Source organism: Artemia sp. Qi Xiang Cuo, chromosome 3, assembly GCF_049724085.1.
Source record: "Artemia sp. Qi Xiang Cuo chromosome 3, ASM4972408v1, whole genome shotgun sequence".
In the NCBI taxonomy this organism is placed as follows: Eukaryota; Metazoa; Arthropoda; class Branchiopoda; order Anostraca; family Artemiidae; genus Artemia; species Artemia sp. Qi Xiang Cuo.
The window spans coordinates 20,183,281-20,327,459 of NC_142796.1; the positions used below are offsets into that span (position 1 = coordinate 20,183,281).

Consider the following 144,179-nt stretch of genomic DNA (forward strand, 5'->3'; position numbering starts at 1 on the left):
AAGGCCAGGATTACTGGCTACAGTAGACAATTGGTAAGTTGGGTATTTGACTAATCTTATCGAAAAAAAGAAACTGCCGAAACCTCTAGAAAAAGTTCCAAGATCTTTCCCTCTTGGATGGTATGGAAAAGAGGTTTTTTTTAAACCTCTTGAGATAGCCATAAATATATGGCTATCTCGAAATTTTGATTGGATGTGTTTGGGGGAATGATGGGCGTGAGAGGGGTTAGTTGCCCTCCAATACTTTTCGACTAAAAAACAGGGCACTAGCCCTTTGAATTTCCAATCGAATGAGCCTTTTTTCAAGTTATTACGACAACGCTTTCTATAAAAACCCATTTGCCCCAGGGCATAACTTACAACCCTTGCGCTGAGGGCAGTGGGGGTTGTCTTCCTCAAAGACATAATTTCCGGACTTTTCAAGTACGTTGAACAAAATGGCTATCTAAAAATTTTTATTGGCTAGGGATATGATAGGCATAGGAGGGGTTTTAGTTTTCCTCCAATTACCTTTGACTATTAAAAAGGGCACTAGCCCTTTCAATTTCCACTTGAATGAGCCCTTTTCGAAGTTTCTATGACAAAACTATAAAAACCTTATATGCCCCCCAGGGCATAACTTAGAACCCTTGACCTGAGGGGTGTGTGGGGGGGGGGTTATCATCCCCAAAGACATAATATCCAGAATCAACTACGTTGAAGAAATGGCTATCTCAAAATTCTGATTGGATGTTTTTCGTGAAATGGTGGGCGTGGAAGGGGTGTTGGTTGCCCTCCAATCAATTTCAACTAGACTATTAAAAAGGTCACTAGCCCTTTCAATTTTGAATAGAATGATCTCTTTTTGAAGTTTCTATGACAACATTTTCTATAAGAAACCTTATATGCCCGCAGGGCATAACTTACAACCATTGCATTGAAGGCTGTGGGGGAGGGGAGTCATCCTCAAAAACCTAATTTCCGGAACTTTAAACTACGTTGAACAAAATGGCTATGTCAAAATTTTGATTGGATGTGTTTGGGGAAATTGGGGGCTCGAGAGGGGGGTTAGTCACACTCCAGTCCCTTTCGACTAATAAAAGGGGCACTAGCCCTTTCAATTTCCAATCAAATGAGCCCTTTTGTAAGTTTCTACAAAAAAGGCTTTCATTAAAAAACCTTATATACACCCTGGGAATAACTTAAAACCCTTAGCCTGAAGGGTTTGGGTTTTTTTTCATCCTCAAAGATATAATTTCCAGACGTTTCAATTACGTTAAACAAAATACCCATCTCACAATTTTAATTGGATGTGTTTGGGGAAATGGTGGGCGTGAGAGGGGATGAATTGCTCTCCAATCAATTTCGACTATTAAAAAGGGTACTAGCCCTTTTATTTTCCCATCAAATGAGCTTTTTTGAAGTTTCTACGACAACGCTTTCTTTAAAAACCTTACATGGCCCCAGGGTATAACTTACAGCCCTTGCCTTGAGGGCTCTGATGGGGTTAGCATCTTCAAAGACCTAATTTGCAGAACCTTTAACTACGTTGAACAAAATGGATATCTCAAAATTTTGATTGCATGTGTTTGGAGAAATGGTGGGCGTAAGAGAGAGGTTAGTTGCCCTCCAATTACTTTCAACTATTAAAAAGGGCACTAGCTCTTTCCATTTCAAATCGAGTGTGCCCTTTTTGAAGTTTTTACAACAACGCTTTCTATGAGAACCTTATATGCCCCTAAAGGGTATAACTTACGACCCTTGCCCTGAGGGTTGTAGGGGGAGTTTCATCCCCAAAGACATAATTTCTGGACCTTTCAACTACGTTGAACAAAATCTCTATCTCAAAATTTTGATTGGATGTGTTTGGGGAAATGGTGGGTGTGAGACAGGGATTAGTTGCCCTCCAATCACTTTCAACTATAAAAACGCCACTAGCCCTTTGAATATCCAATCAAATGAGCCCTTTTTGAAGTTTCTACGAAAACACTTTCTATAAAAACCTTATATGCCCCCAGGGCATAACTTACAACCCTTGCCCTGAGTGATTTTGAGAGATTATCATCCTCAAAGACATAATTTCCAGAACTTTCAACTACGTTGACCAAAATACCTATCTCAAAATTTTAATTGGATGTGTTTGGGAAACCAGTGGGCATGAGGGGAGGGGGGATAGTTGCTCTCCCATCACTTTCGACTATTAAAAAGGGCACTAGCCTTTTCAATTTCCAATCAAATGAGCTTCTGTTGAAGTTTTTATTACAACGCTTTCTATAAAAACCGTAAATGCCCCCAGGACATAACTTACAACTCTTGTTCTGAGGAGTCTGAGGGGGTTATAATCCTCAAAGACCTAATTTCCAAGACTTTCAACTGCGTTGAACAAAATGGATATTTCAAAATTTTGATTGCTTGTGTTTGGGGGAATGGTGGGCGTAGAAAGAAGGGTTAGTTGCCCTCCAATTACTTTCAACCATTAAAAAGGGTACTAACCCTTTCAATTTCCAATTGAGTGAGCTCCTTTTGAAGTTTTTGCGACAACGCTTTCTATAAAAACCTTTTATGCTCTGGGGCATAACTTACAACCCTTACCCTGAGGACTTTGGGGAGATTGTCCTCCTCAAAAACACAACTTCTCTCTGGAAATGAACTACGTGAACAAAATGGCTATCGCAAAATTTTGATTTGATAGGTTTGGGGAAATGGTGGTCGTGGAAGGAGTATTACTGCCTTCCAATCACTTTTGACTATTAAAAAGGGCACTAGCCATTCCAATTTTCAATCGATTGAGCCCTTTTCAAAGTTTCTACGACAGCTCCTTCGATACGAAGTGCCCTGGTATGGAAAAAAACATAATATATTGTGCCAACATCGTTCTTTACTTAGGCAGCGCTAGTGTGCTGCCTATGATATTGGAAGGCAATATCTCTTTCCATGCTTGATGATCTTTGCATGATTTAGCTAGCCAAGTCTAAATAAACGAGAACAATAATAGCAAGAAAGTTTGAGTTAAATATTTACAGTTATACAGGATAATCAACTGATTTTAAGCTCACCTTAGCTGTGAAAACTCAGGCTATTCGATATGGATTGCAAGCTTATACTTTTTGACAGAAACTGTGAGACGTCGTCTTCACCCTTGAAGAATTTGAAAATTGCCTAGTAAATCGATACCTGGCTGTCACAAATTTTCAAATTCAACCTTTCTGAGGATGCCGTGGAACAGGTCCGGTCAAAATTATCTTTTCTAATCCACATTTCATGGTCTGAATCTCCATTTTAGTTGAGCTTATACATAATTTTCATTATCCTGAATAATCAGGCTGGCTTAGAAAGTATTTTACGAGTGTGGTATTTTAAATTAGCAAAATCATCAAATAACTTCATATTCTTGAAGTAATTTGTACGAACAACAAGGGAAGAAACAAAAGTTAGTTGCAAAATACAATATTTAGTACCCCTCCCCCCCCAACTTTGTCAAGGTTCCTTGAAGAGCACTATAATTCCTAGTCTGTTTAAAATTAGAATTTTTACTGCTCATTCATCTTAACTATTTGCTATTGCAAGGATAGTGTAGTTCTTGGCTTCTTTAATAATATGGCTCTTGACGGTAAAATTACTCGCTAGACATCAACAATAGCAAAAATTACTCGCTTTGATGCACAAGACACTTTTCAGCTTTTTCCTAAACAAAGATGTTTTTTTGACAATTTCTAGGATGGTATATTTCTTATTCGTAGCAATCATGTCAGTATTCAAGAGGCTCTCGGAAAGAAGGGGGGCACTATACCAAATTAATTTCATTTTACTCTAAGCACACTCATACACACACGTCTATCTCACCATCTCTTTGAAGTGTCTCTACTCTCATTCCAGTTCACAAAACAACTTCCAAATCGATTATCCAGATAGCAAATGTGAATTAATCAAGTCTTTGGGATCTCAAAGAATTTTCATGGAAATTCTCTTTTAGCCCAACACAATGAAACCAAGAATTCTACTAAAGTTTATTGTCAGGTATCTTAACGTATTAAGTGAGAAATTTCATGAAGAATAATTAATGATTGTAACTAAAGTTTTTGTAGTTACTCGAATGGCTTAGCGAAGAAAGAGAAATACTTTTATAGAAACTGTCTAAGAGTTGTGGCATTTTAATATGCTTTAATAACCTTGGGAGTTAGATCATACATAAGGAAATTGATTGGACCATTCCATTAAGTGTAGTACGCTTAATAGAGCATGTTATAAGTTTCCAAATGAGAAAAGTGTTGGCCAAAGTATAAATATCTAAAGGTATTGAATATTGCCTCATAATTATATATAAAGTTCTTGTGTATTTTATGTTTCAAATTTGTGTATTTTTGACAGCTACCTTAACCTTTAAAGTGAGAAATCTTATGAACAAAAATTATGATTTATAACTAAAGTGTTTGTAATTACTCTAATGGCTATACGAAAAAAGAGAAATATTTATGTAGAAACGGCCTAAAAATTGTGGTATTTCAATATTCGGTATATTGCAAATTCGAAAATTTATTAGAGAGTTAAAATATTTTTTTGGGGTTTTTCGATTGCTATTTTGGAGTAGCTGTTCTTGCAATAAAGTTATTATCTGACATCTTAGATATGGTGTACCCAATATTGATATAAAAGGTACCAAATCTAAGTTGTTTCTTAATTTAGCAATAGGAGATGTTATCGCATTTCGGAAAATGGAGCTTTTAATAGCCTTGGGAGCAAGATAAGTTGTACGACTGTTGATTGGACCAGTCAATTAAGAGTAGTGCGTTTAATGGAGCATATTATAAATTCCTAAATGTGAAAAATGTTGATAAAAGTATTAATGATCAAAAGTGTTGAACATCGCCTTGTTATTACATATAAAGTGTTTCTGTGTTTTATTGTATGTGTTTATTACTCACGAAGTGCTTTAGATCCTCACTATGTTGTACAACATATATTTCATAGAATAACGAAAAATTGAAAGTGACTTTTTTCCATTTTTTAGTGTTATTGACAGACGGTTAGAAAAGAAGGTACAACACATGGTTAAAAACTAGAATTTTCAAATTTTCTTGAGAACCAAATGAAAAACAAGAAAAGTTGATTGGACCAATTCATCAAGCGTATTACGTTTAATAGAATATTTTACAAATTTCTAAATTACCAATATGTTGACCAATCAAAAACGATCAGCGTTGAATATCGCCTTTTGAGTTACCCTAACAGTAAGGTATATTTCGTTAAAAAAAATCCTATTGGAATAAATAAACAGACAACCGCTAATATTAATGTTTGATTAAATTTGTTTAATTTCGTTTCCGATACTAGAAGGTAGCCTATATCGGTTAGAGTTTAAAGAAGCTGTAAAATCTCGGAAAAGATTAGAGAGGGTACACTAATAGAAATTTCTAGATCACGCGGAGGCCAAAATTAACATATTAACAGGGAGTGGACTTTTTATGTGGTATCGTCAAAGGTTAGTCTTTACCTACAGATTTACGGCTCCTCGGAACTTCAAGCTTCGTGCCACCATGCACCAACCACCATGCACAAACTCACTAGACCTGGTGCAACCATTTGGAATCATTGTTAGTATGAAACTGGTATGGAAATATCTTGTTAAGTACTCTAATAGCTATGAAAAACGGAAAATGTTTAATTAGAAACTGCCTAAAATTGTAGATGTTAAAAATGGATTTTTTTTTAGACAAATAAATAACTATTCCCAAATAATACTTTTTTATTGAATTTGTTTAATTTTGTTTGGTGGCTAAAACTTGTATCGATTAAAGTTCACAAAGGTTACAAAAAACTAAAGCAAGTGAAACCTTTAAAAAATGAGTGTCGTCTTTGACTTTCAGCTTATAGTGAGTAAGCAATTATATATTAACTAACTTACGCCTTTATAAACCAATAAAATCTCTTCATAATTTGAGCGGAGGTTATGATCAACCACTGATTTACCAAATCCAGCAGAAATATTTTTTGCCAAAATTACTATCAGATTACACTTTTTTTTAACACCAGCTCGCAGTTGCGGGTTGCGTAAAGGGGAATTCAATTTTGTCTTCGAAGAGGCTGTACACTCTATTAATGGAGAAAGAATGAGCTCTTTGAACAGTTCAGTCCCAAGCAATAAAACGGTTATGCCGAAGAAGGGCATGAAGTTTCATAAACAGCTGAAAAAAACTGCGAAGGACAAACTGTGAAAATCTAAAAAATTCCAAAAATTATGACAAAGGACAAAGTAGTCAAATTAAGCAAACGCATGTATTTCAAACAACGCTACCATTTGTAAATACGAGCCACCGGTAACTGCTCTCGTCTCATGAGTCCTTTCGTTTAATTACTTGTCGGGGTCCATGTTTCGGTCATTTCGTACATAGATTTGTAACTGGTAATAGTTCAATTTGTTCATATTGCCAGCTGCTGACAATCTTTTAGACTATAGCCTTTAGAAATTCATCTATTAAAAGCTAAAACCAAAACATTTTTAGTGATAAATTAGGGCTGCTAAATGCCAGTTTCTGACAGTTTCCGTTCGGAGACATCTGTATAATCCGGTTCATATCCCTTCTACCTCTCGCTAAAGCCATAAGCCCTAAAATTCTTTGCAGAATGTTTGTGTCGTAGTGTAAACTCTAGTAAATAGTCTTTGCTTTCTCTTGGTTATTTCTTATCTTGAGAGTGGGAGAGAGAGAGAGAGAGGAAGGGAGAGAAAGAAAGATAGAGATGAAAAAAGACAGAGCTAGACAGACAGAGAGACGGGTAGACAGACAAAGGGATTGAGATGCGGATATTAATAAACAGAGGCTACTTAGTACAGTAGAAGAAATTAGAAGTGGAAACACTATAAGAACGCCAGCGAAAAACGACTCATTTTTCGCAGTTTTTATTATATTTTTTTTTTTTACAGAGAATATGAAACCATAGTCCTAATCCTTTTTCGCAAATGGCATGCCATTAGGGAACTTATGTTCAATAACAGCTCACAGAGGATACAATGCATCTTTTTCATAAAGAAATTGCACATCAAACCAATTTTCAACAGAATTCTATGGAATCTATCTTCAAGTGAATCCCATCACCAGAGAAATGAACATCCTCAAAGGGAAACCAGGCAATAGGGCAATCCGGACGGAAATGAATTTTACGATCCAAGGATCATAGGAAATTGATCCTCATAATAGCTGCATTTTGTCTACTTGCTCTCTTTTCCTGCAAATGAAATTTCCTCCATTCCTGTAGATTCTCAACAAGATTACTGTAAGTTGATTTGACCTTAGTTAAGGACTAGCCATGCAGAATTCAGTTTATACAGTTCCGAAAAAACAATAGTCCATGTCGTCACAAAGCAATTATTGTCGGTAAAGCAGACGATAATAATTCCGGAAAGCTTTGTCACAATGAGGAAAAAAACTTATTAGGGTTCCCTTATGGTAAGAGAGAATATGCAGTCTCACTTGCCGATCAGGATTTTGCGTAAAAAAAGATTTGTTTTTATTTTACCCTTGGCAGGTTCGCAAGGGGGGCCTTCAGGTTCAGTCCTAGCTAAAGTGTTCATACTTAGTGAATTTCATCTATGCTCGACTTTTTTGTGTAGTTAGCGTGATTTTTGGGATTGTGTAAATTTTAATTCCCCTCTCGCCATAAATTCTAGTCTCCCCCCCCCAAAAACAAAAACATTTCATACGCAGGTGCTGGATACACACAGTTTCGATGATAGATATGCTATCTACCTTTTCGTTTGATGTTTGATTAACTTGTGTGTTTTTTAAATTAAATTTTAAAAAACAAGTTTTTTAACTGAGAGTAAGGAGCAACATTAAAACTTAAAACGAACATAAAAGTAGAGGTCTAAGTACCATTTTGCATGCAGGTATAGGAATTCCCATGCTATTTACTTGCAGCTATAGGACCATGCTATTTGCTTGTAGGTATAGGAATTCCCATGCTATTCGCTTGCAGCTATAGGACCATGCTATTTGCTAGCAGCTATAGGACCATGCTATTTGCTTGCAGGTATAGGAATTCCCATGCTATTTACTTGCAGCTATAGGACCATGCTATTTGCTTGTAGGTATAGGAATTCCCATGCTATTTGCTTGCAGCTATAGGACCATGCTATTTGCTTGCAGCTATAGGATCATGCTATTTGCTTTCAGGTATAGGAATTCCCATGCTATTTGCTTGCAGCTATAGGACCATGCTATTTGCTTGCAGGTATAGGGAATCCCATGCTATTTGCCTGCAGCTATAGGACCATGCTATTTGCTTGCAGCTATAGGACCATGCTATTTGCTTGCAGGTATAGGAATTCCCATGCTATTTGCTTGCAGGTATAGGAATTCCCATGCTATTTGCTTGCAGCTTTAGGACCATGCTATTTGCTTGCAGCTATAAGACCATGCTATTTGCTTGCAGGTATAGGAATTCCCATGCTATTTGCTTGCAGCTATAGGACCATGCTATTTGCTAGCAGCTATAGGACCATGCTATTTGCTTGCAGGTATAGGAATTCCCATGCTTTTTGCTTGCGGCTATAGGACCATGCTATTTGCTTGCAGGTATAGGAATTCCCATACTATTTGCTTGATTCTCTACACCTTTTCAAAGAGAGTGTGTATCTCCTCACATGGCCTTCCAATGTTATTCTATGGGACCTCTACACGTGATTAAACATGTTTTGCTTGCCTGTCCTTGGTACCTTTCCAAACGAGCGGGGATTCCCCACCGGTTCCTTAACATTGCAAAAAAGTGAGCAGTATGAGCGGGGGTTCCCCACACAAGTTTGTTTCAACTCCCAGTTTTTCAACCAGACAGTTTTTTGATCCAATATCCGTTTTTTAGGGGTCCAATCAGAGCCATCGGAGGTTGCTCAATATACGATAACTCGACTGGTGATTGGTTACAAATAAAAAAAGTGATTTTTATTCGTCCTTGAGATTTTGTATATAATGGCCATACCTTACAATTAAATTTTCATTATGATTTAAAATACTATGGATAATACATTAGATATTATTAATTTTGAAGCAATGGATACATAAATTTACAATGTGAGTACAGTTTACTAAATTTCTTAATTTATTTCCGAATAAAATCATTTTACCACCCCACTATTAAATTAAACTTTCAGGGGGCATAGCCCCCCCCCCCCAACAAAACCCCTACAATATGATGAGTATAGTCGCTAGAAAACGTAAAGTACGCTCTTTTTTCTATTATGTAAATAACATCTCCCCCTCCTATGTTTACGAGTTTATTTCATTAGTTTTAGTTATTTCGTTCCAAATGTCCTTTTTCCCATTATCAAAAAAAAATTTTCCGGTCTAAAACCACATGTGTTTATAATTACAGAAAGGGTCCTTTTTGGAACCAAACTTCACACGCTCGTGTTATCACAGATTAATAGCATATGTTTATGGATAGCAACAAGGGTTTTCCTTGACAAAGAGAGAAATTGTATTCTGGCCTAATTAGACGAGAGATATTCTATTTTCAATTGTATTCCATGATTAAGAGGGTTTTATAAAAGTATAAGGCGGGGGAGGGCAGCAATGTATCAATTCTAACACCTTCGTTGCGAGGTGAAAAAACAAACCATTTCGTCATATGGAAAGTAAGGAGGAGGGAGGGGGGATTGTTTGTGCAGACTAATTTTTTCTTCTGTAAAAAAGGGGGTTGTTTTTTCCATACTAAATTTTCTTTTTCTTAAGGAGGAGGTAGAGTCATACAATTACTCTCCCCCTGATAAGAGAGCTAAGGTTAGTGGTATTACTCCAAAGCAACAACTGGAGATAGCCGAGTCATCCATGGCCACGCGAATAAAGTCTGATGAAAAACCGAAAAGAGAATGGACGGCTGCTCACAGGATGGTGAACCCCACTGGCTCATCTGTACAAGCCAGTGACATCACCACCACATCTATGCAAGAAATGGACGGCACTCAACAGCAGTCTGAATTTGAAAAATGTGGGTGTTTTCACCTCTAGCTTCTACCTATTTCTATCCAACTTTTTTTTTGTTTTTTTTAAGTATTTTCTTTTCGCCATTTTTCAACACCGTAAGAGTGTATGTCAGAGATATTAAAATGTTAATCCCCCGCCCCCAACCATTGTTTTAAATTTCTCTGCTCCCCTCAGAGATAGCTGAATATAATGCATTTTTTTGATTGGCAAAGAAAGCACTCTTTTGCGTCTTTCTGAAATTTCTGTGGGAGGGGGCGGGGGGTGGTAGCAAATATTTAGTTTAAATAATTCCAGGAGGAGTTGAGTTTTGAGGATGGGGTGAAAAAAATGAACATGTTTTTTTTTACTTTATAAAATAATGGTTATTTCAAATAGAAAATAAAACATTTTTTCGATAGGTTAATGAATTAGCCTTTTCGCCATCTTTTCAACACTGTAAAAGTGTGTGTGTGTGTGTGTGTGTGTGTGTGTGTGTGTGTGTGTGTGTGTGTGTTTGTGTGCGCGTGTGTGCGCGCGCGTGTGTGTGTGTGTGCGCGTGTGTGTGTGTGCGTGTGTGTGTGTGTGCATGTGTGTGTGCGCGCGCGTGTGTGTGTGTGTGTGTGTTTGTGTGAGTGCGTGTGTGTGTACGCGTGTGTGCGCATGTGTGTGGATGTGTGTGTGCGCGTGTGTGCGCATGTGTTTGTTTGTGTGTGCGTGTGTGTGTGCGCATGTGCATGTCTGCTATTAACAAAATTTGTAATTTATTATGCACTTGTTTTATAAATAATGCTATAAGCAAAAATTTGTAATTTATTATGAAGTTGTTTTATAAATAATGCTATAAACAAAAAATTTTTAATTTATTATGCATTTGTTTGATAAGACTTTCCTCAAAGAAAAAAAAATTATTTGATAAATCAGACTAAGAAAAAAATAGTGTGCTATAATTGTGATAAAACTTTCCTCAAAGAAAAAAAAACTCAATCCATTCAATTTCTAGTTTCAGGGGGAAGCTACGAAAACAACTGCCTTTCCTGGCCCAGGACTTCAGAATATCATGGGCAATTGTCCCCTCTCGCCTAATGATGTTAGTGAAGGTACGTCATTTAATATCCCCCTGGATTTTCAATTAACAACTGAAGAAATGGACAGTTTTATGCAAATTGTTGGATCTAATGTTTCCGGGGATATTTTTGACGATGACTTTATAATTAGTGAATTGGATCCTTTGCAAATAGGTGCAGGATATGAAAATAGCGTCGCGTCCCCGGAACTACGTGAATTTCATTTGTTGGAATCTGCTCTAGGTCACTTGCACACACATAGGGTAGATTTTAACCCTCCCGAGGAAAACCTGGTTGACGATGGGGTCATCTTAACAGACCCTGTAAATGTTCTTCATACCTATATCGACCGAATTCGAGCACTTATTGAGATTCAGATTCAGAAATGGGGGAGTCACGGGGGGGTTAAACCATCGGTAAATCAAAAAGTCTATTTACAAAAGGGGACATCTGGGGATATTTTTCATTTTCATTTTTCAACTGGTAATCAAACGTTTTACCCAGGTCTAAATGAATTTGAGGGTAACTTTTTCAAATGGGTTAATAAATTAATATCAACTTTGGACAAATTTAACGAGAGAGGAAGTGGGTCTCTAATGGGGGTAGCATACCATAGTAGAGAGGGAACTTCGTGTGGTGGGGGGCTTAAATCAGCGGTTCAAATGGGGAGCATACATTAATGGCCATACTGAGACGAAATCAGATTGAAAGGATTCAGGTTCCCTTGAGAGCGATTAGAGCCCATAAGGACTAACCATCTTGAGAAATACTAACATAGAGATAAAAAATTAAGAAAGTAATGTATTTATTTTTACTCACATGATCGGTACAAAGCTTGTCAGGTATATCAAGAACACTTCACTGTCATAGATACTAAGATAAAATTGTAGACTGGGGCAATACAATGCAACGGTTAAATCACTGATAATAAATGTTTTCAAAAGTTCATTCTAAACTGATAATAGATTCAAGATAGATTCGACTTAAAACTCCACGTAAGACTGAAAATAGACTCCGAATAGACTGAAAATAGACTGATAATAGACTCGTAAGACTGTTAATAGACTGAATCAAAATTGCTAAGTTCTAAGCAACTATACCCTTCGATTTCACCGGAGGTTACATTCAGGCGTTGCTAAAAAGTATATTACACTGGTCCTATTGGTTCAGACAGTATGTCCTATATTTCTATTGGACAAGGATATACCCATTGGCTACTTGAATTTTGATACGATTTATAACTTTAAGATATCACTTTGGAATTTTTCTCCACAAAACAAAGTTTTACATTGTAATTTTTTGCTAGCGAGATGTCACTTAGTTTCCAAAAGAATTATAATTTATCTCTGTGAAAGTTGTTAAAGGACAATGAAATTTAGTTACATTGGAATACATTATTTTAAACTTATTTTTGAGAACAATGCAATTAGATTACACAAAAATAAATTGTATCTCGAGTGACTATTTTTTGGTATAATAAATTCTACCATCTCTTGATAGTTTGGAAATTCAAGCTCTTAAGATTTAAATTAGGTTGTTGGTCGCCCGTCATGTAAATTTGGTCACACTGATATTTATTGCATACTTTGGCGACTCAGAGGTGGATTTATTAATTGCTGTTAATTTTTCTGTGGGAAAGATTTTTCCTTAGAGTTTGTCCAATTAAGATACAATTGTTTTGCTACTTTTTAAATTCGACGATTAAGTCTTACTCGATCTGTGGGTTACTTGAATTTTTAGGTTCATATTTTGGGCGATTTTATTTTACTTGGGTTACTTTAATTGGAAAATTTTGAGGTTTTTGAAAATTGATTCCATTACATATCATCCTTCCCATTCTTAACGATGTCCTCATCGTTGTGTTACCGCTGCCCTTTCTACTTTTTAAAATTTAATCTCGCTTTAAAAAAATTTAACTTTGTAGTTATTACTTGAATTAACTCAGCTTTAATAAAATGTATATTTTTTTCATATTCCCGATTGCTATATCAAACTACATATATGAAGACATTACTTAAAAGGCCATCACCTACTCACTCTATTTGGTGAAAGAGCCAAAGAGTTTCTACTTAATAACGCATTTGGTTATATGATTACATATATAATTGTTACTTCCTCCGCCTAATACTAAAATTACCTTCACCTGATATGCTAATAATTCTACATGGTTTTAATTAATTAAGTTCTGCTTTTGCAATTATTTTAGTACTTGACATATTACACGTTTACCTCTTCTAATACTAGACTATACTTCCACCTGACGCTATATTGATACGATAAGTAACTGACTTCAAGAGCAATGATATGTATGGATGAAAATAATTTACAAATAAAAAGTTTGACACATTGATAAGTTTAAGCTTAATGTCTGATTGCAACACTGGGATAATGTAGCTTGCACTTGTTTTCATCTGTTTTATGAAAATTTTCTCAATATTCACTAAAGTTACTAGTTAGATTCATAAGATTCACACTTACTTAATTATTCTACGTGTCTATAATACTCACATACGTTATCACTTTACTTTGCGCTTCCGTTCAATTAATTACTGGGTTGGCTAATTTTTTATGGTTTGTCTTCGTGGTGTTTCACTTTTTGGCACTTGTTCCTTGGGATATGCGTTTATATTTCTCATAAGTATGACTTTTTGCACAAAATTGTCCTTGCGTGGTTTGTTACGTCATTTACGAGGGGTTGATGTTATAGGTTCGTTGAAATGTTTTGCGGGTACATAACCCTTGGAAAATTGATTACATGAAATGGGTATCTTGATCGCTGGACGGGGTAACTCTTCTTGGGCACTTCTATCCTCGGAAAAATTTTATACTCGTACAGTCTATGTTTCCCGTAGATTGTTCACGTTTAGTTCTTCTTTTATTTGAATAAAGGGCTGTGTTATGATATGTAAGGGTAATTATGGTCGGATCAAAACTTGGTCTCAGGTTCTATGTTTGACGCATTGTCTTTGATTCTTTTTTAATGATACACCATCATTGAGGGCTTATTCATGGGGATTATGGCTAAGATAACTTGGTTTGGTCTCTTCTCTGACACTTTATTTTGGGAAAGTTTTGCACGTACAGTTTATATTTCCCGCAAAATTGTTCATGTTTGGTTCTTCTTCCCATGGAGGATGGTTTGTTTTTGGGACATCTAATAATGATTTGGATAGGGTCAAGATTTAAACTTGGAATCTTGTTTCAACATATTGTCTCTGATTTGGGGCTTGAGATATATAATGTTTGAGGGATTGACTCCAGGGTTATTCTTGGTTCTTATGATTTAATGTTTGGGACCTTGCCATCTAAGGATAGTTATCGACTGATTTTTTGCAGTTTTGCGACATGCTTAGGTTGGGGTGGTTCTCTAGATAATCATTAATTCAGATATATACATATATATGGGGTTCTTGGTATGCCGACATTTTTTGGGGTACTGTTACCTGGTACTAGGCTGGGGTGACTTGGATTGTCATCAGAGTATTGTCTTCAGGTGTTTCTTTGGTGAGTACTTATCGGTGGTTGACGAATGATGAGAGTAGATGCTACTGGGTTGTATCTGTGTTGCGGGCTGGTACACCAGTATTGAATTTGCACTGACTACTCTGCTTCCTGGAATATAAATATCTAGGCAGAATCATATGCTCTTTATAATTACGTAAGTTAAAACACATACGGCAATAATATATAATTTATACAGTATTATACGGGGACTATTGTTTGAAATAATAGTCGTGATTGGTCGTGTTAATAATATCAACTTATTATGGTTAAGGTTAAACTTAAAGATAAAACGAATAAGAGCAATTTTCATGCTTTTACATGCATATTGCAGCAGCACTAGATTACTATGAGACAAGCTCGGTAATCATAAGAAAAATGATTGTGTATACGAAAAATAACACAATATGATATTTTCAAGATTTAATGATTATATATACATATATATATATATATATATATATATATATATATATATATATATATATATATATATATATATATATATATATATATATATATATATATATATATATATATATATATATATATATATATATATATATATATATATATATATATTAAGTTTAAGAGGTAATTACTTGGCAAAAAAAAAAAAAATTACTTGGCAAAAAAAATATATATATATATATATATATATATATATATATATATATATATATATATATATATATATATATATATATATATATATATATATATATATGTGTGTGTGTGTGTGTGTGTGTGTGCATTTGGCACATGTTCAATATTCAATATATTTTAAATGTTATTCAACACTCAACTACTTTAGCATTTACTTTTCTATTATATAACTACATGCGAGGTAGGTTACATGGTTTTATGAGAGGTCTCGATTTACTATAAATTTTCAAGCCTTTACTGTTTACGCGCGTTCATGCTGCTTAAGAAATACATATTTCGTCTTTGCAGCTGCATGGCTTTACGAAAATAATAAAGAGAGATATTGGAACTGAACATGGCACGAATGAGGACCTCTACTCCCATTCGCTTGATCATGTCCTCCCGTATTTTTTGGCTTAAGGGTTATCAGGGAGTTCCGGGCTTAGGCTTTGCATCTCACTTGGCTCAATACAATCCTCCTTTGGGTTTTGTCTCTGTGGTCTCATAATTTTTTCATAACTTGGGTCAACAAAATCCTCATGGTTAGGGGAATAAAAGAGCTCCAGTATCGTAAATGACTAAATATTACACTTGAAATGAGCTGGAAACGCTCCATATTGGTTTCAAGAATGTGATAATCTTTGATCTCCTTGTGAACAGGAGAATTCTTATTTATCATGCATTATGACTATTTTGGGGGAAGTTTCCACGCTAAGGTATGATTCCCTGCCTTATGACGTCTTGGACCACTGCGTGAACAATGAAAATTATGATGACATTCGTTAGTCGCACCTTCCTGTCTAATTCTAAAATTAATATGTGTTAATTTATATTGCAATGTAATCTATTCCTAATTTGTTTTGATTTTATTCTTTTGGATTTTGAATATAGATTTTATTATTACGCGAACAACTAACATCGTCAGCCACATGGCTTCTGCATATATTGAAGGTACTTATCCTTTCTCCGTTATATTTTATTCCCAATTTTCCTCTCGCGGGTCGATATTTGGGTGTGTTTGCCAATCGTAGTCCAAAACGATACAATTCTTTGTTATAGTCCCTTAAATCATATTTGACATTCCATTTTATTTTCTTTTCGCGAAAACATCTTCCCCTTATTTATTCACAATGAGGATTGCTGCAGAATATACTACGTTTTCTTTTGCATACTTGGTAGTTATAAACTCTGTATCAATAATTGCCTTGGCCATTGTTCTGAAATGAAGGGTAGTTTCTATTGGCTTTTGTCTAGGTAATTTTTTCAAGATTAGTTACAATCATGGTTTACTCTAGATCGAGGTCATATTAACCAATAATGAATACATACTTTGAATGGAAAATAAGGTAACTTCAGGTCGAAGTTGAACTACTATTTCACCGGTGTCGCCTTGCACCTGGCTATTTGTGTATTCGAACGTAATTCGATTCTCTAAAGTTCCATACATGCTTAAAAGTATTGAGACTTTCGAAAAACTACCTTTTTTTGTCAATATATTAACAATGTATTTAAATCCCGTGACATTCACTCTAATTCATAGTTTTATAAATATTAATACACTACTAGTTTATTCATATAATGCACTTTTTAAATAATAATAATAATCGATTTACATAGACATACACTTTAGACAATACCGGAGGGCTTTTCTATTATTTGTTTTAACAAGCTTATTTATATATACATTTTCTTCCACTGATATCGGCTTTTAATTTCAATATGGGTGCATCATCCGGCAGCGCCGCCTTAGAACTTGGAGATATTAGCATATTGGCAAGTTGATAATTTTCCCATGACGATACATTTGAACTGAGAAACTTGAATTCAAACACTATATTATTTTTACCTCTTTCAGGTGTATTTAAGTACATTAAATACACTAATAATTGGTTTGGAAGGTGCAGATCCTTCAATGTGGCAGTTATATCATTCCTTCGCATATTTTGCCGAATGACTTTCCGGCACAACTGAGATAATGACAACGGGTCGTTTATTATTTTTACTACGGAGAAATTTAAGTTTACGTATGATTGGCAACAGCATAGTTGCTCGCGCACGATTACGTCTAGGCCGGGGAATATTTTGATTCCAAAATTTTCGTCTTCTTGGAAGACGTTCAGAGTTATTTTCCTTATGTGTTTATAATCCCTTAGGGGAATTTGAAAAATAGCGGATCCCATTGAAGGGTTTATTGGATTCAGATACGTGTTATTTACACAATTGACGTATAAGACCCTAAGGAAGCTTTCACCTTTTAGCATATGTCCTTGGTCTATTAGTATGGAGAGAAATTTAATGGGCCAAATTGTAGTTATGTTTTTATCATCCTGATCATACCAAATGTCGTCAGCGATGTAATCAGACAGTAAGCTATATTTTGTTGTTGGGATATTTTGTATTAAAATTGGGAAAGCCAGGTTGGCACTTAGTCTAGTGTGTTCGAGTGTTATCGTCATTGTACGCGCACTAAAGTTATAATGTACTAAGCTTGCCATTAATCTTAGGATCATTCTTTGTTCCAAGATTGTCCTTCGGGGTTTCAGAAGATAATGTAGTGTTGGACAGTCGAGATTTTCCACTGTTCTGATAAGTCCCCATTATCTTAATGAATCATTAATGTTATCTGCACTATGGCTTTTCTTGAGCTTCCATGAGGTTACATTTTCTAGTCTACAATTACTTAACTGTGGCTGGCTTGTGTATCTTATCATGATTGCTGTTTTTTTTTGTATTTATCCTGCTAGATTTTAGGTTAATATAAGCAACGTACCATGTAGCCGCTCGTTTTCGGCGTTTCACTTAACCATTGGCCGACGGTTACTCATGTATCTTATCTGCAAATGTGTTGTTATATAAAATTCGTCAATGATTACTAAATAAATGATTACTTAATATTAATACATTTTCAAATAATTACGTTAATTTATAGTAGTTTAAGGTATAGTAATGATTATGCAATAGTTAGGCACTTTCAATTTGATGATGTTTGTTATTACATATAGCTGTTTATTTGGCCTTTTTAATTTAGGGTATTTAACTTTTACTGGTATCCTAGGGTTCCTTTTCCTGTTCGAGTTGTTTTTCGTAAGGAAATACCTCTGCTAGGCATCTGTCCACCAAATAATCAACCGTGAAAACATACAGAGCAAGGGTACTCCCCGCGTATCGAACTTCTTGTCCATCTTCATTTCAGATTCCCGTATGGTCATTTTTGTTAAAGCGCTTCTTCCAATGGTGGGGTAATATAAGGTAATTCTTTTGGGTCACTCTTCACAGGGAGATGAGTTGATCATTTCATGAGAGTTCCCCGGCCAAACAGTAATGACTAATGGGATATAAGCACCACAGGTCACTACCGTTGACCAGTAGGTCCTCATGTTGTAGGGTTGTTTCTCTTAACTGTAGTTTACAATTCTTTATTATTCATCGTTCACATTTATAACTGGGTAGTAGTTTCTCATAGGTAGCTTGAGATCAATCAGGTGGAAGAGGGATAGTAGACACCACCTCCATGGTACTTCCCAAAGCTTCCCACGATTGAGGGTCCATTTGTTTAAGAATTTTGACAAGAAGGTGGTTATAGTACTTGCCAAGCGATTTCTTGTTGTGTAATTAAATCTCGTACTTGTGTAATCTTTTTTCAAAAGAAGGTGAGAGTCAAGTGCTTGCGTGGTGGGATATATATACCACGCCCATGGTTATTTCAGAATTGTGCTAATTTGGTGGAATACAAAGGCTTCTTAGTCGAGATTAAATCTTCCCGTTCAAATGAGTTAAAAAACAACACATTAACATTTAATGTGTCGACTTATTCTTCTTCCGTGGTGGAGTTATCGCAACTTGGCAGAGGTACTTATTATCAAGCGCGGTATTACCTAAAAGTTTTTCTAGTTTGGCATAAGGTATATAAATTTAATTACCTTGTATTCCCTAAGTAAACTTAAAATATATTTACGTTTTTTTGTGAACTTATTGGTGGGTTGAAACCAGTTTAACCTAATTTAAATGTAATAGGTTACAATAAGATGTAATCCTTTTGTTATAAAGTCGTTGGAAATGCGACTGAAAAATATGAAAATCAAACTGTGGACAACGCGCTGTTTAAAACTTGTTTGTTTTAAATTTTTGTGAAAGAAAAATCATTACGTACAAGAAACTTTCTTAGATGACGGTCTTAAAATATTGTAAAAATACAGTATTTTAATCATGACCCTACTGGGCTGTTGTAGGGCACATCGCGTCCCTATACTGGGGGCGAATAGACAGAAATCGGAGCATTGGCCCGGTTCTCACCTCAAATGCGCGAATAGTTGCGTTTATTCTGTTTTTCCCTTTATAGAGTCAACATCTATTACATCCCACCATTTTGCTTCTGTGGCAGAGATAGTGCCACATGGCAGAGGTATGATATTACCTAAAATTTTGCAGGGATATGTGTATGAGTTTGAATAGGCGCCTTGCATAAGGTATTAAGATTTATTTACTTTATATTATTTTAATCGTAAGATTAGCCCGCGTGACTATTTCTTATTTAGTTTAGCGTGGACAAGTTTTTTTCCGCAAGACTCAGAATTTTCATTTTTTTTTTTACTATTCTTTTTCTTCCTATTTAAAATTCATTCAAGTGGTATTATGCTTTGACTCATTACTTTTCTGAAAGGAATCTGTTCAATTTGCCTAAATTGATCTCGCGTCGCCAAACACCGGTGCCACGAAGGCACCGCACGAAAGTGCCACGCGACAAGGGGGGGGGGGGGGGGTTCATACATTTGATTATAATATTACCTATATTCTCTGTTACTTTATTTTGAGTTCTATCGCGATATTTTTTACTAGGTTAGCCTTTTACAGGTATTTGATTCGAACAGAAAGTTTCGGAAATTAAGCTTTATTACATCTTCCAATTCAGGGTTTTTCAAACGTGTTTCTGAACAAAAACAAATTTTGACTTTGGGCCGTTGTTAGTAAGTTACAGGTGCTAGGATACAGGTGCTAAGTGACAGGTCGCTAGGATTCTATTCACCCATTCATAAAATTTTGGCGATTTATGGCTTCCACTTTCGTTTGATTACATTAGAAATTATCCTTGAATCACTCATACCCCGTATAAATGTTCGTTTTTATTTTATTACTTTTAGTTCAAACTTATGCGTGCCTTAGTGAAAACATATATTTTGAACTCTTAAATAGCGTGCATTTCATAAAGCTTGACTTTCATGAATAAAATGCCGTTTACTATGTTACACCTCTTCTTTGGAGGATAAAGTTTAGCAAGGATCCAAGGCCGTGACTAGCTTATAAGGTTAGTAAAAACTAGTAAATACTGTGTTTCTTATTATATGAGCGTTTATGAATTACGATAATTTTTTTTTGAATAATCTTCTTATTTGTACATTAATTGGTTAGTTTGTGAAGAATCTTGGCTGCTAGTCTGTACAGTGGCATGTCTGGACAACATGTTGCGGGACTTAAGTTTTTTGTGAGAACCGATATAAATTTGATTACACCATTTTTTTTATGCAATTTCTCGAGAATTAGGCTAAAACCACAGCCTTATTTTTGCAGGTAACTATAGCGCAAATTAGTTTCAAAAGTTCCCTTTAAAGAAAGGGTTTTGAATTTTGCATTAATTTTTAGCAGACGTTCCTCTTTAAGGCCTATTATTTATTGTCTGTTTTCTGAAGCATAATAATATCTGCTATTGTCAAAGAGACATTAGCGTAGTTATACACATTGGTATCACTCTAAACATTATGCCTAATTCCTTTACCTGTGAGATACGACATTTTAAGATTTCAATGATTGGTTTTATGCCTTTACCTTTTCGGTAAGCTATTCTAGTAAACTGCTTGTTTCATATATATATATATAACATACGACTGATTGCTGGATTGTAAGCGAATAATTTTATTCGAGACGAGTTTCACATTTGGCATTACAGGTTTGAGATTATTTTCCAATTACATTTCAAAACCTCTTGAAAGTTAAGTAATCGTCTGGCCTAGGAAAAAGTTTTTATTTTGTTAATCTTATTGTTACAGGTTATCCTTCTTATAAAATAATTGCGCGGTTCCTTTTCGTACGCTTTGATTCGTTTTAAGATAATCTTGGTTGAATTTATTGCTGCAATTGTTATGGTTTTTGACGATTATTTTGCCCTTTGCCTATCGGCTGTATGGGTCCCGCTGTTTTTGCTAACTATGATAAAAATAATGCTTCAGTTAGCTAAGCGTTGGTTACAAATTTAATTTATGGCACACCAGTTTTTGATAGCAAAAATACTTTCTCTATAGAGGGCCATCAAAAAGTCGAAAAAATTAATCAATATTTGTCCCTTTTTTTGCTTTAGTTCTGTCTTATTTGTGACTCCCAGATACGATATTTTTAGAACTTTGATAACTAATTTCATGTATTTTTGACTTATGGAAGGTTCCTATTTTTGTCTCTCAAGACTGTCTAATCAGCGCGAGTGACACGTGATTAGTTGCTAGATTACCTGGACAGTTTGTCGAAATAATTTTATTTAGGTTGGTTGTCGCACTTGTATTAAAAGATATGTGTACTTAACTTGAATAATGCCACATAGGAAATTCATTAAACCGAAAGTATCAAGAGACTAAGACCGTGAAACTACTCTTTTCAGGTTTTCTCATGCCCTGCGCAATTCTGGGGCTTATTTTTAAAGTTTAAGGATTATACTGCCCTTGAGATTTTGTTTATTTTTACGGACTTATCTCCTATTAAGGATTATATCGCATTTCTATAGGTTGAAACATACGTGCAAAGATTAGAATTTTAAATTCTACAATTTTGATTTATTTTTACGTTCAGGATTATTGATGTTTTTTTTCGATTCCTTAGCAATTATTCCTTTTACTTATTTAGGTTCCGAAACTGACTAGCACATTATTTCATGTATTTTGGATAAGTATTTTTGTATTTTGGATAATCCACGCCAACCTATAATCAAAATATGATCCAATATAAATATATAAATAAAGATATATCGAAGATATCAATATTTGAGACCAAAAGAGATTTTTTTTTGAGATTTTGTTTATATTTACGGACTTATCTCCTATCAAGGATTATATCGCATCTCTATAGGTTGAAACTTACGTGCAAAAATTAGTATTTAAATTCTACAATTTTGATTTATTTTTACATTCAGGGTTATTGATCTTTTTTTTTCGATTCCTTAGCAATTATTCCTTTTACTTATTTAGGTTCCGAAACTGACTAGCACATTATTTCATGTATTTTGGATAAGTATTTTTGTATTTTGGATAATCCACGCCAACCTATAATCAAAATATAATCCAATATCAATATATAAATAAAGATATATCGAAGATATCAATATTTGAGACCAGAAGAGATTTTTTAATCTTGTCATTTTCACCGGGGTAATTTTTATCTTATTGCTGAAGTTGGCGTTTTTATTCTTTGGCATTTAATGAACATTTTAGCATGGTAAGTTATTTATTCCTATGATCTTAGTTTTCAGGCGAAAGGATTGTTCATTATATATATCTAAGTATATCAGAGTACACAACGGTATACGGGTCAATTATTCTTATTGTTAATAAAAAGATGAAAAGGGAAAGTAGTTTAATTCGAGGGCATTATGCTTAGGTGATCCGACTAAACTGTCATAAATATTTGTGGTTTCAACTGCGTTTGGAAGTTACGGGCTTTGATTTATTATCGTATCGACGCTTTACATGGGGTCAATTGAACTGTGTACGCGATTAATGACATTTGAGGTAAATAGTATGATTTTCTTTGAAAAGCCACGACGTTATTTTTTTCATTTAATTTATGAGAGATGTTTAATGCCATTTGTAGGGGCTCTTTTTTTGCTGACTTTTATTTGAAAGAGTGCTTTTGGTTACTATTTGCACCAAAGCCCTTTTTGAGTTTTACTGTGAGACGTGGTTCCCAAGAATTAGCATTTTACATAGGGTCACTTGAAAGCATAAACAATTTGTAATGTTAAGAGGAGTGGTATTAACTTAGTAAAAAAAAAATTCGAAGAAAGATTTTTTTTGTCTCGTTTAGTGGTTTGCAGGGGTCTTTAAATAATTAAATTTATTTTAAACGTCAGAAGAATGCTTTCAGTTCCCATTGGCCACTTTTAATTTTTTTTTATTTTACTGATAAGGATGATTCTTTTCATCATCACATATCTTACATACGGATTGAAGATTCATCTGCGTCACCAAAGAAAAGATGTTTAATTTTACTCAAAATTGATTTCAATTAAGGAATTTTTTTTGCCAAATTCTTGAGTTCATATGTCGATTCGAATAATTGGCGATAGATTTTTTTTCTTTTAGTAGGTCTACACGAACAAATTTGAATGATTAGTCAAGCCTGATTCTGTTATTTAGATTGGCGGAAACTCTATATTTATGACTTGGTTAACTATTATGTTTCTATATGCCAACAAATCATGCCTCACATCATTACTATCCTCATACCTACACACACATATGCCCGATCATCGTATTATCGCTAATTACCAAACTGAGAAACATTGGTTATAATTACTGGGATAACGACTTGTGCATATGTTGTCCAATTTATGCTGTGGGTTGTCCAGTGTTTTACTAATTCCACAGAAAGTTGTATGACTATTTTTGGTCATCTTTTCTTGTAATTAAACTTAAAATACTTTCTTATTGGGGAGATTTCTAACTTCCTTATCGTTAACAAATTAACCTTATTGCATTTCAAGGGAATAGGGGTATTAGATAAGTAGGAAGAAACGTTTTAAAGTAATTTCAATATCGAAAATTCCATGAATTTACATATATTTTAAAAAATTACTGAGAAAACCAAGGTTTATCGATTACTTAATCTATTATTTCTTGGAACATTTTATCCATAATCATCAAGGTTTATTGATCCTCTAGTTTAACGTGATTGCGCACTTATCGCTATATCCAATCGCTATACGCTATATCCTATAACGTGCACCCATTTTACTATATTAAACTTGTAAAAAAAATATTTTTCTTTTTTTTAAACGAAAAAGGAATTTTTTACCTCCCTTTTTCTTATTTCAGTTAATAGCCATGATTGACATTCCTTAGTTTTCTGTATCATCTGGTAATGGTTGTGTTTTGGCGTTCCTTGTGGTGAAGAGACCTCTGAGGAGTCTTGGCCAGTTGTATCATTTACTTTGGCGTTGGAGTATTGGGTCCTCATGATTATGTTATTGTCTGTCGGAGGATTTTGTCGAATATACTCCACTTGGGGTTTTATATGATAATGCGGGGCTTGATTTGGGACTGTGAAATACAAAGGTTGAGATGGCCCTTTGTTGTAATTGTTAGCAAGAATATTCTCCAAATGGGGGTTTAATGGTAGATAAACTTCAACTGTGAAGTAGGTTTCCACCATTTTCACTAAGTTTGAGCAGAATTCTCTTTGCTTTTGTAATTCTTTGTTCATTTCGATTCTGTTTTCCTTTAGTTGTTTTTTTAAGCTCTCCTGTTGTAGTTTGATTATTTCTTTCTGTGCTTTTAAGTGGTCATATTTATGCTATAGGTTTAGGTTTACTCGTTCAGGTGCCAGTGCTTCTTGCACCGCTATTGTTGCAGATAAAACTGTATTGTTTCTATCATCTTGGACTTTTTTACCAATTTCTTGCATTTTCTTATATAATACTTGTAATTTTAGGAGTTGGTGGGGGTAGTTATATCCCTTAGCTAGCGTGGCGTCGCTTATTGATTCCCTTTCATTTTGGATTTTGACGGTCTGTTCCTTAATTTCCATAAACTCAGTTTCCATCAATTTCTCTATTTGCTGAGTCACTATAAATACATTTATTTTTTTGTTAATTGTTTTCTTGGAAGCTTTGACTTCACTAAGAGATCTAAATATGGCTTCATTTATATCCTCGATTTACAGTTTTTCTGTCATCAATTTTGCCAATGTGTCTTGGTGATTTGATCGAATATGGAATAGTTGGTCCATGGTCGTTCCGTTTGTAACAAAGTGGCACTAGCTTTTTCTTTTTTTGGAGGATGGGTTGAATAATTCTCGTTCTGCTTCTATCTTCAGGGTTTTTTATCACGCCAGGATTCAGTTTATATGATCGGTACAAAGCTTATTAGAAATATCAATAACACTTCACAGTCATAGATACTAAGATAAAATTGTAGACTGGGGCAATACAATGCAACGGTTAAATCACTGATAATAAATGTTTTCAAAAGTTCATTCTAAACTGATAATAGATTCAAGATAGATTCGACTTAAAACTCCACGTAAGACTGAAAATAGACTCCGAATAGACTGAAAATAGACTGATAATAGACTCGTAAGACTGTCAATAGACTGAATCAAAATTGCTAAGCTCTAAGCAACTATACCCTTCGATTTCACCGGAGGCTACATTCGAAGGCACTAAAAAGTATATTACACTGTTCCTATTGGTTCAGACAGTATGTCCTATATTTCTATTGGACAAGGATATACCCATTGGCTACTTGAATTTTGATACGATTTATAGCTTTAAGATATCACTTTGGAATTTTTCTTCACAAAAACAAGTTTTACATTGTAATTTTTTGCTCGCGACATATCACTTAGATTCCAGAATACTTATAATTTATCTCTCTGAAAGCTGTTAGAGGACAATGAAATTTAGTTACATTGGAATACATAGTTTTAAACTTAGTTTTCAGAACAATGCAATTAGATTACACAAAAATACATAGTATCTCGAGTGACTATTTTTTGGTATAATAAATTCTACCATCTCTTGATAGTTTGGAAATTCAAGCTCTTAAGATTTAAATTAGATTGTTGGTCGCCATCATGTAAATTTGGTCACACTGATATTTATTGCATACTTTGGCGACGCAGAGGCGGATTTATTTATTGCTGTTAACTCTTCTGTGGGAAAGATTTTTTCATAGAGTTTGTCCAATTAAGATACAATTGTTTCACTACTTTTTAAATTCGACGATTAAGTCTTACTCGATCTGTAGGTTACTTGAATTTTTAGGTTCATATTTTGGGTAATTTTATTTTACTTGGGTAACTTTAATTGGAAAATTTTGAGGTTTTTGAAAATTAATCCCATTACAGGTCCACAATTTTATACATTGAACACATGGATCTGAATCTCAGTAGATTTAGAAAAAAACATTAGTTTAAGGGTGGCGGGTAGTAGTCGACGAATAAAATGCCACCCAGATTTTTCGACTACAGGAGGGGTTCAGGGTTTCAATTTTGAAACAGGGCTGCAATGCTTTAAATATGCATTTTTAGCAGCAGCCCATAAAACATTTAAAAATGAGTCATCAATGAAAAATCTCGACAGACTTGCATGTAACGTCGGTGAAAATTTCCCTAAAGTAAATTTTGGTTGTTTAGAAGGAAAGTATCCGGTGTCCTTAAAAGAAATAACCATATTTGAAAAAGCAAATGAAAATCTTGGGTTGGGGGTGGTTGTTCTCCAGTATGACACAGAATTTGTAAATGGGGGAAAGAAACCAAAGAAAAAAGGGATTTTATACTCAGTTAGGACACCGTTGGTAGATAATGTTAAAAATTGGGTTTGGGTTATCTATTAACCTCCCAAAGATGTAAATTCCTACGGTAATTTTTTCCCCGTTACGGCAATAAGTCGACTCTTATCTCAAGGTGTTCAGAAAGGGGAACGTCACTATTGCCCCATGTGCCTTTCCCCATTTAGAACTGAAAGAACATTAACGGATCACATGAGATATTGTAAAATTCATGGCAATCAAAGAATAGAAATGCCGGCAGAAGGCAAAGATACTTAACAATTTAAAAACTTCCAAAATTCCCTGCTACAAGTTGATAAAGTATGTTTGGATTGTGAATCAAGACTGGTGGAGGTATCGGACCCATCAAGGCCAAATATAGTCAAGGTACACAAAATAGTTGTGTGTTCCTATGCGCATGCCCGTCGCAATTCTAATAATAAAATGCAGCTGGAAGAGTTTTTTTTACTATGGATGAGGAGGGTAGCATGGAGAAGTTATTGGTGTCTTTAATAAAAACAGCGAACGGTGCAATTTCACGATTGCGTCACACCAACTACCCAATGTCATTATCAGATAAGAAGCAACTGGCACTAGAAAAGGGAACAGTTTTTTGGGTTTGTAGGAGTGCTTTTGCCCCAGAAGACGCAGTCCAGGATCACAATCATCTTATTGACCCCAATTCAACGGGGAAAAGTAACTTTCGGGGGTGGGCTCACAATTAATGTAATTTAAAAATTAAACAGCAGCTCTTTCTTCCGGTTTTTATACATAATTCTAACTTCGATCTGAAGCATGTGCTACCAGCAATGGCACATCTTAAAAGAAATGGAGCTGTGGATGATGCATGGGTGATAGACAGCTTTTCCTACAAAATCATTCCTAAATCATCGAAAAAGTTGCTTGTTTTGGAATTTATGTGGAAATTTGTTGAAGACGACATTGAGTACACGAATAAAATTCGCTTTTTAGATTCCTATAGTTTTTTCCCAAAATCATTGAGTGAATTAATTCAAGTGCAGTAAAACGATGACGGCTGCAACGCTTTCCCCCTTCTTAAACAACAATTTCCAAATGATTTATATGATTTGTTGACGGTCAAGGGCATCTATCCTTATGATTATTATTGTTCCATGTTGAAATTCACCGAGGAAACTATTCCCTTGATTGAATCGTTTTACGACAGTCTACATGATCGTAGGTGCACCCCCGATGAATACAGTTTTGCTAAAAAAAACTGTGGGCAGAGGGAGGGTGTAAAAATGGGTTTACATGGGTTTACAAGCTGTATTTGTGGAGTGATGTGTTAACTTTGTTAGACATTATGTGTAAAAATACGGACAAAATCTATGGGGAATCTAATCTTGATTTAGGATATTATTTTTCATCTCCTAATCTGGTATGAGACCTCATCCTAAAAATTAGCGGGAAAAAATTGGGCTAATCACCGACATCGATCAGCACCTGTTCATAGAGAGGTCGACGAGGGGTGGATACGTTTTTTACGGGGATCGTATCTTGGAAACTGATCCAACTGGAGAGAAGACGTGGACAAAATTGGATGCAGTTTTCCTTGATATGAATTCTCTCTACCCCTCGGCCACGTCCCATTATGCGCTACCTTGTAATGACTATAAATGGCTCAATGACCCTCAAGCTCCCCATTTCCCCAACATTGACAGTGTTGAGGAGAATGGGACAGTTGGATAGTTTTTTGAAATTGATGGGGAGATACCAGTTGAGCTTCACGATTCAGTAAATGATTTTGTTTTCCCATGCATCAATAGACCTGTGACTAGGGACTCTTTGAGCCCCCGCAATAGGCGTTTAGTCGAGGTGGACTAAACGCATTGGTCACCTTAAAAAAGACACCTTATTGCTGACCTTCTGCCAAAAAAAAAATATTGTTGTACATCATGTGGCTTTAAAATGAATGTATAACAACGGTTTCAATGTCATAAAGGTTCATAGAGCCCTTCAGTTTAGTCAAAAACCACATATAAAAATATTCGTTTATACTTTTGTAAAGAAACATTCTGAAGCACAAACAAAAGCCGGAAAAGAAATTTATAAGCTCATTTTGAATTCGGCTTTTGGTAAAATGTGCGAGAGTGTTCGAAATAGGAATCGTTGTGACGTCGTGACCGATCCCAAACAATGTGCTCAAATTATTGCCAATCCAAATTACACTTCCTTCCCAATCATTGGCCCGGACATGGTACTATTGAATAGGAAAAAAAGAAGCATTGGCCTGAATAAAAATATTGCTGCAGGTAGTACGATCTTGGAGATCTCTAAAGAGCTCATGTTGGAATTCTAATACAATATGGCTAGGGTACAGTGGCCGGAGAAGCTAGTGAAACGTCGGTTGCTAAATCAGCTTTTATTTTTTAAATCAGAAACGGGAAGTGACATAATTTCTCGTGGTATGTTTGTAAGTCCGAAGGTGTACTTAATACAAATATATGACCAGGAAATCAAAAAACGTTGCAAAGGAGTGCCCATGCACTATGTAGATAAGAATTTCAACATGGACATTTATAGGAATTGTATTGTTAAAAATACAATTCCACGAGACAAATTGTTGGCAATTCGTTCTCTCAACTACAGGAACTTAACTGTAACTATAGAAAAAATTGCCATGAGTACCATTTCCAACAAGGTCTATGTTTGTCAAGACGGTGTGACTACCCTCCCCCTGGGACACTATTTAACTTCCGACCGAGCCGAATGTGTTAACCATAGGGAAAGTCTCGGTTTGAATAAAGTCCAATAAATTTTTCCCAAAACCTTGGGGGTGCCTCGCGGCCCGGGGGGGGGGGTCGTGGCCCAGGGGGGGGGGCCGCCAGCGGTGGCACACCGCCACTACCAAAGTTATCTTTTTTTACTTAGAGCAGATTTTTTTTTGTAAATATACATGTTGCTTTGAAACAAAAGTGATATTATTCAGTGTATTTTTTATTAAATGTTGTATTTGTAAATAAAGTTTATTTATTAAAGTGCTTTTTCTAGTGCCTTTTTTTTATTATAAATTAAAAAAGAGTATTTTTCTTTGTTTTCTGTAAAGTATTGTTTTTTATAATAAAGGAAATATGATTCTTTGTTGATTTTGTTCTCATTATTATTCTTGAATGGAATAATAGGGAAATCATTTAGTCATTAGACAACTATAGTCTACAGTTACCTGTCAAGGTGAACTGTTGAAGGGAACATATATCAATTTAAAACACCATTCAGATCGTTTCTGTGTGGGCCGACAATGTCCGGCAAAACAACACTCTTAACTAAAATAATTAAAAATAGTGATAAAATGTTTGTGGAAAAGCCGAAAAAAATCTGCTATTGTTACAGTATTTGGCAGGAGTCATACGATAAAATAAAAGCAATTGGCACGGCGGGATTGGTGCAGATACAATTCATACAGGGACTTGATGTTTTCAACATTATTGAACCAAACTCTTGGTTGATTATTGACGATCTGGCTGAATCTATTGAACAATGGTCCCAGGAAATGCTGCAACTGTTCACCGTTCACTCTCATCATGAACAGATTTCAATTACTGTGGTTCTACACAGTATCTTTCATCAGAGCAAATGTATGCGAACACTTGCTTTGAACTGTATCTACTATAGCATCTACAGAGTTGTTCGTGATTCTCATTCAGTAATAACTCTCAATAAACAAATATATCCCGGCACCCCTAAATTTCTGCTCTCAGCATACAATCAGGCAACTAATAAACCCTACGGCTACATCCTATTAGATCTTAATCAAAATACACCCAAGGATTTGCGTGTAGTCACAGATATTTTTGACAATGAAATTACAGTATATCTCCCCGTGAACAGTAAAAAGACCTCTAAGTTGCTATCATGACACTGAAGAAACTATATGAAAATAGAAATTTAGTTTCAGTTCTAAGCACTTCAAACCCCCACTTAGGAAAGCCATACTCAAACATGGTATTGACAATGATTTCATTAATCTAATATCTTTACTTTGTTTAAATTTTACCGAGGGCAATGTTCAACTGCCAGAAGTTGTTAAGCTACAGGCAAAGCAACATCGTTCCCTTGTACGTATATTGGCCTCTAAAAACAAAAGAAAGAATTTTAAAAGGAAACGACTTCTTCAGGCAGGCGGTAGCTTTTTCACACTTTTACTGCGAATTATTACAGTACTTGTAAACAGTTTTCTCTAGAAAATTGCCAAACTTCATAAATTGACTCAAATAGAACTCACTCTCTCACCCGTGGAACACTTTTAAAACAATCTCAGTAAATTCATTGACAATAAGAATATCGAGGATGATAAAAAACTGCTTTTTCTTCAAGATGCACTTCGCCGAGTGGACAAACATAAACCCTATCCTGCGAAGGCCAGCGGTATTGATCGCAAAAAAGAATCATCTCCTCAGGATTCTGCTGCTGCAGCTGCTGGAGCAAAATTAAAGAAGGAGTAATTGGATACATTTGTATCGAAAATTGGAAATCTAATGCCCCACTCATATCGCTAACAAAGTAAACGACTCATAACTTATCTCATGGAAAGTGGTCAGGATCATATAAAAGTTGATAGCAATGGGAAAGAGATTATAATTCAAGGCAAGAGCTATAATCTACTTGATTTAATCTATGATATGGTTACAAATCGTAAAGGACTATTAACATTTGACGCTCATTTATACAACCTTCTAAATCCATTAAACTTCCCCAAAAGTCTTATTAGCAATAGGCAAATTCTAAAAAAAATTAAATGAACATGCACCCTCGTCATCAACACAATTAAAACATGAACATGAGGAAGAAAAATTTAAGTCAATTTTGGAAAATACTAGCACACCTATTGGAAACTTGACAGCAAGGAGCAGCAGTATACCACTGATAGCTAGACAAAAGCGAAGACGTATCAAGTCAACGTCATCACCCCCATCGCCAACAACTAGTATACAAAAGGGTAGCGGACGTTACACTACACGTTTATGTTCAAAATGGTTGAAGTTCTGAAAGGTGTTTATGAAAATATTTGTGATGTGGGGAGTTTAAGTTCCCCCACCACTCTTTACCAAAGTCACTGGTGTTCAAGCTAAAAGTGTACAAGACTATCTACAAAATGAATCAAGTTACACTCTGCATAGAAATCATAGACTTCGTGCTAATCATTATCGAAAAACTAAAGCCTTTTTCCCCTTGCATATAATGCAAGCAGATCTCCTAACTCTAGATGAGATTTAAAGACGTCACAATACACCGTACAAGTTTATTCTACTTGCAATAAGTGTTTTTAGTCTCTATGCACATGCCATTCCATTGCGATCAAAGAGAGGTGTTGAAGTTGCTCAGGCCGTTGAAAGTATTCTCGAACAGGATTCGTATAAAAAAAAAATTCAAACGGATTGTGGTAGTGAATTTGTTAATCCCCATGTTCCAAAAGTACTAACGAAATATAATACACTGCTCTATCATAGTCATAGTCCTATAAATGCTGCTTCTGGCCGAACGATTGATAAGAACTATTCGACTTTTAATTTCAAGATATTGTACATTGAAAAATACATCTGTTTTTATTCATGATTTAGATAAATCATGTTGATCTATAATCAACGACCTCATCGATCATTGTCAAACTCAACTCCAAAGGAAATTAATCATTCTGATCATGATACAATTGACACATATCTCAAACAATTTTCTAATGAAACCATTTCAATAAGAAAAATATCAATGTTGGTTACACTATTCAAATTAATATAACAACTAATGTTTTTGTAAAGGGGAATTACTTCTGGTCCACAGAACTTTTTAAAGTGGCAAAACTCCTAGACACTAAACCCATAACTTATCGTTTGCGTGACACCACAGATGAATAGATTCTCAGTAGCTTTTATGACTATGAACTACAAAAAGTTAAAAATAATAGTGAAATCTATCAAATTGAAAAGATATTAAAGACTCGTACTCGCAGCGGTAGGAAACAGTTACTTTTTCGGTGGATGGGATAAATTTCTGACTTCTGTTTCTTAATAAGTAATGAAAATACTGGCAATACTCAATGATTTCTTTTTAGAACTTATCCCAAGCGTGCCTTTTCTTTTCTACATTAATTTGAATATAACTAGCGATATTCGGATGAAACTCTCCTATGCTATCAAATTTGACGGCGCGTATGAAGTGGCTCTTGTCTATTGTATTCTCAAAAATACCTATGACACCCTGAGAAAGGATCGTGTGTATGATATAAAAGTTATACCATTCGATTGGTCACTCTTTTTTGACTATGAATGGGTTTGTAGCTCTTAAACCTTGTAAATATCCACATGTCAAATTGAAATATATTGAATATGATGATATGAGAGATTTGTGTCGTACAATCAATAGAAAAATCTCATATCGTATGAATGGTACATTCCATTTTAATTATTCATTGGAACACGATAGGATTTACATTACCTCACCTGTTGACAGTGAAATAAGTATTCTCAGTGATAATCTGAGAGACATTCTTCGCTTTAAACAGAATATGATCAATGGGAAAAATGCTGGCACCGTTTACGGGATGGATCAATCTATTTTTGCTGATTATCCACCTGGTTTCGCCTCGGACTCTTGCATATTTCTGTATGCATCTTTTGTGGAAACATCGAGAGTTGGTAATTCGATTGTCCTCCTCCTACGTGTTCTTCAACGAAAAACAACCCATAAACATGTCCATCACTATAATATAAAGCATCTTCAGTATGTTCCTGTAAACAATTCGTATTTGGAACTCTGTCAGTTAACACTAAGAAGTGAATTGGGTGATCCTCTAGCAATAAAAAAAGGCTTCGCAGTGATTACATGTCATTTTCGACCCATTGTCGGCGACAGCACAATAACCTAAAATGAAAAATAGAAGAATTACATTTGTCTGCCCCGATATCGATTGCTATGTTGGTGCTCTGAGTCCACGTCAAAGAGGCAATTGATTGGACTACTACAAGGGGCGTACTACAATGTCAGACTATGGTCTTGGTAGCTGGTTTGCTAGGCTATTTCGTTCTGCACTACCCCTTGCCAGAAAATATCTTGTACCTGCTGCATCAAATTTTGCTGTCTCCACACTACAGGACTGGGGGTGGGGCAAGAATTTCATGGAAAGTATTAAGTAAAATATTTGATCTTCAGCATGAGTCGTTGGTGAGAAATTGAAATCTCGGCAAAATGGGGAGGGATTGAAAAGGATGCGTGCACGTCATTCACTCATCAGTCTCTACCCAGGCGGGAAGCAAAGGACATCAACAAGGACTTTGAGGAATAAAACAAGGAAGGCCAATAAAAAGCGGTAGAAGAAAAAGAAAAAGATCGTTAGATCAAAGAAGGACTTCTTCTCTTAAGATGACTTATCTCCCCCACAAGGAATCATATCCATCAATCAGTTCCTAATTGAATCTATTCAATGCTGAAAATATTGATGTCAGTGTCAAGTATGGTTATTATGAACAAGTTCACCCCCAACAACCCCTCTCGGAAAATATGCACTTTCAAATATTTTCCAATGAAGACTATTTCATTGATTTGTCATCAACATTTATTGATTTAAATGTTGCAATGAAGAAAAAGTCAGAGAATACAAATGAAACTGTTGCCGAAGGTCTCTCCTACGAAAACTGTATTCTACACAACCTATTCAAACAAATTAATTTATTTATTAATGAAACATTGGTGAGCACTAGCAATAATTTGTCCAACTATGCAAGCTACATACAATTTATGATGATGACACCAAAGGCGTACAAGAAGTTGAGAGGACAATCATTGGGCTATGAATATCGATCAGGTGTTGATACTGACGATGAGTTGACTACTGCAGTGAGCCAGGAGTATCATTAGGTTGAAAAATTAAATCATGAGATATTCAATATATCTCAATGGTTACCCCCCAATGTCAAGATTGACATGAAGTTGCAACTGGCCCCGTCGAATTTCATTTTGAGAAAAACACTTTCTGCAGCACCCGATGCAAATGCCATTATCACATCGGAAATTTCCACGTCCGAAAACAACAAGTTATGAGCTCTGTTGCATTGGCAGTGGAAAAACTAAGAGCCAATGGCAAGAACATTAAACTTCTTGTCCCCCATACGATCACCAATCAACGTCACATTGCCACCGGCTCTCGTAGCTATAGCGATTCATCATTTATCAATGGAGAAATCCCATCAAAATTGGCTTTGGCCTTTGTAAAGAGTGGCAGTGCTGTTGGATTCTGGATTGAATCCCCCAAGGATTTCGATATTTTTGATCTATCTAATTGCTTTTGCAAAGTGAATGATATTCCACTGCACGCTTTCTCTTTTGACAAAAAAAATCCTATAAAACTCTGTACGATTTGACCATGCAATCCCTAGATAATGACTCTCAACTATTTGAAAATGGAATGACCGATTCAATGTTTTGAAAAAATCATGGGGTAATTGTTTTGGACTTGTCGGGGACTCAGGATATGAGCATAGTACGAACAGGGAATGTACGTTTAGAGTGTGCATTTACCGATGCTTTGACAAATAACATCACGCTCATTGAGTCAATTTGAAACCTATTGGGAAATCACACCCGACGGCAGTGTTCTACTAGACCTAGCACCATGAACACAAACCAAATAATCAACTTATTTAGTATGGATCCATACATGTCCCAGTACAAGTCCTGTTGCATACCATCGGACTTCGTTGAAAAAATTCCGAGTGTTAACAATACCCTAATCATTGTTAATAGCAGTCCATCAACTTTTAAGACAGACCAGTGGCTATACATCTTTGAAACAGCTTACAATATAGCATTTTCTGACATGTTCATCCTATTATATAATGCCTGAAATCCTTATATCATTCAGTTTCTTGAGAGCATCAAGACAACTACTATTCAAACTCAACGAATAATACAGGAAATAATAACTAAAACATATGGTCTTCATGCACTACCTTTTTTCATGTTCGGATATTGTGGCTATACCTACAAGCTGTTTCTCAACATCTACGTTGACTTGCCTCGATTGAACGACTTTCTAATGGAAAATATACTTTAAAGCGTGTTTAATATTGATTTTAGTGCCCTGCGAATAAAATGTTCTAAAAATGTATGTGAGATTGTTTATTAATAAATGAAAAATGTATGTACATGATAAAAACGACTTTTCTACTCTTTAGATTTCATCTTCTACTAGGTATTTGTCGATAACAACTAATGCAGGTAGATTATCCGAATTCACAGTATACTGATCCTGATGTACTGCAATGTCAGGGTCACATTTTCTACAGTAGAGTGTAACTTCACTCTTGTCATAACTCTTTGTATAGTCAATGATACTATCCTCATTCATTCTATAGAATTCACATGTTTCAATTTGTTTATTTGAAGTAATGTCACAAACAGTGTCCTCGAGTGGCGAATCACATTTCGTCACAGCCAAATAAAAATCAGTGGGCTTATAATCGTAGCAGTCATTGTCTTCACAACGATGACGTAGAAACCAAATTCATTTGTTGTTCCAACAGTTGAATCGCTGACCCAGTTCCTCCTCCCAGAACGATCTAAAACCACGAAGATACCAATCTCTTAGCAATAAACTAAAATCACGCTTAGGATTCTTTCCAATCATACCGGGATATGTATTCTCCCATTGATTACATTTATCATAGTGGCAATTGGAGCATAGGTGCCTCTAGGATGAGAGTCACACACCTCTTCATTACAGGAATTACAACCTTTAATTTGTACAGCATATCCTCTATGCAATTTACACGGGTTGCATAATCTACACTTTTCTTCATACTCATCAATCATTGTGCAATTCTCACATGATGACCAGCTGCCCAGTGTGTATATACATAGTGGACATGTATGGAACATTTTTTCATATGTTGACACTCTCACTACCACAATGAAACCGAGCTACCAGCAGCAATAAATTGAGTAGTATAGAGAGAGAGAGAGGAGTTAATCATCCTTTAACGCCGTCTTCCTCGTGAAAAAAGGTCCTAAATTTATAAACTGGGGTTTAAAAGCATATGCAAACTATCATTTTGCCGTTTCGTGATCGATATATCAATAAATTGTGTAAATGCATTTGGACCACGACGTAAAAGCTTCATGCAATAGTCTAATGATGGAGAATGACTTTTCATTGTATCGACAAGCATTCCCTGAGAAAATATCTTCCTTTGAATAGACAGCTCTAGAAAATCATCATCTAGAATCAAACGTTTTTCCATAAGCACTAGATTTCCCATGATTCGTTCTTTCTCAAATCTATCCATTTTTTTAGAGTCCTAACACTCTCACAACCAGCTTAAGACTAACCAGAATTTTTTTCTATGAAAATCACTCCTTTTATTTGTAACCAATCACCAATGAAGTAATCGTATATTGAGCAACCACCGCTGTCTCTGATTGGCCCCTAAAAAACGGATGTTGGCTCAAAAAACAGTCTGGTTGAAAAACTTGGAGTTGAAACAAGCTTGTGTGGGGAATCCCCCGTTCGTACTGCTCACTTCTTTTGCAATGTTTAGGAACCGGTGGGGAATCCCCGCTCGTTTGGAAAGGTATCAAGAAAACATAAGCCAAGCAAATCAATAAGTACATGCTCTGGAAATGTTTTTTCCTATACGTCTGTGCAAATAGCATGGTCCTATAGCTGCAAGCAAATAGCATGGGAATTCCTATGCCTGCAAGCAAATAGCATGGTCCTATAGCTGCAAGCAAATAGCATGGGAATTCCTATACCTGCAAGCAAATAGCATGGTCCTATAGTTGCAAGCAAATAGCATAGGAATTCCTATACCTGCAAGCAAATAGCATGGTCCTATAGCTGCAAGCAAATAGCATGGTCTTATAGCTGCAAGCAAATAGCATGGGAATTCCTATATCTGTAAGCAAATAGCATGGGAATTCCTATACCTGCAAGTAAATAGCATGGTCCTATAGCTGCAAGCAAATGGCATGGTCCTTTAGCTGCAAGCAAAGAGCATGGGAATTCCTATACATGCAAGCAAATAGCATGGTCCTATACCTGCAAGCAAATAGCATGGGAATTCCTATACCTGCAAGCAAATAGCATGATCCTATAGCTGCAAGAAAATAGCATGGTCCTATGGCTGCAAGCAAATAGCACGGGAATTCCTATACCTGCAAGCAAATAGCATGGTCCTATAGCTGCTAGCAAATAGCATGGGAATTCCTATACCTGCAAGCAAAATGGTTCTTAGACCTCTACTCATAAATTATTACGTATATCAGGGTGTTCATCCAAAAAATATTTTATGAGCTGAAATCAGAAATACATTAAATTGTTTGTCTTTTCTTTAAAACTGTAATAGCTCAAACAAAACAAATAATGATATGCTGTTGTTGTTGATAAGATTAATTGACAAATTGTTTAAATAATCGTACGCTAATAAAATAGTTCCAAAAAAATGCCATTACTGAGACTTTCAGGGTCATTTTCCCACTTCATATTTCAAAGAAAATGATTAGTTATCAATTTCATTAAGTAGCGTAAAGAGCGAGATATTGAGAAAGCATTGGTATTTGTATTGGTATTTATGGAGAATTTTGTAGAATTTGGAGCATTGGTATTTTTTGGTATTTTATTGGTATTCGTATTGGAGAGCAAGGTATTGGTATAAAGAGCGAGGTATGCGTAATAATTTTGGTTCGTTTCAAGTTTCAGTTTAAAAAAACATGTTTTTTTATTTAAGTTTTGATCGTTTTTAAATAATGCCAATAAATCCAGCTCCCCCTTCATGGAAAATTCTTTCCCTTCACGGAAAATCCTTCTATAAGAAGTTCTTCCAACGTACCCCCCCCCGCCAGGAAAATTTTCTCGGATAATTTCATTTTGCACGTAAAAATTATTACGTTTATGAAGGGGATTGCCCTTCCTCAACACCTTGCTCTTTACGCTGAAGTTGTTCAGTACTTTTAAAAAAGCTTCCTATTGTTCTAGTTAAATTACCCTTGTGAGTAGTATGAGTCTATCGAATTTCGAGGGGGCTCCTTATTTGGGAGACAATTGGAGTCGAGCCACAACAGCACTCTATAATCTGAACCTAGATCTAAAAATAGCCTATGACGATAATATGTTACTAACGGGGCTCCAAATATATAGGACTAAAAATAACCAAGAGGCCTTAACAACCGCTCATAGTAGTCAGAACTAATATAAGGAAAGATTTTCAATAGTAAGAGAATAGAATTCAGAGAGAGAACAGTTTGTTTATACTCGTTTTTATTTTGGTGGGATGTTTTGAGAATATATTTAACGTGGGAATTTTAAATGTATAAATGTTGTTGGCATAATACATAAGTACCAAATGTGGAGCGTGGGCAATATAAAATATTATGTAGTTTTAGGAATATACATAGAGTCGAAATAATTATAGCCATATTCATTTTAGGCAATGATATGGTAGTCATTAGTCATCCGTGCCCCAACCTTCAAATACCCAAATACTCCTCCCACCTCCCCAAATTTTTGGTTCTATGTATCTAATATAATACGTTCTGGACGACCTGCTTTTCATAATTTGTCTGTACTTTCCATAATTTTGTTACAAAACTATTATGTTCTGACAATAATTATTTTAGAGACTTACTCCTTGCCAAAAAAGAGAAAGACTTGAAATATCAGTTGTTTACCAACTAGAGCTATTTATAAAGGACTGACTACCACCAAGCAAATAAAGTAAATATAAGAAAAAGTTATTAAAATGTCCTCAGACCCAATCTATTGAGATTTGGACGGGCGAACGAATTAAACATTCGATTTGGACACTTTTTTACTTAACAATATCAAATATGGCAGTTTAGAATGTTGTCATTTAAAAAGTTTCCCATGACCTAAACAGATAAATTACCCAGATTATTAGTAACAATTCCACTTGAACTAGTTCTAGCTATCTTGAAAAAATGGGTTATGTTATGAAAATTTAATTTTCTAAGATGTGTCTATAGGCTACAATATGTCCCGGGAAAGTATTTCGAAGTACATACCTCCACTCTATTTTCATGTTTCACTTTTAAGCAAAATTTTCTTTCTATACAATTCCAGCATAATACGGTCTTATCCTCTTTTTAAAATAACATTGAAAACTGTTCGAGACATACGTTGAACAAGGGTGACTCTCCGAGTAAGTTTAAAACGTTAGTAAAACGTTGACATAATTTTGGCTGCATGCGATCAAAGGAATGGAGAAATATGTAGGTATTTTTTAAAATCTTTCTAAGTTGACATGAGAGAAAAGGGTTAAATGGAATAAAAGTTTAAATTGTTCTTAAATAATTTACGAACTTCAGACACAAAAATTAAATTTTAAGTGAATCTATGGAGTTTAAACTTTGGTTAATTTAAGCCTATTTTTCATATTTGTATTATTTTTGCGGATCGAAGGGGCTTGGATTATATGGATCCCTATTAGGGCGATGAATTTTAGGATTTAAGGGTTGAAATTCGTAAAACCGAAAGCGGGATGATAAAATAATGGTTCTTTTCCAAGGCTAAACATAATGGTGTGTATGCTTTTTTTAATAAGTGAGGGGACACATACTTTCAGGGTTCAAAATGTAGTACATATAGCCATGCAAATTAAATATTAATGCTATCTCGTAATAGCTAAGGGCTGCAAAAAATGTTTATTTCTAGCATAAAATACAGTGTTTTTCAACTAAAGTAAAGAGCTACTACATTAAATCAATGATGAGCAGAAATAAAGTCGAATAATTATTCAAGTGCATTTAGTATGATAGAATAATGCTTCTTATCCAAAGCTAAAGTTAATGATGTACATCCGTTTTCTAATAAGTGAGCGGTTACATACTTTCAGTGTTGAATAAAGTAGTACATATGGCAATGTAAATTAGATATAAGAAGGTGTTTTTTCCTCAAAGGATGTTTTTCAATTAAAAGTAAAGAGCTGCTACATTGAATCAAAGATGAGCAAAAATAAAGTTGAATAATTGTCACAAGCGCAAAATATCATATATTGTTTTGATTTTACACTCTTATTTCTTCCGATTATGTTTTGCTCATTTTAAGCCTTTAGTTCATATTTTGATTATTTTTGTGGATCGAAGGGGCTTGCATTATATGGCCCCCTATAAGGGCGATCACTCTTTTAGGATTTAAGGGTTGATCTGAGTAAAATCGAAAGGGGGATGACAGAATAATGTTTCTTTTCCAAGACTAAACTTAATGATGTGTATGTTTTTTTATTAATTGAGGGGATACATACTTTCAGTGTTGCATAAGGTAGTACATATAACTATGCAAATTAAATATAAGTGATATCTCGTAATAGCTAAGGACTGCTAAAAATTTTTATTTCTAGCATATAATACGGTGTTTTTTAACTAAAAGTCAAGAGCTGCTACATTAAATCAAAGATGAGCCGAAATAAAGTAGAATAATTGTTCAAGTGCAAAATAATATATATTTTTTTTTCGATTTTACATTCTTATTTCTTCCGATTATGTTTCATTCATCATACCTTTTCATCTTGGCATATTTTTATAATTTTCCCGGACCGAAAGAGTTTGATAACGGTCCATCTTAAGGGCAGTGGCCATAATAGGGTTGAAGGTTTGACACTCCCCTTCAAGTTTATTTAATTCAATCCTATTATAATGTTTGGTGTCATTGACACAGAATATATTGGACTGAAATATTCCTCAACTGATGTTATTTTAGAAGCAGCTTTTTTACTGCTATATGAACAACGCCATGACATTTAAATCTATAAATGGAACGTTAAATACAATATGTTTAAGTATGAATAAAAAAGATGGTGTCCAACATTAAATTTTATAAATCGAAACGACTTTTACTATAAAATCGTAAGACCACGCAATTAAAATGGTTATGAAATAAAACATGCACAAGAGAAAAATCAGGAAATATGTTGTTTTTTTCAAAATGCAAGCTGTTTATGTTAAAGGAAACATGCCGATTGATAAGCTCTTACTAGGAAAATGTGATAAAGACATGCCATTATTCAACTTAGAAGACTTCAAGTATGAGATATACCTGCATTCAGTACATGATCCTGAAGATGAAGTTAGCTATTTCGCTCAATGGGTACCTGAGAAGATACATGACATGGAAAAATGCATCAGATATCCAAGGACCTGAACTTCTGCTCCTTCTGTCATAAGGATCAAGCAATGAACATATTCAATCTTAACATTTCCTTTGCTATTAGGTTTGTTACCCGAACCAATCACTCAGCTAGTTTAAGAACAATTTAACTGTCCTAGATTTGAAGGCACATATCATCGCTCTGAAGATGAAGTATAAAATCAAAACAAAGTATAATTTTTTTAAATTTAATTTTTGATTGCTTTTAAGCAATGCCAGGAAATCTGGTCCCACCTCCGCGGAAAAACTTCCGTCCCGATGGAAATATCCTCTAGACAATTCAATCCCTGTGAAAATGTACCCCGGACAATTACACTTATGAACTCCATGCGTAAAATTGAGATAGAGAAGAGAAAGCAAGACATTTAAAAGAATTTGTATAGGAATTCTGACAAATTCCCACAGTGCATAATTTCCCCTGACAAGTTAACCCACTGGAAACTTCCCTCCCTATAGAAAATTCCCCCTTGGAAAAACCCCAGGCAAAAAATTGCCCTCTCCAACCCGAAAATGTATATATACTTAGTAGTTATCTAAGTACCATTTTGCGTAGGTTATGTTCCATCCTGTGTTATTTGCAGCCTTTACATTCCCTGGCACCTCTCCATGGCAGATTACCAGACTAGTTATTTGGCAGTGTATAATGTGGTCAAGCATGTTTTGAGAGTTTGGTCGTAATAATATAATGTCCTCAAACAGGTTTTTTTCTGTTTTTGTTGTCAATTGCACAATAAATGTACGTCATGAGATCACGTGTACATTCTTAAAAAAAACTGATATGATATAAAGTAGTCAAACATGTTTTGGGGAGCATGCACGAAATTATATAACTCAACCGAACTGGTTATTCAAGGTAACATCCGTTTTTTATGAGCCAATCAGAGAGTGGAGGTTACTCCATATACGATAACTTGATTGATGATTGAGATTTGAATAAAAGAAATGGTTTTCACTACAATTCATATTAGTAAGAGAATTGAATTCAGAGAGAATAGTTTATTTGAGAGGATATTAGTGGAGAAAAAATGAGTGGTGCATTTACATTATTGGAGATTAATGATGGAGCTGACAACACTAGCAACGATATACGAGTACCCAATGTGGCTGTGGAAATAACCGCTGGTTATAGACTATGTCTTGAATGTGACACTATGTATGCCAGATACGTGATATCATTAAGCAAATTTTAGTAGGAGGAGAAGTCAGGTTTTGCTGGAAAAGTGAATATTCTCCATATAAATAAACGTCGGTCAGCATTCGATGTGCTATCGAAATATATTGATGAGAACAAAATGCATCTGTGAATATTATTATTGTAATTATGTTCAATAAAATTGTTTCTAAATCAATGGTATTTTTTCTTTCTATAGTAGACTAGCGTATATTTTTTTAGAGTAGAAAAAATTCTGATTAGTCTGAAGTTGGTTGTGAGAGAGTTAGGACTCTAAAAAAAATGGAAAGATTCGAGAAAGAGTGAATGATGGGAAATCTAGTTCTTATGGACAAACGTTTGATTCTAGATGACAATTTTCTACAGCTGTCTGTTCAAAGGAAGATATTTTCTCGGGGTATGCTTGTCGATATAATGAAAACTGATTCTCCATCATTAGACTATTGTATGAAGCTTCTACGTCATGGTCCAAATGCATTTACACAATTTATTGATATATTGGTCACGAAAATGGCAAAATGATATCGTGGATATGCTTTTAAATATTAGTTTAGAAATTTAGGACTTTTTTAAAGAAAAAGATGGTGCTCAAGGATAATTTACTCCTCTCTCTCTCTATCTTAGAAAATTTTTGTTGTTGCTAGCTCAGTTTCATTGTTGTAGTGAAAGTGACAACACATGACAAAATTTTCCATACGTCTACGCTATGTATGTACACACTGGGCAGCTGGTCATCATGTGAGAATTACACAATGATTGATGAGTATGATGAAAATGTATATTATGCAACCCATGTGAATTGCATAGAGGATATGCTGTACAAATTAAAGGTTGTAATTCATGTCTTGAAGAGATGTGTGACTCATTCTAGAGGACATCTATGCTCCAATTGTCATTATGATAAATGTAATCAGTGGGAGAATGCATATCCCTATATGATTGGAAAGAATCCTAACCGTGACTTTAGTTTATTGCTACGAGATTGGTATCGTCGTGGTTTTAGATTGTTCTGGGAGGAGGAACCGGGTCAACGATTCAACTGTTGGAACAACAAAAGAATATGGTTTATATATATTGTTGTCTGTGTTTATATATATTGTATACGTCATTGTTGTGAAGACAATGGGTGTTATGATTATAAGCCCACTGATTTTTATTTGGTTGTGATGGAATGTGATTCGACACTTGAGGACACTGTTTGTGAAATTGCTTCAAATAAGCAAATTGAAACATGTGAATTCTACAGAATGAATGAGAATAGTATCATTGACTATACAAAGAGATATGACAAGAGTGAAGTCACGCTCTACTGTAGAAAATGTGACCCTGACATTGCAGTACATCAGGATCAGTACACTGTGAATTCAGATAATCTACCTGCACTAGTTGTTGTCGACAAATATCTAGTAGTGGATGAAATCTAAAGAGTATAAAAGTCGTTTTATCATGTATATAAATTTTTTTTTATTAAAAAACAATTTAAAAAAAATTTTTAGAAAATTTTATTATTATGGCACTAAAATCAATATTAAATACACTTTTAAGTATATTATCCACTAGAAAGTCGTTAAATTGAGGTAAGTCAACGTAGATGTTGAGAAACTGCTTGTAGGTGTAGCCACGACATCTGAACATGAAACAGATTAGTGTATGAAAGCCAATTGTTTTAATTGTTAAATCCTTTACTCTTCGTTGATTTTGAATAATTGTTTTCCCCCTGCTTTCAATAAAGTTGCTGATGTTTGGAGCGTAGAATTTATACGATAGGCCAAGAGGATCAAAAAATTCAATATTCTTCGCTGTTTGAAAGATGCATAGCCAATGACCGGTCTTCAAAGTCGACGGACTGCTATTAACAATGATAAGGGTATTGTTAACACTTGGAATTTTTTCAATGAAGTCCGAAGGTATGCAATAAGACTTGTACTGGGACATGTATGGATCTATACTAAATACATTAATTATTTTGTTTGTGTTCACGGTGCTAGGTCTAGTAGAACACTGCCTTCGGGTGTGAATAGGTTTCAAATTGACTCAGTAATATTAGCGTGATACTCTCAGTCAGAGCATCGGCTAATGTACACTCTAAACGTACATTCCTTGTTCGTACTATGCTCATATCCTGTGTGCCAGACAAATCCAAAACAATAACCCCATGATTTTTTGAAAACATTGAATCGGTTATTCCATTTTCAAATAGTTGAGAGTCATGATCTAGGGATTGCAAGGTCAACTCGTACAGAGTTCTATAGGATTTTTTGTCAAATGATAAAGTGTACAGCGGAATACCATTCACTTTGCACATGAGACTATATAGACTGAAAAAATTGAAATCATGGGGGAATTCAGTCAAAGATCCAACAGCACTACCCCTCTTCACAAAGGTCAAATCGAGTTTTGATGGGAATTCTCAATTGATAAATGATGTATCGGTATAGCTGCGAGAACCAGCGGCAATGTGACGTTGATTAGTGATTGTATGGGGGACAAAAAGTTTAATGTTGTTACCATTGGCTCTTAGCTTTTCCACTGCCAGTGCAACAGAGCTCATAACCTGTTGTTTTCGGACGTGGAGAATTGTCGATGTGATAATGACATTTGCATCAGGTGCTGTAGGAAGTGTTTTTATCAAAATGAAATTCGATGGTGCTATCTGAAACTTTATGTCAGTCTTGACATTGGGGGGTAGCCATTGGGATATATTGAATATCTCATGATTTAATTTTCCAACTAGATGATACTCCTGGGTCACTGCAGTAGTCAACTCACCGTCAGTATCAACACCTGATCGATATTCATAGCCTAATGATTGTCCTCTCAACTCCTTGTAAGCCTTTGGTGTCATCATCATAAATTGCATGTAGCTTGCATAGTTTGATAAATTATTGCTAGTGCTCACCAATATTCCATTAATAAATACATTAATTTGTTTGAATAGGTTGTGTAGAATACAGTTTTCATAGGAGAGACCATCACCAGCATTTGGAGTTGTATTATCTGACTTTTTCTTCACCACAATATTTAAATCAATAAATGTTGACGACAAATCAATGAAATAGTCTTCATTGGAAAATATTTGAAAGTGTATATTTTCCGAGAGGTGTTGTTGGTGATGAAATTGTTCATAGTACCCATACTTGACACTGACATCATTATTTTCAGCATTGAATAGATTCAATGAGAAATTGATTGATGGATATGATTCGTTGTGGGGGAGATAAGTCATCTTAAGAGAAGAAATCCTTCTTTCATCTAACACTCTTTTTCTTGATCTTCTTCTTCTGCTTATTGGTCTTCCTTGTTTTATTCCTCAAAGTCCTTGTCGATGTCCTTCGCTTCTTGCCTGGGTAGAGACTGATGAGTGAATGACACGAACGCATTTTCAATCCCTCCCCATTTTTTTGAGATTTTAGTTGCTCACTAACGGCTCTTGCTGAAGATCTAATATTTTCCTTAACACTCTGCTTGAAATTCTTGCCCGACTCCCAGTCCTGTAGTTTGGAGACAGAAAAATTCGATGCAGCAGGTAAAAGATATTTTCTGGCAATGGGTGCAGAACGAAATAGCCTAGCAAACCAGCTACCAAGACCATAGCCAGACATTGTAGTACGCCCCTTGTAGTAGTCCAATCCATTGCCTATTTGACGTGGACTCAAAGCACCAACATAGCAATCAATATCGGGACAGACAAATGGAATTCTTCTGTTGTGCGTTTTAGGTTATTGTACCGTCATTGACAATGGGTCGAAAATGACATGTAATCACTGCTAAGCCTTTTGTTATTGCTAGAGGAATACCCAATTAACTACTAAGGGTTAAATGGCAGAGTTGCAAATATGAATTGTTTACAAGAACATTCTTAAGATGTCTTATATTATAATGATGAACATGTTCACGGTACTTTTTTCGTTCGATAACACGCAGGAGGGGAACTTTTGAATTAACTACTCTCCACGTTTCCACAAAGGACGCATATAGAAATATGCAATAGTCCGAGGCGAAACCAGGTTGATAATCAGCAAAAATAACTTGATCCATCCCGTAAACGGTGCCAGCATTTTTCCCATTGATCATATTCTGTTTAAAGCCAAGAATGTCTCTCAGATTATCATTGAGAATAATTATTTCAGTGTCAAGAGGTGAGGTAATGTAAATCCTATCATGTTCCAATGAATAGTTAAAATGGAATGTACCATTCCTAAGATATGAGATTTTTCTATTGATGGCACAACACAAATCTCCAATATTATCATATTCAGTGTATTTCAATTGGGCATGTCGATAATCACTGGATTTAAGTGCTTCAACCCAATCATAGTCGACCTAGTTGAACACTTTCATAGTCCAATCGAGTGGTATAACTTTTATATCATACCCACGATCCTTTCTCAGGATGTCATAGGTATTTTTGAGAATACAGTCGACAAGAGCGACTTCATATGCACCGTCAAATTTGATGGAAGGGGAGAGTTTTGTCCAAAAATCACTTGTCGTATTCAAGTCGTTGTAGAGATGATCTGAAACGTTGGACATAATTTTTACATAGAAATCATTGGGCATTGTCAATATCTTTATCACCGATTCCAATAATCAAAATCAAAGTGGTATCCAACACACTAAACAAACACATGGCTCTTACACTTGTAAGTACAAGTCTTTAATATATTTTCAATTTGATAGATTTCACTATTATTATTTTTAACTTTTTGTAATTTATAGTCATACGAGCCACTAAGAATCTCATCATCTTTGCCATGACGCAAGTAATATATTTTGGGTGTAGTTTCTATGATTTTTGCCACTTTAAAAACTACTGTGGACCATAAGTAATTCATCGTTTCAAAACATTAGTTGTTCTATTAACTTTAACGGCATCACCAAAATTGAATTTATTTTTCATCTTGACAATCGTTTCATTGGAATATTGTTTAAGAAAGGTGTCAACTGTATCATGATCAGAATGGTGAACTTCCGTTGGCGTAGAGTTGGACAATGATCGATGAGGTCGTTGATTATAAATAAACATGATTTTACCTAGATCATGAATAAAAGTGGATATATTTTTAAATATACAATATCTTGAAATTAGAAGTCGAATAGTTCTTATCAATAGTTCGGCCAAAACAGCTTTTATAGGACTGTGACTAAGATAGAGCAATGTAAAATAGTTCACTAGTACTTTTGCAACATGGGGATTACAAAATTCACTACCACGATCCGTTTGAATTTTTTTATAAGAATCAACTTCGATAAAACTTTTAGTGGCCTGAGCAACTTCAACGCCTCTCTTTGATTGCAATGGAATTGCATATGCATAGCGACTAAAAACACTGATTGCAAGTAGAATGTACTTGTAAAGTGTATTGTGAAGTCTTTGAATCTCATCTAGAGTCAGGACATCTGCTTGCATTATATGCAATGGGTAAAAGGGTTTAGTTTTTCGATATTGATTGGCACGAAGTCTATGATTTCTATGCAGAGTGTAACTTGATTCATTTTGTAGATAGTCTTGTACACTTTTAGTGTGAACACCAGTGACTTTGGAAAGAGGGGGTGGGGAACTTAGACTCCCCGCCCCACCAAAGTTTTCATAAGAACCAGTGGAAGCACCAGCTATTTCGACAGGAAAAACTTCGTGTAGTGTCCACTATCCATGCGTGGTCGCACTGTTGGTGGTGGTGGTGGTGGTAACGGTGAAGCAAACCTGATTGGATTCTACCTTAGTCTATCTATACGTAGTACGCCATTGTTTTCCTCCACGGATTTGAAATCTTCTTCTTCTTCAAATTCCAATTGTGTCAATGTTGATGATGATGGTGCATGTTCATTTAATTTTTTTAGAATTTGTCTATTACCAATAAGACTTTTGGGGAAGTTTAATGTATTCAGAAAGTTGTATAGATGAGTGTCAAATGATAATAATCCTTTACGATTTGTAACCATGTCATAGATTAAATCAAGTAGATTATAGTTCTTGCCCTGAATTATATTCCCTTCCCCATTGCTCTCAACTTAAATGTGATCTCGACCACTTTCCAAGAGATAGGTTAGGAGTCATGTAATTTGTTCACAATATTAGTGGGGTCTTAGATTTACAAATTTAAATAAAAATTAATACAATTCCTCCTTCTTTAATTGTGTTCCAGCACCAGCAGCAAACTCTTGAGGAGATGATTCTTTTTTGGGATCAATACCAGCAGCAGCAGTGGGCTTCGATCGATATGACTTGTGTTTGTTTACTCGGCGAAGTGCATCTTGAAGTAAAAGCAGTTTTCTATCATCCTCAATATTTTCATTGTCAAGGAATTTACACAGGTTGTTCTCAAAGTGTTCCACGGGTGAGAGAGCGAGTTCTATTGGAGTCAATTTATAGGGTTTTGGCATTCTCTAGTGAAAACTGTTTACATGTCCTGCAATTATTGGCAGTAAAAGTGTGAAAAAGCTAACGCCATCCTGAAGATGACGTTTCCTTTCAGAATTCTTTCCTTTGTTTTTAGAGGCCCATGTAAGTACAGTTGAGCGATGTTGCTTTGCCTGCTGCTTAACTACTTCTTGCAGTTGAACATTACCCTCGGTCAAAATTCAACAAAGTTTGGATATAAGATTAATGAAATCATTGTCAATACAATGATTGAGTATTGCTTTCCTAAGCGAAGGTTTTGAAGAGCTTAGAACTGAAAACAAATGTGTTTTTTAATGTAGTCTCTCCGGTGTTATGATAGCGACTACTAGGTCGCCTTAGTGTTCACGGGGAGATATACTGTAATTTCATTGTTAAAAATATCTGTGACTACACAAAGATCCTCGGGTGTATTTTGATTAATATCCAATAGGATGTAGCCGTGGGGTTTATTATTTTCCTCATTGTATGCTGAGAGCAGAAATTTAGGGGCACCTGGATAGATTTGTTTATTGGGGGTTATTAGCGAGCTAGAATCACGAACAACTCTGTAGATGATATAATAGGTACAGTTCAATGCAAGTGTTCGCACACATCTGCTGTGATGAACGAGATTATGTGGAACCAGAGTATCAGAAATCTGTTCATAATTAGAGCGAACAGTGAACAATTGCAACATTTCCTTAGATCATTGTTCAATAGATTCAGCCAGATTGTCAATGATCAACCAAGAGTTTGGTTCAATAATGTTGAAAACATCAAGTCCCTGTATGAATTGTATCTGCATCAATCCCATGGTGGTGGCAACAATTGCTTTTATTTTATCGTATGACTCCTGCCAAATACTGTAAATATAGTAGATTTTTTTCGGCTCTTCCACAAACATTTTATTACAATTTTTAATAATTTTAGTTAAGAGTATTGTTTTGTCCGACATTGAGAGTCCGCGCAGAAACGATCTTAATGGTTTTTTAAATTGATACATGTTCCTTTCAACAGTTCACCTAAACAACTAACTGTAGACTATAGTTGTTTAATGACTAAATAATTTCCCTACTACTACTCCGTTCAAGAATAATACTAAGAATATGAAGAAGACGAATAAAGAATCATATTTTCTTTTATTATATTCATAAAAAAAGTAACAATACATTGAAAAAAAAGCACATTAAACATGAAAAATTCACTTTTTAAATTTATCTATTATAAAAAATACAACACTTACATGGGCACACAGAGAAAAAACACTTAAATAAATACTTTTTTTGTTTATTTATAGAAAAAAAATACAACATTAGATTAAAGCACTTGAAATAATATCACTTTTTTTTAATGAAACATTTACAAAAAAAATCTGCTCTAAGTAAAAAAAAAGAAGATAACTTTGATAGTGGCAGTGTGCACCCCGCTGGCGGCTGCCCGTCCCCCCCTGGGCCACGAGCCCCCCCCCCCCCCCAAAGGCCGCGAGGCCCCCCTCCAAATGTTTTAGGAAATAATTTACAGGACTTTATTCAAACCGAGACTTTCCCTATGGATAACACATTCGGCCCGGTCTGAAGTTAAATAGTGTCCAAGGGGGAGACTGGTCACACCGTCTTGACAAACATAGACCTTGTCGGAGATGGTACTCATGGCAATTTTTTATACATTTACAGTAAAGTTCCTGTAGTTGATGGAACGAATTGCCAGCAATTTGGCTCGTGGAATTGTATTTTGAACAATACAATTCCTATAAATGTCCATTTTAAAATTCTTATCCACATAGGACGTGAGCACTCCCGTGCAACGTCTCTTTAGTTCCTCGTCATTTTTTTATATAAAGGACACCTTAGGATTTGCAAACATATCACGGGAAATTATGTCACTTCACGGTTCAAATTTAAAAAATAAAATCTGATTTGGCGCCCGACGTTTCACTAGCTCTGGGTAAAGACCACCCCAATTGGTGTAGTCCATCCGTGAAGTGATAATTTCACCGTGCGCCAAATCATCAAATTAAATTTGGGGTTTTTACTTTTAACAGTTGAGAATCCGTGTCCCCGTAGCAAACCTCTGTTTGCCCCTTTTCCGGCCACTGTACCCTAGCTACATTGTAGTAGAATTCCAACATGAGCTTTTTAGAGATCTCCAAGATCGCACTGCCTGCAGCAATATTTTTATTCAAGACAATGCGTCTTTTTTTCCTACTCAATAGTACCATGTCCGGGCCAATGATTGTGAAGGAAGTGTAAATTGGATCGGCAATAATTCGAACACATTGTTCGGGATCGGTCACGACGTCACAACGATTCCTATTGCGAACACTCTCACACATTCTGCCGAAAGCCGAATTCAAAATGAGTTTATAAATTTTTTTTTGGCTTTCGTCTGCGCTGCAGAACGTTTGTTGACAAAAGTGTCAACAAACGTTTACAGATAGGGTTTTTGACTAAACTGAAGATATCTGTGAACCTTTGTGACGTTGAAACCGTTGTTGCACATCCATTTTAAAGCTACATGATGTACAACTATGTTTTTTTTTTGCAGAAGATCAGCGATAAGTTTTTTTTTTGAAGGTGTCCAATGCAATCCGTCCACCTCGACTAAACACCTATGGCGAGGGCTCAAATAGTCCTTAGTGACAGATCTATTGATACACGGGAAAACAAAACCCTTTACTGAATCGTGAAGTTCGACTGGTATCTCTCCAGAAATTTCAAAAAACCATCGCACCAGCCTATTCTTCTCAGCACTGTCAATTTGGGCGACCTGGAGAGCTTGAGGGTTATTGAATCATTTATAGTAACCGCAAGGTAGCACATAATGGGACATGGCCGAGGGGTAGAGAGAATTCATATCAAGGAAAACTGCATCCGATTTTGTCCCCGTCTTCTCTCCTGTTGGATCATTTTCCAAGCTACGATCCCCGTGAAAAACAAAACCACCCCTCATTGACCTTTCGATGAACAGATGCAGATCAATGTCTGTGATTAGCCCAATTTTTTCCCCACCAATTTTTAGGATGAGGTCCATCACTAGATGAGGAGATGAAAAATAATAGCCCAAATCAAGATTAAATTCCTCATAGATTTTATCTGTATTTTTACACTTAATGTCTAACAGAGTTAACACGTCACTCGACAAATACAGCTTGCAGTAGTCAAACCCATTTTTACACTCTCCCTCTGCCCAAACTTTTTTAACAAAACTGTATTCATCGGGGGTGCAACTACGGTCATGTAGACTGTCGTAAAACGATTCAATCGAAGGAATAGTTTCCTCGGCGAATCTCGACATGGAACAATAATAATCATAAGGATAGATGCCCTTGACCGTCAACAAATCATATAAATCATTTGGAAATTGTTGCTTGAGAAGGGGGAAAGCATTGCAGCCGTCATCGTTTTTCTGCACTTGAATTAATTCGCTCAATGATTTGGGGAAAAAACTCTAGGAATCTAAAAAGTGAATTTTATTCGTGTACTCAACGTCGGCTTCAACAAATTTCCACATAAATTCCAAAACAAGCAACTTTTCCGATGATTTAGGAATGATTTTGTAGGAAAAGCTGTCTATCACCCATGCATCATCATCCACTGTTCCATTTCTTTGAAGATGCGCCAATGCTGGTAGCACATACTTCAGATCGTAGTTAGAGTTATGTATAAAGACCGGAAGAAAAAGTTGCTGTTTAATTTTTAAATTACATGAATTGTGAGCCCATCCCCGAAAGTTACTTTTTCCCGTTGAATTGGGATCAATAAGGTAGTCGTGATCCTGCACCGTGACTTTTGGGGCAAGAGCACCTCTACAAACCCAGAAAATCGTCCCCTTTTCTAGCGCCAGTTGCTCTTCATCTGACAATTTCATTGGGTAGTTGATGCGACGCAATCGTAAAATTGCGCCGTTTGCTGTTTTTATTAAAGATACTAATAACTTTTCCATGCTGCCCTCCTCATCCATAGCCAAAAAAAACTCTTCCAACTGCATTTTATTGTTGGAATCGCGACGGGCGTGTGCGTAGGAACACGCAACTAGTTTGTGTTCCTTGACTATATTTAGCCTTGATGGGTTGGATACCTCAACCAGTCTTGTTTCACAATCTAAAGATATTTTATCAACTTGTAGCAGGGAATTTTAGAAATTTTTAAGTTGTAAAGAATCTTTGCTTTCTGCTGGCATTTCAATTTGTTGATTGCCATTAATTTTGCAATGGTTCTTGTGATCTGAGAATGTTTGTTCAGATCTAAAGGGGGAAAGGCACATGGGGCAATAGAGACGTTCCTCTTTCTGAACGCCTTGAGATAGGAGTCGACTTATTGCTGTAACGGGGAAAAAATGACCATAGGAATTTACATCTTTGGGAGGCTCATAAATAACCCAAACCCAATTTTTAACATTATCCACCATCGGTGTCCTCACTGAATACAAAACCCCTTTTTTATTGTTTTTTCCCCCATCTACAAATTCAGTGTCATACTGGAGAACAACCACCCCCACCCCAAGATTTTAATTTGCTTTTTCAAATACGGTTATTTCTTTCAAGGACACCGGATACTTCCCCTCTAAACAATCAAAATTTACTTTAGGGAAATTTTCTCCACCGTTACGTGCAAGTCCGTAGAGATCTTTCATTGTCGAATCTTTGTTTAATGTTTTATGGGCTCCTGCTAAAAACGCGTATTTAAAGCATTGCAGCCCCGTGTCAAATCTGAAACCCTGAACCCCTACTGTAGATGAAAAATATGGGTGGCATTTTATTTTGTTACCCCCCGCCCCGCTTAAAATAAAGTTTTTTTTAAACCTACTGATATTCAGATCCATGTATTCAATGTATAAAATGGTAGACCCACTTTCCCTCTCATTAAACGTGTCCAAAGTTGATATTAGTTTATTTACCCAGTTAAAAAAGTTGCTCTCAAATTCGTTTAGACCAGGGTAAAAAGACTGGTTGCCAGTTGAAAAATGAAAATAAAAAATTTCCCCAGATGTTCCCTTTTGTAAATAAACTTTTTGACTTACTAATACTTTAACTCCCCCTTGACCCCCCCCCCCCATTTCTGAATCTGAATCTCAATTTTCGCTCGAATTCTGTCGATGTAGCTATGGAGAACTTTCACGGGGTCAGTTAAAATAATGCTCCCGTCAATCGCTTTTTCCTCGGGAGGGTTAAAATCTACCCTGTATGTTTGTAAGTGACTTAGAGCAGATTCTAACAAATAAAATTCACGTCTTTCCCGGGACCTGACACTAGTTTCATGTCCTGTACTGGTTTGTACAGGACTCAATTCACTAATAGTAAATGTGTCATCAAAAATGTTCCTGGAAGAATTAGACTCAACACCTTGAATAAGACTGTCCATTTCTTCAGCTGAAAATTGAAAATCCAGGGGGATATCAAATAACATACCTTCATTAACATCAGCATCCGGTAAGAGGGACCAATTACCCATGATACTTTGAAATCCTGGGCCAGGGAAGGCAGAAGTTTTCACAGCGTCCCCCTGAAACTATAAAATGAAGGGATTAAGTTTTTTTTCTTTTACTAAATTTTTATCAAAATTATAACACACTTTCTTTTTTTTTTTTTTTATGAAACAAATTTTTTTTTGTTAATTGGATTCGAATTTATCAAACAAATGCGTAATAAATTACAAATTTTTGATTATAGCATTATTTACAAAACAATGCATAATAAATTACAAATTTTGTTAATAACACACATACACACGCGCACATGCATGCACACACACACACACACACACACACACACGCACACAGACACACACAGACACACAAACACAAACTAAGACACAAAAACAAACAAAAACACACTCACCCTAAAAAAAACAAACAAAAACAAACACACACAGACCCACACACACACACACACACACACAAACACACACACACACACACACACACACACGTACACAAACACACATACACACACACACACACACACACACACGCTGAAATATTGTTACAGGTTGAAATTGCGTTTCTAACCCCTTAGCCTATATTCTATTAGCCTATAACGTGCTGCGGAAAACAGCGTCAGATAGAAATGCGCTGTGGAAACAATTTATGTGATTTTTCCTGTGTTAATATCTCTCTTCATCTAAGATAAAAAACATCCGGTCATTTGAAACCCCACTTTGTAGCGAGCGATTAATATTCAAATTATACCTGTTGGATTAATATTCAACCTTCCTGATGGCTTATTTGATAAATGATTAAATATGCGCAAAGCTAAGTGCAAAAACATATCTTAGTTTAAGAACGTTTGTTCAACCATCAAGTGTGAAATAGTGATTTGTTCATATAGAGTTTGTTTAAAGAAATAATGGATTTTTGCATTAGAAAACATCTTGCTTAAAAGAGAAATTATAGGTAAGGTTTTATAAATCTATAGAAAAGTATGATAAGCTATTTGCTAGTTCTGTGTTATAACCACTCTTTTATATACTACTAATTTGGTTAATGGTAATGAAATAGGATTATTATAGAATTGTTTAGAAACAAATTTAAGTTTTACTCATCAAAAGTCACTTGAGAAAATTTGCCTTATTTTCGAAAATACGGAAACAAAAAAAAAATATATACATTTGCAAATTCTGACTGCACGTATACATCTGAAGTACCTGGCAAAGCATGAAGAGCATTGCCCTCGCAATCTTGATTGGATGAGATTGATACATTATGAGAATCCATCCATTCTCTCTTGAATTTTCTGCCAGTTTGCATAGAGCTTTGTGTAGAGCTGCCACTTGCTTGAGAGACTCCTAGAGATTCCATCGAATCTGTGTTGGAACTAGAATATCTGGTGACTGATGTTCTTGCAGCTTGAGTCGATGTGATATAATCTCATTTTGGTCTCTTTTCGGAGGGAGGGTAATTGCTTGAATCCTCTTCCTTAAAAAAGAAAGCATAATTTAGCATGGAAAAAACCAATTCCCTTTTTACAGAAGAAAAAATTGGTCTGCACAAAGAATCCCCTCTAACTACACGGAATCAGGGAACAGAGTCTCGCTCAAACCCCGTAAAGCTCTTTTAAAAGATACAAGAATTACTTATTTAACACAAAAAGTTTGTTTTTAACAGATACCAAGTAAAGAAAAACCGAGTTAGAATTGATTCATTGTCATCTTTCCCATCTTACACTTTTATAAAAGCCTCTTAATCATCTGTGAAATCCGTTTGCTTTCATCAAATACAATTGAAAAATATCTGTCTAATTTGATCAAAAAACAAACTCTTTTGTCAATGAGTCTTGAATCGCACATATCCGTCTTTTTCGCACATATCCGTTTTCTTAATCCCGATAAGACGCATGCCAAATGTTGTTTTGAAATTATCCCCTCTTTGATAAAATGTTAAACACAGATGGCTTTATTTAGAGCGGAAGAAGATAGTACATTTTTTAAACGCACGATTGGGAAAGGATATGTTTGAACGAAAAAGAACTAGAACTACAGATTTATTTTCCTAACAGAGCAATGTAAAAGGGAGTTTTTGTTTTACATAATAGAAAAAAGCATGCTTTGCCTTTTCTATTGAATATACGCATCATATTTTAAGCTTTGTGTTGTTGGAGGGGAGGGGGGTTAAGTCCCCGTCAAATTTGAATTTACTAGTAAAACGATTTTTTTTTTTGGAAATAAAGAATGAAAGTGTACTCACATTGAAAATAGAAATATCCATCGTTTTCAAAGTTAATGATATGTAGTTTACTATTCTCGATAAGATAATAGATAATGAAGATTAATTTCCAAAGCATTAACATTTTATACGGGGTTTCAATGACGAATTTTTAAGAAATTCGCTAAATGGCTGCCTACGAAACAGGTGTCAGCTCGAAAAAAAACCCAGTCTGGTTGAAAAAAAACTTGGAGTTGAAACAAATTTGTGCGGGGAATCCCCCGTTCATACTGCTATCTTTTTTGCAATGTTTAGGAACAGGCGGGGAATCCCCAAAAAAACAAACCAGACTATACCCATCAAACCAGACTATACCCATCAAACCAAACTATACCAACCAAACCAGACTGTACCCACCAAACCAGATTATACCCACCAAACCAGATTATACCCACCAAACCAGCCTTGCTATAGCAGGAAGGAACGTAAAGGCCCCAAATCCATAGGTACATGCTCTGGAAAGGTGCCATGGAACGTAAAGGCCCAGAAGCTTATAGTTGACCCAGAAACTTGTCTGCTTGGCCCAGAAACATGTCTGGTTGGCCCGGAAACTTGTCTGGTAGGTTTTGTATAATTCCATATTCAATGTAATCTGCCATGGAAAGGTGCCATGGAACGTAAAGTGGGACAAATAACACAGAATGGAACATAACCTACGCAAAATGGTACTTAGATAACTACTATACTTCACAATAACTAATACTATGTGTAAAAGATGGGCAAATTTTATGACTTACGACCTTTCCCCTGGGGCTGTGGGGGGTCATGTTATATACCAAAGCATATTCATTGGAATTCAACAATGATGAGCAAAATGGCTATCTCAAAATTTTGATTGGACGACTTTGGGAAAAAAGGAGTGGGGGAGGGAGCCAGGTTGCCCTTCAATCTTTTTGGTCGCTTAAAAAGGGCACTAGAACTTTTAATTTCCATCTGAATGAGCCCTCTCACGATATTCTAGGACCACTGAGTTAATACGATCACCCGTGGGAAAAAACACCTACCCGTGATCTTTCTTCTGGCAAAAATATAAAAAATTCCACATTTTTACCGATAGGAGCTTGAAACCACTACAGTAGGGTTATCAGGCTCATAGTCTTTTATCCGTAATACTAAACTTAATGAAACTTATATATTTCAAATCAACAAGACTAGCTGATTCTTTTTATATATTTATTGGGTTCAAAATTCCGTTTCTTAGAGTTTCGGTTACTATTGAGCCGGCTCGCTCCTTACTTACAGCTCGTTACCACGAACTATTTGATTGCTTCTGTTAAATAAAAATAGAAACCAGGTATCGCGTCACTCGCGCTGGTGCCAACAAGCTTTTCAAATTAAAAATTTTGACAAATCCTCTTGGGATGAGCTCCGCGCAGTTTTCCGCATCTTTTAACTTTCAAACAGGAAAATTCGGCTCTAATGTCATCCATAGACTACAAAAAAAGCAATATTGATTTTACTTAAGCGGTGCTGATTCTCTGCTTTGCACAGCACTTCCACTCTTCTCAACTTTCTAGCCCTCCCCTTAAGACCCGCTAAAGCGCAAATGGTGTTTACTGTATAAAATGGGAATTCGTCCCACAGAGTACTTATTTCTCTATTTTATTCTCGAGTAGTCGTTGCTCATAGCGCCAAAAAAGAAAGAAAAGAGAAAAAGCCGTCCGAGCTTTTTTTTTTCTTTTGCAAAAACGGAAAAAAGGGACAGCAATAATCATCTACATTGATAGTTGTTCATCCAGTTTTTCAACACAGTGGACTATCTGGATTATTACAGTACGTTTGGTTGCTTGCAACTTTTCTCTGAAAAACTGAACAGAATGCCGCAAACTTAGATCTCAGTTATTGATGACCTTATGATAAATACAACTAATAGTCGATCAGACGCTAACTCTTTCAAAGAATTTATTTGGCAAGAACTGTAGGATATTCTTCGTGTGAGGTACATGGGAGACAGAACTTAAGGAAATAATCACTTATTACACTCAAAACTTCATGACCAGAAAATAGCTAAAAGGAGGAAGTCCGTCCAATACTTTTTTTGGTGGTGATTAATCGGCAGGTTTCCAAAATGGATGTTATTTATGATCAATGTGATGATGATGAAGCATAAGATTTATGATTAATGTGAAGGAGCATAAACATAGCAATAGAGTGCTTCTGAATCTAAAAACAGAGAGATGGAAAAATGAAAGAAAAATGATATTGATGCTTCTACATTGACAGTTTTCCTTCCGTTTAAAAAAAAATTCTTTTTGGTAAGAAAGTGTTACTTTGAACAAAAGCACCACTTTTACATAAAAATTTCACAATAATGTTACGTTTCCCAAAAAATGCCACTTAAAAAAAGTGCCAAAAGTGGCTCAAAAGTGTCGCCGGTGGCAACCCTGGGCTTGTTACCTATGTTACGTCCGAAACGTCTTTTACTCTAACTCCAAGCAAAATACGTGTGAAAACCATTACCAGCTTTCCTACCATAATGTTGACATGCTACTATTCTTGAATAGTAAAAAATATTTTTTTGGGGAATAAAATGCTCTTATTTAGGCATAAAATCTAAAACTAAAAGCAAATATAAACTATATTGGAGGGTATATCCCTATAGTTATAACTGGTGTTTTCCTGAAAGGCCACGCTGTAGCATTGCATATAGTAAAGGCCATACGGCTGCAATGTTTTATTATTTATTTTATTTTTTTCCCTGAGGCACTTCATATGGAAGGGGTCGTCGTAGAAGCTTCAAAGGGGGCTCATTCAATTGGAAAGCGAGAGTTCTAGTGCCCTTTTTAATAGTCGAAAATGATTTGAGGGCAACTAGCCCCCCCCACGCCCATCATTCCCCCAAACACAACCAATCAAAATTTTGATTCATTTTGTTCAGCGTAGTTGATTTCCAGATAGAAAATATATTTTTGAGGAGGATACTCCACCACAACCCTCAGGGCAAGGGTTTTAAGTTATGCCCCGGGGGGCATATAAGGTTTTTATAGAAGGTGTTGTCATAGAAACTTCAAAACAGGCTCATTTGATTGGAAATTAAAGAGCTAGTGCCTTTTTTAATAGTCGAAAGTGATTAGAGTGTAACTAGCCCCCTTCCCCCCTTACGCCCATCATTTCCCCAAACACATCCAATCAAAATTTTCAGATAGCCATTTTGTTCAGCATAGTTGATTTACAGATAGAAAATATATTTTTGAGGAGGACACTCCCCAAAACCCTCAGGGCAAGGGTTTTAAGTTATGCCCTGGGGGCCTATAAGGTTTTTATAGAAGGCGTTGTCGTAGAAACTTCAAAACAGGCTCATTCGATTGAAATTAAAGGACTAGTGTCCTTTTTAATAGTTGAAAAGGATTGGAGGGCAACTAGCCCCCCCCCCCCCCAACAACAACCATCATTCCCCCTAACACATCCAATCAAAATTTTGAGATAGCCATTTTGTTCAGCGTAGTTGATTTCCAGATAGAAACTATATTTTTGATGAGGACACTCCCCCAGAGCCCTCAGGGCAAGGGTTTTAAGTTATGCCCTGGGGGCATATAAGGTTTTTATAGAAGGCGTTGTCATAGAAACTTCAAAACAGGATCATTCGATTCGAAATTAAAGGGCTAGTGCCCTTTTTAAAAGTCGAAAATGATTGGACTGTAACTAGCCCCCTCCCCCCCCACGCCCATCATTTCCCCAAACATATCCAATCAAAGTTTTCAGATAGCCATTTTGTTCAGCGTAGTTGATCTCCAGATAGAAAATATATTTTTGAGGAGGACACTCCCCCACAACCCTCAGGGCACGGGTTTTAAGTTATGCCCTGGGGCATATAAGGTTTTTATAGAAGACGTTGTCGTAGAAACTTCAAAATATGCTCTTTCGATTAGAAATTAAAAGGATAGTGACATTTTTAATAGTCGAAAGTAACTGGAGTGCAACTAGCCCCCTCCCCCCCCCCCACGCCCATCATTTCCCCAAACACATCCAATTAAAATTCTGAGATAGCCATTTTGTTCAGCGTATTTGATTTTCAGATAGAAAACATGTTTTTGAAGAGGACAATCCCTCACAACCCTCAGGGCAAGGGTTTGAAGTTATGCCCTGAGGGCATATAAGATTATAGAAGGCGTTGTCATAGAAACTTCAAAAAAAGGCTCATTCGATTGGAAATTCAAAGGGATAGTGCCCTTTTTAAGTCAAAAGTGATTGGAGGGCAACTAGGCCCCCCCCCCCCACGCCCATCATTTCCCCAAACACATCCAATTAAAATTTTGAGATTTCCATTTTGTTCAGCGTAGCAGATTTCCGGATAGAAAACATGTGTTTTAGGAAGACACTCTTCCACAACCCTCAGGGCAAGTATTTTCAGTTATGCACTGCGGGCATAAAAGGTTTTATATAAGGCGTTGTCGTGAAGAGTGTAAAACAGTCTGATTTAACTGGAAATCCAAAGGGTTTGTGCCCCTTTTAATAGTCGAAAGTGATTGGAAGGCAAATATCCACCCCTACGCCCATCATTCTCCCAAACATATCCAATCAAAATTTTGAGTTAGCCATTTTGTTCAGCGTAGTTGATTTCCATATAGAAAATATGATTTTGAGGAGGACAATCCCCCACAACCCTCAGGGCAGGGGTTTTAAGTTATGCCCTGGGGGCTTATAAGGTTTTTATAGAAGGCGGTGTCGTAGAAGCTTCAAAAAAGGCTCATTCGATTGGAAATTCCGAGGGCTAGTGCCCTTTGTAATAGTCGAAAGTGACATGAGGGCAACTAACCCCCCTTTCACGCCCACCTTTTCCCCAAACACATCGAATCAAATTTGTAAGACAGCCATTTTATTAAACGTAGTTTTAAGTTCTGGAAATTAGGTCTTTGAGGATTACAACTCCCCCAAAGCCCTCAGGACAGGGTTGTAATTTAAGTATTCTCCAAATCCTTCATGTTATTTCTTATGGAAGGGATGCTCGTATAAACTTTAGAGAGGGCTCATTTGATTGAAAATTGAAAGTTCTTGTTCACTTTTTAAGAGTCAAAAGAGATTGAAGGGCAACTAGCCCCTCTCCCTCCTCCACCCCCTAAATACATCATATAAAAATTTTGAGATAGACATTTTGTTAAAATAGTTCAAAGTTCTGATAACAAAAAACTCCGGTGTCGACACAGCCCCCCAGGGCCCAGGGGCAGGCGTTGTAAGTTATGCCCTGGGGCATAACTTATTAAGGGGGTTTATAACCTATGGGAAGTGGTTTTATATGGGAAGAACGCATAGGAAATCTATTATAATTATCCAATTATAAGTTTAAAATACATACTCTATGATAGATGCAAAATTGCTTTGGCACACGAATTCCTATTAAGGTCAATTCCAAACAGTCGTGATCCCTTTGTGTCAGCAAGTGAAATGGTCTTAATCCCCTTATTGGAGCTATTTTTTCATTCCATTCATTGTTGTCAATCGCTGTCCAAAGAGGTAAATATCAAAGGTTTTTATCAAAGAGGTAATCGTATAGACTTTGAAAAAAGCCTCATTCGATTTAAATTGAAAGTTCTAGATCCGTTTTTTCCAGTCAAGAATAATCGGTCAGTAAGCACCCCCCCCCCCATGCCATGAAAACTTGAAACTTTTTGCAATCAAAAACGAACAAAAATTAATTAAAAAAAAATTTCCGAAAAATAAGTTTTTCAAAGAAAAGTAAAGGCAATTTTAAAATTAAGCTCAGGATATACAGTTGCCTTTTAAAATTACAAGTAAAAAAGACCATAAATTACTATTAAAGAATAAATGAAACCCAAAACGAACAGAAATTAAATAAACAATCATAGCAATAAACATACAACAAGTAATAATATAAATGAATAAATAGATCTTAAAGCGAGAAATTCTTAGAATGAATATGAAAATCAAGCTTAAAACGAAAACAAATATTTTGTTATTAAAGTATAAATGAAACTTAAAACGAACAGAAATTAAATAAACAATCAATGCGAAGAAACATACAATATATATTAATGTAAATGAATAAATAAATCTTAAAACGATTGAAACTTAAATTGAATATGCAAATCAAGTTTGAATCGAATCAAAATAACTACAAACAAGAGTTTAGGTATCGTCTCACTGCAAAAGCCTAAAACCTACTGCGTCATTGGTGCTTTACTGAAAACGAATTTTATTGCAAATGTTTTCTTTTGTACGTAATATTGAAAATATATATTAAAACTACAGTAAAATTTTGAAGTGGTGATTTTTTACCTATTAATATCATTGTGCATGAAATATTCAGTTTAATTTTTTATTTCTTTTAAAGATTAATCAAGACAACTATAGTTTCACTACAAGCAAAATTTGGATGTTGCCCCCTTTTTTAACTGTAAAAACCTAAAGCCTTCTGCCTCATTGGTGCTTCATTGAAAAAGAATTACTCATGTATTACAATTTTATTATTCTCCAGTTCTTACAGCATTGAAAATGAAAATAAAATTTCCAGTGAAAAAAAATCTTGAACTGATGGATCTTTCAACAATTAATATCATTATATATCAAATATTCAATTTGATTTTGTTTATACTTTCCAAGACTGTTCAAGACTCAAATAGTTTTGCCATTTTTTTTAACTCTGCCATTTTTTTAACTAATCATGTTTGTTTGTTATGAAAACATTCTATGGCTTCTAGGCTTTTCTATCTGAGCGGAAAACTGCACCTAAAACTTTATGAAACATACATTTTCTTGCATGAAACACCAAAATATAATAAAATGTTAAGTTTCGGAGTGTTCCACCACTCGCAAGCAAGTGCCATTGGTATTTTTGAATCCGCATGGTCAATTTAGGGGGTGGAGTTTAGGCTAATTCTCATAGCAGCCCCATTCCGTCGTGTTATGATTCACATTTTCAACAACTGGCGTCCGGACTATCATATAATCTACCAAGCATACAACTACCCCAAATCAGTATCAATAAATAAATGAAACTCAAAATGAACAAAAATTAAAATAAATATTAGAGTCAAACTCAAAACGAGCAGAAATTAATGTGAGTAGGGTTTAAAACCTCTATGCTTTTCAAAAGCCAGAATATAATTTATACTCTACTGAAAAAAATTCAAATGATTTTACTGAAAAAAATGTGCATTGTCAATTTAATATACATATGCTGATATTTATTCCCTATAATCTTAGTTAATTTTTGATATCTTAAAGTCACAAAAGTGAAAACATTTCAAAGAATCGTTTTCAGTAAAGAGCCAATGACTCAGTAGGTTTTAGGCTTCTGCAGTGAGAAGATACCTAAACTCTTGTTTGTAGTTATTTTTATTCGATTCAAACTTCATTTTCATATTCAATTTAAGTTTCACTCGTTTTAAGATTTATTTATTCATTTACATTAATATATATTGTATGTTTGTTCGCACTGATTGTTTATTTAATTTCTGTTCGTTTTAAGTTTCATTTATACTTTAATAGCAAAATATTTGTTTTCCTTTTAAGCTTGATTTTCATATTCAATCTAAGAATTTCTCGCTTTAAGATCTATTTATTCATTTATATTATTACTTGTTGTATGTTTTTTGCTATGATTGTTTATTTAATTTCTGTTCGTTTTGGGTTTCATTTATTCTTTAATAGTAATTTATGGTCGTTTTGATTTTGAATTTTAACAGGTATTTGTATCTCCTGAGCTCAAGTTTAAAATGGCCTTTACTTTTCTTTGAAAAACTTATTTTTAAGAAAGTTTTTTTTTAATTAATTATTGAAATGAGAATGTTTTTATTCAAACCAAATGCAAAAAAAATAGTCATTTCGAATCAGTGTGAAAGAAAATCTATAAAAGAAATCAGTTCCATAATAAAATAAGTGCTATGTTTTAATCCAATAGACTTTTATGCTTCCTTATAAAGAAAAAAAAATAAATGTTTTCAGTGAATTCTGAATTGAATTGAATTTATTTATAACCGGTTGTAATGTGCTTGACAAATGGAGTAAAGAGACAAAGAAGTAGCAAAAAGAAAAGGAATGTCAAATATTCATAAGATACGTAAATACTGATAAACGTATTACTTGACAAGATGAAACATTTACAAAATATCATCTGCTATCCTATATAACGTTTTCACAGACCGATCTACTGTTTTAAGATGGGACCCCGGGGGGTGTCGGTCAACTCTGCTGTTATAAGCTTCAATATACTTGTTTATCGAGGCAGTTGGATCTATAATTATGTACCTTCCCGTAATTCATGAGTTGCTTGCCCAGGGGGGGGGGGGGCAGGCAAGCAGATAGTTTACATATTGAAAATAAATGCTTCGCAACTGCTTTCGACATGTAGCTGCGAATGCTCGCCAGAACGATGCAAGATACAGGAAATTTGGGAGCACGCATACGTTGTAAAGTGTGCTTAGCAGTCGACGGTTAAGTCACAATTTAGGGGCTACCAAGCTACCGTAAGCACTGGCTGTTTGACGGTCAAAATCACGGATTAGTCGACTTCTTATTGTTTTTAGAGAGTCACCGATTGGGAGACCTGAATACCTCATTTAGGACTTGGGAGCGACTGGCACAACGTCGAGATTAACTGTAAATCCTTTTGGTACCTTACCTCAGTTGAGCAGTACAACTCAAGATTTTTAGGGTTAAATTTCAGATTGATCTTTGCGTATTCTCGAATAAGAGTGACAAAATTTATTTCAAACGAGAGTACTGTTTGACTGGGGTTAAAAATGTCATCTGCATAACCTATAAGCGATACGTTGATTCTTTCTAAAATACACGAGTGGGTGGCGTGGACTTGGGCATCCAGAATACAGTTATTGAAGGCAACTGGAGACGTAAGGGCTCCCTGTATAACCCCCTTTCCGACTGGTATTACTACGTGCGTAACAGTCCCATTAGGTAATTTGACTACAACAACCAAATGGGTATACATATCATACATGGCACGGATCACACAACTATTAATTCCGCGCTTAAACAACTAAATCAGAATATGGGCATGAATCAGCGAGTCAAATGCACGGCTTACATCGTGCCTCCCTAGGACTAGTGATTCACCAGAATTATCAGCATCAATCAAGATCGACGATAGCACAGTCAGAGCCTGGACGCACCCTAAACCCTGCTGGAATCCAAACTGGAACGGATTAGAGAAGTTTACTTCGACCCATCCACAATAAATACATCCTCTGCCAAAGAACTATTACTGAATAAACATCAAATTATAATATGCACCAACATTTTAGAGCCAAGTCCTTATTACGTACTTCAAACATAAACAACATAAGAATACTAAAAGATAAATAATATTTTTACGAGAGCCCAGAGAAAATACCGGAAACAATCGTAAGCTATCCTTCAGAACTTCTGCAATTGCAGCTATTAGAGTCTCAGAACCGAGATAGAAATAGGTCTTAATAGCACTTGTAACCCTTCTTAGCGATTCCAGACACATTAAAATAAAAGAGATCTATCTCAAGATCTAACAGATCGCGAAAACTAAATGAGAAACAAAACAAGAAAATATTTAGACAAATCTCATATTTTTAAGAATTAGAAACATATTTATAAGGATGATTGCCGTCAATAAGAGAATAGGTTTGTCGATTTAGTTAAAATGAGACATAAACATAATACATTTAAAATTTAACACTAAGGAAACTTAAATCAGCTGAAGTGGCATAAGTCGACCTAATGTAGCAAAGGTTTTTTTTGCATTTTGCTTATTGTCAAAGCAAATCAAGAAATTTATTTTAATTACCAGACATTTATGAAGGACCATATTTCAGGTGGTAGGGGAACGGGAGGGGGTAATTCTAAGAACACAGACGATTTTTTTTTAAGAAGACAAATATTATTGGGAATATTACAAAAATAATAGATTTATAGACAGCAGAGTCCCCCTGTGCAATTGCCTGACTATAGTTTGTTCAGGGACGTTCCGTCCTATTATTGACAAAACATTAATTCAATAATTTTCATAACTATCCGCTGACTTCCATAAGGGGAAATTTTCTTGTCTTCTTGTGTCCGCATACACCCACTGATATTTGCAAAAGAGTCAAAATTTGAAGAGATCTTGACTTTTATCTCATAGCGTCTCCGTTGACTCTTTTGTTAACACAAAACTAAAAATTTTGAGGGCTTTGAAGGTAAAAAGGGAAAGACCTACAGACATAAAAGGTATTGTAAAAAGCTTGAATTTGTTTCTTTCAATTTCAGAAATAACCTTTTTCTTTGAAGATTATGAAGAAATGCATAAAAGAATTAAATAAAAGAAGCACTGTTTCCAAGAACGAATTTGAAATCTATCACTTTTTGACATTATGATCTCTCTTCAGATGATGACTCCAAACTAAAAGACTCATGAATGTTGCTCACATAGTGTGCTTTGCTAAGTATTAGTGTGGTGTTTTGTTGAAACTAAACCTTTTTGAAAGTTCAAATTAGCTCAAATAGAAAAAATGGTTGAAAATTTTAAACAGTATTAGTTAATTTGAAATTCCGATTTTTACCATTCGGACAAATACATGGGGATATAGGTAGGCCTACACATAACTTTATAAGAAAAGCAATAGAAAACCAAAGGTATCAATTCCAACAAATTTATTGAAACCCATTGAAGCACTGATGCTTAAAATTATGAACTACCACAAGTTCTTTAGATGGCGTCTTCCTGTGCATATCCATTCTTCCAATCTCCTTATGCGAGGTATCCACTAAATGTTACAACATCTCAGCTGGGGTACCGCAAATTTGTTTTAAGTTCTTTCTTTCAATTTATCAAGCATCCTTGGTTGAATCATGTAGACCTTAGTCTTACAACAGCCCTATAAAAGTCTCAAACGAACGAATCTGACGATCTTGACTAGAAAGGAGTGCCACGGAACAGTAAAATAACACGTGCTACTGAGCTGTTCTTGCGCATGAGCTGCCATTAATGGCCTTGTATTGCTCAATATTGCACTTCCTCTTGTTATAATCATTCGGTTCGTTCATGATTATGTTATAGTAAGATTGTTTGTAACTTAAGGTTTCGGATATGAAGTGCTCTCAATTGCAAATGAATGTCGCTAAATATTGTAAAAGCACCTGTTTTTTGTGCTATTTTTGAAGCTTATAAGATAGGATATACATGGCTGTTATTAGTCGTAAGATTTTCGTACAACGTGTATAATAGTGGATATTACGGGAGGATCTCCTGAAATGGCACTGTTCTCTTACTCACTTTAATCAGTAGCTATTGGATTAAATCATAGGCTATATATGAAATTACAGTTTTCAAAATTCAATGAAATTCCATTTAGATACTGAATTCATTTACACTGAACTCAATAGCCGTTTTAGGCCTCATAATAGGGGGGGGTATAACACAGAAGTATAAAAGCATGAATTAAAAGTAATTTAATTTCACATCTCAGAGAAATTGCGGGGGGGGGGACGCTGCTCCCCTGCCAAGTCCTGGAAACGCCTCTGACTGAAATCATATTACTGTTTTATGTGGATGCCCCCAAGTGGTTGCGTATTCTATTTCACCTTTTTCTTTGTAAATAATTTTTTAGATTACATTCCCTTTCCATTCACAAATAATATGAAATGAAATACGAAATCAAAACTATAGAAACACGGCTATAATATTTCAAATAAGACTTTGGAAAAACAAGTATTTCTTGATCCGTATTTGTTTCTCTTGATTTTGTTTGATTTGTTGCTATTCATATAATCAACGTTGCCATATTGGACATAATTAAGATGCGAGTTTTTTAGGTTGTTTCATTTTGCTTTGTCTATTAATTTTCTTTACGTATTCTGTCTGATTTAGTTTAGTTTGTGTCATTAGAAATGGCTTCCAGACGCGAAGCCGAATATTCAGACTTTTATTATTATTAGGGATTTTTTTTTCCACTGTCTTATTTGAAATATCATACACATTTTTCTATATTTTTAATTCTACGTCTGAATTTGTCTTTTAAATATTATCTATCATTCTTTTTACAAAGACAAAGAAATCGTCGAATGAAAATTCTTGGAAAAGAAATCAATTCCTTTAAAACAGTTAGGAGGCAACACAAAGTCAGTCAACGTAAAAAAGCTGATGATTGATTGAATTCCAAGAAAAAGTGAAGACTAAATCACTCCAATTACGTTTTTGTTTCCCAGTTCCCGCGAGAATCAAGGTCTGTCCATCAAAGAAAAGTTGGAAGCAAACATCACTCAATCACACTCTTTAAGGAAGAAGTCCTGTACTTTTAAATTGAATTTCCAAATTCTTACTGATTTGATTAAACAGATGAAAAAGAAAGGAAATACAGAAAAGCAGGGATGGCTCATAACGTCAAAAAACACCTTATGGACCTTTTCCGATTAGGATCCAAATTGAAACAGAAAGTATAAGCCAAGGACATTTTCATCATAAAATTATAAAAAAAAATTTGACATTTGTTCTGTTTCTTTTTCAATATCAACTTACGATCATCTACACAATATGTAAAATGATCAGAAATGTTTGAAGGGAAGGCGAGAAATATGTTTTTTTTTCACTCATCTAAAGCAGCAACTGGTTTTACAAACAAGGTTATTTTCAATATATATGATTAAAGAATATCATATGATATCATATGAATATATCATATGAATATCATATGAGATATCATATGAATATGATATCATATGATATCATATGATATCATATATATGATAAAAGATATGATAAAAGAATATTGATACAAAAAGTCTGATTTTCCTATAATATCTAATGCAGAGAAATCAGAATGTTGTTCCTTAGAAAAAACAACAACAAACAGTAGCATCCTTGTACCCAATGAACCAAATAAAGTACGATCAAACGGATTATCCTATATTGAGATTCTATTCGGAGGCTAAGAAATTATTTATACAAAATTTTCACGTAACAACTTTTTAATTGTCCTTGGCAAAGTAATTGTACTTCAGCATAAAGTCACAATGGGACTTACTAAAACCTAGAATTGGCGCTAGCTATATATCGGTATTAGTAAAATCTTAGTGTGAATGAGAATTAACTGAAAACCTGTCCCGGTGATTTCTTTTAATCACTGTTGTTTTTTTTTACAGAATTTGACAAAAGATTAAAAACAACTTTCGATCACTAAGTGCAAATCTAATGGAATAAAGACAGAATGGACCAATGGATAAAGACAGAATTATTATCTATGCATTGTGTATACGTGTGTTCTTAGGGGGGATGGTAAACTTCCAGAATGTTGATAACCTCCTCATTTATTTGAAACGTTAATACTAAATTAGGATTTTAACTGAACTGTGTTTATTTCTTTGATTCTTCCAGGGGTTATTGTACCAATATGAACTTTATATAATCCAGAAAGTAACTACAGGGGTCTTTTTTTGGAGAATCTTATTTAAGTAACAAAAAATTATATGCCTCACTTATCCATGAGCAAACAAACACAGAGAAGTAGGCTAAAATGATGAGATAATAAACATAAAAAAATCAGTTTGGTACCAAAAATATAGCGCGTTTTCCTTTAGGTCCTAATCTTTCAGTTCTTTTTTCATGAAAATTTACATTGTCATTACAACGAATGAAAACGCATTACCCTACTGATTGCATTGTCGTTCATTAAATAGAGAAAACCAGTTTAGATCTTGGCAACAGATTTCTAAGAAACAAGGCTTTTAGATTTTTTTTTCTCCGTTGTTATATATTACTGTGGTCACTAATTGATATACGGAAAGCCTACAGTTAATCTGAAAGGACAGGACACCTGGGAGACTTTGTATTCCATTAATGGAGCCAGGTTTCCAGAAGATGAAGATATGTTTGATATTTCCATAGCTACAGCTGAGCAGCGTTCCTAGAATATATAATAAGGTTATATGCATCAAAAAATAACCAGACTGGAGAAAAAATAATAATTCACCACAGCACAAGGACGCCTGAGGTATACTTGGTAGCCTAAAGTCATATTAGATTCATGACTATGTTTGCATTGAGGGCCATCACTATTTGTGGGGCCGATTTGAGTCGTAGTCATTGTAGCTTCCTCAAATCCTTGCGATGTCTTAGAGTAAGTGGGACCACTTCATTACTTTACTTTCTTTTAGACGTGAATATAATTGTTTAAATTTTTAACATAAATTGATAACTCAAGAAACTAGGTGTCACATTTAAAAATATTGGTTTTAAAACAACAACATAAATGCGGTATTAAGAGAATCGTTGCCTTGATTGACTTCATTGCTACTACATAACCTATCATTCTTGATCCCAATATTATCTATGCTAGGTACCTTTATAAGTGAGAATGTTCTTCGGTGAAGGATTGAAACAGGAGGAGGGGGAGGGACCTTTGGAATTCTAATTTAGTTTCAGTTTGTTCAAAAAGAGAAACACTATTTATGGGCCAGAAACAAGCACCCGTTAAGCTTTTAGAAGCCACTGCAGCTAAAGCGAACTATCAAGTCAACAAATTTCGAGTCCAAATCCTCCTCCAAAAAATAACTTGAGTATATAAGGATTCTCCCAGCGGTTCTCCCATGACTACTCTATTTTTTAAAGTTCTTTCAAAAGTTGTGTGCCCTCTCCTCTTCCAATCAACCAAAGATGAGGTTGGATCGTAATAAAAACTTCTTCAATAAATATGTCATATTTGACTATTAAAATGAACAGGTTTTTCCGCCTAAGTAAAATGCTGCTGAAAATCAAAATTTACCAGAAGTAGCTACTGAATTTCCTTCAATATATTTATATTTTTAATTACTTATCTCGTTTCACCACGGGGCATCTCATCGAAGAAGTTATCGTAGAAAATTTCATGAAAGCTTCTTTGACAGAAAATTCCAAGTTCTAAATACTTCTGTCTCTTTAGGGAGTGGTGTTGCCACTAGACTGCCACTATCGCAGAAATGAAAAGAAAGGAGTCTTTAAAACTTTCGGAAAAAAGTGTGAACTTGTTGAACCCTATTGTTGCAATAGATGGTGATTTCATAGATGGACTGGCCGGGAGAATCAATGGTATGATTTTTCAACTATTCACGTTTTAAAATGTTTGCTGAATTTTACCGGCTTTTCCCCTATTCTACTGATCCTCATATTAAACTCTAGAGTAGAAGGAATGTGTATGAGGGACCAATCATACATGATAAAAATTTAGAATAGGCTTCCCATTTCTCTCTATCTATTGAAACGTTAGAGGTGGAGAGGGAATGTGGTGAGAGGAAATGGAAATAGAGAGGCCAGGGCCTGATTTCTACTCCAATGATGCAGTACATTCATTATGAGATCTTACTTTGTTGTAATTGCGCCATGAATAGGTTCTAATTCGCCTGGAATCTGAACAAAGCTTTTGAATGAGGGTCTCCCCCTTCGGACGATCTTTTGCTAAATTTTCATAAAAACTTCACCCATCATTTGAATCCCTTTTGTCCGAAGTTTTAAAAGTTTTCAGCTGGCGCCAGACTTTGTTTAACCAAAGGCTAAGTCAACTTCAGTGTGTTAGTCGAATGGTAGAAATTATTTTGACGGACTCGCCTAGGTGGAAGCTGTCACTTTCACAGCAGCCTACCGGAGTGGAGACCGAAGATAGCAAAGATTTGAGAATCACTTGAAATTTGGAAAATAGGTTTCCACAGCCCAAGGAAAGGACTCAATAAATTGTAGACTGACATTTACGGTTTAGGTGCCAGCATGTTTCAAGGTTTTATATTTTTGGGATTATCGGTCATTGGAACTTTGAAGCACGCTAGCGCCTAAAAAGTTAGGGCAAGTGGTATACAATTTATTGGGAAAAATCTCCTTGGCCGTAGCTATGCATTTCGAATTCTAAGTGAGTCTCTATAATTCCGTGTAAAAGGTGGTAGGATCTTGGAAGTTGTGCACGTCTATGAAATTTAGTGAAAAAACATCTTCTATGGTCGATTACCTTTTCTTTCACGTTATGTATTTCATGCGATTTCTGTAAAACTAGTTCAAAGAATTAACTACTGTATATTTTTAATTGACATAATTTTATGTGTGTTATTCCTTGGTTTATTATTCTTAGTAACAAAGGGCAACGTTCTAGCGCTGCTTATATTACACAGCCATAAAGCTTCAAAGTGCTATTTTTCCCCAAAGCCACCTAATATGGAAGGAATGATCTTGGAAAGTTAGGAGGGGACTCATTTGACTAAAAAATAAAAGTTCTAGTGCTTTTTTGAGAGTCAAAAGTTTCTTGAGATTCCAAAGATTTACCTAGGAACCAATAGTGATCAGATATTAGCTAATTCGCCTCCTCTCAAACCCTCTGCTAGATTCATCTGACATCTCAGGGATACTTACAGAGTATGGGCATAAAGCATACGTTTGAGGTTTCAAGTATGTTCCTCCGTTCACCTACACACATAGGACCCTCTTCAATACTGTTTGGTGCACAATCATATAGCATTGTCTGTACATAATATCGTCTAGCCTGAAATGAATATACTTATTTAAGCAAAGGTTAAAAATAAATGTGTAAATTAACTACTTATTTTGCATAGACAATGTCGATCCTTAGGGATGGATGGACCACCGCGTTACTGTCGATAAAACTAGAAAACTAAATGCATACATCCGATCAAATTTTTGAGAGAATTTTTTTTTTCAACATTGCTGAAAGGTCTAGAAAGTATGTATCTGGAAAAGTCACCCCCCCCCCCCCCGAAGACCTCACTTCAAGGGCTGTCAGCTATCCAATTCATCTAATACTTACATATAGTATTGTAGTTGAGAAAGAGGCCACTTTGAACTTTAATGTTCAAAAGGACATTCAGATGAAGCTTTCAAAGAATGTTAAGTAGAGAGTTGAACTAAATCGAAACACGTTATGTGCATATTCGTTGTCAAAAGGGTTTAACTTAGGAATGAGTAAGGGTTTTAAGTTGAAACTTTCAGAGAATGATGAGGGAGATGATCAATTGACCAAAAAGGCAATGTATGCACGCTACTATTACTGCTACTGCTACTACTACTTCTACTGCTACTACAATAACTTCTTCTGTAGTGACCAGTACTAAGGCAAATGATATTGGGTGATAATTTGAGTAAATATTAAGGGGAAAGCTGAACTAAATCAAACATACTATATTCATATAGGTCGTCAAAAGGGCGTATCGAGTTATGATACGTCAATCTAAGAGAGCGGGGTAATAGGACATTACTCTGTCAATTAAAGAGAGAGGGGTAATGGGACATTACTGGGTCAATTAAGGACAGAGGGGTAATAGAACATTACTGTGTCAATTAAAGAGAGCGGGGTGATACGATATTACAGTGTCAATTAAAGGTAGCACACAGTACCCTTTTTTATATTAATATATACAGGCGGGAAGTACTCATACCATTCAATGGGATAGTCAATCCAACAGGCCATTAACATGAATCATAAAAAATCACCACGCCTGAAAAAGTCATGTCTTTGCTTGGTTTTTTATGTTGTAATCAGAATCAGCCTACCATGAAAATTTGTCCTACGAAGCTTTTGATGTTAAATATCATGTTTTCTGTTAAAAAGTCATGGCTGTTTTCATGGTATGGTGATTCTTTTCCTGATATGAAGTTACGAAATTCTGTCTATTAAGCAATTTTTTAGGCGTGGTTTTTTTATGTTTAACCTTGAACATATAACCTTGTAACATATAACCATATAATCTTTATAACCTTGAGTATAAAAACTCTGAAGGTGAGTTATTCGAACTGTTATGGATGTTTTAATGTTGGACATGATTCTTCATTATTGTATGATTATAGGCGTTGACAGAAACGAAAATGGTAAACCATCTGAGGGAGTGCTAACTCCTATTCAGAGATACATATTTTTTTTGCCCCTCCCCCCAACTTTTTGCCCCTCCCCCACCCCCAACTCCTGCCCCTAACCCATCCCCCCTCCCCAGCCCCATGCTACCCCCCCCCCCCGCTCCTACCCCACTCCCTCCGACACCACCCCCAAACCCCCCTCCCAACACTTTTTTTAACATTTATTTTTTTAAACATTTTTTTTATTTTTTTTACATCTAAATCATACCAGAAAAATATAATGACACTTTTGATTTAAATTTAAAAAAAGGGTATTTGCAGACAGTATCATCAATGAATATAAAGATGAATTGATGTAAAGTTCTTTTGTTTAAGGAGTTGATGGGGGAACATTCCAGTGAAACCTTTTGCTTTAACTGGAGGCTATAAGATTTGAGAGAGATACATGGGGTCAAGTAGCTATAGTCAAAACTAGATTAATATTCATCTGCAATCACCACGATATACCTCCCAACCATTACTGTCACAAGAAGAACATACCGCTCTTGAATAAGAGGATGTTAGACCAAAAACGTTTTTATTCATAGATATTAATAAGGTGTAATATACTATGTGTCATTATTGGAATAAAAAAAAGTTCCTTTACAACAAGTTGTTGTTTCGTTTATTTGTTAGGGGCACACATTTTAGACAATGGAATGCATTTTTTCTTAACGTCATTACATTGCTATCTTTGAAATAAGAAATAAAATGCAATGTGTATGCTGGTCATTATTTTTTTTTATCAAGTAGAACAGAATATTTTTTGTGCGCTAGTTTACTAGCAGTTTCATGAGGAGAAAAATCAGTTTAAATGTTTCATGAAGAGAAAAAACCAAAATGAACTTAGAAACATTTTCAGAATAAAACTATGACAAAGTAAACCATGACAAAACACTACTGGAATATCCCAACTCTTACATTTTAACGTAAAAAATTCAAAATGAACTTTGAAAAATCTTCAGAATGTAACAGTGACAAGGTAATCCACGAGAAAACACTACTGAAATATTCCAAGTCTTACATTTCAACGAAAAAAAAAACAAAATGAACTTTGAAACATCTTCAGAATATAACAGTGATAAGGTAAACCACGACGAAACAACTCTTACATTTCAACGAAAAAAATCCAAATTGAACTCCGAAACAACAAGAGAATGTAACAGTGACAAGGTAAACCACGACAAAATACTACTGAAAGATTCCAACTATTATATTTCAATGAAAAAAAAAAATCCAAAATGAACTTTGAAACATCAGGAGAGTCTAACAGTGACAAGATAAACCATCACAGAACACTACTGAAATATTCCAACTCTTACATTTCAACAAAAAAAAAATCCAAAATGAACTTCGAAACATTTTCAGAATGTAACAGTGACAGGGTAATCCACGACAAAACATTACTGAAATATTCCAACTCTTACATTTCAGTGACAAAAACACAAAATGAACTTTGAAACATCTTCAGAATGTAACAGTGATAAGGTAAACCACAACGAAACACTACTGAAATATATCACCTCTTACATTTCAACAAAAAAAAAATCCAAATTGAACTTTGATACATCAAGATAATGTAACAATGACAAGGTAAACCACGACAAAAAACTACTGAAACATTCCAACTCTTATATTTCAATGAAAAAAAAAATCCAAAATGAGCTTTGAAACCTCAAGAGAGTTTAACAGTGACAAGGTAAATCATGACAGAACACTACTGAAATATTTCAACTCTTATATTTCAACGAAAAACATCCAAAATGAACTTTGAAACATTTTCAGAATGTAACAGTGACAAGGTAATCCACTACAAAGCACTACTGAAACATTCCAACTCTTAAATTTCAACGAAAAAAATCCAAAATCTATTTTGAAACATCTTCAGAATGTAACAGTGATAAGGTAAACCACGACGAAACACTACTGAAATATATCAACTCTTACATTTCAACGGAAAAAAAATCCAAAATGAACTTTGAAACATCAAGAGAGTTTAACAGTGACAAGGTAAACCATGACAAAACTCTAATGAAATAATCCAACTCTTACACTCCAACGAAAATAAATAATCAAAAATGAACTATGAAACATCAAGAGAATGTAACAGTTACAAGGTAAACCAGGAACAAACACTACTGAAATATTCCAACTCTTACATTTCAATGTAAGAGTTGTGTGTGTGTGTTTGTGTGTGTTTGTGTGTGTGTGTGTTTGCGTTAGTTTGTGTCTGTTTGTTTGTGTGTGTGTGTTTATTTTTGTGTGTTTGTGTCTGTGTGTTTGTGTCTGTGTGTTTGTGTCTGTGTGTTTGTGTCTGTGTGTGCTTGTGTATGTGTATTTGTGTGTGTGTATTTGTGTCTGTGTGTTTGTGTGTGTTTGTTTGTGTTTGCTTGTGTGTGTGTGTTTGTGTGTGTATGTGTGTGTGTGTGTTTGCGTGTGTGTGTTTGTATGTTTGTGTGTGTTTGTGAGTGTGTTTTTTTGTGTTTGTTTGTGTGTAAGTGTTCGTGTGTGTGTGTTTGTGTTTGTGTGTTTTTGTCTGTGTGTTTGTGCATGTGTGTGTTTGTTTGTGTTTGTGTGTTTGTGTTTGTGTGTTTGTCTGTGTGTGTTTGTGTGTCTGTGTGATTGTGTGTCTGTGTGTTTTTGTTTGTGTGTTTGTGTCTGTGTGTTTGTGTCTGTGTGTTTGTGTGTGTTTGTGTCTGTGTATTTGTGTGTTTTTATTTGTGTCTGTGTGTTCGTGTGTGTGTTTGTGTGTGTGTGTGCTCTGTGTGTGTGTTTGTGTGTGTGTTTATGTGTGTTTATGTGTCTGTGTTTGTGTTTTTTTGTGTGTATTTTTTTTTGTGTTTGTTTGTTTTTGTTTGTGTTTTTTTTTTTTTGTGTTTTTATGTTTTTGTGTGTGTGTGTTTGTGTGTAAGTGTTTATGTGTGTGTGTTTGTGTCTGTGTATGTGTGTTTTTGTTTGTGTTTGTGTGTGTTTGTTTGTGTCTGTGTGTCTGTGTGATTGTGTGTTTGTGTCTGTGTGTCTGTGTATGTGTGTGTTTGTTTGTGTTTGTGTGTGTTTGTTTGTGTCTGTGTGTCTGTGTGATTGTGTGTTTGTGTCTGTGTGTTTGTTTCTGTATGTTTGTGTGTGTGTGTGTGTTTGTGTGTGTTTGTTTGTGTGTGTGTGTTTGTGTGTGAGTGTGTTTTTGTGTGTGCGTGTGTTTTTGTGTGTGTGTGTTTGTGTTTGTGTTTTTTTATGTATGTGTGTGTGTGTGTTTGTGTGTGTTTATTTTTTTTTTTTTTTGTGTGTGTATGTTTTTTTGTGTGTGTGTGTGCGTTTGTGTGTTTGTTTGTGTGTATGTGTTTGTGTGTGTGTGTGTGTTTGTTCGTATGTGTGTGTGTGTATATGTGTTTCTGTGTTTTTGTTTTTGTTTGTGAGTTTTCTTTTTGTGTGTTTGTGTGTGTTTTTGTTTGTTTGTGTGTGTGTGTGTGTGTGTGTGTGTGTGTGTTTGTTTGTTTGTGTGTTTGTGTGTGTGTTTGAGTGTGTGTTTGTGTGTGTGTGTTTGTGTGTGTTTGTGTGTGACATTCTGAAGATGTTTCAAAGTTCATTTTAGATTATTTTTTTTTTATTGAAATGTAAGAGTTGGAATATTTCAGTTGTTTTTTGTCGTGTTTTACCTTGTCCCTGTTACATTCTCTTGATGTTTCAAAGTTTGATTTTTTTTTTCGTTGAAGTGTAAGAGTAGGATTATTTCAGTAGTATTTTGTCATGGTTTACCTTGTCACTGTTAAACTCTAAACTCTCTTGATGTTTCGTGATGTTTCTTGTGTGTGTGTTTGTGTGTGTATGTGTTTATGTGTGTTTGTTTGTGTGTGTATATTTGTTTGTGTGTTTGTGTGGGTGTGTGTTTGTGTGTGCGTGTGTTTTTGTGTGTGTGTGTGTGTGTGTTTGTGTTTGTGCGTGTTTGTGTGTGTGTGTTTGTGTGTGTGTGTTTGTGTGTGTATGTGTGTTTGTGTGTGTCTGTTTGTGTGTGTCAGTTTGTGTGTGTGTTTGTGTGTATTTGTGTCTGTTTATTTGTGCCTGTGTGTTTGTGTCTGTGTGTTTGTGTCTGTGTGTTTGTGTCTGTGTGTTTGTGTCTGTGTGTTTTTGTGTGTTTCTTTGTTTGTGTGTCTCTGTGTTTGTGTGTGTTTGTGTTTGTGTCTGTGTTTTTATGTGTTTTTTTGTGTGTGTGTTCTTATGTTTGTGTATGTTTATGTTTGTGTTTGTTTGTGTGTGTGTGTTTTTGTGTGTGTGTTTGTTTGTTTGTGTGTGTGTTTGTTTGTGTGTGTGTGTGTGTGTGTGTGTTTGTGTCTGTGTGTGTGTGTGTTTATGTCTGTGTGTTTTTGTGTGTGTGTTTGTGTGAGTGTGTGTGTGTGTGTGTTTGTGTGTGTGTTTTTTTGTTTGTGTGTGTGTTTGTGTGTGTTTGTTTACGTGTTGGTGTGTGTATGTTTATGTGTGTGTGTGTGTTTGTGTGCGTGTGTTTGTGTGCGTGTGTTTGTGTGTGTGTGTTTGTGTCTGTCTGTGTGTTTGTGTGTCTGTGTTTGTGTGTGTGTGTGTGTGTTTCTGGGTGTGTGTGTTTTTGTGTGTGTGTGTTTGTGTTTGTGTGTGTGTGTTTGTGTGTGAAATTCTGAAGAGGTTTCAAAGTTCATTTTAGATTTTTTTTTTCATTGAAATGTAAGAGTTGGAATATTTAAGTAGCTTTTTGTCGTGGTTTACCTTGTCACTGTTACATTCTCTTGATGTTTCAAAGTTCACTTTTGATTTTTTTTTGTTGAAGTGTAAGAGTAGGATTATTTCAGTATTGTTTTGTCCTGGTTTACCTTGTCACTGTTAAACTCTAAACTCTCTTGATGTTTCGTGATGTTTCTTGTTTGTGTGTTTGTGTGTCTATGTGTTTGTGTTTGTTTGTTTGTGTGTGTATGTTTGTGTGTGCGTGTTTGTGTGGGTGTGTGTTTATGTGTGTGTATGTGTGTTTGTGTTTGTTTTTTTGTGTGTGTGTGTTTGTGTGTTTGTGTGTGTGAGTGTTTGTGTGTGTGTGTTTGTGTGTGTGTGTTTGTGTGTCTTTGTGTTTGTGTGTGTGTTTGTCTTTTTTTGTCTGTGTGTGTGCTTGTTTTTGTGTGTTTGTGTGTGTGTGTTTGTTTTTTTGTGTTTGGGTTAGTTTTTGTTTTTGTTTGTTTGTGTGTCTGTGTGTTTGTGTCTTTGTGATTGTGTTTGTTTGTGTGTGTGTGTTTCTCTGTCTGTTTTTGTTTTTGTTTTTTTTTTTGTGTTTTTGTTTGTGTGTGTGTGTTTTTGTGTTTGTTTGTTTTTGTTTTTGTGTGTTTGTGTTTGTTTTTGTTTGTGTGTGTATGTGTGTGTGTTTGTGTGTGTTTGTGTGTGTGTGTTTGTGCGTGTTTGTTAGTGTGTGTTTTTGTTTGTGTGTGTGTGTTTGTTTTTTTGTGTTGGTTGTTGTGTTTTCTGTTTTTTTTTGTTTGTGTGTGTTTTTTTTTGTTTGTGTGTATGTGTGTGTGTGTATGTGTGTGTGTCGGAGGGAGGGGTATTGGAGGGGGGAGGTTATCAGGGGGTTTGGGAGGGGGGTTAGGGGGCAGGAGTTGGGGGGAGGGGCAAAAAGTTGGGGGAGGGTGTGCTTGGGGTTGGGGTAGGGGACCTTACAGTACTGATTTAATGGTAATTGTGTATTATACCGAACACAGATGAGAATCGCCCAAATAAAAAAAAATATGTATCTCTGAATAGGAGTTGGCATTCCCTACGATGTTTTACCATTTTCGTTTCTGTCAACGTATATAATCATACCATAATGAAGAATCATGCCCAACATTAAAACATCCATCAGATTTCGAATAACTCATCGTCAGAGTTTTTATACCCGTGTTCAAGGTTAAACATAAAACAACCACACCGAAGAAATTTCTTAACAGAAAGAATTTCGTAACTTCATACCAGGAAAAGAATCACCATACCATGAAAACAGCCATGACTTTTAACAGAAAACATGGTATTTAACACCAAATGCTTTATAGGACGAATTTTCATGGTATGGTGATTCTCATTACAACATAAAAAACCAAGCAAAGACATGACTTTTTTAGGCGTGGTTATTTTTTTATGATACATGTTAATGCCCTGTTGGAATGACTATCCCATTGAATGGTATGAGTACTGCCCGCCTGTATATATTAATATGAAAAAGGGTACTGTCTGCTACCTTTAATTGACACTGTAATGTCCTATCATCCCGCTCTCTTTAATTGACCCAGTAATGTCCTTTTACCCCTCTCTCTTTAATTGACACAGTAATGTCCTATTATCCCTCTCTCTTTAATTGACATTGTAATGTCCTTTTACCCCGCTCTCTTAGATTGACCTATCACTACTGTATCGGCAATATCTTAGGAACGGCTTGCCATACCAAGCTGAAATTTCACGGGCATACTGAAGGGGATGTACAACGACCAAAAGCCAATATTTACATTCTGTTACCAATACTCCTACTATTACTACTGCCAATAATACTCCTAATATGAAACTAGTAATACTAAGGGTGTGAAGATGAATATTTGAGAGAATATTGAGGGGGAAGTTGAACTAAGTAAGAATACTAGTAGGGATCTAGGTATTACTCCAGGGGGTCTATGTGCTGCCATCTATGATCGAGACTAACGGGACAGGGTCAATGACACCTTTTTCAAGGTCAATCAGGGGATGTTTCTAAGCCTAATGTCTCCGAGGCTAAGTGACGTCATAGTAAGATTTTTGATCCACGAAGGGGACAGATTTCTGGGAAGTTGATAACATAATCAGAGGGATTTTTGTAAGTATATTGATCCACGAAGGGGACTAGATTTCTGGGAGATTGATTTGCATAATCTGACGGGGAATTGTAATGTAACACAAGGGGAATTAAGAAACAATATGGCTTCTCTGGTCTTTAGGTCTGAGAGATAAATTAATATTCTATCGAAGCCATAATAGTGTAACTAGTAACATCTTAGTTTTTTTCAGAAATTCAAAAGAGATCAAGACATATTGAATATATTTTAGGCAGGAAATGGTTTCCTGGGAATTTCAAATGCGACATCGCAGGGATGCCGAAACAAAGGAACATTCTGAAATTACTTGTAGGGGATTATTTGGGCTAAAACAAATTGATCAACATTTCAGGGATTTTTTGGGTGAAACAGTTTTAGACATTTTAGAGTATGATTTGATGTGAAACTCTGTGGTTGTTATAATACACAAGTTTCATTTGAACAGTGTTGTATGGTCCCCTACCCAAACCCCCAAGGCCCCCATCCCCCGACTTTCTTGCCCCCCCCCCATTTTTTAAAACTTCTTTTTTTGAGTGCTTGAGACACAGAAGGGCCCCCCAAGGGCCCCCTTCCCCAACTTTATTGCCCCACCCATTTTTTAATATTTTTTTGCATTCTTGAGACACAGAAGGGCCCCCCTCCCCCAAATTTTTTTTAATACTTTTTTTCACACTTGAGACACAGAAGGGCCCCTTCCCCCGGGCCCCAAAGGCCCCCCCAACTTCCCCCCCCACTTTTTTCAATGATTTTTTCCGCACTTGATACAGAGAAGGACCCCCCAACCCCACTTTTTCGGCCCCTCCCACCATTAGTGTTTTGTCGTGGTTTACCTTGTCACTGTTACTTTCTCTTCATGTTTTAAAGTTCATTTTGGATTTTTTTTTTACTTGAAATGTAAGAGTTGGAATATTTCAGTAGTGTATTGTCTTGGTTTACCTTGTCACTGTTACATTCTCTTGATGTTTCAAAGTTCATTTTAGATTTTTTTTTCCTTATTTGTAAGAGATGGAATATTTCAGTAGTGTTTTGTCGTGGTTTACCTTATTACTGTTACATTCTCTTGATGTTTCAAAGTTCATTTTGGATTTTTTTCGCTGAAAAGCAAGAGTTGGAATATTTCAGTAGTGTATTGTCGTGGTTTCTTGATGTTTCAAAGTTTGTTTTAGATTTTTTTTTTCTTATATGTAAGAGTTGGAATATTTCAGTAGTGTTTTGTCGTGGTTTACCTTATCACTGTTACATTCTCTTGATGTTTCAAAGTTCATTTTGGATTTTTCTCGTTGAAAAGTAAGAGTTAGAATATTTCAGTAGTGTTTTGTCGTGGTTAACCTTGTCATTGTTACATTTTCTTGATGTTTCAAAGTTCATTTTGGATTTTTTTTTTTCGTTGAAAGTAAAAGTTGTAATATTTAAGTAGTGTATTTTCGTGGTTTGCCTTGTCATTGTTACATTCTCAAGATGTTTCAAATTTCATTTTTGATTTTTTTGTCGTTTAAATGTAAGAGTTTGAATATTTTAGTACTGCTTTCTCGTGGTTTACCTTGTCACTGTTACATTCTCTTGATTTTTCAAAGTTCATTTTGGATTTTTCTCATTGAAATGTAAGAGCTGGATTATTTCAGTAGTGTTTTGTCGTGGTTTACCTTGTCACTGTTACATTCTCTTAATGTTTCAAAGTTCATTTTGGATTTTTTTTCATTGAAATGTAATATTTGGAATATATCAGTAGTGTTTCTTCGTGGTTTACCTTACCACTGTTACATTCTGAAGATGTTTCAAAGTTCGTTTTAGATTTTTTTTTTCTTATATGTAAAAGTCGGTATATTTCAGTAGTGTTTTGTCGTGGTTTACCTTGTCACTGTTACATTCTGAAGATGTTTCAAAGTTCATTTTTGATTTTTTTCGTTGAACTGTAAGAGTTTGAATATTTTAGTAGTGTTTTTTCGTGGTTTACCTTGTCACTGTAACATTCTCTTGATGTTTCAAAGTTCATTTCGGATTTTTTTCATTGAAATGTGAGAGTTGGAATATTTCTGTAGCGTTTTGTCGTGGTTTGCCTTGTCACTGTTACATTCTCTTAATGTTTCAAAGTTCATTTTAGATTTATTTTTCCCTTGAAATGTAAGAGTTGGAATATTTCAGTGGTGTTTTGTCGTGGTTTACCTTGTCACTGTTACATTCTCTTGATGTTTCAAAGTTTATTTTGGAATTTCTTTCGTTACAATGTAAGAGTTGGAAGAGTTGGAATCCTTGTCACTGTTACATTCTCTTGATGTTTCGAAGTTCATTTTGGATTTTTTCGTTGAAATGTAAGAGTTGGATAATTTCAGTAGTGTTTCGTCGTGGTTTACCATGTCACTGTTACATTCTGAAGAAGTTTCACAGTTCTTTTTGTTTTTTTCGTTGAACTGTAAAAGTTGGATTATTTCAGTAGTGTTTAGTCGTGTTTTACCATGTCACTGTTACATTCTGAAGATGTTTCAAAGTTCATTTTGTTAATTTTTTTTTTCATAGTAATGTAAGAGTTGGAATATTTCAGTAGTGTTTTGTCGTGGTTTACCTTGTCACTGTTACATTCTCTTGATGTTTCAAAGTTCATTTTGGATTTCTTTCGTTACAATATAAGAGTTGGAAGAGTTGGAATCCTTGTCACTGTTACATTCTCTTGATGTTTTAAAGTTCATTTCGATTTTTTTCGGTGAAATGTAAGAGTTGGATTATTTCAGTAGTGTTTCGTCGTGGTTTACCATTTCACTGTTACATTCTAAAGATGTTTCAAAGTTCATTTTGGATTTTTTTCGTTGAAATGTAAGAGTTGGATTTTTAAGTAGTGTTTTGTCGTGCTTTACCATGTCACTATTACATACTGAAGATATTTTCAAAGTTCATTTTGTATTTTTTTTTTCATTGTAATGTAAGAGTTTGAATATTTTAATAGTGTTTTGTCGTGGTTTACCTTATCACGAATACATTCTCTTGATGTTTCAAAGTTAATTTTGGATTTATTTCGTTGAAATTCCAGAGTTGGAATATTTCAGCAGTGTTTTGTCGTGGTTTACCTATTCACTGTTACATTCTCTTGATGTTTCAAAGTTCATTTTGTTTTTTTTTGTTGAAATGTAAGAGTTGGAATATTTCAGTAGTATTTTGTTGTGGTTTACTTTGTAACTGTTACATTCTCTTGATGTTTCAAAGTTCATTTTGAATATTTTGTTATTGAAATATAAGAGTTGGAATGTTTCAGTAGTGTTTTGTCGTGGTTTACTTATTCACTTTTACATTGTCTTGATGTTTCAAAGTTCATTTTAGATTTTGTTTTTTTTTCCTTGAAATGTAAGAGTTAGAATATTTCAGTAGTGTTTTGTCGTGGTTTACCTCGTCACTGTTACATTCTCTTGATTTTTCAAAGTTCAGTATTTTGTATTAGTCGCATTAATCAGTAGCATTCTGATGATAATCAGTAGTATTAGTAGGGATCTAGGTATTACTTCAGGGGGGACCTTGTTCTGCCATCTGTAATCGAGTCTAACACGGCAGGGTCAATGACACCTTTTTCAAGGTCAATCAGGGGATTTTTTAAATGACTCCGAGGCTAATTGAAGTCACAGTCAGATTATTGATCCATGAAGGGGACAGATTTCTGGGAAATTGATTACATAATCAGAGGGTTGTTCCTAAGTATATTGCTACACGAAGAGGACTAGATTTCTGGGAAATTGATTTTTTCCGTTGAAAGGTAAGAGATGGATTATTTCAGTAGTGTTTTGTCGTGCTTTACCATGTCACTGTTACATTCTGAAGATGTTTCAAAGTTTATTTTGTATTTTTTTTTCATTGTAATGTAACCGTTTGAATATTTCAATACTGTTTTGTCGTGGTTTACCTTCTCACTATTACATTCTCTTGATGTTTCAAAGTTCATTTTGGATTTCATTTGTTGAAATGTAAGAGTTGAAGTATTTCAGTAGTGTATCGTCGTGGTTTACCTATTCACTGTTACATTCTCTTGATGCTTCAAAGTTCATTTTAGATTTTTTTCCTTGAAATGTAAGAATTGGAATATTTCAGTAGTATTTTGTCGTGGTTTATCTTTTCACTGTTACATTCTCTTGATTTTTCAATGTTCATTTTGGATTTTTTTTTCTCGTTGAAATGTAAGAGTTGGGATATTTCAGTAGTCTTTGTCGTGGTTTACCTTGTCACTGTTACATTCTGAAGATGTTTCAAAGTTTATTTTGGATTACATTCATTGAAATGTAAGAGTTGGATTATTTCAGTAGTGTTTTGTCGTGCTTTACCTTGTCATTGTGACATTCTGAAGATGTTTCTAAGTTCATTTTGGATTTTTTTCCCTTAAAATGTAAGAGTTGGAATATTTCAGTAGTGTTTTTTTGTGGTTTACCTTGTCACTGTTACATTCTCTTGATGTTTCAAACTTCATTTTGGATTTGTTTTTTACGTTGAAATGCAAAAACAATCACCAAGATGTTAAAAACAGTGACAATGCCAGCTCTTACATTTCAACGAAAAAAAAAAATCCAAAACGAACTTTGAAACATCAAGAGAATATAACAGTGACAAGGTAAACCACGACAAAACACTACTGAAATATTCTAACTCTTGAATTTCAACGAAAAAAAAATCCAAAATGAACTTTGAAACATTTTCAGAATGTAATAGTGAAATGGTAAACCACGACAAAACACTACTGAAATAATCCAACTCTTACATTTCAACAAAAAACTCCAAATGTAAAATGTGGATTTTTTTCGTTGAAATGTAAGAGTTGGAATATTTCATTAGTGTTTATCGTCGTTTACCTTGTCACTGTTACATTCTTAAGACGTTTCAAAGTTCATTTTGGATTAAATTCGTTGAAATGTAAGAGTTGGAATATTTCAGCAGTGTTTTCTCGTGGTTTACCATGTCACTGTTACATTCTCTTGATACTTCAAAGTTCTTTTTGGATTTGTTTTCGTTGAGATATAAGAGTTGGAATATTTCAGTAGTGTTTTGTCGTGGTTTACCTTGTCACTATTCTCTTGATGTTTCAAAGTTCATTTTGGATTTTTTTTTGTTGAAATTTAAGAGTTGGAATTGTCACTGTTGCATTCTCTTGATGTTTAAAAGTTCATTTTGATTTTTTTCGTTAAATTACAAGAGTTGAAATATTTCAGTAGTGTTTTATCGTGGTTTACCTTGTCACTGTTACATTCTCTTAATGTTTCAAATGGTATAACTTTTTACTATTACATTCTGAAGATGTTTCAAAGTTCATTTTTGATTGTTTTTGTCGAACTGTAAGAGTTGGAATATTTCAGTAGTGTTTTCTCGTGGTTTACCTTGTCACTGTTAAATTCTCTTGATGCTTCAAAGTTCAGTTTGGATTTTTTTGATCAAATTTAAGAGTTGGGTTATTTCAGTAGTGTTTTGTTGTGCTCTTCCATGTCACTGTTAAATTCTGAAGTTGTTTCAAAGTTCATTTTGTATAGTTTTTTCATTGTAATGTAAGAGTTTGCATAGTTCAATAGTGTTTTGTCGTGGTTTACCTTCTAACCATTACATTCTCTTGAAGTTTCAAAGTTCATTTTGGATTTCATTCGTTGAAATGTCAGAGCTGGAATATTTCAGTAGTGTTTTGTTGTGGTTTACCTATTCACTGCTACATTCTCGTGATGTTTCAAAGTTCACTTTGGATTTTTTTCGTTGATATGCAAGAGTTGGAACTTTTCAGTAGTATTTTCTTGTGGTTTAACATGTCACTGTTACATTATCTCGATGTTTCAAAGTTCATTTTGGATTTTTTTTTCTGTTGAAATGAAAGAGTTGGAATAATTCAGTAGTGTTTTGTCGTGATATATCTTGTCACTGTTACATTTTCTTGATGTTTCTAAGTTCATTTTTTTTTCGTTGAAATGTAAGAGTTGGATTATTTCAGTAGTGTTTTTTCGTGCTTTACCATGTCACTGTTACATTCTGAAGATGTTTCAAAGTTCATTTTGTGTTTTTGTTTTCATTGTAATGTAACAGTTTGAATATAACAGTTCATTATGGATTACATTCGTTGAAATGTAAGAGTTGGAATATTTCAGTAGTGTTTTGTCGTGGTTTACCTATTCACTGTTACATTCTCTTGATGTTTCAAAGTTCATTTTGGATTTTTTTCGTTTATATGTAAGAGTTGGAACATTTCAGTAGTGTTATTTCGTGGTTTAACATGTCACTGTTACATTATCTCGATGTTTCAAAGTACATTTTGGATTTTTTTTGTTGAGATGAAAGATTTGGAATATTTCAGTAGTGTTTTGTCGTGCTTTACCATGTCACTGTTCTATTCTGAAGATGTTTCAAAGTTCATTTTATGTTTTTTTCCATTGTAATGTAAGAGTTTGAATATAACAGTTCATTATGGATTACATTCGTTGAAATGTAAGAGTTGGAATATTTCAGTAGTGTTTTCTCGTTGTTTACCATTTCACTGTTACTATCTCTTGATGCTTCAAAGTTCATTTTGGATATTTTTTTCGTTGAGATATAAGAGCTGGATTATTTCAGTAGTGTTTTGTCGTGCTTTACATTCTAAGTGTAGAACAGTAGTGTTACGTTCTGAAGATGTTTCTAAGTTCATTTTGGATTTTTTTTCCCTTGAAATGTAAGAGTTGGAATATTTCAGTAGTGTTCTGTTGTGGTTTACCTTGTCACTGTTACATTCTCTAGACGTTTCAAAGTTCATTTTTGATTTTTTTTTTACATTGAAATGTATTATATTATATTATTATTGGATTTTTTTTACACTGAAATTGAATGGGTTAATTTAGTTTCACTTAGAGTGGTGCGTCACTCTAAGTGAACCAAAATTAACCCAACTTTTTACATATTTTTCTCACTATGATTCTGTGTGTAAGCAGGCGTCTTACATTTTGACGAAAAAAAAACTTTTAAATAGCCTGAGAATGTAACAGTGATAAGGTAAACCACGACAAAACACTACTGAAATATTCCAGCTCTTACATTTCAAGGAAAAAAATCCAAAATGAATTTTGAAGCATCAAAAAAATGTAACAGTGACAAGGTTAATCACGAGAAAACACTACTGAAATATTATAAACACTACAGACACTATAAACACTACAGCTCTTACATTTCAACGAAAAAAGTCCAAAATGAATTTTGAAACATCAAGAGAATGTAACAGTGACAAACCACGACAAAACACTCCTGAGATATTCCAACTCTTACATTTCAATATGAAAAAAAACAAAATGGACTTGAAACATCAAGAGAATGTAACAGCTACAAGGTAAACCACAACAAAACAATCCTGAAATATTCTGAATCTGACATTTCAAGGAAAAAAATCCAAAATGAACTTAGAAATATGTTCATAATATAACAGTGACATGGTAAAGCACGACAAAACACTACTGAAATAATCCAACTCTTACATTTCAACGAAAAAATCCAAAATGAAATTGGAAGCATCAAGAGAATGTAACAAAGACATGGTAAACTACTAGAAAACACTACAGAAATATTCCAACTCTTATATTTCAACTAATGTAATTCAAAAAGAACTTTGAAACATCTTCAGAATGTAACAGTGACAAGGTAAACCACGACAAACACTACTGAAATATTCCAACTCATACATTTCAACGAAATCAAAAATCCAAAATGAACTTTGAAAAATCAAGAGAATGTAACAGTGACAAGGTAAACCACGACAAAGACTACCAAAATATTCAAACTCTTACATTTCAATGAAACAAATACAAAATGAACTTTGAAATATCAAGAGAATATAATACTGACAAGGTAAACACGGCAAAACTACTGAAATATTCCAACTCTTCGATTTCAACAAAAACAAATTCAAAATAAACTTTGAAACATCAAGAGAATGTAACTGTGATAAGGTTACAACAAAACACTACTGAAATATTCCAACTCTTACATTTCAACGAAAATAAATCCAAAATGAACTTTGAAACATCAAGAGAATGTATCAGTGACAAGGTACACCACGACAAAACACTACTGAAATATTCCAACTCTTACAGATCAACGAAAAAATCCAAAATGAACTTTGAAACATCAAGAGAATGGAACAGTAACAAGGTAAACCACGACAAAATACTACTGAAATAATCCAGCTTACTATTCGACGAAAAAATCCAAAATGAACTTTGAAGCATAAAGAGAATGTAACAGTGACAAGGTAAACCACGAAAAAACAGTACTGAAATATGCCAACTCTTACATTTCAACGAATGAAATCCAAAATGAACTTTGAAACATCAAGAAAATGTAAAAGTGACAAGGTAAACCACGACAAATACTATTGAAATATTCCAACTCTTACATTTAAACGATAGAAATCCAAAATAAATTTTGAAAAATCGAGGGCTTGTAACAGTGACTAGGTAAACCACGATGAAACACAACTGAAATATTCCAATTCTTACATTTCAAGGGGAAAAAAATATAAAATGAACTTTGAAACATCAAGAGAATTTAAAAGTGACAAGTTAAACCACAAAAAACACTACTGAAATATTCCAAATCTTACATTTAAACGAAAAAAAAATCCAAAATAAACTTTGAAACATCAAGAGCATGTAACAGTGACAAGGTAAACCACGACATACACTACTGAAATATTCCAACTCTTGCATTTCAACGAAAGAAACATCCAAAATGAACTTTGAAACAGCAAGAGAATGTAACAGTGACTAGGTACACCACTACAAAATACTATTGGAGTATTCCAACTCTTACATTTAAACTAAAGAAATCCAAAATGAACTTTGAAACATCAAGAGAATGTAACAGTGACAAGATAAACCACGACAAAATACTACTGAAATATTCCAACTCTTACATTTCAATAAAAAAAATCCAAAATGAACTTTCAAACATCAAGAGAATGTAACAGTGACAAGGTAAACCACGAGAAAACAGTACTGCAATATTCCAACTCTTAAATTTCAACGAAAAAAATCAAAAATGAACTTTGAAACATCAGGAGAATGTAACAGTGTTTTTTTTCCAAGCCCATTTTTTTTCACATTGAAATGTAAGAGTTGGAATATTTTATTAGTGTTTTGTCGTGGTTTAACTTGTCAGTGTTACATTCTCTTGACGTTTCAAAGTTCATTTTGGACTTATTTCGTTGAAATGTAAGATTTGGAATATTTCAGTAGTGTTTTCTCTTGGTTTACCTTGTCACTGTTACATTCTCTTGATGTTTCAACGTTCATTTTGGATTTCTTCATTGATACGTAAGAGTTGGAATATTTCAGTAGTATTTTGTACTGGTTAACCTTGTCACTGTTACATTCTTTTGATGTTTCAAAATCCATTTTGGATTTTTTTTTCCTTGAAATGTAAGAGTTGGAATATTTCAGTAGTGTTTCGTCGTGGATGCTTCAAAGTTCATTTTGGATTTTTGTCGTTGAGATATAAGAGTTGGATTATTTCAGTAGTGTTTTGTCGTGCTTTACCATGATACTGTTACATTCTCTTGGTGTTTTAAAGTTCATTTTGGATTTTTTTTTACATTGAAATGTATTATATTATACTATTATCAGATTTTTTTTACATTGAAAATGAATGGGTTAATTTAGGTTCACTTAGAGTGGTGCGCCACTCTAAGTGAACCTAAATTAACCCAACTTTTTACATATCTCTCTCACTATGACTGTGTGTGTGAGCAGGTGTTTTTCTTTTCAACGAAAAAAAAACAAAATAACTTTGAAATATTAGGAGAATGTAACAGTGATAAGGTAAACCACGACAAAACACTACTGAAATATTCCAACTCTTACATTTCAAGTAAAAACAATCCAAAATGAACTTTGAAACATCAAGAGAATTTAAGAGAATGTAATAGTGACAAGGTAAACCACGACAAAACGCTACTGAGATATTCCAACTCTTACATTTCAAGGAAAAAAAAAATCCAAATTGAATTTTGAAACATCAAGAGAATGTAACAGTGTCAAGCTTAACCATTTCAAAACACTACTGAAATAATCCAACTCCCACATTTCAATGAAAAAATCCAAAATAAACTTTGAAACATCAAGAGAATGTAACAGTGACAAGGTAAACCATGAAAAAACACTACTGAAATATTCTAAGTCTTACATTTCAACGAAAGTGTCCAAAATGAACTTTAAAATATCAAGAGAATGTAACAGTGACAAGGTAAACCACGACAAAACACTACTGAAATATTCCAACTCTTATATTTCAATGTGAAAAATACGAAATGGACTTTGAAACATCAATAGAATGTAACAGTGACAAGGTAAACCAAGACAAAACACTCCTAAACTTACCAAATCTTACATTAACAAATATTCGAAATCTTACATTTCAAGGAAAAAAAAATCCAAAATGAACTTAGAAACATCTTCAGAATATAACAGTGACATAATAAAGCACGACAAAACACTACTGAAATAATCCAACTCTTACATTTCAACGAAAAAAATCCGAAATGAAATTTGAAGAACCAAGAGAATGTAACAGTGACATTGTAAACAACGAGAAAACACATATTCCAAATCTTACATTTCAACAATATCAAAAATCCAAAATGAACTTTAAAAAATCAAGAGAATGTAACAGTGACAAGGTAAACCACGACAAACACTACCGAAAATTCCAACTCTTACATTTCAATGAAAAAAAATCCAAAATGAACTTTGAAACATCAAGAGCATGTAACAGTGACAAGATAAACCACCAAAAATGCTACTGAAATATTCCAACTCTTGCATTTCAACGATAAAAAATCCAAAATGAACTTTGAAACATCAAGAGCATGTAGCAGTGACATGGTAAACACGACGAAACACTACTGAAATATTCAAACTATTACATTTCAACTAAAAAAAAAATCCAAAATGAACTTTGAAACATCAAGAGAATGTAACAGTGACAAGTTAAACCACGACAAAATACTACTGAAATTTTCAAACTCTTACATTTCAACAAAAATAATCAAAAATGAACATTGAAACATCTTCAGAATGTAACAGTGACAAGGTAAACCATGACAAACACTACCGAAATATTCCTACTCATACTTTTCAATGAAAGAAATCCAAAATGAACTTTGAAACATCAAGAGAATGTAACAGTGACATGGTAAACCCCGAGAAAACACTCTTGAATTATTCCAACTCTTATATTTCAACGAATGTAATCCAAAATGAACTTTAAAACATCTTCAGAATGTAATAGTGAGAAGGTAAACCATGATAAACACTACTGAAACATTCCAACTCTTACATTTCAACAAAAGAAATCTAAAATGAACTTTTAAACATCAAGAGATTGTAACAGTGACAAGGTAAACCACGACAAAAAACTACTGAAATATTTCAAGTCTTACACTTCAAGGTAAAAACAAAATCTAAAATGAACTTTGAAACATCAAGAGCATGTAACAGTGACAAGGTAAACCACAAAAAAACACTACTGAAAAATGCTAACTCTTACATTTCAACGAATGTAATCCAAACTGAACTTTGAAGAATCAAGAGAATGTAACAGTGACAAGGTAAACCACGAAAAAATAAGTACTACTGAAATATTCCAACTCTTACATTTCAAGGAAAACAAAAATCTAAAATGAACATTGAAACATCAAGAGAATGTAACAGTGACAAGGTAAACCATGACAAAACACTACTGAAATAATCCAACTCTTACATTTCAATGAAAAAAATCCAAAATGTACTTTGAAACATCAAGAGAATGTAACAGTGACAAGGCAAACCAAGAGAAAACACTACTGAAATATCCCAACTCTTACATTTCAACCAAAAAAAATATCAAAAATGAACTTTGAAACATCAAGAGAATGTAGCAGTGACAATTCCAACTCTTACATTTCAAGTAAAAAAAATCCAAATTGAATTTTGAAACATCAAGAGAATGTAACAGTGTCAAGCTTAACCATGACAAAACACTACTGAAATAATCCAACTCTTATATTTCAATGAAAAAATCCAAAATAAACTTTGAAACATCAAGAGAATGTAACAGTGACAAGGTAAACCATGAAAAAACACTACTGAAATATTCTAAGTCTTACATTTCAACGAAAGAGTCCAAAATGAACTTTAAAATATCAAGAGAATGTAACAGTGACAAGGTAAACCACGACAAAACACTACTGAAACATTCCAACTCTTACATTTCAATGTGAAAAAAAAACAAAATGGACTTTGAAACATCAAGAGAATGTAACAGTGACAAGGTAAACCAAAACAAAACACTCCTAAACTTACCAAATCTTACATTAACAAATATTCGAAATCTTACATTTCAAGGAAAAAAAAATCCAAAATGAACTTAGAAACATCTTCAGAATATAACAGTGACATAATAAAGCACGACAAAACACTACTGAAATAATCCAACTCTGACATTTCAACGAAAAAAATCCGAAATGAAATTTGAAGCACCAAGAGAATGTAACAGTGACATTGTAAACAACGAGAAAACACATATTCCAACTCTTACATTTCAACAATATCAAAAATCCAAAATGAACTTTGAAAAATCAAGAGACAGTGACATCAAATCAACAGTGACAAGGTAAACCACGACAAACACTACCGAAAATTCCAACTCTTACATTTCAATGAAAAAAAATCCAAAATGAACTTTGAAACATCAAGAGCATGTAACAGTGAAAAGATAAACCACCAAAAATGCTACTGAAATATTCCAACTCTGGCATTTCAACGAAAAAAAAATCCAAAATGAACTTTGAAACATCAAGAGCATGTAACAGTGACATGGTAAACCATGACGAAACATTACTGAAATAATCCAACTCTTACATTTCAAGGAAAAAAAAAATCATAAATGAACTTTGAAACATCAAGAGAATGTAACAGTGACAAGGTAAACCACGAGAAAATACTACTGAAATTTTCCAACTCTAACATTTCAACAAAAATAATCAAAAATGAACATTGAAACATCTTCAGAATGTAACAGTGACAAGGTAAACCATGACAAACACTACCGAAATATTCCTACTCATACTTTTCAATGAAAGAAATCCAAAATGAACTTTGAAGCATCAAGAGAATGTAACAGTGACAAGGTAAACCCCGAGAAAACACTCTTGAATTATTCCAACTCTTATATTTCAACGAATGTAATCCAAAATGAACTTTAAAACATCTTCAGAATTTAACAGTGACAAGGTAAACCACGATAAACACTACTGAAACATTCTAACTCTTACATTTCAACAAAAGAAATCTAAAATGAACTTTTAAACATCAAGAGATTGTAACAGTGACAAGGTAAACCACGACAAAAAACTACTGAAATATTTCAAGTATTACACTTCAAGGTAAAAACAAAATCTAAAATGAACTTTGAAACATCAAGAGAATGTAACAGTGACAAGGTAAACAACAAAAAAACACTACTGAAATATGCTAACTCTTACATTTCAACGAATGTAATCCAAACTGAACTTTGAAGCATCAAGAGAATGTAACAGTGACAAGGTAAACCACGAAAAAATAAGTACTTATCAAATATTCCAACTCTTACATTTCAAGGAAAACAAAAATCTAAAATGAACTTTGAAACATCAAGAGAATGTAACAGTGACAAAGTAAACCTCGACAAAACACTACTGAAATATTCCAACTCTTACATTTCAACGAAGAAAATCCAAAATGAACTTTGAAACATCAAGAGAATGTAACAGTGACAAGGCAAACCACGAGAAAACACTACTGCAATATCCCAACTCTTACATTTCAACCAAAAAAAAAATCAAAAATGAACTTTGGAACATCAAGAGAATGTAACAGTGACAATTCCAACTCTTACATTTCAACAAAAAAAAATCCAAAATATACTTTGAAACATCAAGAGAATGTAAAAGTGACAAGGTAAACCATGACAAACACTACTGAAATATTTCAACTCTTACATTTCAACGAAAAAAATCCCAAATGAACTTTGAAACATCCATAGAATATAACAGTGACAATTCCAGCTCTTACATTTCGTCGAAAAAAAAAATCTAAAATGAACTTTGGAACATAAAGATAATTTAACAGTGGCAATTCCAACTCTTACATTTCAACGAAAAAAAAAAAATCCAAAATGAACTTTGAAACATAAAGAGAATGTAAGTGTAACAAGGTAAATCACGACAAACAGTACGGATATACTCCAATTCTTACATTTCAAGGAAAAATAAATTCAAAATAAACTTTGAAACATCAAGAGAATGTAAAAGTGACAAGGTAAACTACGACAAACACTACTGAAATATTCCAACTCTTACATTTCAACGTCAGAAATTCAAAATAAACTTTTAATCATCAAGAGATTGTAACAGTGATAAGGTAAACCCCGACAAAACACTACTGAAATATTCCAACTCTTACATTTCAAGAAAAAAAAAATCTAAAATGAACTTTGAAACATCAAGAGAATGTAACAGTGACAAGGTAAACCACGACAAAATACTACTGAAATATTCCAACTCTTAAATTTCAAGGAAAACAAAAATCTAAAATGAACATTAAAACATCAAGAGAATGTAACTGTGACAATTCCAACTCTTACATTTCAACGAAAAAAAAAATCCAAAATGAACTTTGAAACATCAAGAGAATGTAACAGTGACAAGGTAAACCACGACAAACACTACTGAAATAATCCAACTCTTACATTTCAAGGAAAAATAAATTCAAAATGAACTTTGAAACATCAAGAGAATGTAAAAGTGACAAGGTAAACTACGACAAACACTACTGAAATATTCCAACTCTTAAATTTCAAGGAAAACAAAACTCTAAAATGAACATTGAAACATCAAGAGAATGTAACAGTGACAAGGCAACCCACAACAAACCACTAGTGAAATAATCCAACTCTTACATTTCAACGTAAGAACTCCAAAATAAACTTTTAATCATCAAGAGAATGTAACAGTGACAAGGTAAACCCCGAGAAAAACTACTTAAATATTCCAACTCTCACATTTCAAGGAAAAAAAAATCTAAAATGAACTTCTAAAAATCAAGAGAATGTAATATTGACAAGGTAAACCGCGACAAAACACTACTGAAATATGCCAACTCTCACATTTCAAGGAAACAAAAATCCAAAATGAACTTTGAAACATCAAGACAATGTAACAGTGACAAGGTAACCCACAACAAAACACTACTGAAATAATCCAACTCTTACATTTCAATGAAATAAATCAAATATGAACTTTGAAGCATCAAGAGAATGTGACAGTGCCATGGTAAATCACGAGAAAGCACTACTGAAATATTCCAACTCTTACATTTCAATGAATGTAATCTATAATGAACTTTGAAACATCTTCAGAATGTAACAGTGACAAGGTAAACCCCGACAAACACTACTAAAATATTGTCAACTTTTATATTTCAATGAAATAAAAAATCCAAAAGAAATTTGAAAAATCAAGAGAATGTAACAGTGACAAGGTAAACCACGACAAAACTCTACTGAAATATTCCAACTCTTACATTTCAAGGAAAAAAAGATCTAAAATGAACTTTGAAAAATCAAGAGAATGTACCAGTGAATAGGTAAACCACGGAAAAAAACTACTGAAATATTCCAACTCTTACATTTCAACGAATGAAATCCAAAATTAACTTTGAAACATCAAGAGAATGTAATAGTGAGAAGGTAAACCTCGCCAAAACACTATTGAAATATTCGAACTTTTACATTACAATAAAAAAAAATACAAAATAAACTTTGAAAAATCTCCAGAATGTAACAGTGACATGGTAAAGCATGACAAAACACTACTGAAATAATCCAACTCTTACATTTCAACAAAGAAAATCAATATCCTAGAAATCTAGTCCTCTTCGTGGATCAACACACTTAGAAACATCCCTCTGATTATGTAATGAATTTCCCAGAAATCTGTCCCCTTCGTGGATCAATAATCTGACTGTGACGTCACTTAGCCTCGGAGTCATTAGTCTTATAAACATCTCCTGATTGACCTTGAAAAAGGTGTCAATGACCCTGTCCCGTTAGACTCGATTACAGATGGCAGCACACGGTTCCCCCCTGGAGTAATACCTAGAACCCTACTAATACTACTGATTAATGCTACTAATACAAAAAAGTTAACTTTGAAAAATCAAGAGAATGTAACAATGACGAGGTAAACCACGACAAAACACTACTGAAATATTCCAACTCTTACATTTGAATGACAAAAAAAAATCTAAAATGAACTTTGATACATCAAAAGAATGTAACAGTGAATAGGTAAACCATGACAAACACTACTGAAATATTCCAACTCTTACATTTCAATGAAAAAAAATCCAAAATGAACTTTGAAACATCAAGAGAATGTAACAATGATAAGGTAAACCACGACAAAACACTACTGAAATATTCCAACTCTTACATTTCAATGAAAAAAAAAATCTAAAATGAACTTTGATACATCAAGAGAATGTAACAGTGAATAGGTAAACCACGACAAAAAAACTACTGAAATATTCCAAGTCTTACATTTCAACAAAAAAATCAAAATGAACTTCGAAACATAAAGAGAATGTAAGAGTTACAAGGTAAACCACAACAAAACATTACTGAACTATTCCAACTCTTACATTTCAACGAAAAAAAAAATCCAAAATGAACTTTGAAACATCAAGAGAATATAACAGTGACAAGGTAAACCACGAGAAAATACTACTGAAATATTCCAACTCTTACAGTTCAACGAAAAAAAAAAAATCAAAAATGAACATTGAAACATCTTCAGGATGTAACAGTGACAAGATAAACAATGACAAATACTACTGAAATATTCCAACTCTTACTTTTCATTGAAAGAAATCTAAAATGAACTTTGTAGCATCAAGAGAATGTAACAGTGACAAGGTAAACCACGACAAAACACTCTTGAAATATTCCAACTCTTACATTTCAACGAATGTAATCCAAAATGAACTTTAAAACATCTTCAGAATGTAACAGTGACAAGGTAAACCACGATAAACACTACTGAAACATTCCAACTCTTACATTTCAACAAAAGAAATCTAAAATGAACTTTTAAACATCAAGAGATTGTAACAGTGACAAGGTAAACCACGACAAAAAAATACTGAAATATTTCAAGTCTTACACTTCAACGTAAAAACAAAATCTAAAATGAACTTTGAAACATCAAGAGCATGTAACAGTGACAAGGTAAACCACAAAAAAACACTACTGAAATATGCTAACTCTTACATTTCAACGAATGTAATCCAAACTGAACTTTGAAGCATCAAGAGAATGTAACAGTGACAAGGTAAACCACGAAAAAATAAGTACTACTGAAATATTCCAACTCTTACATTTCAAGGAAAACAAAAATCTAAAATGAACATTGAAACATCAAGAGAATGTAACAGTGACAAGGTAAACCACGACAAAACACTACTGAAATAATCCAACTCTTACATTTCAATGAAGAAAATCCAAAATGAACTTTGAAACATCAAGAGAATGTAACAATGACAAGGCAAACCACGAAAATACACTACTGAAATATTCAAACTTTTACTTTCAAAAAAAAAAAATCCAAAATGAACTTTGAAACATCAAGAAAATTAAAAATGACAAGGTAAACCACGACAAAAACTACTGAAATATTCCAACTCTTACATTTCAACGAAAAAAATCCCAAATGAACTTTGAAACATCCATAGAATATAACAGTGACAATTCCAGCTCTTACATTTCGTCGAAAAAAAAAAATCCAAAATGAACATTGAAACATCAAGAGAATGTAACAGTGGCAATTCCAACTCTTACATTTCAACGAAAAAAAAAATCCAAAATGAACTTTGAAACATAAAGAGAATGTAACAGTGACAAGGTAAACCACGACAAACACTACTGAAATACTCCAACTCTTACATTTCAAGGAAAAATAAATTCAAAATAAACTTTGAAACATCAAGAGAATGTAAAAGTGACAAGGTAAACTACGACAAACACTACTGAAATATTCCAACTCTTAAATTTCAACGTCAGAAATTCAAAATAAACTTTTAATCATCAAGAGAATGTAACAGTTAGAAGGTAAACCACAACAAAACACTACTAAAATATGCCAACTCTTACATTTCAAGAAAAAAAAAATCTAAAATGAACTTTGAAACTTCAAGAGAATGTAACAGTGTCAAGGTAAACCACGACAAAACACTACTGAAATATTCCAACTCTTAAATTTCAAGGAAAACAAAAATCTAAAATGAACATTAAAACATCAAGAGAATGTAACTGTGACAATTCCAACTCTTAAATTTAAAAGAAAAAAAAATCCAAAATGAACTTTGAAACATCAAGAGAATGTAACAGTGACAAGGTAAAACACGACAAACACTACTTAAATATTCCAACTCTTACATTTCAAGGAAAAAAAAATCCAAAATGAACTTTGAAACATCAAGAGAATGTAAAAGTGACAAGGTAAACTACGACAAACACTACTGAAATATTCCAACTCTTAAATTTCAAGGAAAACAAAACTCTAAAATGAACATTGAAACATCAAGAGAATGTAACAGTGACAAGGCAACCCACAACAAAACACTAGTGAAATAATCCAACTCTTACATTTCAACGTAAGAACTCCAAAATAAACTTTTAATCATCAAGAGATTGTAACAGTGATAAGGTAAACCACGACAAAACACTACTGAAATATTCCAACTCTCAAATTTCAATGAAAAAAAAAATCTAAAATGAACTTTGAAACATCAAGAGAATGTAACAGTGACAAGGTAACCCACAACAAAACACTACTGAAATAATCCAACTCTTACATTTCAATGAAATAAATCAAATATGAACTTTGAAGCATCAAGAGAATGTGACAGTGCCATGGTAAATCACGAGAAAGCACTACTGAAATATTCCAACTCTTACATTTCAATGAATGTAATCTATAATGAACTTTGAAACATCTTCAGAATGTAACAGTGACAAGGTAAACCCCGACAAACACTACTAAAATATTGTCAACTTTTATATTTCAATGAAATAAAAAATCCAAAATAAATTTGAAAAATCAAGAGAATGTAACAGTGACAAGGTAAACCACGACAAAACTCTACTGAAATATTCCAACTCTTACATTTCAACGAATGAAATCCAAAATTAACTTTGAAACATCAAGAGAATGTAATAGTGAGAAGGTAAACCACGCCAAAACACTACTGAAATATTCCAACTTTTACATTACAATAAAAAAAAATACAAAATAAACTTTGAAAAATCTCCAGAATATAACAGTGACATGGTAAAGCATGACAAAACACTACTGAAATAATCCAACTCTTACATTTCAACAAAGAAAATCAATGTCCTAGAAATCTAGTCCTCTTCGTGGATCAACACACTTAGAAACATCCCTCTGATTATGTAATGAATTTCCCAGAAATCTGTCCCCTTCGTGGATCAATAATCTGACTGTGACGTCACTTAGCCTCGGAGTCATTAGTCTTATAAACATCTCCTGATTGACCTTGAAAAAGGTGTCAATGACCCTGTCCCGTTAGACTCGATTACAGATGGCAGCACACGGTTCCCCCCTGGAGTAATACCTAGAACCCTACTAATACTACTGATTAATGCTACTAATACAAAAAAGTTAACTTTGAAAAATCAAGAGAATGTAACAATGACGAGGGAAACCACGACAAAACACTACTGAAATATTCCAACTCTTACATTTCAAGGAAAAAAAAAAATCTAAAATGAACTTTGATACATCAAAAGAATGTAACAGTGAATAGGTAAACCATGACAAACACTACTGAAATATTCCAACTCTTACATTTCAATGAAAAAAAATCCAAAATTAACTTTGAAACATCAAGAGAATGTAACAATGACAAGGTAAATCACGAAAAAACACTACTGAAATATTCCAACTCTTACATTTCAACGTAAAAAAAAATCCAAAATGAACTTTGAAACATCAAGAGAATGTAACAGTGAATAGGTAAACCACGACAAAAAAACTACTGAAATATTCCAAGTCTTACATTGCAACAAAAAAAATCAAAATGAACTTTGAAACATAAAGAGAATGTAAGAGTAACAAGGTAAACCACAACAAAACATTACTGAAATATTCCAACTCTTACAGTTCAACGAAAAAAATTCAAAATGAACTTTGAGACATAAAGAGGATGTAACAGTGACAATTCTAACTCTTACATTTCAACGAAAAAATAAATCCAAAATGAACTTTGAAGCATCAAGAGAATGTAACAGTGACAAGTTAAACCACGAGAAAACAGTACTGAAATATGCCAACTCTTACATTTCAACGAATGAAATGAAAAAAAGTTTGAAACATCAAGAGAATGTAACAGTAACAAGGTAGACCACGACGAACACTACTGAAATATTTCAACTCTTACATTTCAACGAAAGAAATCCAAAATTAACTTTTAAACATCAAGAGAATGTAACAGTGAAAAAGTAAACTACGACAAAACACTACTGAAATATTACAACTCTTACATTTCAATGAAAAAAAAAATCTAAAATGAACTTTGAAACATCAAGAGAATGTAACAGTGACAAGGTAAACCACGACAAAACACTACTGAAATATGAGAACTCTTACATTTCAACAAATGTTACCCAAAATGAACTTTGAAACATTAATTGAATGTAACAGTGACAAGGTAAACCACGACAGAACACTACTGAAACAATCCAACTCTTACATTTAAATGAAAAAAATCCAAAATGAACTTTGAAACATCAAGAGAATGTACCAGTGACAAGGTAAACCACGAGAAGACACTACTGCAATATTCCAACTCTTAGACTTCATTTCAACGATAAAAATCAAAATTGAACTTTGAAAAATCAAGAGAATGTAACAGTGACATGGTTAGCCACAACAAAATACTTCTGAAATATTCCAACTCTTACATTTCAACGAAAAAATCCGTAATGAACTTTGAAACATCAAGAGGATGTAACAGTGACAATTCCAAGTCTCACATTTCAACGAAAAAAAAATCCAAAATGAACTTTGAAGCATCAAGAGAATGTAACAGTGACAAATCCAACTCTTATATTTCAAGGGAAAAAAGAAATCTAAAATGAACTTTGAAAAATCAAGAGAATTTAACAGTGATAAGGTAAACCACGACGAAACACTACTGAAATATGCCAACTCTTACATTTCAACGAATGTAATCCAAAATGAACTTTGAAACATCAAGAGAATGTAACATTGACAAGGTAAACCACGACAAAACACTACTGAAATATTCCAACTCTTGCGTTTCAAGGAAAAAAAAAACCTAAAATGAATTTTGAAACATCAAGAGAATGTAACAATGACAAGGTAAACCATGACAAAACACTACTGAAATATTCCAACTCTTACATTTCAACGAAAAAAATCCAAACGGAACTTTGAAACATCAAGAGAATGTAACAGTGACAAGGTAAACCACGACAAAACACTACTGAAATAGGCCAACTCTTACATTTCAACGAATGTAATCCAAAATGAACTTTGAAACATCAAAAGACTGTAACAGTGACCAGGTAAACCACGACAAAATACTAATGAAATATTCCAACTCTTACATTTCAAGAAAAAAAATCTAAAAAAAACTTTGAAACTTCAAGAGTATGTAACAGTGACAAGGTAAACCACAACAAAACAGTACTGAAATAATCCAACTCTTACATTTCAATGAAAAAAATCCAAAATGAACTTTGAAACATCAAGAGAATGTAACAGTGAGAAGGTAAACCACGAGAAAATACTACCGCAATAATCCAACTCTTATATTTCAAGGAAAAAAATCAAAAATGAACTGTGAAACATCAAAAGGATGTAACAGTGACAAGGTAAACCACGACAAAATCCTACTTAGATATTCCAACTTTTATATTTCAATTAAAAAAAAAATCCAAAATGAACTTTGAAACATCAAGAGAATGTAACAGTTACAATTCCAGCTATTACATTTCACCGAAAAAAAAAATCCAAAATGAACATTGAAACATCAAGAGAATGTAACAGTGACAATTCCAACTCTTACATTTCAACGAAAAAAAAATCCAAAATTAAATTTGAAACATCCAGAGAATGTAACAGTGACAAGGTAAACCACGACAAACACTACTGAAATATTCCATCTCTTACATTTCAACGAAAAAAAAAATCCAAAATGAACTTTGAAACATCAAGAGAATGTAACAGTAACAAGGTAAACTACGACAAACACTACTGAAATATTCCAAATCTTACATTTCAACGAAACAAAAAAACACAAAATGAACTTTGAAACATCAAGAGAATGTAACAGTTACATGGTAATACATTAAAAAACACTACTTAAATATTCCAACTCTTGTATTACAACAAAAAAAATCCGAAATGAACTTTGAAACATCAAGAGAATGTAAAAATAACATGGTAAACCATGAATAATCACTACTGAAATATTCCAACTCTTACATTTCAACGAAAAAATCAAAATGAACTTTGAAACATCAAGAGAATGTAACAGTGACAAGGTAAACCACGACAAAATAGTACTGAAATAATCCAACTCTTACATTTCAACGAAAAGATCAAAATGAACTTTAAAACATCAAGAGAAAGTAACAGTGACAAGGTAACAGTGACTTCTGTGTCTTAAGCATGCAAAAACAGTATTAAAAAATGGAGGGGGGTATAAAAAATTCGGTGGGGAGGGGGCCCTTCGGAAGACCTTCTGTGTCTCAAGCGGGCAAAAAAAGGGCAAAAAATGGGGGGGGGGGGCAAAAAAGTTCGGGGGTTCTTGGGGGATTGGGTTGGGGACCATACAACACTGTTCAAATGGAACTTGTGTATTATAATGACCACAGAGTTTCACCCCAAATCATCCTCTAAAATGTCTCAAACTGTTTCACCCAAAAAAACCCTTAAAATGTTAATTAATTTGTTTTCGCCCAAATAATAACCTAAAAGTAATTTCAGAATGTTCCTTTGTTTCGGCATCCCTGCGATGTCACATTTGAAATTTCCAGGAAACCATTTCCCGCGTAAAATATATTCAATCTGTCTTGATCTCTTTTGAATTTCTGAAAAAAATCTAAGGTGTTACTAGTTACACTATTATGGCTTCGATAGAATATTAATTTATCTCTCAGACCTAAAGACTAGAGAAGCCATATTGTTTCTCAATTCCCCTTGTGTTACATTACAATTCCCCGTCAGATTATGCAAATCAATCTCCCAGAAACCTAGTCCCCTTCTTGGATCAATAAACTTACAAACATCCCTCTGATTATGTAACCAATTTCCCAGAAATCTGTCCCCTTCGTGGATCAATAATCTGACTCTGACGTCACTCAGCCTTGGAGTTATTAGACTTAGAAACATCCCCTGATTGACCTTGAAAAAGGTGTCATTGAATCTGTCCTGTTAGACTCAATTATAGATGGCAGCACACGGTCCCCCCTGGAGTAATACCTAGATCCGTACTAATACTACGCATTATTATCAGAATACTACTGATTAATACTACTAATACTACCACCACTACTACTATTAATACTACTGCCACTCCAACTACTACTTCTGTTGCGACTAATAAGGGTAAGAGTATTAAAATGAAAATTTTAGGAAATGTTGAGGTGAAGTTGATCTAGATCAAAGCACACTATGGTGAGGACATACTGGACATATTTACAAATGAACTTACTTGCTTACTTACTGGTAGTTCCTGATCATTTTCAGTTTGACTCGGCTATTTATTGCAATTTCTGCTCGGTTTTGGGTTTCGTTTTTTTACTGATGGCAATTTGTGGTAGTTTCACACGTGGAAAATTGTTTTACTTTATTTTTGCTCATTTTTAGTTTAATGTAGCTCTTTACTTATCTTTGAATTAGTTCTTTTGTGAATTTTTTTAATTAATTATTATAAAAACCAATTGCTATATAGTACAACCTGTTAGTGAAACTCCTTTTTTTGAGTTTTGGTAACTGTTAGGACGAGTTGCTTCTTATATGCTGTTTATCACCGTGAAGTATTTAAAATATTAAAATTAAACTTAAAACCTAGTATTTCCACTCGGATTTCAATAAAAGAAAATTTTCAGGTAGCACTCGCTTTCTCACTCCTCGAAAATTCCCTAGTGGGGTAGCCTTTCCTCCTTTTGTGCATGTAAATATGTAAACGTAATCTTTTATGCTACAAAAAAAATATGTTCCCACAATAAGAAGGAAGCTCTTCCATGACACCGCCCCTACCCAGGCTCAGTTGAAATGAATGCCGATTAGATATTAATTTATATCCCCTCCCCCAAACGGTCCTCCAAATTTATCAGAAGGTTCTGAAAAAATTTACTTATCCCGAAGTGTGGCGTAAACTTTACTGTTTGAAGCATCAGCCAAAAACCTAGACAATAGCTCACTGCCGCTCCTAAATATTAGCTTATACGAAATTATACGTCACTGTCCATGATGCTGTCAAACATCAAATGAATCAACTCATTTTAAAATCTTATGCTGAAAAGGTCAGTTTATAGTTTTTTGGTAAATTTAAATCGATCGGCTATCTCAAAAGTTTCAATCAACAGGATCATGGTCCTTTTGGGGGGAAGGAATCGAAACTTTAGTTTTGTGCCCAAAAATGCCAGAAAACCCTACTTTGATATGACTACTATGTATTTTTGCCACTAACAAAGGGTAATAGAACTTTAAGTTTCCGTTCGAATGACTCTTCTCCAGAATTTCCAGGGCAATGGGTTCTATACGATCACTTCTAGGGAAAAACAGAGAAATAAAAATAATTATTCTTGATTTTCCTTACTTTTCTTACTTTCAGTTCGTAACCACGACCTGTTAAAAACTTACAATAACTCTGTTTGCCTGCACTTTGTCTAGTTTGTTGTTTATTATTAGGAGAATATAAATATAACGCATGGCTAAGCATCAGACTTGTACAATGTAGTAAATTCACCCCCTAAGAGGCCTATATGAAAGCTTTTAGTTAAGATGACCTTTTTTTGTATGTCTTCTCTGTTAAAAGAATTCTCCTAAATTATTTGATCAAACGCAGTAAGATAATTATTCCATTTAAAAGATATCTTTCGAAAGTTTGAAAGTTAGTTAATATTATAGCTTATGCACCCATGCTAAGAAAAATAAGCAAGATGACACGGGGTTCTTTTATGTAGCAATAATTTTATATAGAAGTTTTGAAACTAGGGAAACAAAAGTCTTTTGAGTGGTACCCTTTTGGAAAATAAAAGGAAATGACAAAAGTTTTTAAGTGAAAACGTTGAGCATAAAGTTTATTCCTTCTGTAAGAAATTAGTTTTGCCAGAGAATGCGATAGAAAACAGTCCCACTAAAATAGTTAAAAGACATATAAAATGAAAATGAGTTAAGTGTTAATAAAACAAGATAACAAGAAAAAATGAGAAAATCATAAATAGCTCTTTAAACTTTCCTCCCGACTTTCATTCAGCCGATACTTAAAGTATGTTTCATACAATGTCAATTAAAGCATTCTTCTTTTCCTCTTAAATCAGTTGCTTTCCTCTTATATCAGTTCTGTGGAAACTGCTGAAGCACATATAACAGCGGTTAGATTTAGCCTATAAATACATTCTAAGACCACACTGGCTATATATTACGTATAAAACAAAGACATGTAAGAACACAATAAATGAAAAATAAAATCAAAGAAAAAACTCGTTTCTGATACTGGTTTTGCCAGCAAGTAGCAAACTATGAAAACAAAAAGAAGCAAATATTTTGACAAAGACCTCCGCCAAGTCGTCCTAAAAAAAAAGTGATCAGAAAAAGCAAAGATAAAATCTAACCTTTTGAAGTGAACTCTACAAGACGAAAAAAACACTGAATAAAAAAAAAACAGCCATTTGGATTGGACAAATATTCTTTGCTTAGCAATAAATTTTGCCTGTCTGCAACCTTGATTTTCATTAGCTATGTGGACAGGCTGTCTTAAATTAGACTTGGGGGAAATATTGATTGAATATTTTAATCTTAAATTATTAGCCTATATCTACGTTACGTATAACTCCTACAATTCCTCACAAATATAGTTCCTGCACAAGTCAATTTCACTCAACGAAACTCCCTATAGCCAAACCAATCTCGAGCGAGTTCAGCTTGACCCACACATTACTTTATACCCAACCAACCAGTTACCTACCGAAAGGCTCCATCCCTAGTCTAACCGGCTATGTACCGTAAGGCCTACCAGTTACATACTTACCCCATCTCCTATGAGGTACTCCTACATTCAAGATATAAAGCAAAACCTGAGAAGTCGGCGCTGATCCACCTATAAACGATAAGAGCCTTATTGTTTGCAAAATACACAAATTACAAAAAAAAAAAATAGAATTAAAAAGAACAGTGCTAGCTGGAACAAATCCATAATACCAATGACGTGTGCCACCTCTTCATCTGTTTAGGGGTACCTATAGGGGAAAAATACTTTTAAAGTTTTTACATAATGTCTATACTTTTTTAGGATCTACAGATATCACACTTTTCTGCAAACAGCATTGGAATGTTCTGGGTCATTGCACTTGTATACATTTCTTGGACTATTTAAACTGCCCACGTCTTCAGAACTCAACATTAGTTCTTGCAGCTTTGATTTTGCCTGAAATTTTTTTACTCCATTAATTCCTCATCCCCAAGAATAGAATCCTGCATTTTTTTAGGGGGGGGGAGGGAATTGGAAACATTAGTAGATTCGTCTCTTCTTGAATAACGAGTCCCATTACAATAGCCTTTTACAACCAAAAATCTATTTCCTGGGGATCGGGTCCAGCATGGATAGATGAAAAAAGACACCAAAAAGTAAGTTAATTAAAGGGCAAATATAATAAGTTACAAACAAACTCGTATGGATTTTAAGCCCCTGGGAAGGCTATGGGCATAAACTCCTGCCCGTCCTATCCCTTCGCATTTGGCAGCCCCTATATTTGAAACAAAACGAATTGAATTTAGTTCTATACCTCACGTAAATTATTCACCACCTTCCTTTATCTGCCTGTTTTATAAATTCCAGAACAAAATATTATAGTCATTGTGGGACAAAACTGCATCTAACTTATGCGTGATAGTCTCTAGCGTTTTATCAGCTTAAAAAGTTCATAAACCTTTTTATAAAATTGTATTACTAGAATTGAAAACCTCATTTAAATTAGCAAACAAAAATAATAACTATTAGGCACTCTTCTCCTTCATATTTTGGAAGTCCCAAGAAAAAAGATTTGAGTGGATGAAAATAAAAAAAAATAATAGTAATAATAAAAAAAAATGTCTTAATGGATAGAGTGCTTTCGAATATGTCATTTTTACCCTAAGGTAATCATCAGCCATGTTGCGCAGTACTTACTGCCTGTATTTCCAGAGGGACCAGGCGTTTCTGCCTCACTCGGCATCCGAACGAAGCTTCTGAATGAGGGTTTTCCATTATAGCTGGTCTTCTGCCAACTCTTCGATGAACTTCAGACGTGGTTTGTCTCATTTGTGACCAAATTTACGGAAATCCCCATCAGGCTCCTGGTCTTGCCTAAAGAGCGACTAACAATCTTAAAATTTTCCTTCTTTTCTTTTACGCCATATTGATAAGGGTTCAACCAGAAGTATATGTTTAATGAGGTGTTTATAGGGACAACGCAAAACATGTCCAAGTCAGCGGAGCCGGCGGAGCTTGATGACGCTTGAGATTTTGTCGACGTGTAAACAATGTCACTGGATATTGTCATTTGAAGTCTTATCTGACGTCCGGAAGCGCAAAATTGAACGTAGGCAACGGTGCTTAAAAGCCTCTAGACCATATTCGTCAGCTACTTTGACGGGCCACGATCCAACGCAACAGAGTAGAACTGCCTTCGCTGTTGACTTATATATGCTTATCTTTGTTCGTAAGCTAATTTCTTGACGGATCCAGAGATGTTCACGAAACTGAGAGAAAACTACTAGAGCTCTATATATTCTTCTGTTAAACTCTTGATCACATACTTCCTTCAAACCAAACTCAGATACCATCGATAAACGAAACTGTCAACCTTTTCAAACGGGAGATCGAACAATGACGACTCTTGCCCATGGACTCTAACTCAGGATACACATCCTACATGAAAAACTTCCAACATGTTAGCGAATTCTTGTTGTATGCCATCTTCAAGGATAATATTCCACGAGGATTCTTATACAACTGGATCAAAGGCGGCAATATAGTCTATGAAAATGTTAATAAGTAGGAAGTTTTAATTTTGTATATTTGTATGGTCAAGCGGAAGACGAAAATCTGATCGAAGAGTAGTATCCTATCCATGGTTTCCACAACGCCCATAGCAGATTCCCATAGGATTTCCACAACACTGATAGCAGATTCCCATAGAATTTCCTCAACACAGAGGATTCTCGTGACGCCATGGAAGACACATCCCTGTTTTAAAATGACCATCTGTAATATATGGATGACGCAATCTTGCTTCAGTATTAGAAAACCCATGATTCTCCTTTAAAACTCAAGGGGAAATCCTTCAAGGGGGTCCTTTACCCCAAGATTGTTCTTTAAAAAGCCTAAACTTCCATTTAAAACTAGTGAGGACTTGTTTACCCCTTTATTCTCCTTTAAAATCCAAGGGGAAAACGTGTGGAGGCTTCTTAACCCTAAGATTGTTCTCTAAAAACCTACACTTTCTTTTAAAAACTTATATTACCCCAAAGAACTCCGCTAAAAAAACAACTTCTTTCTCTTTAAAAACAAGAAAACCTAAGGATTTCTTTATTCTAAGAATTTCATTTAAAAACCAATGAGGGAAGGACTGTTTCACCCCAAGAATTTCCATTTAAAAACCTTTCTATATCTTTAGAAAACCTACATTTCCATTTAAAAAATCTCTTTTCTCATTAGAAAACATAAATTTCCTTTTTAAAAACCTATATTAACCTAAGATTTTCCTTGAAAACCAATAATAGCCTAATATTTCCCAATATATCAGGTGGCCATTTCAGTATCATTTTTAATGTGGAGAACTATCGATTTCTACCGGTCAACAGATTCTTGGAAATCCATTTCCCCTCGCCAGTTCCTCGAAAAACAGTTGCTAGTATTGGTAAGTATACAACATTCAATTCATTTGGAAACCATGCAATTCATTTGTGTCAGGGGTGTTATAAATGGACAATAGAAAGGGAAATTTTTCCTCAGTCTTATTCTGGATTTTGAACACAACACACCTTTTCTACAAAAAGGCGGATGTGTCCTAATACCAAGAAGTAAGTCTGTTTCCCTATTGGAAATTTCTCCATCTCCAATTTCCTTATATGTTTTTGCTAATCGAAAGGAAGCCAGAAAGCCTTTTTTTTCTATATCCGCTCCCACACCATTAATATGACAATATTCATTCTTCGGCTAGTATAATTGTCTACATGAATTTAGCATTTTCAAACCCTCTTCGCCCCACCCCCACTGAAAAAATTATCTTATTTTATTGCATCAAATATATGATTTTTTTGTTTGCTTTTTCAATGTACAATATCTGTATCATAGCAGCTTGCTACACAATTAACACCCATCAACTATTTGGCATACGCATTAATCACCATATGTCTCCCTTTTTTACGTTAACTCTTAATAACCGTGAATAGCTCGATTAAACCTGACTTTAAAATTTCCATAAACAGGTAAATGGGGTTAAAACCTTAATTATTTCGTGCCGCTAGAAGTTCACCCTAGTGTTACCTCTTTATCTGGTAAATCCTCTAAATTAGCGCTTAAGCCTTGCAAATGGTTTCACAAGAATTTTGTTTTTTCTCATCAAATTGAGGGTATATTTTTCTAGACTAATTTTTTTCATTTCTAAAGGGGGGGGGTGTTGGTGTTAGTTCTGATTAATATTTCCATACGGAAAATGTGATTGCTTCCCTTTTGAGCAGTCAGTGTTATTTGGGGAAGGAGAGCGGGGACCGTCTGTAGGGTAAAAGGTCGCTTCTAACATCTGGTTTGTAAGGTAAAACAAACTGCCTCTTCACATGAAATGTAACTTATTAATGAAAGTGGATGGATTCATTAAGCAAATTTGCACCCGTTTGAAAAAAAATAATGTGCCCCCCCCCCCCTACATAATTCCGAAGTTTAGTGATTGTCTGGTTAATTTTTTCTCGCAAGTTCTAGCTTAGCTGTCTTAGCTTAGCTGTCATCTAGCTTAGCTGAAAGGGTTTACATACTTGAACTGAGAAGGTATTTTGAGGCAAATATTTTATCATTCTTTAAATAAATACGGTGCAAATAATGGCATATTTTTAAAGCTTTACTTTAAGCTTAGACTACCTGCATATAAAGTTGAGCATGAGAGGGGAAGGTTTTCTGGCAATGATAAAGAATGGAGGACGTGTTTAAATACTTAAACATTTACAGCTATATTATTTCAAGAATAAGAGCAAACAAAATTTAATTGAGAAATAGAAAATACTAAGAAAGATTATTTGATTAGTTGAATTCTATACCTTCTTTTGAATTGCAAGTGCCGCCTTAGCTTTGATATAAAAGGGTAGGATGCAATGAAATGAATTCAAGAGGGTTTTTTTGGAAAAAAAATATTGGAAAGTACTGTGATAGCCCCTGTATTAAAGTTATTGGAAATATAGTTAATGGAAAGTATAGTATGACCTTGTATCAATACATGGCTCCCATCTATGGGACCCCTCCGTTAAGGCAAGGTAGGGTTATTTTTTGTGATAAACTAAAATCCAAGAAGGTTATTTGAGAGCTCCTTATTTGAAGGACCTAGTGTTGAAAATTTATAACAATCATCTTCTCGCAGCTGAGAAAGCATGTAGGAGTAAGAATTTTTTTTATTCTTTTTTCAGGTCACCAATCATGACTTCGAAATCATAATTGATGATCACCTCTCTAACCTCCTAGGAGCTGCACCAGAGGACAGTGACAGCTCCAATGAACTACCGGCATGGGCACACATTTTGCTTGAGATCTGGCCAGAGAAAACCTCTCCCTCGGTAAGACTCTTTAAAACATAAGCTTTAAAATTCTTCCAACTAGTAAATTATTAACTGCTAGTGAGGGGTTTTTCACTGCTAGTGAGGGATCAACCCCTTTGAAAACTTGTTACGTTTATAGCTAGTAATGTGGGCCCAAAGGGTCCATCTATGCATGTTATACCTCTAATAGGGTCATAATACAACCGAAGGGCTCCTATGGAGGGACAATTAAATTTATATCCATTATTGTGGGTGTATGACTCCAAAGGGTCACATTGTCCATCTAAAGTTATTAAATACTAGTGAGATCCTTGTAGCTCATTCTTAACTTTACTATTCTCTTTTCAGAGGATGATGTGTTCCAGCGAGCTAAGAAGCTCATATTATTTCTTAGATTCATATCTAAAAAATAAATACCAGCATTTCCGTCTACACCAGGGGCATATATCTAGTATGTACTGTTGTTGCCACCCCAATTATGTGAGACTTCGTGTACGCCTCCAAAAGAAAATTGAAACCAAGGGGTATTTAATTTCGGGGTGAGTCCGCTTAGTATAGAGTCCCCTGACATTGATTTAGACAGTAATTTGAGGGATCCTGGCCTCAGCAGTGAATTTTTCAATAATATTTTCAAACAAGTGCCAGTAAGGGAGGCCGAGAGGGTGCTAAAAGTGCCCATCTCTTACAGTGATATGGGAACAAAGTGATGCCGGCTCATCCCCTGTATTACCAGAGTTCTATTTAGCTAATACTACTTTGCGCAATATCCATGTTTTTAGGCCTGGGTTAGGGGATCCCTTCAACACTTTTACAAGTGGTGGTATTAATACGGATCCAGTTGAAATTGTCTACTCCTAAGTCAGCAAGATTCGAGCGCTACATCTAAACCACATTCGGGAGGCGGGGGTAGGGACACAATTAAAGCATACATCACAATTAAAATAAATATTTTAAATGCAAGGACGGGGGATTTCCACAAGCATTATCTGCAAACGGCGATGCGAACACTTTACCCTGAATTGCACAGTTTTGAGAGTGTTTCTTCGGACTGAGTGGGAAATACTTTTAATAGAATTGAGGGTTGTAATGAAAATGGGAGCGGGCTGGTTGTTTTATTAATTGAAAAATTAGAACTTAATATCACAATGTTTAAAAAGGAATTTGTTTTAATAGGTGGGAGGGGGAAGGGGGTGATAAATATAACGAGAATTTGAGGGCTTGTGGGTTCTACAACATTTTCGTTTCAATACGGGCTTAGAGTGTTTCAAGTATTGAATATTTGTTGCTGGCCACAAAACTCGCTTCAATGATGCTAGTAAGACACATTTGGAAGGTCTGGCGGTTAATGGGGGTGAGGCGGGGGCATAATTTCCTAAATTATATTTTAGTGGTTCAAAAGGGCATTATCCTGTAACATTTAAGGGGATTGAAATTTTTGAAAGGGAAAATGATCATTTAAAGATTGGAGTTACAGTGTTACACTACGACAGGGTGTAGGAAGAGGAGGAACTTAAAGATAAAAAGAGTGTTTTATGTTCAGTGAGGGTTCCATCCACTGAGTAAGTGAAACAATGGGTATAGCTTCTCTACGAGCCTGCCAAAGAAACTGATTCAATTGGATATTTCTTTCCTATTATAAATTTTAGAAGGTTTTTAAGTCGGGGGTTAAGCAAACTACACGCTATTACTGTCCAATGTGTTTTTCTAGATTAAAAAACAACAACTTAAAATGAAAAATAAGTTGAAACAATGCTAGCGTCATGGGTACCAATCAGTGGAAACAGTTTCGGGTGACAGTACCACCTGGTGTTTCAAAAAATTTCAGAACATGCTCCTGCAGAGCGACAAGTTTTCATTAGACATCGACGTTAAATTCATGGATGTGTGCGATTCATCGAATTTGAATCGTGTCAAAGAAAATGAATCCATTGTAATCTCTTTTGCCCACACATGAAGGGACTCAAGTAATGCCATGCAATTGGTAGATGTAATTGAGACATTGAGTGGGGAAGATTGTGTAGGCACAGCTATAGTTGCACTTATTAAAAAAGCTATTAAAAAATATCACGGCTGCATAACACACATTATCAAATGATTCTATCACCAGAAGACGAGTTGGCTATTGAAAATAAATATATATGTTAGGTTTGCAAGAAAAAAGTTGTTGAGGGTAGTGGGGATGCGAAAGTCCATGACCCTGATCATTTAGGTGCTAATATTCAATCGGGAGGAAGTAACTTTCCGGGGTTTCTCACAAATCGTGTAATGTAAATGTTAAGCAGCAATGCTCTCTACCGGGTTACATGCACAATTCCAACTGCGATTTTAAATTCAGATTACCAGCATTGGCAAGTTTGCAGATAGGTGAAGTTGTAGATGGCGCATGACAAGATGTTTCTCTTTTTATATAACCTCATACCCAAACCCTCTGAGAAGCTACTAGTCTTAGATTTCCAACGGAAAATTATTGATAATGGTAATACATGCTTGAATAAAATCGTTTTTTTTATTTCTATAGTTTTTTCCCCAAATTTTTAAGTCAGCTCATTCAAGTACAAAAATGTGACGATTTTAATAGCTTCCCTCTCCTTAAACAACCCTTTCTAGATGATAAGATGTATTATTTATTACTGTATAAGGGCATGCACCCATACGAGTACTACAACTCCGCCTCGAGGCTACGTGAGGAAAAATTACCACCCATTGAATAGTTTTATGATTCACTTTGCAATCGTCAATATTCCACTGCCGATTATAAATTTGCTAAGAGGTTTTGGGCTAAAGGAAGGTGTAAAAATGGTTGGGACCATTATAAAATGTACCTGGCAAGTGATGTATGGACGTTGTTGCGTTTTGTCTGTAAACGTACGGACAAAATTTACAATAGATTTGGGTTAGATTTAGGGTATTATTTTTCAACTCTTTATCTGGTGATGGATTTAATTCTCAAAATAGTGAGGCAAAAATAGGTCTGATCACTGACGTTTATCGGTACTTACTTGTAGAGAGATCCATGCGGGGAGGGTATGATTTCCATGGGGATCGTATTCTTGAAACGACTGGAAAACACACGGATAAAAAGTCGAATGTGATTTCTTGGATATGGATTCCTTTTACCCGTTGGTAATGTGTCACTTTTATTCGCCGTGTGGGAATTACGAATGGCTGGACGATCCTTCCGCTCCAAATTTCCCCGGCATTTACATTGTTGAGGAAAATGGGCCAAAAGGTTGGTTTTTCGAAATTGATGGTGAAATACGTTTGGAACTTCATGATTCAGTTAAGGACTTACTTTTCTCGTCCCTAAATAGGCCGCTGCCTAGGGACTCTTTGAGTCCCTTTAATTAATTTTTGGTAGATGATGGGGGTATAAACTGGACACCTTCAAAAAAAATCTTTTTGCCAACCTTCATCAAAATATAATATAGTTGTACATCACTTTCTTTTGCGGTAGATGCTGGCCAACGGTTTTAAGATCACAAAAATTCATACAGCCCTCCGACTAGATCAAAAACCTTATATGAAGACATTTGTTGACACTTTTGTCAAGAAACGATCTGAAGCGAAAACCAGTCCGAAAAAGATATCTTCAAACTTATTTTTAATTCGGCCTTTGTTAAGATGTGCGAAAATGTGCGCAATAGAAGTCGTTGTAACGTTGGAACCAACCCAAAAGAATTTACCTGAATCATTGCAGATCCGAACTTCACATCGTTCACCATCATAGACTCCAATATTATCCTTTTAAATACAAAGAAAAGAATCATAAAGTTAAATAAAACACTGCCACTGGCAGTGCCAAGCTAGAAATAAAAAAAAAATCATGTTGGAGTTTTATTGCAATGTGCGTAAGTTCCAAAGGCCGGAGGAGGGCAACTTCAAGTTTATTATGGACATACTGACTCACTATTGTTGAAAGTTAAAACTAATAACTTGCTGTAAGATTTGGAAAATGGTAAACACGATAGCTCTCGAATGGACTACACCAACTGGAATGAGTCCATTTTTCCGGACCTAGTGAAGTGCCAGGCCCCAAATCAATTGTTAAAGTTAAAATCTGAGACAGGGAGCGACTTGGTATCCAAAGGTATGTTTGCTGGTCCGAAGGTTTACTGTTTGGAAACGCACAATAAGGGTACCAAACAAGTCAGCAAGGGGGTGCCTTCACACTATGTAAAATAAAATTTCAACATGAGTGTTTATAGGAACTGTATAGAGAATAATTTAGTTACCAGAGCGAAAGTCATAGCAATTTTCTCTTTAAAATGTGAAAACTCCACAGATCAAGCAGAAAAAATACCATGTTTAACATATCGGACAAAAGTCTATGTACGTGCGGACGGTTTGATGTTACTACCAAACGATCATTACCTTACTTCAGATCGAGACGCATGTGTAGAGTACAGACGGTGTCTCGGTCCGGAGAAAGCCCTTGAGCTGTTGGTTTTTTTTTCATGACTGGAGGGAGGGAGGGGGATTAGTCTGCAGCTCAGCAGTGTGTATTTCTTTGTTTTTTCTAATTATTTTCTAGTCATTTTTACATTTTTATATGTATATATTTTTGCGCAAATAGGTATTTTTAAAAGTGTTATATCATGTTTCCTCCTCACCCCCTCCCGGCCCCATCGCCGGCCCGACGGCCACCGTAGAAGCCACCCAAAGTGTTCAAACTCTCCTAAATGTTTATTTTGTGATTTGTAAATATATTTTTTTAAATTGTAGTGCATTTCATTTGATATTAAAAATTTGTAGTACATTTATTTACATTAAAGATAATGTATATTATATTTTTTGCCTAGTTATTCGAGAGATTGAGGTTAAGTTTGGTTAATTGTATATTGATATTGGAGGAGTGTGTATCAATCTATAACATCATTCACAACATTTCTTTTCGAACCATCAATGTTTAGTAAAACAACACTTTTAACAAAATTAATTCGAAATTGTGATAAAATGTTTTTAGAGAATCCAAAAATATCTATTATTGATATTGTGTGTGGCAAGAATCCTATGATAAAATAATGATTGTTGCACTAATAGAATCATACGAAAACCTGACGTGTTTAATAGTATTGCGCCAAACTCATGGTTGGTTATTGATTATTTAGCTGAATGTATTGAAGAATGGTCCCAGGAGATGCTGCAATTATTCACGGTCCGGTCCCATCATGAAAAAATTTCTTAGCTGTTGTTCTACATAATATTTTTCATCAGAGTAAACGTATAAGAGCACTTGCTTTGAATTTTACCTACTATATCATCTATAGGGTTGTTCGTGATTCAAGTTCTCTTATAAATCTATACAAAAAAGTCTACCCTGGCGAACCCAAATTTTTGCTCTCTAAGAACAATCAAGCTGCTAATAAACTTATGGATACATTTTATTTGATCTTAATCAAATACGCCCCAAGATTTACGTCTAGTCACTGATATTTTTGAAGATAAAGTTAATTTATATCTACCCTTGAATAGTGAAAAAAGTCATTAGTCGCCATCATGACGCTGAAGAACCTACAAAAAAACAGGCATTTATTTTCAGTGCTAGTTAATTCAAAACCATGGCTTAGGAAAGCTATACTCAAACACGGTAATCTATCTCATATCTGAACGTTGTTTAAATTTAACGGAAGGCAATGTTTAACTGTTAGAATGTGTTAGGCAACAGAAAGAGTAACATCGTTCACTTTTACGTGCCCTAGCTTGCTAAAATAACGAAAATAGTAAAAGAAAACGACTTGTTCAAACAGGTGGTAGTTTCTTTCCATTGTTACTGCTGATAATCTCCGGACTTGTAAACACTATTCTCTATAAATGGATAAACCCTATAAATTGACGGCAATTGAATTTGCTCTTTTACTAAAAGAGCACTTTGAAGATAATCTTGATGAATTTATTACCAATAAAACAATTGCCGGTGATGAAAAACTAATGTTGCTTTAAAATGCCCTTCGGTCTGTCAATAAACATAAACTTTACCGTGAAAGACCACTAAATGTAAAAGTCTTTGAGCAAACTTCTGAAAGTACTGGAAGTTCTGAATTTTTGAAAAAGTCAAAAAAAGAAGAATAAAATGTATCTTTATTAACAAGTGTTGTAGACTTATTAACCCCATCCTATCGTGAGCAAAGTAAAAGACTCTTGACTTATCTCGCTGAAAATGAATAAATTGACGAGAAAAAGAATAAAGTTATAAATCAGGGTAAACCCTACAATTTAATTGATTTATTATCAGATTTAATTGCAAGTCATAAAACGATTCAAAGAATTTAGAAAAGTATCACGAGATATATTAAAAGATAGCACGCCAAGTAGGCCTGGTAAGGGTATTAAACGGGGGCGTCTTTCCACCTCATTTAGTATGCAAAATATTAGCAGTTGCTTCACACAGCAACTACGTTCAAAATGGATGAACTATTGAAATGGGGTTGTAAGAATATTGGAGAGTTCGGAAGTTTAAGTTTATTTTCCGTCCTTCTTTAGTTTCCAAAGTTTGTTTCATTTTCGTAAAATTTAACTCGAAGAGGTGTCAACTGGGGTTGGGATGGTACTTTCACTCACCACATTTTTTCGTCCCCCCTTATATTTTGAAAAATGTCTTTTTCTAAGCCTATCATACATAAACACCGAAGGAGTGCTTAAAAAATTCTGAAACCTTGCAATAATAATCAATATAAGCTTAGTTCCTAAGGAATTTCAACTTCAATTATTTATTTTATTCGCAAACTGAAATGATAATTGTTACCATTTGGTCCCCTCAGGATAAAAGAGATTCATTCCACTTACTATGGAAGTTCATAAACCAGTTTCTCTATCCATTCAGACACAACCGAACCTTAAATTTAACGCAGAGAATTCGGCTAACAGCATCCCTTGTACATTTTTCGTATCAGCAGCGTCCCGTTTCGACTGTGTCGGCTGGATAGCCGGCAGTGTCATGGCGCACTGATTCTGACGGCATGCCTGCTTCTGTAATTTTGTTTTTTTTTGCTTTGTAGGAGCACTGACAGAGGGTTGATCAGCACAAGGACTATTGACAACTCCTGACACCATCAAGGATCTGCAAATATTCATTGTGAAGTAACGAAAGCACACATGCTGTCTACCCAGGTCTTCGACTCGCGCCTATGTAGAAGCCCAGCGTTTTTCACAGCTAAGTCAAGGAAATAATAGAATATCTGCATGTACCATTTCTTGGACAGTAGGTCAGTTTGGTAAAGCTCTAGAAGCATATCAGACAAGTCTATGCCACCCATTGACTTGCTGCTCTCACGGACAACACATGGGCCATCTACCTCAACATGGCTATTAGTACTTCTATCCCACCTTTGACACTGGTCGACTGGAGCTACGGCAGAGTACGATTAGGCCACATGCATTGGTTCAATGTCGAACCATTTCACAATGGAGACTTCTGTGTGCCTCTCAAGCCTATAATCATAGCTTCAACACCCATTCTTTTTCAATGATGCATCACTTTCCAAAATTACACCTTTCTTACGATTATTCCTTATCGTCCCACATGATTCAATCCCATGATTGGTGCGTGAGGCATGAATAAGGTAAACATATGTGTAAAAAGTGTTGAAGTTTAGCTTGAAATTCATTCTCCGTGGCGCATTGTCAATCAGTTGAAGGACAAAATCAGTACCCAGCCCCAAAGGACTAGCCGGAACTGAACCTTTTCCTGTGTAGATTTTTAGGCCATAAACAATCCCGCTCACGTCCACGCTCATAAACACTTTTACACCCCATGAATGAGGCTTCTCTTTACAGTATTGTTTGAAACTTAGCCGGCCCCTGAAGTGAATCATCTGTTCGTCTACACTTTGTCTCTCCTCAGGCGGTATGATCTTTAGATCTCCCTAAGCACGTCATATATTGGTCTGATTTTGTGCAGCTTATCATGACCAGTTTGGCCAGATGGCACTGCTAAACTATAGTCATTGATATGAAAAAACCGTCGAATTGTCAAAAATCTGTTACGGCCCATAGCCTCTGCAGTTGGAGTGTATTGAATAGTGCGCTCCTAGTAAATCCCCATAACTGGTAGCTTTAAAATACTCATGAACATCTGTACTCAAAGGAACCGGTTCATTTTATGCTGGGTCAGCTTTAGGGCAATCCTAGCTTTTGTTTTTCTCGTTGCGTGCAGATTGGTTTGGTCCACTAATCGAGAAACCATACTATCCATGATAAAAGTTCCAGGTGTTATCACGGGGCTCAATCTCTCTTCTTAGCTACTTGTATTCTTTTGTGGCATCTTGATTTTTCCTTGATGTGGTGAGGACGGTTGCAGAGAAATAGGTGACGAGCCTTTCGATTGGATGGGAAACGATAGAGCTATGGTAGTTAGAAATGTAGTGACTCCTCCACAATCAAATTGGTCATCTGTACCCGTAAAAATTTCGACAGTCTTCTGTAGGATCGTCTAGCGGCTGAACAGGCTGTAGGGTGGCGTGTGTGAAGTTTTTACCAGGGGTTGGATTCCATAATGAATCAGACTCGTCGTCATCATCAGACATGATAGCCATCTTAGATTCGTTATCTGGTTGTAAAACCATCTCTGCAGCTCGCTCTTGGGTTACCTTCTCTCTTACACGTCTGTTCCTCTCCTTGAAAACATTTTCTTTCAGTTTTCTTTGTTTGGAGTTTTTGGCGGAATAAGAGAGGCTTGCTGGCGCTAGAAGAGAGAATTGTGATCAGTCCACGGGTGCATGGGTGCTTCTGCTTCGTCAAATTAAAACAATCAGAAGGAGGTGCTTCAGGAATAAAGAAAGTGAAGTAAAAGAAAGAATCTAGAGCACAATAAACCAGCAAAAGCAAAATAGTATAAGAGAAGCATATTCAAAAACTGCTCGTCTCAAAACCTAAAGTTACTATATGGTAAAAGAAAAAATCTAGAGCTCAATAAATAAAAAAAAAAAAAAATAGTATAAGAGATTTTAAATCTGTAACTTCGGAGGATTATGTACGCTATCTTAAAGCAGAAAACCCGATTTAAATATTTAAACTTAAGCAATTCGATTGTTTACACTGACAATGTTCATCCTTAATCAACAGAAGATTTTTATCAAGAGACATCAGTAAACAAAACTATTAGCATAACTGTTGAGAGTGAAGTAAAAGAAAGAATCTAGAGCACAATAAACCAGCAAAAACAAAATAGTATAAGAGAAGTATATTTAAAAACTACTCATCTCAAAACCTAAGGTTACCATATAGTAAAAGAAAGAATCTAGAGCTCAATAAATCAACAAATACAAAATAGTATAAGAGACGCAACTTCAAAATTACCCTTCTTCAAACCCAAGGTTACCATATGGTAACCGTTAAAAAAACACCGAAATGGGAGAGGAAGATAAAACTAAATACAATTCTTATAAATACAAGTTAAAAGTAGAAGAGGTAAAACAAGATAATAAAAAGTAGAAAAACTCAACGGCATATAATTCTTTTGATTATATAATTCTTTTGATATAATGATTTTTTTTTTAATGAGATTATAAACAAAAGAAGTTTAAGGAGCATTAATAACTCATTTCGGAGAATAGATATTTGAATTTCTATCTACAATTATGGACATTAACTTCTATGAGATTTTAAATCTGTAACTTCGGAAAACTATGTAAGCTATCTTCAAGCTGAAAACCCGATTTAAATATTTAAACTTAAGCAATTCGATTGTTTACACTGACCATCTTCATCATTAATCAACATAAGATTTTTATCATGAGACACCAGTGAACAAAACAATTAGCATAACTGTTGAGAGTGAAGTAAAAGAAAGAATCTAGAGCACAATTAACCAGCAAAAATAAAATAGTATAAGAGAAGCATATTTAAAAACTACTCATCTCAAAACCTATGGTTACCATATGATAATAGAAAGAATCTAGAGCTCAATAAATCAACAAAAAGAAAATAGTGTAAGAGACGCATCTTAAAAACTACCCGTCTTCAAACCCAAGGTTACCCTATGGTAAACGTTAAAAAACACCGAAATGGGGGAGGAAGATAAAACTAAATACGATTCTTATAAATACTAGTTAAAAGTAGAAGAAACGAAACAAAATAATAAAAAGTAGAAAAACTCAACGGCATATAATTCTTTTGATTATATAATTCTTTCTTTTTTTTAATGAGATTATAAACAAAAGAAGTTTAAGGAGCATTAATAAACATATTTCGGAGAATAGATATTTGAATTTCTATCTACAATTATGGACATTAACTTCTATGAGATTTTAAATCTGTAACTTCGGAAAACTATGTAAGCTATCTTCAAGCTGAAAACCCGATTTAAATATTTAAACTTAAGCAATTCGATTGTTTACACTGACAATCTTCATCATTAATCAACATAAGATTTTTATCAATAGACACCAGTAAACAAAACTATTAGCATAACTGTTGAGAGTGAAGTAAAAGAAAGAATATAGAGCACAATAAACCAGCAAAAACAAAATAGTCTAAGAGAAGCATATTAAAAAACTACTCATCTCAAAACCTAAGGTTACCATGTGGTAAAAGAAAGAATCTAGAGCTCAATAAATCAACAAAAACAAAGTAGTGTAAGAGATGCATCTTAAAAACGACCCGTCTCCAAACCCAAGGTTACCATATGGTAACCGTTAAAAAACACCGAAATGGGGGAGGAAGATAAAACTAAATGCGATTCTTATAAATACAAGTTAAAATTAGAAGAAGCAAAAAAAAAATAAAAAGTTGAAAAACTCAACGGCATATAATTCTTTTGATTATATAATTTTTTTTTTTTAATGAGATTATAAACAAAAGAAGTTTAAGGAGCATTAATAACTCATTTCGGAGAAGAGATATTTGAATTTCTATCAACAATTATGGATATTAACTTCTATGAGATTTTAAATCTGTAACTTCGGAAAATTATGTAAGCTATCTTCAAGCTGAAAACCCGATTTAAATATTTAAACTTAAGCAATTCGATTGTTTACACTGACAATCTTCATCATTAATCAACATAAGATTTTTATCAAGAGACACCAGTAAACAAAACTATTAGCATAACTGTTGAGAGTGAAGTAAAAGAAAGAATATAGAGCACAATAAACCATCAAAAACAAAATAGTCTAAGAGAAACATATTAAAAAACTACCCGTCTCAAATTCCAAGGTTACCATATGGTAACCGTTAAAAAAAACACAGAAATGGGGGAGGAAGACAAAACTAATTACGATTCTTATAAATACAAGTTAAAAGTAGAAGAAGGAAAACAAGACAATTAAAACTAGAAAAACTCACCTGCATCGTTTTCATCATCGCTGTCAAAATCAGCTAATTTTCGCTTTTTAGGCATGGCAAAAAACTGCTCTGTTCACTGATCAACTGACGACTTACAGAGCCATCTAAGTGAGTAAAAGGTATCGCAACACGAAGGGATGAACTTGTGCTATCTGAAGGTCTTAACTTCGAAAGCGGTATCTGAACTACAAGAGACAGTAGGTACATGGAAGGAACGGTTACCTAATGGTTGCCTACGGCATGAAAGGGCTAAAAACAAACTGCCTCCCTCGAAATTTTTAAAAATATATTTTTACCCCCCTCCGACACATTTCCATAAATTAACATCATTGTTTGATACAATATGCTTAAAACTATCACAAGGAAGAGTGATTAGCCATATTCCGAAATTAGTAGATGTCCTGAAAATCGTAGTGCATAAGCTTATATAATTCTTTTGATATAATGATCTTTTTTTTTAAAGGGGATTATAAACAAAAGAAGTTTAAGGAGCATTAATAATCCATTTTGGAGAATAGATATTTGAATTTCTATATACAATTATGGACATTAACTTCTATGAGATTTTAAATCTATAGCTTCCGAAAATTAAGTAAGCTATCCATGGGCACCCATATGGGGGGGCAGGGGGGGGGGGGGGGGTTCCCGCCCCCCCCCCTGGATGAATGATGTTGCCTTATTTTTATATTTTTGTTCTGAGATTTCTATTATATAGCATTAAAAATGCCAGTTAGACGAGGTTTACCCCCCCCCGTCCCCTGGAATTCAGCTTATGGGTGCCCATGAAGCTATCTTCAAGCTGAAAAAACCGATTTAAATATTTAAACTCAAGCAATTTGATTGTTTACACTGACAATCTTCATCATTAATCAACATAAGATTTTTATCAAGAGACATCAGTGAACAAAACTATTAGCATAACTGTTTTAGAAAGTTACTATCTTAATTCCTTCTTTCTAGCCAAATCTATTATGCCACATGTTAAAATGCTTTAGCAAATAGCACATCAAATATTTTGACAGACACCTGATAAATTAATTGTGTATTCAAGTCCCACTATGCTTCCGAGGCTGACAAGGAGGCTACAAGTTTTCTATCTCATTAAAAAAAACACAAAGAAGAAAACGTTGTTTTAAAACCTAAGTGAATGGAAATAAAGCCATTTAAAAGGTCAACAATAAATATGTATATACGATACCTTTTCTAAAACTTGTTTCCAAAATAAGCTAAAAATATTTTAATTTTTTTCTCAAGAATTAATGAATATAAGTGAAACCAAGTAGTGCAAAATGGATTTGGCTTTACAAAGCACAAAATATAAAATTGACATAGCTTAATTTATAAATGGATAAATGAAAAAAGTTGGTGAATTGAGGAAAACAAGTTAAAAGTATCAAGTTATGTAAAGAGCTGCATGCCTACTGTGTTAATTTTGCATATTGTGTAGTAAGAATTTTTTTGCATTTTTTTGCAATAATTTTGCATATTGTGTAGTAAGAATTTTTTTCTAACTTCAAACTTTCTAAATACTTATTATATTATATAAATTATTATAAAAATTGTTTAACATATTTAGAATCTTGCAGCCTTGGGGCAAATAGTTGAATTGTCATAAAATTACTTCAAGACTGCCAGAGAAGCTAAAAACAGGGTTCTATACTTAAAACAAATAGGCAGGCCTAGTTAAAACAAATTTTCAATACCTTTTTAAATGTTAAATTCAAAGTCTCATTAGCATAAGTTTCATTTTAGCTTTATTCGGTGAGTAATTTACTGGTTTTTTTTTTTTTTTTTTTTTTTTTTTTAATAAAGAATTAGACTTTTAAATATTTTCTAATACAAAAAAAGTCTGTAGTCTGGTGTAAGACAAAAATCTGTCTTATCTCAGATTCGATCCTGTGTTACATGGCCATAGACAAGTTTTCTAACAGCTACACTATGAGTTCTTGTAGGCTAAAATAGTTTTTGTGTTATACTCTTTACTGTGCCCAATTTATGGTTGATTATTCCCATTTCATTTAAATCCTGGAGCAAAACGCGACTATTCATGTGTTTTGAAGCCCCTTTTACTTATATTCAAGGCTTTCAAACTTGATGGATCTCTAGTTTTAGGTAGCAAACAAGTAAAGGAGCCAGAAAAAAGGTCTGAATTGTTTTTTAGTTGGGATTCTGGCCTCAAACCTAGGGTTCAAAAAGGTTCCAAATCTTTTTCTGATTGGCTTAAAACTTTTAAAATCGTGGCCAGGGTTTAGGGGACAAACATGTTTTTTGGGAGGAAGCCAGGTGTTAGAGGGACAGCAGACAAAAGCTAGTGGACGAAAGAACAATAAAAGTTTTGAATAGCTGAACCATCTGCTAGTTAGGATTTGCTTTGTCTGAACAAGTATATCTACTCTACTTCATGTAACCAAAATAAATGTGTGAAATTCGATATGTTATATTCATTTTTTAGCTTTCACCTTTACTGGGGTTTAAATTGCCGGCTTGATTTAGTAGACCCTAAAATGGGATTTTGTGTCAACCCAAACTATTTTATCTTGTTAACAGTTACGCCTATTTGTTGTCATTTGACTATAATCGGTGTTTGTAATTATATAGGTTTTAGGAGATAATGGCAGACTTCTTTACACAAAAATGTAAAAACAATAGTAACAAATATTTGCCGAGTTCTATTGAGTTTGAGTACGTACTTGTAGTTTCCGTAGAGGGGTCATCGGCTCAGTAGTATCGAAATCCTTAACGCGGAAGCGGTGACCAAGCTTATGAAATAGTTATAATAAGATGTATCCATTTTGTTTTCATTTTAAAGTGTGTTTCCCTGAAAATGATCAAATCCACGCTAAATAAGCTTGAGGTCTCCACAAACAGGTACGCCGAAATTCCTTTTTCCATGAGGCAACAATAAAAACTAGTTTTGTTTGACGATTTCAATACGAAGTGGTTAGAAACTAAAAAAAGGATTTAGGGGGCAGGCATGGCGCCGAGACCTCCTTCCCTGCTTGTATCTTCAATTATAACTATGCTCAACTTGGAAGGGACAGGCGTTTAAAATTAATTCCTACTTTAACTTTAGATAATTACTGTCCTTAATCATTTTTTGTTACACTCGAAGAAATTATGTAATGTGAGACTCATTCAGACTCTTTTTTAAAAGAGACATTGTCATCACTTCTTTTATTACTATTCCCAAGCCTATCCAAAATAACTTTCCATAATTTGATGATCTCGTTAGATTGAACAAGAAGAGCCTGGAGTTGCAGTATTTTTTACAAAATATAAATTAACTATTCATAATGTCAACAATCAATTCGAAGCATTTACTTTTATTTAATGTATTTTGTTGATTAATCAACTTACTTGTGCATGGACTCCCCTAAGATAAAAATGAGGTTGGACACCTGAACGATCCTTCGCCTGCTAGAGAAAGGACGTTGTTTGGAGGGGATACAGAGGTAACTTAACCCCTTTAGGTTTTGAAAATTCTCTTTTTGGAGATTTTCATTGACAATTCCTTTTTTGGTATTTTGTTAGAAAACAAAAAAAGTAATAAAATTGGCCTTCAGGTCGCCCCCCTACATGTTGTAACTACTCACTAACAGACTCTCGCTGTAACTACTCTCGACCGACTACTCACTAACAGAAATTACGCACACCATGAATGACTGATTTATGTCAAGCATGGCACAAAGTGTCCCAATCATTTTATGAAGCATATCAAGCATTTTAGCCATGAGCGGTGTGGAAGGGCACGGTATGGCAGAAGTATGTCATGCGTTGGAATAAGTGGCTCTCCAAGATGTGAACGTAGAGTCCAAAAGCAGGCAGTCCCTAGTCGCCGGTGCCATATAACCAATAATAACTTCTGTATTATTTTAACAAAACATAAAAATGGACACATTGATTGATCGACAAACGGGCAAAGCCTATAATACAATTTACAAAGCATAAGAGATACGAATTGATCAAGAGACTGGATATTGAATAAATATTTATTTTTCCTTTTTCTCCTTCATTTACTTCATATTAATAAATTTAGCCTATTTATTTTTGTTGTTTTTTTTGTTCCTTTGAGCTATTTAGTATTTTTTTCAACTTCTGAACGGTTTAGTATTTTCTTCAACGCTCCAATGTATACGGTTTAGCTACTGAATAAAATCATTCATTCATACGAAGTCATTAAATGTTTAATGAAACGCTTTGGATTCATTCGACTTTTAATAACAACTGAAACATAATAAAGATATTGTTGAGTAAATAGTGCTAGAAACTTTGAGGTACCTCATGAAATTTAATATAGATTACACTCGATGACTATTAGCAGAGACTTGAAAGTAAAATAAACAACGAACGACGGTTTTAAGATCAGTGGATCTTATTTGCCCAAGAGTCTCAATTCCGAACGATATTGATAAGTGCATTGTCATTTTCACCTGCCAAAAATTGAAGGACGGTTTTGACATGGGCTAAAATTTTATTGAAATTTTTTATTCACTGCTCAGGGCTCAATCAAACGTGTTCTGTGGCAAAGGTCTAGATACTGAATTTGCTGTGTTAGACAATAGTCAAAACTACAGAATTATGTAATTTTACTATGCATTGTATTTCAAGCCTCTTTGGGGCGACTTCAGCTAATTTACCTCGTACGGCCTGTAGGAACAAAATGTTTATACTATATTTTACCATCACACTTCTAATTTCTTTGTTGAAATTTGCAGGCAGTGACGTAACTACGGGGACAAGGGGGAACCATTGTTCTCGGGTGCAACATCTGTTAGTGTGTCATTTATATGAATGTATTCTGTTAAACCCTCAGGGTAGTTGTTGAGGGAGGAGGTTTCGTAAAAACCATAACATCCCCTGGGCACTTATAAAAAAAAAAACTATCTACGCATTTGCTCGCCTAGGTCTCATAAGACATTGAGATTTTCGGTACTTGTTAATAATATGGAACCCACCCAAGAAGTGAAGTTCGGTTAATCCTAATAAAATATAACCTTCATATAACCTCTAGTTTATATAATAATATACTTTGAACTATATATTCGCACATTAGGGGTGGGGGGGTGTGTGGGGTATAGTATTTGGACAGCGCCCCTAACCTATCCTAACCTAACCCCCCTTTCCCACAACCCCCCCCCCACATCCCCCTGAACGTGCAAATATATAGCACAAATTATACAAGTCCAATGCCTTATATCATCCTTCACTTATTTTTGTAGCTTTGAAATTGGTTTTCGGAGGTACAACCTAAGCTTAATTTTTGGGTGTGTACCGTTTTATTAACAAGTACCAGATCAAACATTTCGTGGCAACAAACTGTAACTAAGAAGCGATATGGCTCAATAGTAACCGGAACTCTAAAAACCAGAGTTTTTTGTTCCTTTGAGCTATTTAGTATTTTCTTCAACTTCTGAACGGATTTTTGAAAAAGAGTGGAAACACACCCAAAACATTAAGTGATCTTAATAAAAATGACACCTTCAGATTCAGCATACCAGAGAACCCTGTTGTAGACGTTACAAGCTCCTATGTACAAAATGTGAAACTTGCTGTTTTTGCCGGAACAAAGGTCACGAATGCATGTTTGTTTGTTGTTGTTGTTTTGTTTTTGTTTTTTTTTCTAGGTGCGACTGTATGGAACAAGTCATCGTAGAAGATCGTGAGAGGGAAAATTTGACTGGAAAGCAAAAGTTTTAGTGCCCTTTTTAAATGACCACAAATATTGGAGGGTGGCTAGCCCCCCTCCAAAGCTAATTTTTCACAAAGCCGCCTGATCAAAATTTTGAGATAGCCATTTTTTTCAGCCTAGTCAAAAATCATATAACTATGTCTTTGAGGATGAGTTGAACCCCCACAATCCCTGGAACAAGGGCTGCAAGCCATGAACTTTGCCTATTGTTTGCATATAGTATTCGTTATTGGGAAGTATACAGACGTTTTTTAGGGGAGATTTTTCCGGTGGAGGAGAGGGGTTTACGTTGGAGAATCTCTCTACGGTGTAATTTTTCGTAAAAGAAGGGAATTTTCCACCGAGGGCGAGCCGGATTTCCCAGTACTATTTAAAAAAGATCAGAAATTAAATTTTTAAAAAAACAAGTTTTTCAACTGAATGTAATGAGCAACATTAAAACTTAAAACTGACAGAAATTATTACATATATGAGGGTTGTCACCCTCTCTTCATTACATCGCTCTTTACGCTAAATTTTAATTATTCGTTCCAGTTATTTAAGAACGACTCCTGAATCACAAAGGCGGTTTAATTGCTATAATAAGCTCTTTTAAAAGTTCTGAAAAAAACTTTAGCGTAAAGGGCGAGGTATTGAAAAGAGGGTGACCCCCCTAATAGACGTAACAATTACTGTCCGTTTTAAGTTTTAATGTTGCTCCTTACTTTCAGTTTTCTTATGGATCGAGAGATCTTTAAAATAAGTAATAAAGAAGATTTATTATATTTATCCCTAAATTACGAAAAGACTAATTTGTTTTAAAATACCAAAGTTTTTAAAGTTATAGTTTACCGATATTAGCCTAGATCTGCTAGCAAACATATAATCGTCTCTCTCTTCAAGTGTTTAAGCATTTGCCACAGGAGCAAAACTGACGATTTAGGTTAGATGATCAAACCTTATGGATCCAATAAGTTTTTTTTATTATTATTGTTTTAAGGGTGGTGCCGTTTACTTGCCTGCGTATTTCAATACTTTCCCTATTTTATCCAATATCAATTTAAGAAGTAAAATAATTAAATAAAAAGTATAAAGCAATATTAAAACTTAAACAAGCAGAAATTTTTCCGTATAAATGGAGGCGTACCCCTTTCTCGTCCCTTACTCTTTATGCTAAAATCTTAAAGCTCTTTAGAGGTTTTTCTACATTTAAATTCAACGGCCCTTGTAATTTGGACTTGGTTCTTATATAATTGGGATAAAAAGTAAACTTTTCCGTATAGAGCAAGGAATGAGGAAGGAGCAACCTCCCTCAGATATGGAATAATTTCTTTTCGTTTCGGGTTTTACTGTTGCTCCTTACTTTCAGTTGGAAAAACTTGTTTTTATGTATTTAATTTCCGACAGTTTTTTCCAATAATGCTAGGAAATCCCCCCTTCTAAAATTTCTCCTGCAAAATTCCCCCATAAAACTCCCCCGCCTCACCAGGAAAAATTATCCCCATGGAAAACCCTCCTCATCAGAAATCCCCCTGGAAATTTCCTTTTATTTTCCAGTAACAAATACTGTAATGTGAACAATGGGCAAGTTGTATAGCTTATAGCCCTTTCCTCCCAGGACTGTGGAGGGTCTATTCATCCCCAGAGGCATAGTTATTGGACCTGTCAACTCTGCTAGAAAATGAAACTGCCGTTCGAACGATCCCTCTCCTGATCTCCTAGGAGCACTGGTTTGAATTAATCACCCCTTGAAAAAAAAAGAACAAAGAACAAAGAAACACGCATCCATGATCTTTCTTCTGGAAAAAACATAAAGTTCTACATTTATGTAGATGGAAATTTGAAATATCTACAATACGGTCCTCTAATGCACTTAATATGATGGTGTGATTTCCATTCAGATAAAATGATTTTGTGGGGGCGTCCCTTTTTTAGAAAATCGGACAAATTTGCTCAAGCTCACAACGTTAGATGGGGAACATTACAGTCAATAAACTGGAATATCATAAATGTTATTGTAGCCCATATTTGTTTTTCGATTTAGTTTGGATATATTTGAATAATAAAACTTATTAAACAGTTAGTGGTAACGAACTGTAAGTAAGGAGTGATCCGGCTCACTAGTAACCGAAACTCTAAAAAACGAAATTTTGACACCAATAGATACATCAAAAGAATAAGATTTTTATGCCGATTTCAAATATACAAGTTTTATCAAGTTTAGTCCTACCCATCAAAAGTTTCACGCCTGATAAAATTTTCGTTAAAAGGGGAAACATCCCTAAAAGTCATAGAATCTTAATGAAAATCACACCATCAGATTCAGCGTATCAGAAAATCCTTCTGTAGAGGTTTCAAGCTCCTATCTGAAAAGAATGTGGAATTTTGTATTCTTGCAAGAAGAAAGATCACGGATGCGTGTTTATTTTTTTTTTGAAATTAAAAGTTCTAGTGCCCTTCTTAAGTGACCCAAAGAAATAGAGGGCAACTAGGCCCCCTCCCACGGCAATTTTTTTCCAAAGTCACCCGATCAAAATTAGATAGCCATTTTGTTCAGCATGGTCTAAAAATATAATAATTATGTCTTTGAGGATGACTAAATCCCCCACGGTCCCCGGGGGAAGGGCTGCAAGTTATGAACTTTGCCCGATGTTTAAATATAGTATTTGTTATTGGGAAGTATACAGACGTTTCACGGGGGATTTTTTTCTGGTAGTGGGGGAGGGGGGTTAAGGGGGAAGATCTTTTCATGAAAAAAGTATTCATGGGGGAAGGAGCATTGCTATGAAGGGGGTGACGGATTTCCCAGCATTATTTAAAAAAAGATCATAAATTAAAAAAAAAAGTTTTTCAACTGAAAGTAAAGAGCAACATCAAGAATTAAAATGAACAGTAACTATTACGTATATGATTGGGCTCGCCCCCTAGTAAATACCTCGCTCTATACGCTAAAGTTTTTTTAATACTTTCATGAGAGCTTTTTATTCTAATCAACGCCCTTTGTGATTAAGGGGTAATTTTTAAAGAATTGGAGTAAAATTCAAACTTTAGCGCAAACAGCGAGGTATTGACTAAGGGCCAGACCCCTAATATACGTATTAAAAATATATGAATTTAGAATTTCGTAACATAAGTTAATTCGTAAGTTACGTATATTTATTACTAATAAAACGTTTGTAAATAAAATTAAACAACTTTCGAGAAAGCCATTTAACCAAAACAAGTAAAATTAATATACAAATTTAGTTTAAAAAAAACAACACATTTTTGTTCATTTTTTCTTTATATTATGGCACGCCAATTTCCTTCAAGAATTTTCGAAATCCGGTAGTCCTGAGAAAATGCACAGGGGAATACATGAGGCAGATGAACACCCGTGTTTATTTACATTTTTTTTTTTTTTTTGCCCATGTGTGATCATATCAAATCAGTGATCATAGAAGATGGGGAGAGGGCTCATTTGATCTGAAATCAAAAGTTTTAGTTCAGTTTTTGAGTGACCAAAAATGCAGGAGGGCAGCTAGCCCCCTCGCTTTAAGATCTATTTATTCATTTATATTATTATTACTTGTTGTATGTATTTTGCTATGATTGTTTATTTAATTTCTGTTCGGTTTGGGTTTCATTTATTCTTTAATAGTAATTTCTGGTCGTTTTGAGTTTGAATTTTAACAGGTATTTGTATATACTGAGCTTACCAAAATTTCAGCTTTAAATTAATCCTAGACACTAGAAGCTTATGGTCTTTACTTTTAGCATCAATAACAGCACTCTCATATACCCTAGTATCTTGTATTGATTCTGCCAGTCTTCGGTTTGCAATAAAATAATTAATAGCGCTTATTTGAAGAACTAAATGTAAAAAAGAGACCACATGACGTAAATACACCTCATCTGGTCAAAAACGTTCAGAAGTTAAATAAAAAAAAGTTTTTTTTAACTGAAAGTAAGGAGCGACATTAAAACTTAAAACGAACAGAAATTATTCTGTATATGAAAGGGGATGTCCCCTCTTCAACGCCTTGCTCTTTACGCTAAAGATTTTTATTGTTTTGAAAAATAGAGTCGTTAGAAAGAGTCAAACTTTAGGGTAAAGACCGAGGCGTTGAGGAGGGGATAGCCCCTTTCAGATACGGAATAATTTCTGTTCATTTTAAGTTTTAATGTCACTCCTTACTTTCAGTTAAAAAAAAAAATTTTTAATTTAATTTCTGAACGTTTTTGAATTAATACAGGTTTTGATTTTCAGAACCTGATAAAGCGCTGTTTTGATGGTGTTTACAATATACATTATCTGTATTATCTAAATAACTGTTATGCTGGTTTTGTCCCGTCTCTTGTATATTTTCAAGTTTAAACTAGAATTCTTACTGAGTATACAGGCGTCTGTATATTAGCAGATGATATCTGATTAGTCATCTATTAAGACTTTGGGTTCTAACTCCCGATTCACACCATAGTCGCACATGTTGGTTAAAAACCCAATATTGCTTTATTTATGTTTGCTTTTCTTCTTGATTTCAATGCCAGACTTGTGCTACGGAAGTGGAAAGTTGAAATGGGTCGGGATTGGTTTGAAAAGCATGTATTTTGAAAAATACTATTCATTGGTATCTATTCTTTACTAATGCTATGTCATTTTAACTTTTGTTAAATTCTTTTCAGAGATAGAAAACTCTGTTTCAAGCCTCTGTCTTTTCTGATTTCAAAAAATTATGCCTTTAACTTGTGGCCCTCACACTATTTACGCTTGCAGGTTGAAAAGTCTTTCACTAGACGATTTGCGACAAGGTTACATAAATGGTGCTGTATTTGTGCATCATTTTCATCTTATACACAATGTAGCCTGAGTATAAAGATAACTTTTAATTTGTCTTAATTTTTAAAAGAGAAATAGAAAAGGATATTATATGAGTGTCAGTGACTTCAAAAACATTGGTACCAGAAAAGAGCCGAGTAAGTCTATGGTTAGCGTTTTAAGCATTTATCCCATAAGTCACTGCCAACACCCAGCCTGTCAAATCGATTATACCTTCTGTCAGGTCAACCTATTCTTCAGTTCTTAGTCGTATCTCTGAGTGGATCTGAAAAGGTTTCTAAGTACTAGGAGATAGTAATAGGTAAATTAAATTTGGCTTGGGTACCTCGGGTTGGCACTTGAAGCTAATTCTCAAAGGTTAATTATCCATTTTTGGATGATTAGTAATTCTTTTGACTAGTATTGGGCGATAATTTGATCAAACGATATATCGAAATATCGATATTTTTACTTTCGATATTCGATAATCGATATATCGATTTCGATATTTCTGATCAGTTTTTATTCAGATTAACTCTTGGCTTTGCAAAGTTAAAAAAAAATTGGGTACTTATCTGTTAGCCACTACACACTCAAGAATCTGAATCTATAAAATCATACAACAACCAGTTTATTGCTGTTTGTATACGGAGACAATTAGCTTCGATTCAGTGGAAAACTACATTGTAGCTATGTTTTAATAAATGTTTAGTTTGTATTTTGGTTTATTTAGGTTAGGTTACTTATTGCATGCAGCCCCGCTATACTTAACCCCCACCCCACCAACCCCCAAGTGTGCAAAAATAAAGCCCAAATTATATAAATTATTTATTATTTTATATTATTAATTTTTTTACATATTAAAAAAGATGATTTATATAGAATCTACACGGGCCAAAATTAATCCTTCTCTCCTTTCGCGTTTTCTGTCCTCTAAAAGCGATGAGTCTTTATCCGCATCTGCTATCCCTGATTCGGAATGGTACGCTTATTATAAATTCAATATATATTATTATATTTTTATTATTATATCCTATCTATTTCCCAAGCAAAGCGGTTGTTTCTACCCCGTACCTGTAGATCCAAATTCTCGAATGTGTACTGGCTGATAGAAAAGTACCAACAATTATAATAAAAGTGTATTTTGCACAATTTTTTTAAACTTTGAATAATAGAAAATCAAGCAATAAAAACAAAATTCGATTACAAGAATGAATATCATAGAAATCTAGACTTGAAATTACTCGGGCTCAGGGTAAAGAAAGATGACCTACTGACTACTTTTGGCTATTCAAACTCAGCAACATGTCAATGTTTTTTCCCTGAGCATTTGTTCTACCTTTCAGTGATTAAATAAAAAAAAAGAAAACAGGTTTTTTCAGCTGAAAGTAAGGTTAAGCATTAAAACTTAAAACGAATATAAATTATTCCGTATATGAGAGGGATGCCCTTCATATATGTTTTTTCAAGTATTTTAAAAACAAGCTTCTTATTCTAATTAAATAGCCTTTGTATTTCAGGAGTTGTTTTTAAATAATGTGAACTCTTTAAAGGAGGGGGTAACTCCCCTCGCATACGGTAGGATTTCTTTTTGTTTCAAGTTTCAATATGTCTCCCTAGTTTCCGTTGAAAAAAAAAATTAATTTTTGGTTGTTTTTATTTAATACCAGGAAATCATCACTACAAATCCGTCCCTGCTGAAAATTCCACCCAGATATTTTCTTGTGGACAATTCGCCTAAAAATTTCTCTTAAGCTTATTTTCATTTGAAAATAAAGACTTGTCTTTCATTTAATTTTTGATCTTTTTCAAATCATGCCGGAAAACTCCTTCAACAGGAAATTTTTCATTGAAATCCCATCCTCCGAATGGAAAGTTTCTTCCACGGAAAATCCTCTGATGAAGAATTTCTCCCGCGAAAAATTTCCACATGGAGAATATCTCCTGCGAAAAATTCCGCCACGAAGAATTGCTCCCACTGAAAATTTTCCCATGGAAAATTTCCCCGTTGAAACTCCCTCCCTCCCACAAAAATATCTCCCGGGCGATTTTAACTGCTCCCAAATTTTACCATAGACAATTTTCCTGGAACATATATAGATGTTCAATTGAATCGGCAAAGAGAAGGTAAAATAAACTTGATAAAGAAGCTTTGGCCAATCCTCCTGTGTAGTATTTCCCTTTGTAAGTTCATCTTAGAAAACTTTCCTGCCCATGGACAATTTTCTACGCGGAAAATCCCCGTGCGCAAAATTTCCCTCCTTAAAAATGTCTGTTTACTTCCATATAACAGAAACTATATGTAAACAACAGACAAAATTCATAACTTATAGCCCTTCCCCCTTGTACCATGGGGGGATCATGGCAATTTCCTCGGAACATCTCTAGATCAAAAATTGAATCGGCAGAGAAACATTATGACAAATTTCGTATAGGAGTTATGACAAATTCTCCGGTGTAAAATTCCCCCTTGTTAGTTCAGCCCCAAAAACGTCCCTGCCCATGGGACATTCTAACTGTGGAAAATCCCCCCCACATCCAAGTCTCCCTCCCCTACACAGGCCTGTGTACTTCCAAATAAAAAATGCTCTAAGAAAACAATAGGCACATTCATAACTTAAAGCTCTTTCCTCAAGTTGCGGGGAGTCAGGTTATCTCCGGTGGAACATTTTTTCGATCTTTCAACTACGGTGAACAAAATGAATATCTCAAAATTGGGATCGGGTGTTTTCAGGGAAAAAGGGCGTGGGAGGGGGGCTATTGGCTCTCCAATATCTCGGGTCACTTTAAAAGGGAACTAGAACTGTTATTTTCTTTCGAACGAGCACTTTCCCAACATTTTTGGGCCTTTGAATTGATGCGATCACGCTGGCGAAAGAAAGAGGAATAAATAAACATGCATCCGTGATTTTTATTCTGACAGAAAATACAAAATTCTACATTTACGCTGACGGGAGGTTAAAATCTTTACAAGTAGGGTTCTATGATATGCTGAATCTGATGGTATGCTTTTCTTTAAGATTCTTTGACTTTTTGGGGGTTTCTCCCCTTTCCCAAAATCACGCAAATTTTCTCAGGCTCGTATCTTTTGATGGGAACACTAAACTGAATGAATCCTTTATATTTGGATTCAGCATTGAAAGCCAATTCTCTTTTATATGAGCAAGGCCTATGAGCTTAGAAGGCATTAATACAGCCAAGGCCTTTTGGAGGTTCTCAGCAACATTTGGAAGTCCTCCTGACTAAACGTATTTTGAGTTTGAGAACAGGCTATACCAACTTATGGATACAGGTAAGTATGCTGTGTATCTGCATGTATGAGTCATTGGATTAAATACATCATTGTTCTTCTTCTCGCCCATTTCCCAAACAATTTTCCATGTTGGATCTTTTCTGCATGACGTTTACCAGTAGCAGAAAAGGCCGAAAATAGTGAATATGTTCAAATATCGTTTTCGATATCGATATTTTCGTTTTGATATTCGATATCGATATTTGCTCTGATATATCGATATATCAATATCGATATTGAATATCGCTCAACACTACTTTTGACTCGCATTGTTTAACACTAATAGTTCTTTCTGTATTAGGCGATCTGATTATAATTCTAACTCAACTTTTTTAAGTCTGAAAAGTACCACTATAAAAGAGAAAAATATTTTTACTGGGGTGGTTTAATTAGAACTATAATAAGAATAAATTAATTAGAATCCAAAGTAGATCACCCTGACTATATTCATCAAGTGTCATATAGGTATCTAATAATATAGATACCTTATTATAGATACCTTACCCCAAAAAAGATAAGTATTTTTTTTTAATCTTCATGAAAATATTTACAAACCTGAACGGTTGACCTTTTTACAGTCATCTGCAGGATACTGGGAACTTGAAGGTGTCGCAAACGAAATATTCTCCTCAGAATGAAAAAGCTGCAGCTGGGTAGCCCACATCATCAAATCCTAAATTAAATCTTGGACAAAAATACTCCATATCCAAGCCCATGTGCAATTTTCCTATATGTTAGGGGTAGAAAATCTGCTCGAGTTTTAAACCAAGTCCCAATGTCTTAGCTGGATTACACACGTAGGTTAAAATAGCATAAATGCTTAAAAATTATAATGCCTGTGGCGTCAACTGAGGGAAGGTGCGGGTTGTTCTGTACTCCCTAGATTGTTTGCCCTCCTCCCTATTTTCGTTGAAAAATAACATTTTTTGTATATTATCTGAAGAAATGGAAAAAGAATTTTCCCCTTTCCACCTGCTATGTTCGGAACACATTTTGCCACCCTCATAAATTTCTATGAATTGACAACACTGGATAGACTCATAGATTAAGTAATAACAGATTGAGTAGTTTCAATGTTACCCTGTTTAAAAAATCTCTACCTTTAAAACTTTATTAGTCCTTGAAAGTTTGTAGTCAATAGCTAGCAAGTTTTCTTCTGGTTTTAACCCATAAATTTCAATTAGTCAAAAAATTATAAATTTTAGCATCTTATGCAAGTTAAAAAAGGAAAAAACCTTGCACACAGTATTGTGTTAATTAGTCAATGGTAATGTGGAATCATAGAAAAAACCTGTAGACCTATCTCATATGTACCATTATTTTTTCTTACTAAATTACATTCCTTACATTATTCCTCAATAGTTTATGGTATACTAGGTATTCAGTGAAAAATGAACGAATTTTTAATGAATCGTAAACATCAGTGAATGAGGGTTTTGCTGTTCTTTGCTTTTTCTCTAGAAATAATTTTTTGAAATGTGTCTAATTTTGCAATTCTAACCTAGGTTTGGTATCCCTATTACCAGTTAACAGCTGTGAAAATTAGGATTCCATTTCTGAAAACTCAAATTAAGAAGTAAAAAATACATAGGCAAATATTTTCGTTTTTAGATTAATGATTTTCTAGCAAATTTTTTTTAAATATACACAAAGACTTAAAATTTCTCATATTGTGTTCATAATTCCTATAGTGTATTTTCTTAGGAAGTGAAATCAGTCATAACGCTTTTTGCATTGATTGTAGTAACGAGCTCTTAGCCTTCAATGCATTATATGCTGTGTATGATTTTTTACCAAGAGCCACTTCATAAGGAAGGGGTGGTTGTATAATATCCTAAGTCATATGCTTCAAAGAAAAAACTTCCAAAATGAACTTCAAATCATTGACAGAGGTAACACAGACAAGATGAACCACGACTCAACACTACAAAAATATCCTAAGTCATACGTTTCAAACGAAAATACATCCATAATGCACTTTCAAACATCAACAGAGGTAATACAGACAAGATAAACCACGACACAAAATTACAAAAATATCCTAAGTCATACGTTTCAAACAAAAAACTTCCAATGTGCACTTTGAAACATCAACAGAGGTAGCACAGACAAGATAAAGCACATGAAAAAAACATCCAAAATACGCTTTGAAATATCAACAGAGGTAACACAGACAAGATAAAACACGACACAACACTATAAAAATATCCCAAGTCATACGTTTCAGACCGAAATAGTTCCAAAATGCACTTTGAAAACGTCAACAGTGGTTAAACAAACAAGACAAACCATGACACAACACTACAAAAATGTCCTTAGTCATACGTTTTAAACGAAAAATGTTCCCAAATGCCCTTTGGAGCATCAAGTGAGGTAACAAAGACAAGATAAACCACGACACAACACAACAAAATATCCTTAGTCTTACGTTTCAATCAAAATAACTTCCAATATGCACTTTTAAAACATCAAAAGAGGAAACACAGACAAGATAAACCACGACACAACACTACAAAAACATCCCAAGTCACAAGTTGCAAACGAAAAACTTCCTAAACACACTTTGAAACATCAACAGAGGTAACACAAACAAGATAAACCACGCCACAACACTACAAAAATATCCTCAGTCACACGTTTCAAACGAAAATCTTCCAAAATGCAATTTGAAACATTAACAGAGATAGCACAGAGACAATAAATCATGACACGACACTACAAAAACATCCTGAGTCATACATTTCAAACGAAATCTGTTTGGGTAGAATTACGTGGTAAAATTACGAGTAATTTCAATAATTTCTGGTGAGAATTTGCTTATGCATTAATTTAAGAGATCATTGGCTATGGATTGAATTACGGTATAATTTTAGCAGAATTTGGTAGAATTATGGGTAATGTCAATAATTTCTGAAGATAATTTGCTTATGCACTTATTTAAGAGACTAGTATCAGTGGCTTTGGGTAAAATTATGCTAGAATTTGTGTAAAATTTGGTGGAATTAGGAGTAATTTCAATACTTTCTGGTGATGATTTGTTTATCTAATCATTAAGAGACTAGCAACAAAGGCTTTGGGTAGAATTACGGTAGAATTTTGGTAGAATTTGGTTGAATTAATTACGAGTAATGTCAATAATTTCTGTATTCATTTGTGTTTATGTATTCATTTAAGAGACTTGTATCACTGACTTTGGCTAGAATTACGGTAGAATTTTGGTCGAATTAGGGTAGAATTACGGGTAATGTCAACATTTTCTGTAGATAATTTGTTTATGTATTCATTTAAGAGACTAGTATCAGTATGTTTGGATAGAATTTCGGTAGAATTATGGTAGAATTTTGATGAATTACGAGTAATGTCAACATTTTCTGTAGATAATTTGTTTATGCATTTTTTAAGAGACTAGTATCAGCGGCCTTGGGTAGAATTACGCTATAATTTTGGTAGAATTTGTTAGAATTACGAGTAATGTAAATAATTTCTGGCTATGATTTGTTTATGTATTCATTTAAGAAACTATTAACAGTTGCTTTGGGTAGTATTAGGGTAGAATTTTGGTATAAATAGGTAGAATTATGAGTAATGTCAATAATTTCTGGTGATTAAGACTTGTATCATTTACTTTGGGTAGAATTTTGGTCGAATTAGGGTAGAATTACGGGTAATGTCAATAATTTCTGATAGTAATTGGTTTATGTATTCATTTAAGAGACTAGTATCAGTGACTTTGGATAGAATTACGATAGAATTTAGGCAAAATTACGGGTAATATCTATAACCTCTGATAATAACTTATTTATTTATTCATTTAAGAGACTAGTTACATTGGATTTGAGTAGAATTACGGTAGATTTTTGGTAGATTTTTGGGTAGAATTACGAGTAATGTCAATAGTTTCTGGTAAAAAATGCTTCTGGAATGCTAATATGTATCACAGGGATACCACGGACCTGCCACATATTGCAATGGTTCCTCGCTCCTCCCTCCCTGAAAATGATTTATAGGACCCCCACCTTTCTTTAGTTCATGCAATTTTTTGTATATATTTTATCTTTTCTAAGCCTTTTCACGTTTTTTGTTTTCCATTTGTTGAATTTAAGGGCTTTTTCTGCGATTTCCTGATTTTATAGCCTTTTTTTATCAGTAAATTTTGTATTTACAGAAGTCTGTGTTTTCTTTAGATTCCTTATTCCAGGACGATTCTTCAATTTGTAAACATTTACACAATACAAGCATCTTGTAGTCCCTCTTGCCTTTATTACTAAAAAATGCACTAGCAGCAACCTGCAATACAATATTATCTGGTGACACACTTTAAAAACATTACTTAACGAACAGGTGATAACAAATTTAAGGAATTTCTAGTAACCGATTTTCTCCCTTTGGGTGTCAATTATTCATTCATAGGAAAGACGCAATTGTCATTCTTGCGGGTGTGAAAAGGGACTATCCTTGCATGCAATAGGTTATTTCGAAGAATGTGTTAGCCTAAACATAATATTAGAAAGTGTTTCATAGTCTAGATGATTAACGCTCCATTCCATTGGATGGAAATAGTCTTTTCGATTCCTAATAGGGACATAAATCAAAAGAACATAAAATTTCCATGAGAAAAGGGCATTGAAAGAAATGAAGTCTCAAAAATTATTATGTAAAACCCACGTGTGTGTCCTCCTCAGTTACTACCTGGGATCCCCACGCGCTCTGAAAAACCAGGTCACGTGAGGATGTGTCATCCGTAAACATTCCTCATTATGTAAGAACTAAAGAAAAAATAAAAAAAAACGCCTTGAAAGAAAAAAGAAACCTTGAGCGTCTCAAAGAAAAACAACGTCTTGAAAGAAAATGAAATCTCAAAAAGTATTATATAACACTGATATGTGCGCTGCCATTACGTAACACCCACCTGTGCACTTTCAGTACATAACACCCACGTGTATGCTGTGATTACCCAAAAGCAAAAACCCTAATGACGTATCACCTGCCTACCGTTTAAACAGGGCTTTCTTGGAATGACTGGGGTGTGTCTTCCCAAATGTAAACATTTCCTGTAACAAAACACCTGTTGACCATTTAAAACAGGGACCGCTTGCATTGTGGGGATGTGTCTTCCCAAAAGTAGGCATTTCCCTGTGACGTAACATGCACCTCCTGGTGGGTTGTATAGGGACGGCTTGTATTGCAGGGGTGTATCTTCTCAAAGTAAACACTTCCCTGTGAAGTAATATGCACTTGCTGGAAGGGGGTATAGGGATGAAATTAAATACCTTCCTATGTTTGCGTTTAAAACAAGGATGCGTTTAACATTTTCGTATCTGTGCCCACTAAATAATTTATAAATAACCACGGGCTGATAAAGATGCAACTTATCTGTCTGTGGAATGTAAAAAAATGCTTGAATGTAACTTGGAACAATGAACATGTTAAACACAGTATCTGAAGGATACTATAGAATACGTTAGAATGCGTTAGAATACGTTAGATACGTTAGAATAATCCCCTTTACTCGAACATCTAGTTCACTTCTACATTAAAATGTAACATCGTTATTGTCTTTAATTTTCCAATGGCACCTGTATATTCAAACTAGGTATCTGAAGGTATTTTTTTAATCTAATAAGTTTATTTACAATTTTTAGTATACTCATAATCTTTTGTTTCAATGAGAGTTGTTCAAGTTTTTTCCAAGAAATAGCAATGCCAAGCCGTAATTGCTTTATTTCCTTTGTCATTCTTCTGTTTCAACCAGGGTAGTTCGACTTTTTTTCAAAAAAAATAACTATACCAAAGCAGAATTGCTTTGTTTCTTTTCTCATTCGTTTGTTTCAACCAGGGTCGTTGGACTTTTTTCCAAAAAAACAATACCACAGCGGAATTTGTTTTGTTTCTTTTCTCATTCCTTAGTTTCATCCAAGGTTATACGACTTTTGTCTACCAAAACATACCAATACCAAAGTGGAATTGCTTTGTTTCTTTTCTCATTCTCTTGTTTCAACCAGGGTTGTTCGACTTTTTCCCCTAAAAAAAAATAGCAATACCAAAGCGGAAGTGCTTTGTTTCTTTTCTCATTCTTTTTTTTCAATCAGGGTTGTTCGTCCTATTTTCCAAAACATAGTATTACCAAAGCAGAAGCGTTTTGTTTTCTTTTCTCATTTGTTTGTTTCAACATGGGTTGTCCGGCCTTTTTTCCAAAACATAGCATTACCAGAGCGGAAGTGTTTTGTTTTGTTTTCTTTTCTCATTCTTTTGTTTCAACAACGGTTGTCCGAGTAATTTCCAAAAAATAGCAGTACCAAAGTGGAATTGCTTTGTTTCTTTTCTCACTCTGTGTGTTTGTCTGTCT

General features: G+C 34.6%; 1 long non-coding RNA gene across 1 annotated transcript; it reads left to right on the plus strand.

Annotated features, from left to right (window-relative positions):
• Positions 1–70,993: 70,993 nt before the first annotated feature.
• LOC148953842 (uncharacterized) lies at positions 70,994–120,131 on the plus strand. The gene is made up of 3 exons (XR_016141555.1): positions 70,994–71,126; positions 112,667–112,813; positions 119,791–120,131. It is a non-coding gene; the product is annotated as an uncharacterized LOC148953842 (long non-coding RNA).
• The last annotated feature ends 24,048 nt before the right edge of the window (positions 120,132–144,179 follow it).